This window comes from Camellia sinensis, chromosome 1 (genome assembly GCF_055761805.1).
Source record: "Camellia sinensis isolate YWXY chromosome 1, ASM5576180v1, whole genome shotgun sequence".
Lineage (NCBI taxonomy): Eukaryota > Viridiplantae > Streptophyta > Magnoliopsida > Ericales > Theaceae > Camellia > Camellia sinensis.
The window spans coordinates 15,681,366-15,825,544 of record NC_138961.1 but is presented as its reverse complement, the minus strand read 5'-3'; the positions used below and the strand labels follow the sequence as shown (position 1 = coordinate 15,825,544).

The window sequence follows — 144,179 nt, the reverse complement described above, 5'->3', positions numbered from 1 at the left end:
ACATTTTGTCAATTACCAAACGCGTTTGTAGTTTATGTTTTTCTAAAAATAAACAAAAAATAAACAAAAACCAATTCATAAAATTTTTGTAAATATAAACTGAAAACGTAAACGTTACCAAACACAAACAAGTTGAGTTTTTGGAGTTGATTAGAGAATTATTATTATTTTAATGGAACGCCAATGTCAAATTTAAGTGGTTAGACTGAAATTTTCAATCGGCCAACTTAACAGCACACACATAAATAAATAAATAAATAAAAGGGGTATTTTTTTTAAGGTCCTTGATATTATGATTTTATAGTATAAAGGACATCAACTATTTTCATGATGTCTAAGGTCCCTCAACATCAATCCAGAGAAATTTTAGTCTCGGGAAAATTCGATCCAGAGAAAATTCAACCAGAGAAAATTCAATCCAGAGAAATTCTCTTCCTCTCTTCAGTGCAATATTTTCATCTTAGACACGATCAAACTTGTGAAAACTCAATGAAACCTGTGAACTCAACGTTCTGACCTTTATGTTTTGTGTACTGCAACAAGAAAGGATAGTTATATTTATAGATTGGCGGTGTCGGTAGCATTTACAACTATTAATTCACGGATGAATGAAGAAGAAATTAAAAAACAAAACCAGCCAAGAAAATCAAGCCCAAACAATTGACAAGAAGATCAATGAATTCAAAAAACACTGGGACACCAACTCAAAGAAGCTTCAACATCACCTGAAAAACCAAAAATTTCATGTTAGATATACCAAGCAACAGCATGAGAGAGAGAGTAATCAGAAAAATTGCCACTCTAACCTAATTTTTATATGTATAATAGACAACAACCTTGCAGCTTCGGTAGAGTTGGATCAACAAGAGGCAATTTAGAGTTGGACCCCCTTGCTCGCCTCGAAAGAAACCGGTCAAAATGAACCTAGAGAAATTTGAATTTTCTCTGGGTTGAATCCAAAGAAAATTCAAATTTCTCTGGGTTGAATCCAGAGAAATTTGAGAAATTCTTGGGGCATGAGCTCCAAGACAGACCACAACCTTGCAGCTTCGGTACAGTTGGATCCCAATTTGGATGTTGAAGCTTCGTTGCAGTCTGCCAAGTACTTTCCAGAAACGTTTTCAAGCCTCAGCTGACCTTCCCTAAACCTCCCATTGTAAATTTCTCTGCCCTCCTGGACTCAACACTCCAGAGAAATTTGACTTCAGTGGCCTTCCCACAAAATTACCTCTCCAGAGAAATTTAAAATTTCTCTGGCCTCCTTGGCCTTTCATGGACTCTCCAGAGAAATTTCAAATTTCTCTCCCTTCCATATGCTTCCACCGACACATTTTCTGCAACAATATCATAGCTCAAAACATTCAATAGGAAATTTCATGAAACACATTAATGCATACCAATAGAAAAACCATTTTGCCACCCTAAACATTTCCAAGCAGTATAATGCATGGAACCTTCCCAGAACCCCATCAAGCTTTGAAAGTTGAGCATAGACCACAACACTAGGACTCACCCTTGCCTATAGCAAATATACATGACATTATTACATAGAAAACCAGAAAAAACAACAGCAAGCCACCAATTCAATAGACAAAGAGTGTTTTAAATTATGTAATTTTTTAAAAGCTTCATACCACCAGAGCACTTTGGTAAGTGGCAAATATGACCAGAGAATTTTCTGTCCAGAGAATTTCTATCCAGAGAACCTCCCAGAGAATTTCTCAGAGAAAATTTACACAGTGGCCAAAATCTCAGAGAATTTCTCTGGACAGAAATTCTCTACAAAGAAAATGGGTTGGCTCTCTCTCTCTCTCATGATTTAATGAGAGATTGTTCAGGCCAAGTTCTATGTAATAGATTGAGTAGATGTAGGAGTTGATTTAATACACTGCACTTTTATACACATTTGCCCTATTGTTCTTCTTCGGGGAAGAATCTCTAATCCTTTGAATCCTTTTCCACTACTTAAACTCGTTGTTTTATGAACTTAAGTATATTTAGGCCAACTTCATACCATTCTGCCAACAGGTTATTGAATATAAAGCCTTTGCAAGCATTTGCTGGTAAAGTTCTTCAAAATGGGAAATATAGTAATTGAGCTTGATGAAGAACTATACAAGATATGGAATGAACCAGTTAATAGAGGAAGATGGAGATTGAGGATGAAGATATATATATATATATATAGAAAGAGAGAGACAGAGATTGCAATCTTCCCCAAAGCCTGCGTAGCATCTATGTGTAGCTGAACATTCAATTCCTTGCAAATTTTCCCAATCTCGGTTGTAGATGGATTGAGAACTTTGTCCGTCGGTGACTGTGATTGTGCCGTGGAGCTTCTCTCCGTTGATCAAGCTCCGTGAGAATCTCCCTAAACCTCTCCACCGACACATCTTCCGGCGACATGGCTCTCTCTCTCTCTCTGTGCGTGTTTGATCGTGGTAACGAGTGAGAGTAGACAAAAGGAAGGGGGCTGAATTTCTCTGTGATAGATGGGAGGACCTTAGACATCAAAAAATAATTTTGTGGATCTCTTCCCTTACGAAAAGTGGAAGAGGGACCCTAGACTAATTTTCCCTAAATAAAAAGCCGGAGTCATTCGGTGGTTTTAGAAAATTGAGAGAGAGAGTAGATGTCATGGCATGCCTTATTAAATAGTAATATCTAATCAACAGGTAAAGGCCACCAAAACCCGAGGTAGACATGTATGTATGTATGGATGTTAATGTTAGAAAAAGGCATTTTTATATTAAGTTTAGTTGAAGAATTTGAGAAGTGATTTTAAAAAAAATAATTATAGGTAAAATATGAATAAAATATAGAGAATTTTTTTTAAGGTCCCTGGTATTAATATTTTATAGTATAAAGGACACCAAATATCTTTATAATGTCTAAGGTCTCTCAATTTGATCTAGAAAAATTTCATCCAGAGAATTTCTCTGGACTTTCCAGAGAAATTTCCATCCAGAGAAATTTCTCTCTAGAATTTCTCTGGACCTCTGAATGTGAACGTGGTAAGAATGCAAGCATCAAATAACGCTGATTTGCTTCTATTTCCCCTTGTTTATTGACTGTCCTTAGGTTGTCATTAGCTAGTAAGTGCAAGACCCTAATATTAAAATATAGCTTGTGTGGATGCAAGCATGGTTTTGATTAGTACTTCTTATGTTCTGGAAGCAAAATTTTCAATCTGATGGCTGTTTTGCCTGCAATTAGAAGCACACACCTAATTGAATTTTATTTTTTTTCTTCGGTAAGTAAGATTATATTTAGAAAAAGAAAAAGAAAAAGAAAAAAGAAAAAAAGAGTACAATCTACAAGGGCAAACCCCAAGCTATTCAAGGTTGTCTTGAGGACCACCTATATACTGGTTACAAAACAAAACGATAGAAACCTAATTACCTTCAAAATTGGGCTACCATTGACAGCAACAACAGCAGGAGCTACTTGACACAACTTCAGCAATCTATTTGTAGATATATCAGTAACAGAGTAGAAACTACACTCTAAGCAGCCACCTTAGCATGCAAAAGAAAGTTTCCTTCCAATCTACGAGCTCAAGCACTTCCAAAAGGCAAGCGCTCACAGCAGTTCATATTCATAGCTGAGAATACGTCACATATCTGTAATAAATAGAAATTCTAGATCCATCTTAGAGAAATTTTGTTCCCAGAGAAATTCTGGATCCATCCTAGAGAAATTCTCTTCCCAGAGAAATTCTGATTTTCTCAGAAGCCATCACCAGAGAAATTTTGGATCCATCACCAAAGAAATTCTATTCCCAGAGAAATTCTGATTTTCTCAAAAGCCAAACAGTCCATTGAAAGAAAATTAAAGACATAACTGGGTAATAGCAAGAGGGTAAGTGGGAGTCAATTGGATAATCATAATACCTTGAGAGCTCTTTGTAGACACCCCATTTTTGACCGTCCTCAAGACTTGGACGTCATCGTTTGAACACTCGATGATCATCCATACTCGTGTTCGTTTTGAGTTTCTGAAAGTCTCGGTCGTGCGCCTTGCCTTGGAGCCTCTCAACTTGTCTGTTTTGTGCTTGGTTGTGGACTATGAGTTGTGGTTTTGTTTCTGAGGGAAGGGGGGTGGCTTGTTGGCCTCCTTACAACCCGTCGGCCAAGCTTTGTGCTTATCAGCCATGTTTTCTTGTCATCGACCATCAGTGATGGTCGATCGGCACTTCTTTTAGACAATCGGCCATATCTTTTGGCCGAGGCCTCTTTTTCTGTTTTTGCAGGCATTTTGCTTCCAGCTGGTGCCAGCTGTTGGTCACTTGGTATATCCTCCATACACGTGTATGGATGGATTTTGACCAAGCTCTAGCTTGCTAAACAAGCTTGGAACTTGTTTTTCTATAAGAATGGAGACCCCTCTCCCTTTCCAGAGGTTCTAGAAATTTGATATACAAGATATATATATCTCTCTCTGTTTATATTCCTCTCTCTCTATATATACTGGCCCTTGTTTGTGCCTTAAAGTGAGTGTTCTTCAAACATTTTGCCTAGAACCCCTTAGCCAAACCTCTTGACCTTGGAGCTGAGGTTCCATAGGACTTGTTTTAGCATCCTAAGGTTGGTTTTGGCACAGAAAAACTGCTGGTTTTCTTGTTCTTCAAGGGTGAGTCCCATACCCTCTTTTAAGCTTTGTTTTGCTTAAGTACTTAGCCATATTTGCATGCTTCTTTTGGCTTAGCTTTCAACTGAAAATAGCTTTGATTCCAAGTGCTTAATATGTTTGTTTAAGGCATCTTTGGTGTTGGGGGGTGGTCTACCCCCTTTATGCCTCATTTGGCCTTGTTTTGAGCCATCTCTTTTAGGCCTTTGGATCACCTTTGTTTGGCCTCTGCACCACTGAATTCCAGAGGAATTTCAATGGTGGGAATGTGGTTTGAGGCCTCAAATAAGAGGGGGTTGTCCCCACCTCTCCTTCTCTTGTATGCTTGTGTTGTTGGCTCACCAACTTGGCATGTTTTTATACCTCTTTGTGGCTCCATTTCAGCATGTATTAGGCCTTGTTTTGCCATGATATAGCACTGTTTTGGGCTAGTTTGGTTGTCTCTTGAATGCCTCATACACTTGTAGTGTAATGCTACTTGTTAGCCTAACATGCTCTATACTTTTGATCATCATTCTAGCATGATTTTGCCCTAACTCAAAGAAGTTTTTACTATATTTCAGCATGCTTAAGCTCTGTTTGAGAGTTGTAACGCCCTCAAAATAAACTCAAAAGCAGACATCCATGATATGAGAAAGAGATATCACATTTCAAAAATCAGAGTATTCTTACAGAATGTATTATATGTTGACAATAAAAGTAAATGCCCTACGGGTTTACAACTTTCTAAGTCAACACTTGATTACAAAAAGGAGAGTACTAACTCTACACAAAATAAGTCATTGGCTTGATATACATGTAATACAAAAAGTAATAAAAAAGATCTCTCAGCCACTAAGCCTCCCAAGCTACGTCCTTGGAGGTGGCATGTCACATGCACTTGAAAATGATGTCCCAAATAGGGTGAGCCAACGCCCAGTAGAGATATGCTAAACATAGTATGAGCAATAACTAAAACATTAGCACTTGATAAATGTTTAACTCATATAAACCAACATACAGTACAATCTCATTCCATAATCCTTTACTTATCCAATTCTCAACTTATAAACACGGCTCCGAACTTGGCCAAACAACTTAGATGAGACTACACCTCATGCCAACAATACTTCAAACTGCCATTTTACGAAAATTGCGTCCGCGGGATTCGGCACCCATGTGTAATTATTTTCTTATGGCCATTTTACGAAAATTTCATCCGCGGGACTCGGCACCCATGTATAGATATTTTCGAATTGCCATTTTACGAAAATTTTATCCGCGGGATTCAGTACCCATATATAATTATTTTCGAATTGCCATTTCACAAAAATTGCATCCGCGGGATTCGGCACCCATGTATTCAAATACTCATCATATATAATGACCAATCAGTACACATATTCGTTGTATTATTCCAACCGCCATACTCAATGACATACTCAAATTGATTAGTTTTAATTCACCTAATCATCATGCATTGTCTACAACAATCAAGACTATCCTCCACCGATAGCCCAAAGCAGTTATTTCTAAACAGATAATAAATGCACCAACAGATAAATTATCAATAATTCTCAAAGGTGAGTGATTATTAAGTCCAACTCTACCATTCTACTACATAATAAGCCAATTTCATTATTCCCAACTCAATTTCATATTTCCATAATAAATGTCATTAATTACACTAATGACCTAAATATACCCAAACATGGCATTTTTCCCATTTTCTCAACATTGACCCAAAGGTTCAAATATTATCAACAACATCAATAATCTCCCTTTTTAGACCCAAAACACATATGTTTGAATCAAAAGAACAAAACCCCTCTTTCCAATATAACACATTACAAACCCTAACTTTCCAAATCAAACCATTTATAAAAAAAGCTCAACATCAATGTTAAAGCTCATAAAAATGAGTAGTTATCCCTACCTCAAAGTTTGAAGCCCAAAGGTGAAGATGAAGAAACCCAAAGATGCTCCAAATCAACACTTTTTCGGATCCAAAGATAGCCCAAGCCAAACTCTACCTTTTATACAAAGGAATTAAGGTAAAAACACTCTAGAGCTAGATGGATTCTTAGAGAGAGAGAGACTGCTGAAATTAGGGTTTTGAAAAGTTAGAGAGAGAGAGAAAGTTGAAAAAGTGATTTAAAATGACCCAGCTGCGATCTGATATACGTATGACCCGCTCGAGCGGAGAATAGGACGCTTGAGCATCAAACACAAAAAACTGTACCCGCTCGAGCGCAAGGATACCCGCTCGAGCGCCAAGACACAACTGCAAAACACACCCGCTTGAGCACAAAGAGAAACCCGCTCGAGCGTAGATTACCCTCTCCCAGTATTTTTTTCAGACATTGAACACCTGCTCAAGCGAAAAAGGGTCCGCTCGAGCTCGACCCGCTCGAGCGTAAGGAAATCCGCTCGAGCGTGAAAAACACATCTGCAGTACTTTTGCAGGTGGACAAACTACTGAAGGTGTACAAACTCCGCTCGAGCGCAAGAAGACCCGCTCGAGCGGATCACTGAAAATCTGGGCAATAAGAATTGGGACAAAAGCTCAACCAACCTATTTGAAACACGCCCAAGACAATTCTAAACTCAAATGCAAAGAGTTAAAGGACGAAAATGAAATACAGACAACAACAACTATCAACGGAACCGAGTCCGGAATACAGTAAACATGAAAGCGAAAACCGGGATCGCTATAACCTCCTCCTTAAAAAATTTCGTCCCCGAAATTAAGTACAAGTTTTCAAAAATAAGTTTTCTCAATTACCAACATTATTACAATGCAAAATTCAACAACTTGACCCATTACCGGTCATTCCATCTCTTTTCAAGAGGCAAATCACAATATATAACTCAATATGCATTTTTAACATGCTTTCCTTGAAATTCAACAAATTTCAATACATAACCCACAATTCAATTTCACATTTAATGCCAATAATATATTTGCATTTCTAAAACAAAATTAACATATGCAATGTTAAAATAAACTTCTATTTCAAGGCAAGTTCCATAATACTTCCATAAATCAAAACATATACAATGTTTTACAACTTAAAACATTTTCCATTCTCTCAAAGTTCATCAATATTACAAAATTCCCATTACATGTTTACACATCAACAAACATATCCGGATATTTCTCACGGACCTCCAACTCACGTTCCCAAGTGGCTTCTTCCACTCCATGATGTTTCCACAAAACCTTTACCAACGAAATGGTCTTGCCTCGCAAGGCTTGCTCCCTCTTATCCAAGACCCGAACCGGTCTCTCCTCATACGAGACATCCTCATTAACCTCTAAGTCGGTCCAATCCAATACATGCGATGGATCCGGCTCGTATTTCCGAAGCATACTGACATGAAACACGTCATGCACCCCGGACAACTGCGGTGGCAAAGCTAAACGGTAGGCAATCTCACCAATCCTCTCAAGGATCTCGAAAGGGCCTATAAACCAAGGGGATAACTTCCCACTCTTCCCAAATCTCATCAAACCCCGCCTAGGTGATATTTTCAAGAAGACATGATCGCCCACCTCAAATGCTAAAGGCCTCCTCCTACGGTCGGCATAACTCTTCTGGTGACTCTGGGCTGTAACAAGCCTCTTACGGATAAGCTCCACTTTTTCCGTCGTTTCCCTCACCAACTCCGGGCCCAACAAAGGTGCATCACCCACCTCGACCTAACAAACTGGAAACCTACACGGTCGGCCATACAAGGCCTCAAACGGTGCCATACCGATACTCGACTGAAAACTGTTGTTGTAGGCAAACTCCACCAAGGGCAAGTGCCTCTCCCATGACCCACTAAAGTCAAGGACAAAACCTCGAAGCATATCCTCAAGGATCTGAATAGTACGCTCGGACTACCCATCAGTTTGAGGATGATAAGCCGTGCTAAAGGTCAATCTAATGCCCAAGGCATTCTACAACCTCTGCCACAACCTAGAAGTAAAACGTGGATCTCTATCTAAGATGATCGACACTGGGACCTCATGCAACCTCACTATGTCCCGAATATACAAGTCGACAAGATAATCTACCGAATCTCTCACGCGCATAGGGATAAAGTACGCCGACTTAGTCAACCGGTCTACAACCACCCAAATAGCATCACTACCTCGCTGAGTCCTTGGAAGACCTACAACAAAGTCCATAGTGACATGCTCCCACTTCCACTCGGCAATAGGCAAGGGTTGCAACAAACCCGCTGGCCTCTGATGCTCGGCCTTCACTTGCTGACAAGTAAGGCACTTAGACACAAAAACTGCCACATCTCTCTTCATACCCCACCACCAAAACTGGCGACCCAGATCACGATACATCTTGGTGCCTCCAGGATGCACTACAAGGCGCGAATGGTGAAACTCTCGGAGTACTTCCTCTCGGCAAGACTCCGGCACAAATAGGGGGTCTCGGTATCTCACACTCAAGTCGGGATACACAGTCAAACCCTTCTCAGGCTTCCCATTGGAGATTTTCACTTGGAGGGATTCTACCTCAAGGTCACCTCCCTGTGCCTCTAACACTCGATTCACAAGTGTAGGCTGCGCAACTATAGAAAACAAGGCCGTAGCCTCAACGGATTCGTTCAGAAGCAAATCGAACTCGCCGATTACACCCAACATCTCCCACTCCTGGATGGCTATACAAGCTATATCACTAATGGATTTCCTGCTAAGGGCATCGGCCACAACATTGGCCTTTCCTGGGTGATAGTGCAACTCGAAATCGTAATCCTCAATAAACTCCATCCATCTCCTCTGCCTCAAGTTCAAGTCCCTCTGAGTAAACAGATACTTCAGACTCTTATGATCCGAGAACACCTCGAATCTCTCACCATACAGGTAGTGCCTCCAAATTTTCAAGGCAAAAATTACTACTGTAAGTTCTAGGTTGTGACTAGGGTAATTCCTTTCGTGAATCTTTAATTGACGTGAGCCATAGGCTACCACTTTCCCCCCTTGCATCAACACACAACCCAAACCCTCTCGTGAGGTATCACAATAAACCGCATAACCCAACCCTTTCTCCGGAATAATCAAGACCGGGGCAGTGGTCAATCTAATTTTCAACTCTTGGAACGACTTTTCACAAGTCTCACTCCATACAAATTTGACCTCTTTCCTCGTCAATCTAGTCAACGGCGAAGCTAGCCTGGAGAAATCTTTCACAAACCGACGGTAATACCCAGCTAATCCCAAAAAATTACAGATATCAAAAACACTTTTAGGCTGTACCCAATCCTGCACTGCCTCAATCTTGGATGTATCGACAGACACCCCTTCTCCAGAAACCACATGGCCTAAGAACTTGACCTCCCCTAGCTAGAACTCACACTTCCCAAACTTGGCATACAGCCTATGGGCTCTAAGCAACTCAAGCACCACTCTCAAGTGTTCCTCGTGCTCCCTCTTAGACGGTGAATAAATCAGAATGTCGTCCACGAAAACGACTACAAAACGATCTAAGAATTCCCGGAAGACCTGGTTCATCAAATCCATAAACACTGTTGGTGCATTGGTGAGCCCAAATGGCATCACCAGAAACTCATAGGGGCCATACCGCGTACGGAATGCCGTCTTTGGAATATCCTCCTCCCTGACCCTCAACTGATGGTAACCCGATCTCAAGTCTATCTTAGAGAAACAACATGATTCTTTCAACTGGTCAAACAGATCATCTATACAGGGCATAGGGTATTTATTCTTAACCGTAACCCGATTCAACTTCCGGTAATCGATACAAAGTCTCAAGGCACCATCTTTCTTTTTAGCAAAGAGAGCTGGTGCTCCCCACGGCGAAACACTAGGGCGAATAAAGCCCTTATTCAGTAACTCCTGGAGTTGAATCTTCAACTTACTTAACTCGGCTGGGGCAAAACGATAAGGTGCCATGGAAATCGGCGCCGTGCCGGGCACTAAGTCAATAGAGAACTCGATCTCTCAATGTGGTGGCAAACTTACAAGATCCTCGGGAAAAACGTCCGAGTACTCACAAACCACTCTCGGCAATACAGTTTGGGTCTCGTCACACTCACTACTCATAAAGCTAGCGAGGAGACCACTAAGCTCACTCCGCCCTCGTGAATCATATGTTGGTGGTAACACACTGCCAACCCGATCCCCCAAGAAATGGAAACAATCCCTGCTCAAGGTACAAACAGTGACCCTCTAGCGGTAACAACCAATAACTGCCCGGTATGACGATAACCAGTCCATACCCAAAATTACATCAAAACCTGACATAGCCATAACTACAAAAGAGAATGGAAGACGGCGGTTGGTGACCTCTATGTCACAACCTCTACATCCTTGTTTCAAAATCAATTCGCCCCCAACAGGCGATACAACACATATAGGAGATGCTAACTATGCCAACTCCAATCCCAAAACAGATGCAAATGTAGCAGATATTAAAGAATGGGATGCACCCGTATCAATCAACACATTGGCAACCGAGTTGTAAAACAAAAAGGTACTTCTCAAAACAGATGCAGTCGGTACAAGATCCTGCGCGGTAACAGCATATACGCGCCTGGTAGGTCTTTGGTCAACCTGCTCACCTCTCGGAGCAAAAGATTGATGCACAGATTGAGACGATGAAGCCCCCTGATTGGCCCTCGAGGCCTGAACAGATTGTGCTGGCTGCGAACTCTGCGTCTGTTTCGAACTAGACGCATCGAGTGTACCACCCAACTGCGGGCAAAACCTCTTCAGGTGCCCTGCCTGACCACACTGGTAACAGGAGGATGACCGGCCTCTGCCCTGACTCTGGCTCTGAGGTCGAGCCGAAGATAAAGCTACTCCCTAACCTCCTCCCCTCTGCGGGCAAGCTGGAGACTTGTGGCCCAACTGACCACATTTGAAATAGGTAAAGTCTCCCTGGCTGCCTCTCCCAGAACCCAAACTCTGTACTGGAAAGGTAGATCTCACCGAGGCACTCTGGGACTGTTGAGGGTTAGAACCCCTCTGCTTTCTACCATCCCTCTGGCCATCTTGACTCCTCTTGGAGCCTCTCTGTCTTACCTCCTCCTCATGTATCATAGACTCCATCTGGGTCGCAGCATCCACAAGACGCCCATACTCCCGGATCATAGACCCCCCAACTCTCATCTTGAGGCCATGCCTCAACTTCCTCTCAAACTCAATACAACGGCGTTCCTCAGACGCCACAAGCTCAGGTGCGAACCTGGATAAACTGGTAAATGCGGCTTCAAACTCGGCCACTGATAAACTCAACTGCTTGAGTTGACAAAACTGGTCCCTCAGCTTCTCCCTGATAGCTGGAGATAAGAACTTCTCTTGGAAAGCATCTACGAAGGCCTCTCATGTGCCACCAATACGACCCCTCATGAACTTTCACCACTGACCCGCATCCCTCTTAAGCTGGAAAGATGCCAAGGTCACCTTCAATGCCTCGTCTTCGATGCCAATCATCTCAAACGTCTTAGTCATCTGTTCCAACCACTCATCAACCTTAAGTGGCTCTTTCGAATCACCGACAAACTCATCCGAATTTGACCGGAAGAACTCCCTCTTCAGAAAGGAAGGCCCTGCATCAACAACCTAGGCCTGAACTGGATTCTCAGCTCTGAGAATGCCTATGGATTCCCTCATAGCTCCTGCTATCTCGCGGGCTAAGGCACCCATGGCCTACTGACCCACTGGCTTGGCCACATTGGCTTGACCAACACGCTCCTGCTGCGCCAGAATCTCATCCGGTATAGGCATCTCCAGCCTCCTAGGCCTATCTCACCTACCACCATGTCCTCGTCCTGACATCCTAATAAAGGTAACGAAGAACATTAGCACATTCACAAATGTGCCGAAGCTATAACACTCGCGTCCTAATGCAATGGACAACTGTAATTCATTCCACATAAGCACATAATCACATAAGCACCTACGAATTTCATTTCTGGATAATGATAGCCCGAGGCGTTACTAGAGTTCCAGTTAAAAACAGCATTGATCAAGTGTTTTTCCAACAAGACTCACAGAAACCCAAGGATCCAATCAACATCCTAGAAACTAAATCTCATACCCAAATAGTCACGTAAACATGTTATCACATAAGCATATAACACTACATCTAAGTCTCTATCAAGTGAGACGAACCCATTGTGGTACTAACCACTTCCCGCGTACCCAAAGTATTCGAACCCGGTACGCTCTGATACCAAGTTGCAACGCCCTCAAAATAAACCCAAAAGCAGACATCCATGATACGAGAAAGAGATATCACATTTCAAAAATCAGAGTATTCTTACAGAATGTATTACATGTTGACAACAAAAGTAAATGCCCTACGGGCTTACAACTTTTCAAGTCAATACTTGGTTATAAAAAGGAGAGTACTAACTCTACACAAAATAAGCCATTGGCTTGATATACATGTAATACAAAAAGTAATAAAAAAGGTCTCTCAGCTACTAAACCTCCCAAGCTACGTCCTTGGAGGTGGCATGTCACCTGCACCTGACAATGATATTCCAAATAGGGTGAGCCAACGCCCAGTAGAGATATGCTAAACATAGTATGAGCAATAACAAAAACATTAGCACTTGATAAATGTTTAACTCATATAAACCAACATACAGTACAATCTCATTCCATAATCCTTTACTTATCCAATTCTCACCTTATAAACACGGCTCAGAACCTGGCCAAACAACTTAGATTAGACTACACCTCATGCCAACAATACTTCAAACTGCCATTTTATGAAAATTGCGTCCGCGGGATTCGGCACCCATATGTAATTATTTTCTTATGTCCATTTTACGAAAATTTCATCCGCGGAACTCGGCACCCATGTATAGATATTTTCGAATTGCCATTTTATGAAAATTTCATCCGCGGGATTCGGCACCCATGTATAATTATTTTCGAATTGCCATTTCACGGAAATTTCATCCGCGGGATTCGGTACCCATGTATTCAAATACTCATCATATATAATGACCAATCAACACACATATTCGTTGTATTATTCCAACCGCCATACTCAATGACATACTCAAATTGATTAGTTTTAATTCACCTAATCATCATGCAATGTCTACAATAATCAAGAATATCCTCCACCATGCAATGTCTACAACAATCAAGAATATCCTCCACCGATAGCCCAAAGCAGTTATTTCTAAACAGATAATAAATGCACCAACAGATAAATTATCAATAATTCTCAAAGGTGAGTGATTATTAAGTCCAACTCCACCATTCTACTACATAATGAGCCAATTTCATTATTCCCAACTCAATTTCATATGTCCATAATAAATGTCATTAATTACACTAATGACCCGAATATACCCAAACATGGCATTTTCTCCATTTTCTCAACATTGACCCAAAGGTTCAAATATCATCAACAATATCAATAATCTCCCTTTTTAGACCCAAAACACATATGTTTGAATCAAAAGAACAAAACCCCTCTTTCCAATATAACACATTACAAACCCTAACTTTCCAAATCAAACCATTTATACAAAAAGCTCAACATCTATGTTAAAGCTCATAAAAATGAGTAGTTATCCCTACCTCAAAGTTTGAAGCCCAAAGATGAAGATGAAGAAACCCAAAGATGCTCCAAATCAACACTTTTTCGGATCCAAAGATAGCCCAAGCCAAACTCTACCTTTTATACAAAGGAACTAAGGTAGAAACACTCTAGACCTAGATAGATTCTTAGAGAGAGAGAGAGAGGCTGCCGAAATTAGGGTTTTGAAAAGTTAGAGAGAGAGAGAAAGTTGAAAAAGTGATTTAAAATGACCTAGCTGCGATCTGATATACGTATGACCCGCTCGAGCGGAGAATAAGACGCTCGAGCGTCAAACACAAAAAATTGTACCCGCTCGAGCGCAAGGATACCCGCTCGAGTGCCAAGACACAACTACAAAACACACCCGCTCGAGCGCAAAGAGAAACCCGCTCGAGCGTAGATTACCCTATCCTAGTATTTTTTTCAGACATTGAACACCGAATCGAGCAAAAAGGGTCCGCTCGAGCGTGAAAAACACATCTGTAGTACTTTTGCAGACGGACAAGCTACTGAAGGTGTGCAAACTCCACTCGAGCGCAAGAAGAGCCGCTCGAGCGGATCACTGAAAATCTGGACAACAAGAATTGTGACAAAAGCTCAACCAACCTGTTTGAAACACGCCTAAGACAATTCTAAACTCAAATACAAAGAGTTAAAGGACGAAAATGAAATACAGACAACAACAACTATCAACGGAACCAAGTTCGGAATACAATAAACATGAGAGGAAAAATCGGGATCGCTATAGTTTGAAGTTACTTTGGTCATACATGTATTGCTTTGTATAACCATAATGCATTCTTGCTTACTAGCTTTGTGTATTGAGTTCACTAGCATGCATTGATTGGGCTATTTACATGATCTAGCATCATTTCTACCATGATTTCAGTGCATATTCCATGGCCATACACTCACATGTGTCACTCTTTCAATGCCTTTGGAAGGTTGTTCTTTATGCTTTAAATATTAGCTTATATGCAGGCCTTATTGTCTAAGCTTGTGGGCTGCCATATCAGTGCATTTTTGGTGTTATTTTGACATGCCATAACTCTGATTTTTGTTGGTATAATTATCTCATGCTTGGTTTTGGTGGGTGTAGTGTAATCCTCTTCATTGGCCTTATATGCGTCATGTTTTGTGTTCACCATGCTAGCTTATTTTGGCCTTGTTTTGACCTGCCTTGGGACTGACTACCTTGGCCCTTTGGGGCTTACTTGATATGACCATAGTGTAAGTCCCTCAGCTAGCTTTAAGCTTTGAGCCCACTAGCATGCGTTATTTACCATATGTACATGATTTAGCCTCATTCGGAGTGTGATTTCAGAGCCTACTTCACTGCCACACTCTCACCTTTTTCACCCCTTCCATGTACTTGAGAGTTGGTGCCTTCATGCTTTGTTTGTGAACCAATTGGCATGCATGCTTGTATATACTTTTTGGACTTCATTTTCAGCATGCTTTTGGCCATTGTATTGGTATGCATGAGGCTTGTTTGAGGTTAATTTGGTCCATTGAATATCGCATCACATAGCCCTTGCCATTGCATGTTGTTGCATGCTCATGTTGCTTGCATATTGTTGTTGCATGTTCATGTTGTTTGCATGTTGCATGTTGCATTATCTTTGCATGCTTGTTGCATTGCATTGTGTTTGGGTTGGAGGTTGATCCAAACGCGGGGAACGAGAGGCGTTTCATACTTGAAGTGATAAAACACACCTCATTCCTTAGGTCACCGACACCTTTGATCATGCATGATAAGGTGGAGGTTCATTGAGTCTTATGTGGCATTTGTGTACATTCATTGTCATTGATTTGTGCAACTCGGCCTCTTTGGCCATTATGCATTGAGATGCAGGATTGATGGCTCGAGAGCCGAGCACTACACTCCTTTGAGCCTTAGACATGATGAGGAGTGTGGTTGCACACACATTTTCTTATAAATACACGACCATGCCTCTATTAGTGCTCTGTTGCAGCAAAAGGAAGAATTTGTAGGAAGCAGTGGCCGATCGACCAATTAGTATGCCGATCGGCTATAAAAGTTGGCCGATAGCATTGGAATTTGGCCGATGACTATTAAACTATGGTCGATGGCCACTCCTCTTGGCCGATGACCTCTCAGAATGTCCATGAGGTGGATCAGAAGTACTTTGGAGGTTGGCACAATTTTCAGAGGTCTAAAACAACGCAAACAGAGGCAACACGAGGCACGGTAGTGGATTTCCAAGAGGACCCGACCGAGCATGCATCATTAATCACTTCGAAGCAGAGCTGTGGTAGCCTGTTTCAATTTCTTATTTAGCTGGTTTTGTAATTTAATTAATTTGTTTAATTAGTTAAGGGTTTTGTAATAATTAATTAGCTAGGATAGTTAGTTAATTAGTTGGTTTGTATTATTTATTCGGACCCTCCGTCGAGAGGGCCAACTGTTGTAATAAGCGTGCGTGCGTGTGATACATGTCTTCCAACCCCATTTATTTCTCCCTTTTACTTAACTGCTTTCGATAGTTAGTTTTAGGGCATGTTTCAATTAGCATACTTATGTTTCGCATGTGTGCATCATTCATTTTGTCTTGCGTGCACCGGGCTCGGCGCATCATACTAACTGCATTGTATTTCAATTTCAATTTGAATACATGTTATCAAGTTGCATTCACATGACATCTTAGAATAGCCGAGCCTATCTTAGTTGCATTTTTGCATGTGTTGCATTAGTCATCTTAACATGAACTAGGATCATGCATGATTTCTAACTAGTTCTCTGTTTTGGCTCGGAGTACACTGTGAATGTTTACACTTTAGCATACTGCATGAGATGTGTATGTTGCCATGTATAGCATGCTTGCCATGAGGATAACTGCTTAAGTGTTTAACTGACTGAATGCCTATGGGTGAAGCTTGGATTACTTGAATTGGGATAATTCATCAAACTGGGTGTTTTAAGCCCACTTGAGAGTGGCAAAATCATTATTTTCTAAGCCCACTTGAGGGTGGCAAAATCCGCGACTTAGCCTACTTGCGAGTAGCAATTTCAAACTGTTTTCACAAACAAACATGAAATTTTTTGTTCCAACTTAGGCGATCTAGTCTATACTTGTATGCTGTGCGCATCACATCGTAAGCTAGCTAATAAACCGGAATAAGAAGACATGTGTTTTCAAAAACAACATATTATGTTAGTAAAGGCCGATCTTCGATCGGGCGAGCGGGAGTGCTCATTGCATGACCTTCCCCTCTCATACCCAAGTTCCCGAGCCGAAGCAACTTTGGTGATGATGGACACGTGGCCTTAGGCACGAGTCAGGGTTTCCTAAATTTCTGTCACGACCCAAACCCGGCCCTATGGGTTTAGCACCGTAACCGGCCAGTAATCCGAGATTACCGAAGGCCTGCTTAACAGAAATACAGTAAAACAGAGTACAGGGCCTGGCGGAAGCCAATACAGTAATTAAACAATGTCCAATGAGCTGTGACAGTCTGTATGCAAAAGATTTTCCATGCATTCATACATAAACGGTACAGAACAGTATGAACAATATTCACATCCATTCAAACTAGGGACTCAACCCTACATAACAGTACAGAAAACATTCCGTCTGTACAAAACAGTACGGCTATACAAAATTTACAGTCACACAGTACAGGGACCTAATCCCTTGATAGCAGTACGGTAAACAGTCAGTCTATACAGTACAGTTAGACAGTATGAAAACAGGCGGGGGAAAACAAACAAAACACCCCCAAGCCATAGCATGGCAACTCGGAACCTCGCAGTGAGGCACAACGGCTGGCTTGACAAAACTGGAGTTACCCTGACGCTCCTAGCTCCGTTCTAGTGCCTGTACACCTACATATATATATGAGCAGTGAGCTAAAGCCCAGTGAATAACATAAAGCGTAAAGGGGTTTAGAATGAATGTCCTTACAGTAATGAAAACAGTTCAATTCAATCAGTATTTCAGTTGTTCAGTACAGTAAACAGTCATATGTGGTACATCCATTAGCATAACAGTAACAGTAGGTCTTAAAAGACCGAACAGTAATGATGGCCATCAGTCAGTAAACAGTAGTGGCTCCACGAGGGAACCGACAGAGATCTCTGTAACAGTAACAGTAACAGTAAACCGTAGGTACTAAGGATGCCACAGTACAGTTCAGAAATAAAGGACATACATTCATTCAGTAATACCAGTTCAGTAAACAGTTCAGTTCAGTATTCAAAAGATATCAGTTGAACATATCTTTACACAATTGTTACTCACAGAGTTCTGGGCTACAGTATGCTAGAGCGTGTCTCCCCAGTTGCCAACCCTACACAGTTAACAGATTGAACACACACTAAGCTACACAGTTGGGAAATATCATAACTTAATCCCTAATTTGCCTTGGTGTGTTCTACAACGATATCCTCATCTAAATGTCTTAAACTAGGCCTAAGAATGCCTAGGATGGGATGAGGATGCAAAGATGCACATTTAAAAGCATTTTCAGAAAAACAGAGTCCCGCTCGAGCGCATGATTCCCCGCTCGAGCGGACATGCAACAAAGGTACACGCTCGAGCGTAAACTTTTCCGCTCGAGCGTACTGTAAAAGTACTGGATGGGTGAAATCTCCGCTCGACGCCCGCTCGAGCTTGAGACATGACTCCGCTCGAGCGCCCGATCCTACGCTCGAGCGGACTGCAAAACAGTGCAGAGAGATGCTGGTTGCTCGGATTCCACGCTCGAGCGTAACGTTACCCGCTCGAGCGGAAGTGCGAAATCTGGAAAACCCAGATTGCACCTCCAAGCTCAAACTCAAGTTTAAATGCATCAAAACCGATCCTCTTGGGCTCATTTTCTGGAAAACTCTTATAAACACATGGAATAACGTGATTCAAAGCTCGCTTTGAGAAATCAAAGCCCAAGGGTGTTTAATTCAAACCCAATTTCAACCCAATTTCAAATCATTTTCCAAGAACAATCTTCAAACATGACATGCATGATCTTAAATCATTTTCAAAGCTTTAATGCTGTTTCAAGAGAGCTCAAGCCTTCAAAAACAAGATGAACTCATGGAGTATGACCAAAAGATGGACATGCATGTGAGGTATGATGAACTACAACCTCAAAACTTCAATATATGTACATGCATGCAACACTTAAGCTTCAATTCACCATTAATGACCCAAATCATGACTTAGCTCTACAATCTACCATGGACCATGCAACAATCAACTCAAAACATGAACAAGAAGACAATGGAGCTACCTTTAGTCATGTAGTTCAAGAAGGGAGCTCAAATATGCAATCACTTCAACAATTTCTTCAATTACCAAGCAATCAACCTTCAATTCTTCAAACCATTCTAGCCAATTCACAATGAAACAAGTTCAACTCAACTCTTCTAGCTCCTCTCTCTCTCTAAGGTCGGTCGTGTGCAGGAAGTGGAAGAAGAAATGTTTTGTTGAGTGTATTAGGAGATCAAAAAGGCTCAAGTAGTGGGCCACTCAGGTGGCAATTTGGTAATAAGTCCAATTCATGAAATTTGGTACCATTAATCTAATTTAATCATACCTAATCAGTTTTCAGATAACTTCACCATAAAATTACATAAATTATGTTGATCAAGATACACTAATCAATTTTGGATTCGGCCGCTGATAAGGCCTTCAATTTGCAATTTAAACGTACAAACAGGAACAGATAATCAAACAGTCAAACAGATAGAATGCAATTAACTAACATATACTCAGTCAATTCAGTTTCAATTTCAGCCAGTCAGTTCAGTATTTCATTCAGTTCGATTATCAGTCAGTTATCAGTTCCGTTTAGCAGTAATCGGTGATTATCGGTAATCAATCAGTCCTTAATCAGTAAACAGTATGAGGGTTGTTACAGTCTCCCCTCCTTATAAAGAGTTTAGTCCTCTAAACTCGAGTTACCTTCATTCTGGAAGAAAACAGGATTCAGTGGAAACAGTTCGGGATATCGTTTAGCCATGTCCTCTTCCCTTTCCCAAGTGGCATACACGCCACCGTGGTTTTGCCAGTCAACTTTCACTAACGGGATCTCTTTGTTCCTCAGTTTCTTGATTCGTCTGTTTACAATCTGTATAGGCCGTTCCTCGTAAGTGTAGTCATCACTCAACACTACGTGGGTAGGCTCTATTATATGGAAGGGATCCCGGAGATAGTCTCTCAACATAGAGATGTGGAAGACGTTATGCATGTGCTCCATTTCAGGAGGAAGCGCAACTTGATACGCCACCGGATTGATTTTCTCAATGATCTCATACGGTCCGACGTATCTTGGTGCTAACTTGCCTTTGACTCCAAAACGAGTCTGGCCTTTCATTGGTGTCACTTTCACAAACACGTGATCACCCACTTCATACTCTCTGTCCCGTCTTCTGACATCTGCATAACTTTTCTGTCTACTCTGTGCAGTTTTCAGTCTTTGCTGTATCAGTTTCACTTTTTCAGTTGTTTCATACACAATCTCGGGCCCAAGCAAAGGCCCATCTCCAACTTCTGCCCAGCAAATTGGAGATCTACATTTTCTGCCATACAATGCCTCAAAAGGCGCCATACCAATACTCGAATGGTAGCTGTTGTTGTAGGCGAATTCAACTAATGGCAGATGACTTTCCCAGTTTCCCTGATAATCAAGGACACACATTCTCAATAAATCCTCCAGAGTTTGGATGGTCCTTTCTGATTGGCCATCTGTCTGAGGATGGTAGGCACTACTCAGTCTCAGTTCAGTACCCAATGCAGTCTGTAGACTTTGCCAAAACCTCGATGTAAACTTCGAATCCCTGTCAGAAACAATAGACACAGGCACTCCATGCAGTCTTACAATTTCATCAATATAGACAACAGCCAATTTATCCGCATTATAGATTGTCTTGACAGGTAAGAAGTGAGCAGATTTGGTTAGTCTATCAACAATAACCCAAATTGAATCCATACCTTTTCTGGAGCGAGGTAATCCGACGATAAAATCCATCGTGATATGCTCCCATTTCCACTCTGGTATGGGTAGGGGTTGCAATAGTCCGGCAGGTCGTTGATGTTCAGCTTTGACCTGTTGGCAATGAAGACATTTGGATACAAAATCAGCAATTTCTTTCTTCATTCCCGGCCACCAGAAATTCTGTTTCAGATCGTGGTACATTTTCGTATTCCCCGGATGGATAGACAATTTCGAATTGTGGCCCTCTTGCAGAACTCTTCTTTTCAGTTCAGTATCATTTGGTACACACAATCTTTCTTGAAATTTCAGTACATTATTCTCAAATTTGAATCCCGGTCTCGGTTTAGATTCTCTTTCTTCGATGATCTTCTTCAAGAAGTCATCCAGTTGCTGTTTCTCTTTAATCTCTTCAATCAGCGCCGGTTGAGCAGAAATAGCAGCTAAGGTTCCACCTTGTTCTCTCAAAACAATTTCTATTTCAGATTTTTCAAGGTCACAAAGCAACTCTTTCTGTCCTGTAAGCAAACAGGCTAAGTTTCCAATCGATTTCCGGCTCAATGCATCGGCAACGGTATTGGCTTTTCCCGGATGGTACAATATCTGTAGGTCATAGTCTTTAATCAGTTCCAGCCATCTCCGCTGTCTCATATTCAGTTCTTTCTGTGTGAAGAAATACTTTAAACTCTTGTGGTCGGTGTATACTTCACATGTCACCCCGTACAGATAGTGACGCCAGATTTTCAGTGCAAATACTACTGCAGCAAGTTCCAGATCATGGGTCGGGTAGTTCTTTTCATGTGGTCTCAGTTGTCGGGAAGCATAAGCAATAACCTTCCCATTCTGCATTAAAACACATCCCAAACCCTTATGAGAAGCATCACTAAATACAGTATAACCATCCGTACCTGAAGGTAAGGTAAGAACCGGTGCAGTCACTAATCGAGTTTTCAACTCCTGGAAAGCAGATTCTCTTTGGTCAGTCCAGTCAAATGATGTCCCCTTCTGAGTTAACTGAGTCAATGGTAGGGCAATTTTGGAGAAATCTTTGACAATCTTCTGTAATATCCAGCCAGTCCCAAAAAGCTTCGGACTTCAGTCACATTTGTTGGTCTAGGCCAGTTCACTACAGCTTCAATTTTCTGCGGATCAACAGAAATTCCATTTTTGCTAACAACATGCCCCAAAAACATAACATGGTCAAGCCAAAATTCACATTTAGACAGTTTAGCATACAGTTTCTGTTCTCTTAAGGTTTGCAGGGCAAGTCTCAGATGATGTTCATGTTCTTCTATACTTTTGGAGTAAATCAATATGTCATCAATAAATACAACAATAAAGTCATCAAGGTACGGTTTAAAAATTCTGTTCATGAGGTCCATAAAAGCAGCAGGGGCATTCGTGACTCCGAAAGGCATAACCAAAAATTCGTAGTGTCCATACCTTGTTCTAAAAGCAGTTTTATCAATGTCTTCCGGTTTAACCTTCAGTTGATGATACCCCGATCTGAGATCAATCTTAGAAAACACTTGTGCACCCTGTAACTGATCAAATAAATCATCAATGCGTGGCAATGGGTATTTGTTCTTTACAGTTACCTTATTCAGTTCACGGTAGTCAATGCACAGTCTCAGTGAGCCATCTTTCTTCTTGACAAACAAAACAGGAGCACCCCATGGCGAAGTGCTAGGTTTGATGAACTTTTTGTCTAACAGTTCTTGCAGTTGCACTTTCAGTTCTTTCAATTCAGTTGGAGCCATTCGGTATGGAGCTTTAGAAACTGGTTGTGTTCCGGGAATCACATCAACGGTAAATTCAATCTCCCTGTCAGTCAAATCTCCTGGAAGATTATCTGGGAAAACATCTGGAAATTCTCTGACTATAGGAATGCAATTCACATCAGTTTTAACGATATCATCAGTAGACACAGTCAGTACAGAACACAGATATCCTTTACACCCCTTTCTAATTAATTTAACAGCTTTTACTGACGAAATCAAATACGGAGGAGGTACTACTCCACTCCCATTAAACACAAATTCAGGTAAACCAGGTGGACGGAAAACAACTTGCTTGGTCACACAGTCAATAGTGGCATGATATTTTTGTAACCAATCCATCCCCAATATTACGTCAAAATGATCAATGTTCAATGGCAGTAAATCAATAAACAGATGCATATCCCCAACAATGATTTCACATGCGGGGTACATATAAGCACATGTCATGGATCCCCCTATGGGTGATGATACGGCTAGCAGATAGTTCATAGGTTCTAAGGGTCTATTCAATTTCCGTGAAAAAGCATACGATACATAAGAATGTGTAGACCCCGAATCAATCAATACATATGCATTTTGTGTACAGATAGAGAGGATACCTGACACAACGGTCTCAGTATTTTGTACGTCTCCCGGTACTAGGGCGAACACTCGGCCCTGCCTCATGGGCTCTTTCCCGGTAGCTCTGGGGTTAGGCTTTGGTGCTACAGTTGATGCTGCTGCGCTTGGTGCAGCTTTACTACTGGCTTGTGGAGCAGAGGGGCAGTCTTTAACCATGTGGCCCACCTTGCCACACCTGTAACAGGCTCCAGATATTCTGTAGCAGACCCCCTTGTGCTTCTTGCCACACTCAGGACAGGGTGGTATGAATCCACTCCCTTGACTGGGGCTAGTCGTCAACCCCGTGTTCTGTTTCTTGTTGGCTGGGTTGTGCTTGCCTTTCTTGAATTTGAAACCCTGCCTTTTACCATGCCATTCAGTTATTGGTGTTTCAGATTGCTTCACCGCTGCAATGTTCGACTCGGCCATCAATGCCCGGTCGAGAACACCCACAAAAGTCGGTAATTTCAAAACATTTATCCGGTCAAGTATTGCCACATTAAGGCCGCCTTCAAATTTTCTGGCCTTCTTATATTCCGTATCCACCATATGCGGTGCATATCTAGCAAGCTCGGTGAATTTCGTCTCGTATTCCGCAACAGTCATTGTGCCCTGCTTCAGCTGTTCAAATTCAGTCACTTTTCTATCCCTAACACATTGAGGGAAATACTTTTCAAAGAAGGACTCCTTGAACTGAGCCCAAGTCATAACAGTATTTGTATCACGGATTAACATCCACCACCTTCTAGCCTCTTCTTGTAGGGTGAAGGTAGCTAACAGTACTTTGTTCGCTTCTGAGCACGGAAACACTTCGAATAATTTTTCTGTTTCCAGAACCCAAGCTTCAGCTTTTAACGGTTCAAGGCCTCCCTGAAAGGATGGCGGTTTCATCTTGCTGAATTTATGGGTGAGAGCAATAATATCCCCATCATCCACATTCACATTAGGTTCCGGCTGTACCGGAGGAGGAGGAGGTGGGGGCGGTTGGTTCTGTTGTTGTTCCAGTCTAGCAGTTATCAGTTCTATCATTCTTTCCATTCTTTCCATTCTTGCCTCGGTAGACGAGGATTCAGGTTCATTTGCATTGTCCATTTCACTATAACAGTTATAACAATTGTAACATAAACAGTTGCATATTTAAACAGTTATCACATTAACATGTATTCAGTTATAACATAACCACACACACTTATCATGCTCATGAGATGCCCTAATAACTTTCTAGGACACCCTATAGCTCATTTGGACACGTGTGTGCGGTATAACTCGTGGTTAAGTATCGCTCTGATACCACTCTGTCACGACCCAAACCCGGCCCTATGGGTTTAGCACCGTAACCGGCCAGTAATCCGAGATTACCGAAGGCCTGCTTAACAGAAATACAGTAAAACAGAGTACAGGGCCTGGCGGAAGCCAATACAGTAATTAAACAATGTCCAATGAGCTGTGACAGTCTGTATGCAAAAGATTTTCCATGCATTCATACATAAACGGTACAGAACAGTATGAACAATATTCACATCCATTCAAACTAGGGACTCAACCCTACATAACAGTACAGAAAACATTCCGTCTGTACAAAACAGTACGGCTATACAAAATTTACAGTCACACAGTACAGGGACCTAATCCCTTGATAGCAGTACGGTAAACAGTCAGTCTATACAGTACAGTTAGACAGTATGAAAACAGGCGGGGGAAAACAAACAAAACACCCCCAAGCCATAGCATGGCAACTCGGAACCTCGCAGTGAGGCACAACGGCTGGCTTGACAAAACTGGAGTTACCCTGACGCTCCTAGCTCCGTTCTAGTGCCTGTACACCTACATATATATATGAGCAGTGAGCTAAAGCCCAGTGAATAACATAAAGCGTAAAGGGGTTTAGAATGAATGTCCTTACAGTAATGAAAACAGTTCAATTCAATCAGTATTTCAGTTGTTCAGTACAGTAAACAGTCATATGTGGTACATCCATTAGCATAACAGTAACAGTAGGTCTTAAAAGACCGAACAGTAATGATGGCCATCAGTCAGTAAACAGTAGTGGCTCCACGAGGGAACCGACAGAGATCTCTGTAACAGTAACAGTAACAGTAAACCGTAGGTACTAAGGATGCCACAGTACAGTTCAGAAATAAAGGACATACATTCATTCAGTAATACCAGTTCAGTAAACAGTTCAGTTCAGTATTCAAAAGATATCAGTTGAACATATCTTTACACAATTGTTACTCACAGAGTTCTGGGCTACAGTATGCTAGAGCGTGTCTCCCCAGTTGCCAACCCTACACAGTTAACAGATTGAACACACACTAAGCTACACAGTTGGGAAATATCATAACTTAATCCCTAATTTGCCTTGGTGTGTTCTACAACGATATCCTCATCTAAATGTCTTAAACTAGGCCTAAGAATGCCTAGGATGGGATGAGGATGCAAAGATGCACATTTAAAAGCATTTTCAGAAAAACAGAGTCCCGCTCGAGCGCATGATTCCCCGCTCGAGCGGACATGCAACAAAGGTACACGCTCGAGCGTAAACTTTTCCGCTCGAGCGTACTGTAAAAGTACTGGATGGGTGAAATCTCCGCTCGACGCCCGCTCGAGCTTGAGACATGACTCCGCTCGAGCGCCCGATCCTACGCTCGAGCGGACTGCAAAACAGTGCAGAGAGATGCTGGTTGCTCGGATTCCACGCTCGAGCGTAACGTTACCCGCTCGAGCGGAAGTGCGAAATCTGGAAAACCCAGATTGCACCTCCAAGCTCAAACTCAAGTTTAAATGCATCAAAACCGATCCTCTTGGGCTCATTTTCTGGAAAACTCTTATAAACACATGGAATAACGTGATTCAAAGCTCGCTTTGAGAAATCAAAGCCCAAGGGTGTTTAATTCAAACCCAATTTCAACCCAATTTCAAATCATTTTCCAAGAACAATCTTCAAACATGACATGCATGATCTTAAATCATTTTCAAAGCTTTAATGCTGTTTCAAGAGAGCTCAAGCCTTCAAAAACAAGATGAACTCATGGAGTATGACCAAAAGATGGACATGCATGTGAGGTATGATGAACTACAACCTCAAAACTTCAATATATGTACATGCATGCAACACTTAAGCTTCAATTCACCATTAATGACCCAAATCATGACTTAGCTCTACAATCTACCATGGACCATGCAACAATCAACTCAAAACATGAACAAGAAGACAATGGAGCTACCTTTAGTCATGTAGTTCAAGAAGGGAGCTCAAATATGCAATCACTTCAACAATTTCTTCAATTACCAAGCAATCAACCTTCAATTCTTCAAACCATTCTAGCCAATTCACAATGAAACAAGTTCAACTCAACTCTTCTAGCTCCTCTCTCTCTCTAAGGTCGGTCGTGTGCAGGAAGTGGAAGAAGAAATGTTTTGTTGAGTGTATTAGGAGATCAAAAAGGCTCAAGTAGTGGGCCACTCAGGTGGCAATTTGGTAATAAGTCCAATTCATGAAATTTGGTACCATTAATCTAATTTAATCATACCTAATCAGTTTTCAGATAACTTCACCATAAAATTACATAAATTATGTTGATCAAGATACACTAATCAATTTTGGATTCGGCCGCTGATAAGGCCTTCAATTTGCAATTTAAACGTACAAACAGGAACAGATAATCAAACAGTCAAACAGATAGAATGCAATTAACTAACATATACTCAGTCAATTCAGTTTCAATTTCAGTCAGTCAGTTCAGTATTTCATTCAGTTCGATTATCAGTCAGTTATCAGTTCCGTTTAGCAGTAATCGGTGATTATCGGTAATCAATCAGTCCTTAATCAGTAAACAGTATGAGGGTTGTTACAGTCTCCCCTCCTTATAAAGAGTTTAGTCCTCTAAACTCGAGTTACCTTCATTCTGGAAGAAAACAGGATTCAGTGGAAACAGTTCGGGATATCGTTTAGCCATGTCCTCTTCCCTTTCCCAAGTGGCATACACGCCACCGTGGTTTTGCCAGTCAACTTTCACTAACGGGATCTCTTTGTTCCTCAGTTTCTTGATTCGTCTGTTTACAATCTGTATAGGCCGTTCCTCGTAAGTGTAGTCATCACTCAACACTACGTGGGTAGGCTCTATTATATGGAAGGGATCCCGGAGATAGTCTCTCAACATAGAGATGTGGAAGACGTTATGCATGTGCTCCATTTCAGGAGGAAGCGCAACTTGATACGCCACCGGATTGATTTTCTCAATGATCTCATACGGTCCGACGTATCTTGGTGCTAACTTGCCTTTGACTCCAAAACGAGTCTGGCCTTTCATTGGTGTCACTTTCACAAACACGTGATCACCCACTTCATACTCTCTGTCCCGTCTTCTGACATCTGCATAACTTTTCTGTCTACTCTGTGCAGTTTTCAGTCTTTGCTGTATCAGTTTCACTTTTTCAGTTGTTTCATACACAATCTCGGGCCCAAGCAAAGGCCCATCTCCAACTTCTGCCCAGCAAATTGGAGATCTACATTTTCTGCCATACAATGCCTCAAAAGGCGCCATACCAATACTCGAATGGTAGCTGTTGTTGTAGGCGAATTCAACTAATGGCAGATGACTTTCCCAGTTTCCCTGATAATCAAGGACACACATTCTCAATAAATCCTCCAGAGTTTGGATGGTCCTTTCTGATTGGCCATCTGTCTGAGGATGGTAGGCACTACTCAGTCTCAGTTCAGTACCCAATGCAGTCTGTAGACTTTGCCAAAACCTCGATGTAAACTTCGAATCCCTGTCAGAAACAATAGACACAGGCACTCCATGCAGTCTTACAATTTCATCAATATAGACAACAGCCAATTTATCCGCATTATAGATTGTCTTGACAGGTAAGAAGTGAGCAGATTTGGTTAGTCTATCAACAATAACCCAAATTGAATCCATACCTTTTCTGGAGCGAGGTAATCCGACGATAAAATCCATCGTGATATGCTCCCATTTCCACTCTGGTATGGGTAGGGGTTGCAATAGTCCGGCAGGTCGTTGATGTTCAGCTTTGACCTGTTGGCAATGAAGACATTTGGATACAAAATCAGCAATTTCTTTCTTCATTCCCGGCCACCAGAAATTCTGTTTCAGATCGTGGTACATTTTCGTATTCCCCGGATGGATAGACAATTTCGAATTGTGGCCCTCTTGCAGAACTCTTCTTTTCAGTTCAGTATCATTTGGTACACACAATCTTTCTTGAAATTTCAGTACATTATTCTCAAATTTGAATCCCGGTCTCGGTTTAGATTCTCTTTCTTCGATGATCTTCTTCAAGAAGTCATCCAGTTGCTGTTTCTCTTTAATCTCTTCAATCAGCGCCGGTTGAGCAGAAATAGCAGCTAAGGTTCCACCTTGTTCTCTCAAAACAATTTCTATTTCAGATTTTTCAAGGTCACAAAGCAACTCTTTCTGTCCTGTAAGCAAACAGGCTAAGTTTCCAATCGATTTCCGGCTCAATGCATCGGCAACGGTATTGGCTTTTCCCGGATGGTACAATATCTGTAGGTCATAGTCTTTAATCAGTTCCAACCATCTCCGCTGTCTCATATTCAGTTCTTTCTGTGTGAAGAAATACTTTAAACTCTTGTGGTCGGTGTATACTTCACATGTCACCCCGTACAGATAGTGACGCCAGATTTTCAGTGCAAATACTACTGCAGCAAGTTCCAGATCATGGGTCGGGTAGTTCTTTTCATGTGGTCTCAGTTGTCGGGAAGCATAAGCAATAACCTTCCCATTCTGCATTAAAACACATCCCAAACCCTTATGAGAAGCATCACTAAATACAGTATAACCATCCGTACCTGAAGGTAAGGTAAGAACCGGTGCAGTCACTAATCGAGTTTTCAACTCCTGGAAAGCAGATTCTCTTTGGTCAGTCCAGTCAAATGATGTCCCCTTCTGAGTTAACTGAGTCAATGGTAGGGCAATTTTGGAGAAATCTTTGACAATCTTCTGTAATATCCAGCCAGTCCCAAAAAGCTTCGGACTTCAGTCACATTTGTTGGTCTAGGCCAGTTCACTACAGCTTCAATTTTCTGCGGATCAACAGAAATTCCATTTTTGCTAACAACATGCCCCAAAAACATAACATGGTCAAGCCAAAATTCACATTTAGACAGTTTAGCATACAGTTTCTGTTCTCTTAAGGTTTGCAGGGCAAGTCTCAGATGATGTTCATGTTCTTCTATACTTTTGGAGTAAATCAATATGTCATCAATAAATACAACAATAAAGTCATCAAGGTACGGTTTAAAAATTCTGTTCATGAGGTCCATAAAAGCAGCAGGGGCATTCGTGACTCCGAAAGGCATAACCAAAAATTCGTAGTGTCCATACCTTGTTCTAAAAGCAGTTTTATCAATGTCTTCCGGTTTAACCTTCAGTTGATGATACCCCGATCTGAGATCAATCTTAGAAAACACTTGTGCACCCTGTAACTGATCAAATAAATCATCAATGCGTGGCAATGGGTATTTGTTCTTTACAGTTACCTTATTCAGTTCACGGTAGTCAATGCACAGTCTCAGTGAGCCATCTTTCTTCTTGACAAACAAAACAGGAGCACCCCATGGCGAAGTGCTAGGTTTGATGAACTTTTTGTCTAACAGTTCTTGCAGTTGCACTTTCAGTTCTTTCAATTCAGTTGGAGCCATTCGGTATGGAGCTTTAGAAACTGGTTGTGTTCCGGGAATCACATCAACGGTAAATTCAATCTCCCTGTCAGTCAAATCTCCTGGAAGATTATCTGGGAAAACATCTGGAAATTCTCTGACTATAGGAATGCAATTCACATCAGTTTTAACGATATCATCAGTAGACACAGTCAGTACAGAACACAGATATCCTTTACACCCCTTTCTAATTAATTTAACAGCTTTTACTGACGAAATCAAATACGGAGGAGGTACTACTCCACTCCCATTAAACACAAATTCAGGTAAACCAGGTGGACGGAAAACAACTTGCTTGGTCACACAGTCAATAGTGGCATGATATTTTTGTAACCAATCCATCCCCAATATTACGTCAAAATGATCAATGTTCAATGGCAGTAAATCAATAAACAGATGCATATCCCCAACAATGATTTCACATGCGGGGTACATATAAGCACATGTCATGGATCCCCCTATGGGTGATGATACGGCTAGCAGATAGTTCATAGGTTCTAAGGGTCTATTCAATTTCCGTGAAAAAGCATACGATACATAAGAATGTGTAGACCCCGAATCAATCAATACATATGCATTTTGTGTACAGATAGAGAGGATACCTGACACAACGGTCTCAGTATTTTGTACGTCTCCCGGTACTAGGGCGAACACTCGGCCCTGCCTCATGGGCTCTTTCCCGGTAGCTCTGGGGTTAGGCTTTGGTGCTACAGTTGATGCTGCTGCGCTTGGTGCAGCTTTACTACTGGCTTGTGGAGCAGAGGGGCAGTCTTTAACCATGTGGCCCACCTTGCCACACCTGTAACAGGCTCCAGATATTCTGTAGCAGACCCCCTTGTGCTTCTTGCCACACTCAGGACAGGGTGGTATGAATCCACTCCCTTGACTGGGGCTAGTCGTCAACCCCGTGTTCTGTTTCTTGTTGGCTGGGTTGTGCTTGCCTTTCTTGAATTTGAAACCCTGCCTTTTACCATGCCATTCAGTTATTGGTGTTTCAGATTGCTTCACCGCTGCAATGTTCGACTCGGCCATCAATGCCCGGTCGAGAACACCCACAAAAGTCGGTAATTTCAAAACATTTATCCGGTCAAGTATTGCCACATTAAGGCCGCCTTCAAATTTTCTGGCCTTCTTATATTCCGTATCCACCATATGCGGTGCATATCTAGCAAGCTCGGAGAATTTCGTCTCGTATTCCGCAACAGTCATTGTGCCCTGCTTCAGCTGTTCAAATTCAGTCACTTTTCTATCCCTAACACATTGAGGGAAATACTTTTCAAAGAAGGACTCCTTGAACTGAGCCCAAGTCATAACAGTATTTGTATCACGGATTAACATCCACCACCTTCTAGCCTCTTCTTGTAGGGTGAAGGTAGCTAACAGTACTTTGTTCGCTTCTGAGCACGGAAACACTTCGAATAATTTTTCTGTTTCCAGAACCCAAGCTTCAGCTTTTAACGGTTCAAGGCCTCCCTGAAAGGATGGCGGTTTCATCTTGCTGAATTTATGGGTGAGAGCAATAATATCCCCATCATCCACATTCACATTAGGTTCCGGCTGTACCGGAGGAGGAGGAGGTGGGGGCGGTTGGTTCTGTTGTTGTTCCAGTCTAGCAGTTATCAGTTCTATCATTCTTTCCATTCTTTCCATTCTTGCCTCGGTAGACGAGGATTCAGGTTCATTTGCATTGTCCATTTCACTATAACAGTTATAACAATTGTAACATAAACAGTTGCATATTTAAACAGTTATCACATTAACATGTATTCAGTTATAACATAACCACACACACTTATCATGCTCATGAGATGCCCTAATAACTTTCTAGGACACCCTATAGCTCATTTGGACACGTGTGTGCGGTATAACTCGTGGTTAAGTATCGCTCTGATACCACTCTGTCACGACCCAAACCCGGCCCTATGGGTTTAGCACCGTAACCGGCCAGTAATCCGAGATTACCGAAGGCCTGCTTAATAGAAATACAGTAAAACAGAGTACAGGGCCTGGCGGAAGCCAATACAGTAATTAAACAATGTCCAATGAGCTGTGACAGTCTGTATGCAAAAGATTTTCCATGCATTCATACATAAACGGTACAGAACAGTATGAACAATATTCACATCCATTCAAACTAGGGACTCAACCCTACATAACAGTACAGAAAACATTCCGTCTGTACAAAACAGTACGGCTATACAAAATTTACAGTCACACAGTACAGGGACCTAATCCCTTGATAGCAGTACGGTAAACAGTCAGTCTATACAGTACAGTTAGACAGTATGAAAACAGGCGGGGGAAAACAAACAAAACACCCCCAAGCCATAGCATGGCAACTCGGAACCTCGCAGTGAGGCACAACGGCTGGCTTGACAAAACTGGAGTTACCCTGACGCTCCTAGCTCCGTTCTAGTGCCTGTACACCTACATATATATATGAGCAGTGAGCTAAAGCCCAGTGAATAACATAAAGCGTAAAGGGGTTTAGAATGAATGTCCTTACAGTAATGAAAACAGTTCAATTCAATCAGTATTTCAGTTGTTCAGTACAGTAAACAGTCATATGTGGTACATCCATTAGCATAACAGTAACAGTAGGTCTTAAAAGACCGAACAGTAATGATGGCCATCAGTCAGTAAACAGTAGTGGCTCCACGAGGGAACCGACAGAGATCTCTGTAACAGTAACAGTAACAGTAAACCGTAGGTACTAAGGATGCCACAGTACAGTTCAGAAATAAAGGACATACATTCATTCAGTAATACCAGTTCAGTAAACAGTTCAGTTCAGTATTCAAAAGATATCAGTTGAACATATCTTTACACAATTGTTACTCACAGAGTTCTGGGCTACAGTATGCTAGAGCGTGTCTCCCCAGTTGCCAACCCTACACAGTTAACAGATTGAACACACACTAAGCTACACAGTTGGGAAATATCATAACTTAATCCCTAATTTGCCTTGGTGTGTTCTACAACGATATCCTCATCTAAATGTCTTAAACTAGGCCTAAGAATGCCTAGGATGGGATGAGGATGCAAAGATGCACATTTAAAAGCATTTTCAGAAAAACAGAGTCCCGCTCGAGCGCATGATTCCCCGCTCGAGCGGACATGCAACAAAGGTACACGCTCGAGCGTAAACTTTTCCGCTCGAGCGTACTGTAAAAGTACTGGATGGGTGAAATCTCCGCTCGACGCCCGCTCGAGCTTGAGACATGACTCCGCTCGAGCGCCCGATCCTACGCTCGAGCGGACTGCAAAACAGTGCAGAGAGATGCTGGTTGCTCGGATTCCACGCTCGAGCGTAACGTTACCCGCTCGAGCGGAAGTGCGAAATCTGGAAAACCCAGATTGCACCTCCAAGCTCAAACTCAAGTTTAAATGCATCAAAACCGATCCTCTTGGGCTCATTTTCTGGAAAACTCTTATAAACACATGGAATAACGTGATTCAAAGCTCGCTTTGAGAAATCAAAGCCCAAGGGTGTTTAATTCAAACCCAATTTCAACCCAATTTCAAATCATTTTCCAAGAACAATCTTCAAACATGACATGCATGATCTTAAATCATTTTCAAAGCTTTAATGCTGTTTCAAGAGAGCTCAAGCCTTCAAAAACAAGATGAACTCATGGAGTATGACCAAAAGATGGACATGCATGTGAGGTATGATGAACTACAACCTCAAAACTTCAATATATGTACATGCATGCAACACTTAAGCTTCAATTCACCATTAATGACCCAAATCATGACTTAGCTCTACAATCTACCATGGACCATGCAACAATCAACTCAAAACATGAACAAGAAGACAATGGAGCTACCTTTAGTCATGTAGTTCAAGAAGGGAGCTCAAATATGCAATCACTTCAACAATTTCTTCAATTACCAAGCAATCAACCTTCAATTCTTCAAACCATTCTAGCCAATTCACAATGAAACAAGTTGAACTCAACTCTTCTAGCTCCTCTCTCTCTCTAAGGTCGGTCGTGTGCAGGAAGTGGAAGAAGAAATGTTTTGTTGAGTGTATTAGGAGATCAAAAAGGCTCAAGTAGTGGGCCACTCAGGTGGCAATTTGGTAATAAGTCCAATTCATGAAATTTGGTACCATTAATCTAATTTAATCATACCTAATCAGTTTTCAGATAACTTCACCATAAAATTACATAAATTATGTTGATCAAGATACACTAATCAATTTTGGATTCGGCCGCTGATAAGGCCTTCAATTTGCAATTTAAACGTACAAACAGGAACAGATAATCAAACAGTCAAACAGATAGAATGCAATTAACTAACATATACTCAGTCAATTCAGTTTCAATTTCAGTCAGTCAGTTCAGTATTTCATTCAGTTCGATTATCAGTCAGTTATCAGTTCCGTTTAGCAGTAATCGGTGATTATCGGTAATCAATCAGTCCTTAATCAGTAAACAGTATGAGGGTTGTTACAGTCTCCCCTCCTTATAAAGAGTTTAGTCCTCTAAACTCGAGTTACCTTCATTCTGGAAGAAAACAGGATTCAGTGGAAACAGTTCGGGATATCGTTTAGCCATGTCCTCTTCCCTTTCCCAAGTGGCATACACGCCACCGTGGTTTTGCCAGTCAACTTTCACTAACGGGATCTCTTTGTTCCTCAGTTTCTTGATTCGTCTGTTTACAATCTGTATAGGCCGTTCCTCGTAAGTGTAGTCATCACTCAACACTACGTGGGTAGGCTCTATTATATGGAAGGGATCCCGGAGATAGTCTCTCAACATAGAGATGTGGAAGACGTTATGCATGTGCTCCATTTCAGGAGGAAGCGCAACTTGATACGCCACCGGATTGATTTTCTCAATGATCTCATACGGTCCGACGTATCTTGGTGCTAACTTGCCTTTGACTCCAAAACGAGTCTGGCCTTTCATTGGTGTCACTTTCACAAACACGTGATCACCCACTTCATACTCTCTGTCCCGTCTTCTGACATCTGCATAACTTTTCTGTCTACTCTGTGCAGTTTTCAGTCTTTGCTGTATCAGTTTCACTTTTTCAGTTGTTTCATACACAATCTCGGGCCCAAGCAAAGGCCCATCTCCAACTTCTGCCCAGCAAATTGGAGATCTACATTTTCTGCCATACAATGCCTCAAAAGGCGCCATACCAATACTCGAATGGTAGCTGTTGTTGTAGGCGAATTCAACTAATGGCAGATGACTTTCCCAGTTTCCCTGATAATCAAGGACACACATTCTCAATAAATCCTCCAGAGTTTGGATGGTCCTTTCTGATTGGCCATCTGTCTGAGGATGGTAGGCACTACTCAGTCTCAGTTCAGTACCCAATGCAGTCTGTAGACTTTGCCAAAACCTCGATGTAAACTTCGAATCCCTGTCAGAAACAATAGACACAGGCACTCCATGCAGTCTTACAATTTCATCAATATAGACAACAGCCAATTTATCCGCATTATAGATTGTCTTGACAGGTAAGAAGTGAGCAGATTTGGTTAGTCTATCAACAATAACCCAAATTGAATCCATACCTTTTCTGGAGCGAGGTAATCCGACGATAAAATCCATCGTGATATGCTCCCATTTCCACTCTGGTATGGGTAGGGGTTGCAATAGTCCGGCAGGTCGTTGATGTTCAGCTTTGACCTGTTGGCAATGAAGACATTTGGATACAAAATCAGCAATTTCTTTCTTCATTCCCGGCCACCAGAAATTCTGTTTCAGATCGTGGTACATTTTCGTATTCCCCGGATGGATAGACAATTTCGAATTGTGGCCCTCTTGCAGAACTCTTCTTTTCAGTTCAGTATCATTTGGTACACACAATCTTTCTTGAAATTTCAGTACATTATTCTCAAATTTGAATCCCGGTCTCGGTTTAGATTCTCTTTCTTCGATGATCTTCTTCAAGAAGTCATCCAGTTGCTGTTTCTCTTTAATCTCTTCAATCAGCGCCGGTTGAGCAGAAATAGCAGCTAAGGTTCCACCTTGTTCTCTCAAAACAATTTCTATTTCAGATTTTTCAAGGTCACAAAGCAACTCTTTCTGTCCTGTAAGCAAACAGGCTAAGTTTCCAATCGATTTCCGGCTCAATGCATCGGCAACGGTATTGGCTTTTCCCGGATGGTACAATATCTGTAGGTCATAGTCTTTAATCAGTTCCAGCCATCTCCGCTGTCTCATATTCAGTTCTTTCTGTGTGAAGAAATACTTTAAACTCTTGTGGTCGGTGTATACTTCACATGTCACCCCGTACAGATAGTGACGCCAGATTTTCAGTGCAAATACTACTGCAGCAAGTTCCAGATCATGGGTCGGGTAGTTCTTTTCATGTGGTCTCAGTTGTCGGGAAGCATAAGCAATAACCTTCCCATTCTGCATTAAAACACATCCCAAACCCTTATGAGAAGCATCACTAAATACAGTATAACCATCCGTACCTGAAGGTAAGGTAAGAACCGGTGCAGTCACTAATCGAGTTTTCAACTCCTGGAAAGCAGATTCTCTTTGGTCAGTCCAGTCAAATGATGTCCCCTTCTGAGTTAACTGAGTCAATGGTAGGGCAATTTTGGAGAAATCTTTGACAATCTTCTGTAATATCCAGCCAGTCCCAAAAAGCTTCGGACTTCAGTCACATTTGTTGGTCTAGGCCAGTTCACTACAGCTTCAATTTTCTGCGGATCAACAGAAATTCCATTTTTGCTAACAACATGCCCCAAAAACATAACATGGTCAAGCCAAAATTCACATTTAGACAGTTTAGCATACAGTTTCTGTTCTCTTAAGGTTTGCAGGGCAAGTCTCAGATGATGTTCATGTTCTTCTATACTTTTGGAGTAAATCAATATGTCATCAATAAATACAACAATAAAGTCATCAAGGTACGGTTTAAAAATTCTGTTCATGAGGTCCATAAAAGCAGCAGGGGCATTCGTGACTCCGAAAGGCATAACCAAAAATTCGTAGTGTCCATACCTTGTTCTAAAAGCAGTTTTATCAATGTCTTCCGGTTTAACCTTCAGTTGATGATACCCCGATCTGAGATCAATCTTAGAAAACACTTGTGCACCCTGTAACTGATCAAATAAATCATCAATGCGTGGCAATGGGTATTTGTTCTTTACAGTTACCTTATTCAGTTCACGGTAGTCAATGCACAGTCTCAGTGAGCCATCTTTCTTCTTGACAAACAAAACAGGAGCACCCCATGGCGAAGTGCTAGGTTTGATGAACTTTTTGTCTAACAGTTCTTGCAGTTGCACTTTCAGTTCTTTCAATTCAGTTGGAGCCATTCGGTATGGAGCTTTAGAAACTGGTTGTGTTCCGGGAATCACATCAACGGTAAATTCAATCTCCCTGTCAGTCAAATCTCCTGGAAGATTATCTGGGAAAACATCTGGAAATTCTCTGACTATAGGAATGCAATTCACATCAGTTTTAACGATATCATCAGTAGACACAGTCAGTACAGAACACAGATATCCTTTACACCCCTTTCTAATTAATTTAACAGCTTTTACTGACGAAATCAAATACGGAGGAGGTACTACTCCACTCCCATTAAACACAAATTCAGGTAAACCAGGTGGACGGAAAACAACTTGCTTGGTCACACAGTCAATAGTGGCATGATATTTTTGTAACCAATCCATCCCCAATATTACGTCAAAATGATCAATGTTCAATGGCAGTAAATCAATAAACAGATGCATATCCCCAACAATGATTTCACATGCGGGGTACATATAAGCACATGTCATGGATCCCCCTATGGGTGATGATACGGCTAGCAGATAGTTCATAGGTTCTAAGGGTCTATTCAATTTCTGTGAAAAAGCATACGATACATAAGAATGTGTAGACCCCGAATCAATCAATACATATGCATTTTGTGTACAGATAGAGAGGATACCTGACACAACGGTCTCAGTATTTTGTACGTCTCCCGGTACTAGGGCGAACACTCGGCCCTGCCTCATGGGCTCTTTCCCGGTAGCTCTGGGGTTAGGCTTTGGTGCTACAGTTGATGCTGCTGCGCTTGGTGCAGCTTTACTACTGGCTTGTGGAGCAGAGGGGCAGTCTTTAACCATGTGGCCCACCTTGCCACACCTGTAACAGGCTCCAGATATTCTGTAGCAGACCCCCTTGTGCTTCTTGCCACACTCAGGACAGGGTGGTATGAATCCACTCCCTTGACTGGGGCTAGTCGTCAACCCCGTGTTCTGTTTCTTGTTGGCTGGGTTGTGCTTGCCTTTCTTGAATTTGAAACCCTGCCTTTTACCATGCCATTCAGTTATTGGTGTTTCAGATTGCTTCACCGCTGCAATGTTCGACTCGGCCATCAATGCCCGGTCGAGAACACCCACAAAAGTCGGTAATTTCAAAACATTTATCCGGTCAAGTATTGCCACATTAAGGCCGCCTTCAAATTTTCTGGCCTTCTTATATTCCGTATCCACCATATGCGGTGCATATCTAGCAAGCTCGGTGAATTTCGTCTCGTATTCCGCAACAGTCATTGTGCCCTGCTTCAGCTGTTCAAATTCAGTCACTTTTCTATCCCTAACACATTGAGGGAAATACTTTTCAAAGAAGGACTCCTTGAACTGAGCCCAAGTCATAACAGTATTTGTATCACGGATTAACATCCACCACCTTCTAGCCTCTTCTTGTAGGGTGAAGGTAGCTAACAGTACTTTGTTCGCTTCTGAGCACGGAAACACTTCGAATAATTTTTCTGTTTCCAGAACCCAAGCTTCAGCTTTTAACGGTTCAAGGCCTCCCTGAAAGGATGGCGGTTTCATCTTGCTGAATTTATGGGTGAGAGCAATAATATCCCCATCATCCACATTCACATTAGGTTCCGGCTGTACCGGAGGAGGAGGAGGTGGGGGCGGTTGGTTCTGTTGTTGTTCCAGTCTAGCAGTTATCAGTTCTATCATTCTTTCCATTCTTTCCATTCTTGCCTCGGTAGACGAGGATTCAGGTTCATTTGCATTGTCCATTTCACTATAACAGTTATAACAATTGTAACATAAACAGTTGCATATTTAAACAGTTATCACATTAACATGTATTCAGTTATAACATAACCACACACACTTATCATGCTCATGAGATGCCCTAATAACTTTCTAGGACACCCTATAGCTCATTTGGACACGTGTGTGCGGTATAACTCGTGGTTAAGTATCGCTCTGATACCACTCTGTCACGACCCAAACCCGGCCCTATGGGTTTAGCACCGTAACCGGCCAGTAATCCGAGATTACCGAAGGCCTGCTTAATAGAAATACAGTAAAACAGAGTACAGGGCCTGGCGGAAGCCAATACAGTAATTAAACAATGTCCAATGAGCTGTGACAGTCTGTATGCAAAAGATTTTCCATGCATTCATACATAAACGGTACAGAACAGTATGAACAATATTCACATCCATTCAAACTAGGGACTCAACCCTACATAACAGTACAGAAAACATTCCGTCTGTACAAAACAGTACGGCTATACAAAATTTACAGTCACACAGTACAGGGACCTAATCCCTTGATAGCAGTACGGTAAACAGTCAGTCTATACAGTACAGTTAGACAGTATGAAAACAGGCGGGGGAAAACAAACAAAACACCCCCAAGCCATAGCATGGCAACTCGGAACCTCGCAGTGAGGCACAACGGCTGGCTTGACAAAACTGGAGTTACCCTGACGCTCCTAGCTCCGTTCTAGTGCCTGTACACCTACATATATATATGAGCAGTGAGCTAAAGCCCAGTGAATAACATAAAGCGTAAAGGGGTTTAGAATGAATGTCCTTACAGTAATGAAAACAGTTCAATTCAATCAGTATTTCAGTTGTTCAGTACAGTAAACAGTCATATGTGGTACATCCATTAGCATAACAGTAACAGTAGGTCTTAAAAGACCGAACAGTAATGATGGCCATCAGTCAGTAAACAGTAGTGGCTCCATGAGGGAACCGACAGAGATCTCTGTAACAGTAACAGTAACAGTAAACCGTAGGTACTAAGGATGCCACAGTACAGTTCAGAAATAAAGGACATACATTCATTCAGTAATACCAGTTCAGTAAACAGTTCAGTTCAGTATTCAAAAGATATCAGTTGAACATATCTTTACACAATTGTTACTCACAGAGTTCTGGGCTACAGTATGCTAGAGCGTGTCTCCCCAGTTGCCAACCCTACACAGTTAACAGATTGAACACACACTAAGCTACACAGTTGGGAAATATCATAACTTAATCCCTAATTTGCCTTGGTGTGTTCTACAACGATATCCTCATCTAAATGTCTTAAACTAGGCCTAAGAATGCCTAGGATGGGATGAGGATGCAAAGATGCACATTTAAAAGCATTTTCAGAAAAACAGAGTCCCGCTCGAGCGCATGATTCCCCGCTCGAGCGGACATGCAACAAAGGTACACGCTCGAGCGTAAACTTTTCCGCTCGAGCGTACTGTAAAAGTACTGGATGGGTGAAATCTCCGCTCGACGCCCGCTCGAGCTTGAGACATGACTCCGCTCGAGCGCCCGATCCTACGCTCGAGCGGACTGCAAAACAGTGCAGAGAGATGCTGGTTCCTCGGATTCCACGCTCGAGCGTAACGTTACCCGCTCGAGCGGAAGTGCGAAATCTGGAAAACCCAGATTGCACCTCCAAGCTCAAACTCAAGTTTAAATGCATCAAAACCGATCCTCTTGGGCTCATTTTCTGGAAAACTCTTATAAACACATGGAATAACGTGATTCAAAGCTCGCTTTGAGAAATCAAAGCTCGCTTTGAGAAATCAAAGCCCAAGGGTGTTTAATTCAAACCCAATTTCAACCCAATTTCAAATCATTTTCCAAGAACAATCTTCAAACATGACATGCATGATCTTAAATCATTTTCAAAGCTTTAATGCTGTTTCAAGAGAGCTCAAGCCTTCAAAAACAAGATGAACTCATGGAGTATGACCAAAAGATGGACATGCATGTGAGGTATGATGAACTACAACCTCAAAACTTCAATATATGTACATGCATGCAACACTTAAGCTTCAATTCACCATTAATGACCCAAATCATGACTTAGCTCTACAATCTACCATGGACCATGCAACAATCAACTCAAAACATGAACAAGAAGACAATGGAGCTACCTTTAGTCATGTAGTTCAAGAAGGGAGCTCAAATATGCAATCACTTCAACAATTTCTTCAATTACCAAGCAATCAACCTTCAATTCTTCAAACCATTCTAGCCAATTCACAATGAAACAAGTTGAACTCAACTCTTCTAGCTCCTCTCTCTCTCTCTAAGGTCGGTCGTGTGCAGGAAGTGGAAGAAGAAATGTTTTGTTGAGTGTATTAGGAGATCAAAAAGGCTCAAGTAGTGGGCCACTCAGGTGGCAATTTGGTAATAAGTCCAATTCATGAAATTTGGTACCATTAATCTAATTTAATCATACCTAATCAGTTTTCAGATAACTTCACCATAAAATTACATAAATTATGTTGATCAAGATACACTAATCAATTTTGGATTCGGCCGCTGATAAGGCCTTCAATTTGCAATTTAAACGTACAAACAGGAACAGATAATCAAACAGTCAAACAGATAGAATGCAATTAACTAACATATACTCAGTCAATTCAGTTTCAATTTCAGTCAGTCAGTTCAGTATTTCATTCAGTTCGATTATCAGTCAGTTATCAGTTCCGTTTAGCAGTAATCGGTGATTATCGGTAATCAATCAGTCCTTAATCAGTAAACAGTATGAGGGTTGTTACAGTCTCCCCTCCTTATAAAGAGTTTAGTCCTCTAAACTCGAGTTACCTTCATTCTGGAAGAAAACAGGATTCAGTGGAAACAGTTCGGGATATCGTTTAGCCATGTCCTCTTCCCTTTCCCAAGTGGCATACACGCCACCGTGGTTTTGCCAGTCAACTTTCACTAACGGGATCTCTTTGTTCCTCAGTTTCTTGATTCGTCTGTTTACAATCTGTATAGGCCGTTCCTCGTAAGTGTAGTCATCACTCAACACTACGTGGGTAGGCTCTATTATATGGAAGGGATCCCGGAGATAGTCTCTCAACATAGAGATGTGGAAGACGTTATGCATGTGCTCCATTTCAGGAGGAAGCGCAACTTGATACGCCACCGGATTGATTTTCTCAATGATCTCATACGGTCCAACGTATCTTGGTGCTAACTTGCCTTTGACTCCAAAACGAGTCTGGCCTTTCATTGGTGTCACTTTCACAAACACGTGATCACCCACTTCATACTCTCTGTCCCGTCTTCTGACATCTGCATAACTTTTCTGTCTACTCTGTGCAGTTTTCAGTCTTTGCTGTATCAGTTTCACTTTTTCAGTTGTTTCATACACAATCTCGGGCCCAAGCAAAGGCCCATCTCCAACTTCTGCCCAGCAAATTGGAGATCTACATTTTCTGCCATACAATGCCTCAAAAGGCGCCATACCAATACTCGAATGGTAGCTGTTGTTGTAGGCGAATTCAACTAATGGCAGATGACTTTCCCAGTTTTCCTGATAATCAAGGACACACATTCTCAATAAATCCTCCAGAGTTTGGATGGTCCTTTCTGATTGGCCATCTGTCTGAGGATGGTAGGCACTACTCAGTCTCAGTTCAGTACCCAATGCAGTCTGTAGACTTTGCCAAAACCTCGATGTAAACTTCGAATCCCTGTCAGAAACAATAGACACAGGCACTCCATGCAGTCTTACAATTTCATCAGTATAGACAACAGCCAATTTATCCGCATTATAGATTGTCTTGACAGGTAAGAAGTGAGCAGATTTGGTTAGTCTATCAACAATAACCCAAATTGAATCCATACCTTTTCTGGAGCGAGGTAATCCGACGATAAAATCCATCGTGATATGCTCCCATTTCCACTCTGGTATGGGTAGGGGTTGCAATAGTCCGGCAGGTCGTTGATGTTCAGCTTTGACCTGTTGGCAATGAAGACATTTGGATACAAAATCAGCAATTTCTTTCTTCATTCCCGGCCACCAGAAATTCTGTTTCAGATCGTGGTACATTTTCGTATTCCCCGGATGGATAGACAATTTCGAATTGTGGCCCTCTTGCAGAACTCTTCTTTTCAGTTCAGTATCATTTGGTACACACAATCTTTCTTGAAATTTCAGTACATTATTCTCAAATTTGAATCCCGGTCTCGGTTTAGATTCTCTTTCTTCGATGATCTTCTTCAAGAAGTCATCCAGTTGCTGTTTCTCTTTAATCTCTTCAATCAGCGCCGGTTGAGCAGAAATAGCAGCTAAGGTTCCACCTTGTTCTCTCAAAACAATTTCTATTTCAGATTTTTCAAGGTCACAAAGCAACTCTTTCTGTCCTGTAAGCAAACAGGCTAAGTTTCCAATCGATTTCCGGCTCAATGCATCGGCAACGGTATTGGCTTTTCCCGGATGGTACAATATCTGTAGGTCATAGTCTTTAATCAGTTCCAGCCATCTCCGCTGTCTCATATTCAGTTCTTTCTGTGTGAATAAATACTTTAAACTCTTGTGGTCGGTGTATACTTCACATGTCACCCCGTACAGATAGTGACGCCAGATTTTCAGTGCAAATACTACTGCAGCAAGTTCCAGATCATGGGTCGGGTAGTTCTTTTCATGTGGTCTCAGTTGTCGGGAAGCATAAGCAATAACCTTCCCATTCTGCATTAAAACACATCCCAAACCCTTATGAGAAGCATCACTAAATACAGTATAACCATCCGTACCTAAAGGTAAGGTAAGAACCGGTGCAGTCACTAATCGAGTTTTCAACTCCTGGAAAGCAGATTCTCTTTGGTCAGTCCAGTCAAATGATGTCCCCTTCTGAGTTAACTGAGTCAATGGTAGGGCAATTTTGGAGAAATCTTTGACAATCTTCTGTAATATCCAGCCAGTCCCAAAAAGCTTCGGACTTCAGTCACATTTGTTGGTCTAGGCCAGTTCACTACAGCTTCAATTTTCTGCGGATCAACAGAAATTCCATTTTTGCTAACAACATGCCCCAAAAACATAACATGGTCAAGCCAAAATTCACATTTAGACAGTTTAGCATACAGTTTCTGTTCTCTTAAGGTTTGCAGGGCAAGTCTCAGATGATGTTCATGTTCTTCTATACTTTTGGAGTAAATCAATATGTCATCAATAAATACAACAATAAAGTCATCAAGGTACGGTTTAAAAATTCTGTTCATGAGGTCCATAAAAGCAGCAGGGGCATTCGTGACTCCGAAAGGCATAACCAAAAATTCGTAGTGTCCATACCTTGTTCTAAAAGCAGTTTTATCAATGTCTTCCGGTTTAACCTTCAGTTGATGATACCCCGATCTGAGATCAATCTTAGAAAACACTTGTGCACCCTGTAACTGATCAAATAAATCATCAATGCGTGGCAATGGGTATTTGTTCTTTACAGTTACCTTATTCAGTTCACGGTAGTCAATGCACAGTCTCAGTGAGCCATCTTTCTTCTTGACAAAAAAAACAGGAGCACCCCATGGCGAAGTGCTAGGTTTGATGAACTTTTTGTCTAACAGTTCTTGCAGTTGCACTTTCAGTTCTTTCAATTCAGTTGGAGCCATTCGGTATGGAGCTTTAGAAACTGGTTGTGTTCCGGGAATCACATCAACGGTAAATTCAATCTCCCTGTCAGTCAAATCTCCTGGAAGATTATCTGGGAAAACATCTGGAAATTCTCTGACTATAGGAATGCAATTCACATCAGTTTTAACGATATCATCAGTAGACACAGTCAGTACAGAACACAGATATCCTTTACACCCCTTTCTAATTAATTTAACAGCTTTTACTGACGAAATCAAATACGGAGGAGGTACTACTCCACTCCCATTAAACACAAATTCAGGTAAACCAGGTGGACGGAAAACAACTTGCTTGGTCACACAGTCAATAGTGGCATGATATTTTTGTAACCAATCCATCCCCAATATTACGTCAAAATGATCAATGTTCAATGGCAGTAAATCAATAAACAGATGCATATCCCCAACAATGATTTCACATGCGGGGTACATATAAGCACATGTCATGGATCCCCCTATGGGTGATGATACGGCTAGCAGATAGTTCATAGGTTCTAAGGGTCTATTCAATTTCCGTGAAAAAGCATACGATACATAAGAATGTGTAGACCCCGAATCAATCAATACATATGCATTTTGTGTACAGATAGAGAGGATACCTGACACAACGGTCTCAGTATTTTGTACGTCTCCCGGTACTAGGGCGAACACTCGGCCCTGCCTCATGGGCTCTTTCCCGGTAGCTCTGGGGTTAGGCTTTGGTGCTACAGTTGATGCTGCTGCGCTTGGTGCAGCTTTACTACTGGCTTGTGGAGCAGAGGGGCAGTCTTTAACCATGTGGCCCACCTTGCCACACCTGTAACAGGCTCCAGATATTCTGTAGCAGACCCCCTTGTGCTTCTTGCCACACTCAGGACAGGGTGGTATGAATCCACTCCCTTGACTGGGGCTAGTCGTCAACCCCGTGTTCTGTTTCTTGTTGGCTGGGTTGTGCTTGCCTTTCTTGAATTTGAAACCCTGCCTTTTACCATGCCATTCAGTTATTGGTGTTTCAGATTGCTTCACCGCTGCAATGTTCGACTCGGCCATCAATGCCCGGTCGAGAACACCCACAAAAGTCGGTAATTTCAAAACATTTATCCGGTCAAGTATTGCCACATTAAGGCCGCCTTCAAATTTTCTGGCCTTCTTATATTCCGTATCCACCATATGCGGTGCATATCTAGCAAGCTCGGTGAATTTCGTCTCGTATTCCGCAACAGTCATTGTGCCCTGCTTCAGCTGTTCAAATTCAGTCACTTTTCTATCCCTAACACATTGAGGGAAATACTTTTCAAAGAAGGACTCCTTGAACTGAGCCCAAGTCATAACAGTATTTGTATCACGGATTAACATCCACCACCTTCTAGCCTCTTCTTGTAGGGTGAAGGTAGCTAACAGTACTTTGTTCGCTTCTGAGCACGGAAACACTTCGAATAATTTTTCTGTTTCCAGAACCCAAGCTTCAGCTTTTAACGGTTCAAGGCCTCCCTGAAAGGATGGCGGTTTCATCTTGCTGAATTTATGGGTGAGAGCAATAATATCCCCATCATCCACATTCACATTAGGTTCCGGCTGTACCGGAGGAGGAGGAGGTGGGGGCGGTTGGTTCTGTTGTTGTTCCAGTCTAGCAGTTATCAGTTCTATCATTCTTTCCATTCTTTCCATTCTTGCCTCGGTAGACGAGGATTCAGGTTCATTTGCATTGTCCATTTCACTATAACAGTTATAACAATTGTAACATAAACAGTTGCATATTTAAACAGTTATCACATTAACATGTATTCAGTTATAACATAACCACACACACTTATCATGCTCATGAGATGCCCTAATAACTTTCTAGGACACCCTATAGCTCATTTGGACACGTGTGTGCGGTATAACTCGTGGTTAAGTATCGCTCTGATACCACTCTGTCACGACCCAAACCCGGCCCTATGGGTTTAGCACCGTAACCGGCCAGTAATCCGAGATTACCGAAGGCCTGCTTAACAGAAATACAGTAAAACAGAGTACAGGGCCTGGCGGAAGCCAATACAGTAATTAAACAATGTCCAATGAGCTGTGACAGTCTGTATGCAAAAGATTTTCCATGCATTCATACATAAACGGTACAGAACAGTATGAACAATATTCACATCCATTCAAACTAGGGACTCAACCCTACATAACAGTACAGAAAACATTCCGTCTGTACAAAACAGTACGGCTATACAAAATTTACAGTCACACAGTACAGGGACCTAATCCCTTGATAGCAGTACGGTAAACAGTCAGTCTATACAGTACAGTTAGACAGTATGAAAACAGGCGGGGGAAAACAAACAAAACACCCCCAAGCCATAGCATGGCAACTCGGAACCTCGCAGTGAGGCACAACGGCTGGCTTGACAAAACTGGAGTTACCCTGACGCTCCTAGCTCCGTTCTAGTGCCTGTACACCTACATATATATATGAGCAGTGAGCTAAAGCCCAGTGAATAACATAAAGCGTAAAGGGGTTTAGAATGAATGTCCTTACAGTAATGAAAACAGTTCAATTCAATCAGTATTTCAGTTGTTCAGTACAGTAAACAGTCATATGTGGTACATCCATTAGCATAACAGTAACAGTAGGTCTTAAAAGACCGAACAGTAATGATGGCCATCAGTCAGTAAACAGTAGTGGCTCCACGAGGGAACCGACAGAGATCTCTGTAACAGTAACAGTAACAGTAAACCGTAGGTACTAAGGATGCCACAGTACAGTTCAGAAATAAAGGACATACATTCATTCAGTAATACCAGTTCAGTAAACAGTTCAGTTCAGTATTCAAAAGATATCAGTTGAACATATCTTTACACAATTGTTACTCACAGAGTTCTGGGCTACAGTATGCTAGAGCGTGTCTCCCCAGTTGCCAACCCTACACAGTTAACAGATTGAACACACACTAAGCTACACAGTTGGGAAATATCATAACTTAATCCCTAATTTGCCTTGGTGTGTTCTACAACGATATCCTCATCTAAATGTCTTAAACTAGGCCTAAGAATGCCTAGGATGGGATGAGGATGCAAAGATGCACATTTAAAAGCATTTTCAGAAAAACAGAGTCCCGCTCGAGCGCATGATTCCCCGCTCGAGCGGACATGCAACAAAGGTACACGCTCGAGCGTAAACTTTTCCGCTCGAGCGTACTGTAAAAGTACTGGATGGGTGAAATCTCCGCTCGACGCCCGCTCGAGCTTGAGACATGACTCCGCTCGAGCGCCCGATCCTACGCTCGAGCGGACTGCAAAACAGTGCAGAGAGATGCTGGTTGCTCGGATTCCACGCTCGAGCGTAACGTTACCCGCTCGAGCGGAAGTGCGAAATCTGGAAAACCCAGATTGCACCTCCAAGCTCAAACTCAAGTTTAAATGCATCAAAACCGATCCTCTTGGGCTCATTTTCTGGAAAACTCTTATAAACACATGGAATAACGTGATTCAAAGCTCGCTTTGAGAAATCAAAGCTCGCTTTGAGAAATCAAAGCCCAAGGGTGTTTAATTCAAACCCAATTTCAACCCAATTTCAAATCATTTTCCAAGAACAATCTTCAAACATGACATGCATGATCTTAAATCATTTTCAAAGCTTTAATGCTGTTTCAAGAGAGCTCAAGCCTTCAAAAACAAGATGAACTCATGGAGTATGACCAAAAGATGGACATGCATGTGAGGTATGATGAACTACAACCTCAAAACTTCAATATATGTACATGCATGCAACACTTAAGCTTCAATTCACCATTAATGACCCAAATCATGACTTAGCTCTACAATCTACCATGGACCATGCAACAATCAACTCAAAACATGAACAAGAAGACAATGGAGCTACCTTTAGTCATGTAGTTCAAGAAGGGAGCTCAAATATGCAATCACTTCAACAATTTCTTCAATTACCAAGCAATCAACCTTCAATTCTTCAAACCATTCTAGCCAATTCACAATGAAACAAGTTGAACTCAACTCTTCTAGCTCCTCTCTCTCTCTCTAAGGTCGGTCGTGTGCAGGAAGTGGAAGAAGAAATGTTTTGTTGAGTGTATTAGGAGATCAAAAAGGCTCAAGTAGTGGGCCACTCAGGTGGCAATTTGGTAATAAGTCCAATTCATGAAATTTGGTACCATTAATCTAATTTAATCATACCTAATCAGTTTTCAGATAACTTCACCATAAAATTACATAAATTATGTTGATCAAGATACACTAATCAATTTTGGATTCGGCCGCTGATAAGGCCTTCAATTTGCAATTTAAACGTACAAACAGGAACAGATAATCAAACAGTCAAACAGATAGAATGCAATTAACTAACATATACTCAGTCAATTCAGTTTCAATTTCAGTCAGTCAGTTCAGTATTTCATTCAGTTCGATTATCAGTCAGTTATCAGTTCCGTTTAGCAGTAATCGGTGATTATCGGTAATCAATCAGTCCTTAATCAGTAAACAGTATGAGGGTTGTTACAGTCTCCCCTCCTTATAAAGAGTTTAGTCCTCTAAACTCGAGTTACCTTCATTCTGGAAGAAAACAGGATTCAGTGGAAACAGTTCGGGATATCGTTTAGCCATGTCCTCTTCCCTTTCCCAAGTGGCATACACGCCACCGTGGTTTTGCCAGTCAACTTTCACTAACGGGATCTCTTTGTTCCTCAGTTTCTTGATTCGTCTGTTTACAATCTGTATAGGCCGTTCCTCGTAAGTGTAGTCATCACTCAACACTACGTGGGTAGGCTCTATTATATGGAAGGGATCCCGGAGATAGTCTCTCAACATAGAGATGTGGAAGACGTTATGCATGTGCTCCATTTCAGGAGGAAGCGCAACTTGATACGCCACCGGATTGATTTTCTCAATGATCTCATACGGTCCGACGTATCTTGGTGCTAACTTGCCTTTGACTCCAAAACGAGTCTGGCCTTTCATTGGTGTCACTTTCACAAACACGTGATCACCCACTTCATACTCTCTGTCCCGTCTTCTGACATCTGCATAACTTTTCTGTCTACTCTGTGCAGTTTTCAGTCTTTGCTGTATCAGTTTCACTTTTTCAGTTGTTTCATACACAATCTCGGGCCCAAGCAAAGGCCCATCTCCAACTTCTGCCCAGCAAATTGGAGATCTACATTTTCTGCCATACAATGCCTCAAAAGGCGCCATACCAATACTCGAATGGTAGCTGTTGTTGTAGGCGAATTCAACTAATGGCAGATGACTTTCCCAGTTTCCCTGATAATCAAGGACACACATTCTCAATAAATCCTCCAGAGTTTGGATGGTCCTTTCTGATTGGCCATCTGTCTGAGGATGGTAGGCACTACTCAGTCTCAGTTCAGTACCCAATGCAGTCTGTAGACTTTGCCAAAACCTCGATGTAAACTTCGAATCCCTGTCAGAAACAATAGACACAGGCACTCCATGCAGTCTTACAATTTCATCAGTATAGACAACAGCCAATTTATCCGCATTATAGATTGTCTTGACAGGTAAGAAGTGAGCAGATTTGGTTAGTCTATCAACAATAACCCAAATTGAATCCATACCTTTTCTGGAGCGAGGTAATCCGACGATAAAATCCATCGTGATATGCTCCCATTTCCACTCTGGTATGGGTAGGGGTTGCAATAGTCCGGCAGGTCGTTGATGTTCAGCTTTGACCTGTTGGCAATGAAGACATTTGGATACAAAATCAGCAATTTCTTTCTTCATTCCCGGCCACCAGAAATTCTGTTTCAGATCGTGGTACATTTTCGTATTCCCCGGATGGATAGACAATTTCGAATTGTGGCCCTCTTGCAGAACTCTTCTTTTCAGTTCAGTATCATTTGGTACACACAATCTTTCTTGAAATTTCAGTACATTATTCTCAAATTTGAATCCCGGTCTCGGTTTAGATTCTCTTTCTTCGATGATCTTCTTCAAGAAGTCATCCAGTTGCTGTTTCTCTTTAATCTCTTCAATCAGCGCCGGTTGAGCAGAAATAGCAGCTAAGGTTCCACCTTGTTCTCTCAAAACAATTTCTATTTCAGATTTTTCAAGGTCACAAAGCAACTCTTTCTGTCCTGTAAGCAAACAGGCTAAGTTTCCAATCGATTTCCGGCTCAATGCATCGGCAACGGTATTGGCTTTTCCCGGATGGTACAATATCTGTAGGTCATAGTCTTTAATCAGTTCCAGCCATCTCCGCTGTCTCATATTCAGTTCTTTCTGTGTGAAGAAATACTTTAAACTCTTGTGGTCGGTGTATACTTCACATGTCACCCCGTACAGATAGTGACGCCAGATTTTCAGTGCAAATACTACTGCAGCAAGTTCCAGATCATGGGTCGGGTAGTTCTTTTCATGTGGTCTCAGTTGTCGGGAAGCATAAGCAATAACCTTCCCATTCTGCATTAAAACACATCCCAAACCCTTATGAGAAGCATCACTAAATACAGTATAACCATCCGTACCTGAAGGTAAGGTAAGAACCGGTGCAGTCACTAATCGAGTTTTCAACTCCTGGAAAGCAGATTCTCTTTGGTCAGTCCAGTCAAATGATGTCCCCTTCTGAGTTAACTGAGTCAATGGTAGGGCAATTTTGGAGAAATCTTTGACAATCTTCTGTAATATCCAGCCAGTCCCAAAAAGCTTCGGACTTCAGTCACATTTGTTGGTCTAGGCCAGTTCACTACAGCTTCAATTTTCTGCGGATCAACAGAAATTCCATTTTTGCTAACAACATGCCCCAAAAACATAACATGGTCAAGCCAAAATTCACATTTAGACAGTTTAGCATACAGTTTCTGTTCTCTTAAGGTTTGCAGGGCAAGTCTCAGATGATGTTCATGTTCTTCTATACTTTTGGAGTAAATCAATATGTCATCAATAAATACAACAATAAAGTCATCAAGGTACGGTTTAAAAATTCTGTTCATGAGGTCCATAAAAGCAGCAGGGGCATTCGTGACTCCGAAAGGCATAACCAAAAATTCGTAGTGTCCATACCTTGTTCTAAAAGCAGTTTTATCAATGTCTTCCGGTTTAACCTTCAGTTGATGATACCCCGATCTGAGATCAATCTTAGAAAACACTTGTGCACCCTGTAACTGATCAAATAAATCATCAATGCGTGGCAATGGGTATTTGTTCTTTACAGTTACCTTATTCAGTTCACGGTAGTCAATGCACAGTCTCAGTGAGCCATCTTTCTTCTTGACAAACAAAACAGGAGCACCCCATGGCGAAGTGCTAGGTTTGATGAACTTTTTGTCTAACAGTTCTTGCAGTTGCACTTTCAGTTCTTTCAATTCAGTTGGAGCCATTCGGTATGGAGCTTTAGAAACTGGTTGTGTTCCGGGAATCACATCAACGGTAAATTCAATCTCCCTGTCAGTCAAATCTCCTGGAAGATTATCTGGGAAAACATCTGGAAATTCTCTGACTATAGGAATGCAATTCACATCAGTTTTAACGATATCATCAGTAGACACAGTCAGTACAGAACACAGATATCCTTTACACCCCTTTCTAATTAATTTAACAGCTTTTACTGACGAAATCAAATACGGAGGAGGTACTACTCCACTCCCATTAAACACAAATTCAGGTAAACCAGGTGGACGGAAAACAACTTGCTTGGTCACACAGTCAATAGTGGCATGATATTTTTGTAACCAATCCATCCCCAATATTACGTCAAAATGATCAATGTTCAATGGCAGTAAATCAATAAACAGATGCATATCCCCAACAATGATTTCACATGCGGGGTACATATAAGCACATGTCATGGATCCCCCTATGGGTGATGATACGGCTAGCAGATAGTTCATAGGTTCTAAGGGTCTATTCAATTTCCGTGAAAAAGCATACGATACATAAGAATGTGTAGACCCCGAATCAATCAATACATATGCATTTTGTGTACAGATAGAGAGGATACCTGACACAACGGTCTCAGTATTTTGTACGTCTCCCGGTACTAGGGCGAACACTCGGCCCTGCCTCATGGGCTCTTTCCCGGTAGCTCTGGGGTTAGGCTTTGGTGCTACAGTTGATGCTGCTGCGCTTGGTGCAGCTTTACTACTGGCTTGTGGAGCAGAGGGGCAGTCTTTAACCATGTGGCCCACCTTGCCACACCTGTAACAGGCTCCAGATATTCTGTAGCAGACCCCCTTGTGCTTCTTGCCACACTCAGGACAGGGTGGTATGAATCCACTCCCTTGACTGGGGCTAGTCGTCAACCCCGTGTTCTGTTTCTTGTTGGCTGGGTTGTGCTTGCCTTTCTTGAATTTGAAACCCTGCCTTTTACCATGCCATTCAGTTATTGGTGTTTCAGATTGCTTCACCGCTGCAATGTTCGACTCGGCCATCAATGCCCGGTCGAGAACACCCACAAAAGTCGGTAATTTCAAAACATTTATCCGGTCAAGTATTGCCACATTAAGGCCGCCTTCAAATTTTCTGGCCTTCTTATATTCCGTATCCACCATATGCGGTGCATATCTAGCAAGCTCGGAGAATTTCGTCTCGTATTCCGCAACAGTCATTGTGCCCTGCTTCAGCTGTTCAAATTCAGTCACTTTTCTATCCCTAACACATTGAGGGAAATACTTTTCAAAGAAGGACTCCTTGAACTGAGCCCAAGTCATAACAGTATTTGTATCACGGATTAACATCCACCACCTTCTAGCCTCTTCTTGTAGGGTGAAGGTAGCTAACAGTACTTTGTTCGCTTCTGAGCACGGAAACACTTCGAATAATTTTTCTGTTTCCAGAACCCAAGCTTCAGCTTTTAACGGTTCAAGGCCTCCCTGAAAGGATGGCGGTTTCATCTTGCTGAATTTATGGGTGAGAGCAATAATATCCCCATCATCCACATTCACATTAGGTTCCGGCTGTACCGGAGGAGGAGGAGGTGGGGGCGGTTGGTTCTGTTGTTGTTCCAGTCTAGCAGTTATCAGTTCTATCATTCTTTCCATTCTTTCCATTCTTGCCTCGGTAGACGAGGATTCAGGTTCATTTGCATTGTCCATTTCACTATAACAGTTATAACAATTGTAACATAAACAGTTGCATATTTAAACAGTTATCACATTAACATGTATTCAGTTATAACATAACCACACACACTTATCATGCTCATGAGATGCCCTAATAACTTTCTAGGACACCCTATAGCTCATTTGGACACGTGTGTGCGGTATAACTCGTGGTTAAGTATCGCTCTGATACCACTCTGTCACGACCCAAACCCGGCCCTATGGGTTTAGCACCGTAACCGGCCAGTAATCCGAGATTACCGAAGGCCTGCTTAACAGAAATACAGTAAAACAGAGTACAGGGCCTGGCGGAAGCCAATACAGTAATTAAACAATGTCCAATGAGCTGTGACAGTCTGTATGCAAAAGATTTTCCATGCATTCATACATAAACGGTACAGAACAGTATGAACAATATTCACATCCATTCAAACTAGGGACTCAACCCTACATAACAGTACAGAAAACATTCCGTCTGTACAAAACAGTACGGCTATACAAAATTTACAGTCACACAGTACAGGGACCTAATCCCTTGATAGCAGTACGGTAAACAGTCAGTCTATACAGTACAGTTAGACAGTATGAAAACAGGCGGGGGAAAACAAACAAAACACCCCCAAGCCATAGCATGGCAACTCGGAACCTCGCAGTGAGGCACAACGGCTGGCTTGACAAAACTGGAGTTACCCTGACGCTCCTAGCTCCGTTCTAGTGCCTGTACACCTACATATATATATGAGCAGTGAGCTAAAGCCCAGTGAATAACATAAAGCGTAAAGGGGTTTAGAATGAATGTCCTTACAGTAATGAAAACAGTTCAATTCAATCAGTATTTCAGTTGTTCAGTACAGTAAACAGTCATATGTGGTACATCCATTAGCATAACAGTAACAGTAGGTCTTAAAAGACCGAACAGTAATGATGGCCATCAGTCAGTAAACAGTAGTGGCTCCACGAGGGAACCGACAGAGATCTCTGTAACAGTAACAGTAACAGTAAACCGTAGGTACTAAGGATGCCACAGTACAGTTCAGAAATAAAGGACATACATTCATTCAGTAATACCAGTTCAGTAAACAGTTCAGTTCAGTATTCAAAAGATATCAGTTGAACATATCTTTACACAATTGTTACTCACAGAGTTCTGGGCTACAGTATGCTAGAGCGTGTCTCTCCAGTTGCCAACCCTACACAGTTAACAGATTGAACACACACTAAGCTACACAGTTGGGAAATATCATAACTTAATCCCTAATTTGCCTTGGTGTGTTCTACAACGATATCCTCATCTAAATGTCTTAAACTAGGCCTCAGAATGCCTAGGATGGGATGAGGATGCAAAGATGCACATTTAAAAGCATTTTCAGAAAAACAGAGTCCCGCTCGAGCGCATGATTCCCCGCTCGAGCGGACATGCAACAAAGGTACACGCTCGAGCGTAAACTTTTCCGCTCGAGCGTACTGTAAAAGTACTGGATGGGTGAAATCTCCGCTCGACGCCCGCTCGAGCTTGAGACATGACTCCGCTCGAGCGCCCGATCCTCCGCTCGAGCGGACTGCAAAACAGTGCAGAGAGATGCTGGTTGCTCGGATTCCACGCTCGAGCGTAACGTTACCCGCTCGAGCGGAAGTGCGAAATCTGGAAAACCCAGATTGCACCTCCAAGCTCAAACTCAAGTTTAAATGCATCAAAACCGATCCTCTTGGGCTCATTTTCTGGAAAACTCTTATAAACACATGGAATAACGTGATTCAAAGCTCGCTTTGAGAAATCAAAGCCCAAGGGTGTTTAATTCAAACCCAATTTCAACCCAATTTCAAATCATTTTCCAAGAACAATCTTCAAACATGACATGCATGATCTTAAATCATTTTCAAAGCTTTAATGCTGTTTCAAGAGAGCTCAAGCCTTCAAAAACAAGATGAACTCATGGAGTATGACCAAAAGATGGACATGCATGTGAGGTATGATGAACTACAACCTCAAAACTTCAATATATGTACATGCATGCAACACTTAAGCTTCAATTCACCATTAATGACCCAAATCATGACTTAGCTCTACAATCTACCATGGACCATGCAACAATCAACTCAAAACATGAACAAGAAGACAATGGAGCTACCTTTAGTCATGTAGTTCAAGAAGGGAGCTCAAATATGCAATCACTTCAACAATTTCTTCAATTACCAAGCAATCAACCTTCAATTCTTCAAACCATTCTAGCCAATTCACAATGAAACAAGTTGAACTCAACTCTTCTAGCTCCTTTCTCTCTCTAAGGTCGGTCGTGTGCAGGAAGTGGAAGAAGAAATGTTTTGTTGAGTGTATTAGGAGATCAAAAAGGCTCAAGTAGTGGGCCACTCAGGTGGCAATTTGGTAATAAGTCCAATTCATGAAATTTGGTACCATTAATCTAATTTAATCATACCTAATCAGTTTTCAGATAACTTCACCATAAAATTACATAAATTATGTTGATCAAGATACACTAATCAATTTTGGATTCGGCCGCTGATAAGGCCTTCAATTTGCAATTTAAACGTACAAACAGGAACAGATAATCAAACAGTCAAACAGATAGAATGCAATTAACTAACATATACTCAGTCAATTCAGTTTCAATTTCAGTCAGTCAGTTCAGTATTTCATTCAGTTCGATTATCAGTCAGTTATCAGTTCCGTTTAGCAGTAATCGGTGATTATCGGTAATCAATCAGTCCTTAATCAGTAAACAGTATGAGGGTTGTTACAATTTCCCAAAAATAAAACATTTAGGTGGCAACTTTGTATCTGGAAAACCAGTCCATGTTTGGCACTTCTTTATAAAAATCAGTTTTCCAAAACGATTTGTCGGATTTGGACTCTTTGGTGATTTATCAGTCTTACATTGCACTTTGTGAGATTAGATTCAAAACCGTGACAGAAGTCCGAACTATAGTAGCTAATGAACAAATGATTCGCGCCCTTGCGCGCAGAGCCGAGAGTTCTCGAGCGGTCTACACTCTTCTTTCATGGAAATCCTTTAAAATTGATCCTTTAAAAGATGAGAGCAAAGCCCTTGTTGCAGTGAAAGAAACTCTTTTCTTAGCAAAGAACATGAGTTTCGGGAAGAGGGAGTCTAGAGAAATTGTTTTAACCAAATCAGAGAAATTTTAATCAAACCAGAGAAAAATTTCTCTGGACAGTAAGACATTTAGACAACAGCTCAGAGAAAATTGAACATCAAACTTATCAACAGAGAAACACCTTAAAAGCACCACCCAACAACCAAAGCATATTAGAACTAAATACTACTAACCCTCTAACACCATTCTTGTTTACACACACAAAAAAAAAAAAAAGAAAAAAAAAGAGCTACACAGAGACAAATTTATAGGGCATCAATGGCGGAACCAATGAGGAGATTCGCAGTCGGTTACGCTCTCTCTTCGAAGAAGCATCAGAGTTTCATTCAAGTTTCATTGGTGAATCTAGCGAGAGAGAGAGAGAAAGAGGTATCGATCTCATTCGTGTTGCTATGGACAAGCCTTTGGTTGATCAAGGACCGTTCGATTGCGTGATGCACAAGCTCTGTGGCTTTGATTGGAAGAACCAGTTGGAGGATGCTCTTAGATCCAAATCAATGGGGTGAGGGTTTGAAGTTTCTAGTGATTGCGAAGCCTTTGGTCGCCGATGGGAGTGTGAAATCGCACAAGATGTCTCTTCTCTGAAATCACCTTCAAACCGAACCTCACCAGATCGACATAGTCCAATTCCTTCTTCCTAAGCGTCCATTTCGTACACAAATTCCTCAGTTTCAAGAGCAAACCCTCGTCGTCATCAATTTCGCCTTCTCCATCATCGTCGCTGCTACCGATGTCGTCGAGAGCGGTTGCTTTGCACTGCTGGACCTTAATCAATATTCAAGTTGCATCACAAGTTTTGATCTTGTTCATCAAGGAGGTTTTGCTCGAGAGACGAGAGAGATAGAGCAAGATTCGGTAATGGAGAAGTTGGTAAAGAGAGAATTCAAATTTCTCTGTGTGGGGTTGAAGGACCTTAGACATTATAAAATAATATTGTGGATCTCTTTCATTACTAAAAATGGGAGAAGGACCTTAAACTAATTTTCCCTAAAATATATCTATATTTTATATAATTTCACACTCTTTCTCTCTTTTTCTTTTTAAATTGCATCCTCAATTTTCAAGCCAAAGCCAACGTTAAAATCTTGACGCGCGACTAACTTGGTGCCGCCTTGTTCCGAATCAACATCACATCACAACAACGCTCACAAGTGGTCAATTTATTATGATCCATGTTGTGCCCCACAGAAATAGAAATAAAAACAGAAACATAGAGGTTGACTTTGGAGGATGTAATGTAACCAACCCTGCACAAAAGAAAGGCTCGTGGTATTTTGATATATATAGTAGGGGAAGGAAAAAAGAAATAATAAAAAGAAAAAATAAGAGAAAGGTTAAAGGAGGAAAATAGACATTGTAGGTGCGTCCTATACTCATGGTTTTGTTTTTTCCTTAAAGAAAAAATCTTGTACTCACTACAAGAAAAAGCGTTTTTGGCGACTAAAACTTCATTTTTCGTCGCTGAAAGTAGTAGAATTGGCGACTAAAATGGAATTAGTCGCCGAATGCAGGGGTTTTAGAGACTAAAAGGCAGTTTAGTTGCCGAATGTAGGGGTTTTAGCGACTAAAGGTTGTTTAGTAGCCAAAAGTGACGGTTTTTCCAAAAGTGACGGTTTTTGGCGACTAAAATAATTTAGTAGCCAAAAGTGATGGTTTTGGCGACTAAAAAACATTTTCGTCGCCGATTATAGGTGTTTTGCCGACTAAAAACAGATTGGTCACTGAAAATGAAGCTTTTTGGCTACAAAAAAAAAAAATTAGTAGCTAAAAACAGTCAATTGACGACTAAAATTCAGTTTAGTAGCCAAAAGGGGACGTTTTTGGCGACTAAAAACAGATTTAGTCGCCAAAACTGCTTATTTTTAATTTGAACTTATTTTTTTAGCGACAAAAAATTAATTAGTAGCCCAAAATAATAGAATTGGCGACTAAATAATGGATTTAGTCGCCAAAAGTGGCCTAAATTTTTTTTTTAATAAATAATTTATTTTTTACATAAATTATATTGAATAAAAATAATTATATTTATATATATAGTTTTGTATTAATATCGGTCAATAAACTATATAAATAATATATATTGCATATATATTCATGTGATGTTGAAGTGGCATAATGGAGGGAGTGTGTTGCTAAAGGTGTTGGCGGTTCAAATCTCAGAAAAAACAAAGAAATTGGATTTTTTTTTTTTTTTCACGGAAGGACCTTTGGCGACGAAAATTTTAGTCGCCAAAAGTGTTTATTTTGGGCGACTAAACCGTTTAGTCGGCGATTCATGGACTATTGGTGACTAAAAGATTAGTCGCCAAATGTGTGATTTTAAAAAGTGTAAATCACTATTGGCGACTAAAAAGTTGGTCGCTAAAGAGCTATTTTTTGCCGACTAAAAAATTTTAGTCGCCAGTACCTCCAGCGACCATATATACACGACAAAAGAGGTGACTAAAAAAATTAGTCGCTGAAAGTAAAAACTCGACTTTCGGCGACTAAAAACAGACTTTTGGCGACTAAAAATTTAGTCGCCAAAAATGCTTTTTCTTGTAGTGACTAATTAGAAGGAGATAATCAACTTATAAGGTAGAATATAATATTCTCATAGAGCGATATGAGATGCACCCACACACATAATTAAATTACAATAAATATTAACAACGTAATACTAACAGCAATGCTAGGTATCATGAAAAACCTTTCATGAAGATAATCATGAAAGTTTCGTGACCCTTGGATTACACTTAGAATAAAGCACCACATACTAATCAAGATAATCCAAGGATCATAAATTTTTCATAATCATTTTCATGATAAAATTTTCATGATCCCTAACTTTTCCCTATATATATATATATATATTAAAACTTATTATTTAGAAAGACTTTTTTCAAATATAATAATATTACTATTATTATTAATTGCATGCAGGAGGACTGACCCAACTGAACCATGGAGGAGGACAGCCTCTACAATATGTAGCAAATGCAGCCTTCTTGGCATCACTATATGTTGATTATATGAATGCAACTGGTGTTCCAGGATGGTATTGTGGAGCCTCTTTTATCACCTTGGATGTTCACCGCACATTTGCAACCTCCCAGGTTAATTAATTAGGCTCCCTTCCCCTATTTCTTTCTTTCTTTCTTTCTGAAGATGATGATCATCATCTTATTAAATGAGTAATTGAATTGAATAGTGTTGTACTATTGTATGAACAGATTGATTATATTCTAGGTGCGAATCCCATGAACATGAGCTACGTGGTGGGGTATGGGAACAAGTACCCGAAACATGTGAATCACCGTGGGGCATCCATACCTCATGACAAGAACAAATACTCTTGCACAGGTGGCTGGAAGTGGCGTGACTCCTGCTACCCCAATCCTAACACCATTACAGGAGCCATGGTTGGAGGCCCTGACCGCTTCGACAGATTCCAGGATATCCGCACCAATTTCAGCTACACTCAGCCTACAATGGCTGGTAATGCCGGTTTGGTCGCTGCACTTGTCTCCCTCACTGCCTCTGGTGGCTATGGCATTGACAAGAGCACCATGTTTTCAGCAGTTCCACCACTGTACCCCCTGAGCCCACCACCACCGCCGCCATGGAAGCCCTGAAAATTCATTCCCAACGTATACCACTTGTATATATACCTATCCTCCTCTGGCCTGAGCGTCTTCATAAAGTTCATTGTCTTAAATTTTATTTTATTTTCATTTTTTTTCCGTTTCAACTATTTGTGCTCTTGAATCATACTCTGGATTTACCTGCTCTCCTGGGCACATCTCATTTACAGCCCATCACTTATTTTCTTTAAAAAAAATTATAAATAATATGGAATATTACATATAATGATTTATATTTATTAAAAATTATAAGATATAAGATAAAAATAAACGAGTACAAATTAATATTAAGTATTATATTTTTAGTATTTTAATTTTATTACAAAAAAAATTAAATTATATATGTTATATACATATAAATATATTTAATAAATATAATTGAGACGGGAGTCGGGTAAAATAGGATAGGGGAAGAAAAATCTGTCCTCGCCCCACTTCCTCATCAAGGCGGGAAAACCCGTGTGGAGTGGAACAAGGTCGGGGAAAATGACCATTCAGGACTCTTTTCAAGACTAATTCAAAATAATTTCAGTGAGAATATATATCTCTCTCCATATATATAGTAAAACTAAAATAAACTAAATATTAGGTAAGAGAGAGAAGAATTATGTAGGCATTTCACAGATACAATGATGAGTACTACATGATAAATTGAGGGCGTATAAATTAATCAGCCTTTCCTCATCTTTAGTGCAAGATAGAACAAATGCATTGCAAACAGATATCACTCAAAAAGAAAAAACAAAGAAAGATTACATGGCTCAAAAAGCCTAGAACATCAGAGACAGAGACCTGCCTGACTTCATCAGGAGACTCGTTATTTTTGTGGATATTATTTGGTGCAGATAGGACATGGTTGAATACGACAGCATAATTCCGATGCAGTTGAAATCATCTTCAGCTTTATTGCATATAACAGGAACCTGGGTCTTGTGGGGCAACTCGACCAGGTCCAGCTAATGGAGCAGCAGCAACTCCTCTCTGATTCAGCAAACACCTAAAGTGTGCTAACCTTCCAGTGATTTGCCGAGGATCCTTTGCAAGGTTGTCATAAGGTGACCAAAGCCTCTCTTCATCCAGGGAAAAAATAAGAGGTTATATGCAAAACAATAACCAAAAAATAAATAAAACTTTCAGAAGACATCCACAAAAATAACTTTTAAAAAAATGTCTTTTGACAATTGAAATTCATTACCGGAAACATCATATCCTGGTAAAAAATATTATTTTTATCAAATTTATCCATTTTCTACTTCCCCTTTAATATCCTCCTTTCTCCTTCAATTTTTTCTATCCTAAACCTAAAAACTTCTTAGGAATAGAAAATTGTATAATTTAAATGTCAGACCCCATATTTTTCAGTGAATGATGGAAATATATTAAAAGATTTATGGGGACTATTTCCTCCTATCATTCAGAACTTTGATAATGAGATCAATGGTCCAATCTGGTCATTACTTATGAAGCTCGAAGGTGTCACTGAATACCCCCATCACATGTATAACCTAAGTTTCTATATTCATCGCATGTGTATCACTGCAGAACAGAATTTAACTTTCAGTTTAATGAAAAGATTACCAGCAGCTGCTGCAGCACGTGGCCATATTGTTTGTTCAATATCGGATCCGTCAATATGTTCACCCCACATGCATACCTCACCTCCAATAACCAATTCTTGTTGCTTGGGGTTTGTGATATTTGTGAGTGGTTCATTCATATAGAATTCTGGCCATGTGGTATCCAAATAATGCAAATACCACTTATCTTGGTTGCTTACAATGCACCTCAATCCAGCTGCAACCACTCGCTCTGCAACACCACCCCCAAGCCTGCCACACACACAGTAAGCAAATTGTGAACAATATAGCAACACCAGCCTCAATGTGCTTCTACCTGATATCTCAGGGCAGAAGAAATAATGTAGTAAAGCAATTAATATTATCCAATCCATAATGCGATATCATATTTCCTTTAAATAGTTCTATAAGAATGCACAACAGATTTCTACCCAAATTTCAATAGCTCTGACAATAATCATACACAGGAGAGATGATCTGATTATTGTAGATAGTTTTCATTTGAACTCAACGATCATGTTCATTGCTGGTTCTTCTTCTACTATCAAAGAGTTAGTTGATTTCTCCCCCTCTCATAGCTTTGGACAAGGTTTTCCTCGTTCACCTTTTCTATATATCATTGCAGAAGGTATTTAGTTGTGAACACTCCAACCCGCAACAGGATGCCTCTGCTTATTTTCAAAAGGTTTCAGATCACGTGCCATTTCCCCAAACATCAGGGACGTAGGTGATATTAACAGATTCTCAAATGAGAACAATAAGATACCAATTTTTGTAAAGCCACCTCTCTACATTTGAGAAAAAGAACTCACTGAGGCTAATGCCTGAAAACTAAAAAGCAACTGAAGAACATGGATCTAATCCAATTGAGTTCACATCCAGTTAGACCCTCTCCACAGGGAAAGATATACAGGTGCTGCTTTGCTTTTAGTGCTAATATGACTTCCAACTCTCAGAGCCCACCTACAACCCTAAGATATACCTAATTGTCCCACTACTTTAACAATAATAGTTAGAATAGGATGCACAATTAAACTATTTTAACAACAATAGTTAGATGGCATGAACGCCTTTAGGGCATACCAGTTGTGCACCACAGTTTTCCGGCTCAATTTATCTCCAAAGTTGTTGAAGGTCTCTTCCCTGCAATTCTTTTGTGAGCATAATTTACACACAAAACACAAAATAGAACACAAAATCTCAAAACGAAGGCTCCGTTTGGTTTAAATTTTGAAAAGAGTTTTGAGTTTTGAGTTGTATTTTGAAAGATAAGTTGTTGAAAGAGTTTTGAAATTTGAAAATTTGTTTAGTTATGAGTTTTAAAAATAATTTTAGGATGATTTGTAGTTTTATTTTGATTAATGATTCATTCACCAAATTTATTTAGCCCAAATTTGCCCGAATGACTCATTCAGGCGAATTCAGGCTAAATAAATTTGGTGGATGGCGGTCTTTTTTTTTATTTTTAGTTTTATTTTTTTTAGTTGAATAGATGTGTATGAGAGAAAATTTGATTGATTGATGTGTAAAATGTGAGAGAATGAGAGAAGAGAGATAAAAGAGAAAAAATGACTGATTTATTTATTAATAATAATAAAAAAAAAGAGAACGAGAGAGTAGAGAAAAAATAATTTTGAAAAGAGTTTTGAAAATTTGTTAACCAAACATGTTTTTTGATTTTTTGATTCAAATGTTAATTTAAAAACTAAACCAAACACTACCTAAGATTTTTACCAGTTGATAATTTCATATCCATATGACAATGCTATTTTCTGAGCCCGCAGGACAAAGTACTGATAAGCTTCGGATTCATTCAGAGCATGCTTCTGTAACCTGAAAGTCAGAGAGTTGGTTTTTGTAGATGTGTGAGAATGGTTTTCCCAAGTGATCCTCGTGGAAACATTTTTCTCATGTAAACCTTTAACACCAGCAATATAACTTGACCACCAATGGTGGGTGCAGACAATCATTCACAAATTGTATGTTTGAGTAACCCAAAGAGTAATGCTATTTAGCTTTTGGACACAACGACAGGTCCAAATTGATTTACAGAGCTAAGAATGACTAGCATAGTACTGTAAATCAAGTGTAAGAGGTCTGAAAACGGAGTAAAAGAATTTGTATCACTGAAGAGGCAAGAAAATGTAGATAGTAAGCTGGAGGGAAGGGGATTAGCTGTCTGGGTGAGAGCAGGGCTAGCAAATCACAAAAGGATATGGCAGTAGTCAAAGTGGCAAAGACGACTCCTTTCCCAAATAATCTCTTTCGAGTTGTGGGAATTGTATCATAGTTATAGGCATTCTTGGCTCACGAGGAGGTCAAATAGTCAATAGGGTGATGCCATGTGTCTCAAGGATCACGTGGGAATATTCCTTCCCCTAACTGCTAAGTCGTGGTGAGTAGGTACTTCATAAGTCCCTCGGATCGACCTTCTCAGGAAGACTACTTGGGCAATCCCCTACTCTTAGCCACCAAGCCACCTGATCCCCAATGTCCCAGTATGTGTCATAGTATAGTCTTGTACCAACCACACTATGGCCGCACAACAAACTTGAGGGGCTTCCTGAGTCCTACCATCTCAACCGAGGTAGACTCACTTTGTCGGGGTGATTTCATCTATGAGGAGGTATTTTTTGCTTTCAGATCTCACTCTCGCAATCTTCAAGCGAGCCATGATTTTGACATGCCCCTGACACTTTTGATTGTCACAAGCCCTTTGTCATTAGTTCTAGGAGGATTCTGTTCTTAAGGGGTTCCCCATTAGGTTCTAAAAATTACAGATTCCCCCTCAAGTTAGTATTTGTTGGTTAACAGAAGTAACAAAATAATTGAAATTAAATATTTGCTAAAGGTTTTTTTTTAAAATTCTTGATTAAGTAAACAAATAATTTGATAAAGGAAGCTAGAATTATAGAAGTCTGAATTTCTTTTTAATGATGGTAGTTTGATATTTATGTGTGTGCATGTGTTGGTGCGAGAAACAGAGGATGATGAAGGGAAGAGGCTGAAAGAGATTGGGAAATGAAAAAGAAGTGAAAAAATGAAAAAGAAATAGTACTTTTCCAGTTACAAGTTTAAAACTGGTATTTCAACAATCCATTCATTTAGCTTAACAGTTGACTAACAGAAGGGGGCATTTGTAATGCAATTGGAAACTTCATGGGGCAGGGGGGAATTCTATTTCTACACACCCTTTTGTCTCTGTGTATACATTTAGTGAAAGACAATTTTAATGACAATTTTACCATAAAGCAAAATGACCATAATGGACATCAATACACACTAAATATGAAATCCAAGTTTTCTCTGTATACATCTTTTAAAACAACAATTCTCAGTGCACATCTTTTGGAAAAACAAAAAACTGCAACCTAGTTCCTCCATTGTTTCTCACTTCCTCTATTGTCCTCCATTGCTTGCTACACTCCATTGTTACACTCTATTGTCCTCCATTGCATGCATAAAATACTCTGAATTACTCTCTAGGTTCATACTCCGTTGTTTATACCATTTTCCCATTAGAATCCACCATCATTCTTGATTTTATTGATGGAAGATTTGCAAAATATAAAAAATTCGGAAGTACAAAACCGAATAAATGTAAAAAATTCGGAAATTAAGTACCGAAAACCTATAACCAATTTGGAAGTATAGAATCGAAATGTTCAAAAAAAATCGGAAGTAAACAAGCCTATTTTATTTGGAAAACCAATACCGAATGAGCAAAACCAATTTTATTCGGAAAAAATCAACCGATTATCGAAAATGAGAGATAGATACACATTACTTACGAAATGGAAGGAAGATATGAAATGAGAAAAACCAAATTTGTTCTAATAACTACGAAATGGGAGGGGGATACACATTAATTACCTTCAACAATGTAATGGAGCTCAATATAGGTCTTCAATGGAGTTGTGTTTTGCTGGAACAGTCACCGTGGGTGGGTGGTGTGTGGAAAAGTAATGTGTGGGTCTCTAAAGGGTTTGAAGGTGTGTGCAAAACCTATTTAGATGGTGTGTGTAAAAGATGTAAGTTAGGGGTATAATTAGAACATGTGGTGTGTGGAATGAGAATAACAACATATAACCAAATTTATAAGTGTGTGAACTGAGATATGATGTGCACAAAGATGGGTGTGTGAAAATAGAATTTCCCTAGGGTAGGAGGTAATTTCTAGAATCTCAAGGTGTCAAATGTATATTTCAAAAACCTTACGAGAGCTAATTGTAATTTACCTGATTTATAAATACGGTTCAAGGAAGAAACAAAAGAAAATCCAACAAAATAGGAGGGCTTGCTTTGAATTTCTCCTACTTGGTCAAATTTGACGCTCATTTTTCACCTACAAGGTCAAATACCTATCTAAGGTAGTAAAGATCACAAACAGATCAATACGCAGAGCACCATTCATTTTTGGTAAATGTTTTCAGTTAGTTTAGAACTGGAACAATTGGTATGCATTTAAGAAAGATAGTAAGACGCAAGTAAAAATTCATTAGTGCCTAAATGTACAACAAATGCTTGAATTTTCATGAAAACATTCATACGTGTGAAATCGTGAAACAAGACATGGTTGGATACAAAAAATAAGCCTGCAAAATTTAGAGCATGACACCCACCCAATTTAGAGAACAGGCGTGGAGTTATACTAAATTTATTTGGTTCTTTAATTTGCTTTTGCATTTGTATGCAGGCTGCATCTCTTGATGCTTTTTTCAATAAAATTTTACTTGTATTAAAAACAAACAAACAAATAAACAAACAAATTGTGCCAGAACATTGCCAAAACAGTGCAAGGAAATCAAGAACTACATTAATGTCAATAGCTAATACTCCACACACCACCTCCAAATGCAATCCACCCGCCCCTCCACACCAATAAAATAATAAATGAAAAAGAAGAAAGATATTAATTGAATAGTTCTCGTACATTGTAGACACCCCATTTTTGACCGACCTTAAGACTCAGACATCACTGATTGAGCGCTTGGTGATATTGCATATTGTGCTTGTTCTGAGGTTTCAGAGTCTCGGCTGCAAGCCTTGCCTACGGACTTCGGGGCTCTTTTGTGCTTTGCCTCGGTTTGCGAACCAAGTCCTGTTTTCTCTGTTTTCTCTTCCCGAAGGGAGGGAGAGGTCTTGAAGACCATCTCTCGGTGGCCGTAGGCTACGTTTCGTGGTCGTAAGCCATTTTTCCCATTTGGAGCCCAGTTTCCAATTTTCTGAGCTGTCAGCCGTGTGCCTCGGTTCGGGACCGCCTAACTACCTCCGTTTGCTCCGGTTTTTGGCACACACCTTATTTCCTTTCCCTAGAGGAACACTGTGGCCCGAGAGACCACCTTTGCGGTCGTACGCCACTTCCGGTGCCTAATAGCCTGTTTTCGGGGCCCCGGACTGCGCGTTTTGGCCCCTGAACCTTCGTTTTGCATCCATCTTGGTCCATTTTTGGTAGGGACCCTATTTTCATGGTTAGGAAGGTGGTGGGATGGTGGCTGGCCACCTTTTCTCCTGAAAAACCAGTTTTCTCTTTTTCTCTCTCCAAAAGCCAGTTTTTCTAACAGAAAGCTGGTTTTTCTCACTTTTGAGCCACATTTTCTGGCTTTTCATACCACCATTGTGTTGTGCTCATCTGGGAGGCCACCAATATGGGTAGGCCGACCAGCATTTCATCTTGACCCTTTTGAACCTTGCTAAAAAGCTGGTTTTCCTCTCTCCTGGGTCACATTTTCTAGTTTTGCACCATACAGCTGTGTTGCACTCATCTGGGAAGCCACCTTTCTAGGGTGGCCGGCCAGTATTTCTCCTTGACCCTTTTGACCCCTGGTCGGCCGACCAGGGGGAGTGGCCGGCCGGCCACTTGAACTGGCCGGCCTGCTTCCTGCTTTTTGCCCTCTCTAAGTGCATCACAGCTGTGCCAACTGTGAGGCAATTGGACCATCCTCCATACACGCGTATGGAGGATATTTGGAGCTTCTAAGAGAAGCTTTAGAGCCTCTCCTCTATAAAGGGGAGGCTGATCTCCATTTGCAAGGGTTGAACAATTTTGCTTTAAGGCATATATCCTCCATCCTCCATAACTCACTCTTCCAAGCTCCAAACCCTAGTTTTCTTGCACCATTTGCACACCAACCCATAGCCTACCACCTCCATTATCCATTCCAGCCCCTTGGAGATCATTTGCAGAGGTTGAAAGTTCACCACCTTGGTCCAAAAGCTGCTGGAGGCCGGCTCTACAAGGGTAAGCTTCCATATTCCCCATTTTTGCATCATTTTGCTCTATATCTTAGCTCCTTTTGCTTGCATTTTTGGGCTTTGACCTGAACTGAAAATAGTCTTATTTTGAGCTCATCTTCATGTTTGATCAAGAACTTTTTTCTGTTTGAAGTCTTTTACTCCCCTTTTGTGCTTTATCTCTCTTTTGGGGCTTATCTTTGCATGATACATTAGCCTTATTTGTGAGCATTTCTGGGTTTCAAGCCAAACTGTAAAGTATCTTATTTTGAGCCCCTCTTCAACTTTGTTGAAGGGCTCTTTGCTGTTTGAGGCCATCTACTACCCCTTGCCCTCTATCTCTCTTTTAGGGCCATTTTTGCATCATGTTTTAGTCTAACTTGTGAGCATTTTCGAGATTTTTTATAAACTGGAAAAAGTATTGTTTTGACATCCTCTTCAAATTTGATTAAGGGCATTTTTCTGTTTGGGGTCATCTTCCCCTTTGCATGCTTCATTTCCTCATGATTAGGGCTATGCATTAGAGCATTTGCATTGGCCTTGGTTTGGCCTCTTAGCCACTGAAATCCAGTAAATTTTCAGTGGCTTAGGTGTGTTCTTGAGCCTTAAAATCAGAGGGGGGTGACCCCCTCTCTCCTTGTCTTGTTTGGTGGCCTTTTGGGCCTTCCAAAGGACCCCCTATTTGCAAGTTTCAAAGCTTTGTTTCTATCATTTTTCAGTAGGTTTTAGGACCCCCATAACTCATTTTCAGAGTTGGTTTTGCTATGCTAAGTATCCTTGATGCATGTGTAGAGTAACCCCTCTTGTAGCTTATCAAAGGAGCTCATCGTTCTTGCATGTGTAGACCTCATTTCAGTGGGTATTTGGGCATGTTTTGACATGTTTTGTTCACTGTTTTTGGCTGGTTTGGTGAGATTTCATATGCTTCATATAGGTGTGGTATAAACCATGCTTACTAGCCAATCTTGCATATTGTTTTAGCCCTACATGTTAGCGTTTTTTGGCCATGCTTTAAACTAGTATTGTGCATATTTTGGGACTGCCTTGGCTCTGTCTTTGTGCTTCATGGTCAAATAATGCTTGCTTTGCATAGTTATAGTTCAATACATGTGCCTAATTTTGAGTTTCGGGGGCTATTTCATGCATTAGGTGGCACATTTGCATGTTTCGGGACCATTGAGCATCATACTTCAGTGCTGGAACATATGCCATTGTATGCCATAATTCATCCTTTCAATGCCTTTGTGGAGTTGTGTTTTGTGCCTTAGACTCAGGGCCATTGCATTGTGCATGTTTGCATGCATCTTGGTTGCCTCATTTTCATCACATGGCCACTGATTTTGGCATGCTTGCGAGCTATCCATGTTAGTTTAAGTCCATCATCGCATGTTGTTGCATGCCATGTTTTCTTACATGTTTAGGTTGCGTGCCTAGTATACATTGCTCATTTGCATGTTCATGTTGCATACTTAGCCTCCATGCCTAGGTTGCATTTCATTGAGCATGCATCCCTTGCCTCTTGATCAATCATGATAGGGGTTGGGGCCCTTTGATGTGTTTTGTGCTTGCATTTCATTTGATATTGAAGTTGCACACTTGACTTTTGGGTCATCATGCATTGAAATGCGTGATTGATGGCCCGGGGATCGAGGGCCACACTCCCTTGAGTCCATTACATGATTGGGAGAGTGGCTATGCACACATTGCTTTGAAATTCCATGCCATACACTGCTTGCCCTCTGCTGCTGTCAACTGCAGGATTCTGCAGGAAGCAATGGCCGACCGGCCACATAAAGTGCCAACCGGCCACCAAAGTCCAGCCAGTGACACCATCTTTAGCCGATAAGCCCATTCCCATGGCCGGTGATCTCCTGTTCTGGCCGGTGACATCCCAGAGCACTCAGGAGGAAGTTCCATAATTTTCAGAAGGGTGAGACAGTGTAAACAGAGGCAACAATGGCATGGTACGGGTTTACGGGCGAGATGGATTCGAGCATGCATCATCCGCGCATTCCGAGACAAGGCTGCGGCCTTTCTGCATTTAATTTGTTAATTAAATTAGAAGTTTTGTAAACAATTAATTTAGTATTATTCATTTGGACTGCAATATTATTCGGACCCTCCGAGTGAGGGTAATTGTGTAATAAGTGTGCGTGGGTGTGTGTATGTCTTCTAACCCCACGTCTTTCTTCCCTTTTATTTACTAGCTTTCGATGGTTAGTTTAGGGCATGTTTCAATTAGCATACTTCTAATAGCATGCGTGCATCCATACATTTGTCTTGCATGCACCGGGCTTGGCGCATCATACTAACTGCATTGTATTTCAATTCCAAGTTGAATACATGTTATCTGTTGCATTTCACATGCAATGTTTAGAATAGTCGAGCCTGTCTAGATAGCATCTTTGCATGTGTTGCATTAGTCATTTTAAACATGAACTAGGATCATGCATATGATTTCTAACTAGTTTCTGTTTTGGCTTGGAGTACTCGATAAGTATTTATGCTTTAGCATCCTTGCATGTGTGTGAGTGACTGCCATGATAGCATGCTTACCATGAGGCTATGTGCTTATGTGATATACCTGCCAGAATGCCTGTGGGTGAAGGTTGGATTATTTGAATTGGAATAATACATTGACTGTGAGTTTTAAGCCCACTTGAGAGTGGTAAATCATCTCGTTTTCTAAGACCACTTAAGGGTGGCAAATCCACGTCTTAGCCTACTTGCGGGTAGCACCATCAAACCATTTTCAAATAAACAAACATGAAATGTTTTGTTCTAATTCAGGCGATCCAGTCTATACTTGTATGCTGTGCGCATCACATAGTAAATCTAGGCTAATAACCGGAATAAGAATGCATAATGTTTTCAAAACTCGATATCATGGTTAGTAGAGGCCAATCTTTGATCGGGCGAGCGGGGGTGCTCACGAAGTGACCTTCCCCAATCGTACCCAAGTTCCCGAGCCGAGGTAACTTTGGTGATGACGGACACGTGGCCTTAGGCAAACGAGTCAGGATTTCCTAAATTCCCCAAAATAAAATATTTAGGTGGCAACTCTGTATCTGGCAAAGCAGTCCATGTTTGGCACTTCTTTCAAAAAAATCTGTTTTCAAAAACGATTTGCTGGATTTGGACTCTTTGATGATTCATCGGTCTTGCATTGCACTCTGCGAGATTAGATACAGGACCGTGACATTTGAGTCCTGAATTGTAGTGAGCCCATAATGAACAGAACGGGATTTCCCCCCCGGGACGTTCGGGGACGTCTACATACATATAAACATGATGCAACTTTTTTGACTTCCACAAGAATTCTACTTATGCTAAAAACATCTTTAGGGGTAGAAGCAAGAAACTTAGTGAACAATAGGTATGTAATAACGTAAACATAAAAATTTTAGTTATAAAAAAGAGAAAGAAGTAAGATTTTAGGATTGTTACCATTTTTTTACATGAGGAGTTATAGCCCAGCACCCTGAAATTAATAGTTCAATTGAGTGTCTGAGTAATCATCATTAAATTATCAAGTGCCATTTGAAAATGCTGAAGAGAAACATCGATGTTAAGTTAAATGCATTCTACCAATGTACTCAGGTATTGACAAACAACTCATAGAAAAAAGTGCGCATGTTAAAAAGAGGACACAAACACATTCATTGATATGACACATTGATCATCTGTATCAAGTGAACATTGATCTTTTGGAGATTCGAGGTGATGCACAGTATGCATCTTTTATATTCACTCATAATGGTTTGTGCAATCATATTGACCAATAAGATTTCTCTCTCTGATGTTAAAGTTGTCCACTTAAATGACTGAACTTTGTACTTTCATGCAAGAAGATTGTGAGGAACACTCTCCTACAAGGAGTAAGCCCAAAATGAATGCAATTTGGTAGCATAGGGCTTTATTTACCGCTGATTACAGCTTTTTTTTTGGTGATTAGGAGGTTGGTAAAATATTTGGTCCCTTAGGGTTCATGTCAGATAATATAAAGGTAGGCTCTTTATAGGGAAAATGAGATTTGGGGGGCTGTTTTGGGCTAGTATGGCCTTTTCTATTTCATGAATTCTATTTGAAATTAACAATAAATTGCATAGTATGATGAACAGTAAATCATATAAAAAATATTGAACTCACTGGTGTCAACTTCATCGCCTCCCAAGTGAACAAATTTAAATTTGAAGATCTTACTGAAATCTGCAACGAGAACTTTCAAGAATGTTAATTATTTTCTTATGTTGTCATTAAAAAAAATGTAATAAGTTTCCGTAAGTAAACATATAATTTTACCTGAAAGAATCCCATCTATTACTTTGAAGGTAAATTCATTGCTGACATCAAGTGGCTGCTGACAATCCTTTGACGGCCATAAGGAAGGATAACCAGTCCCCCTAAAGATAATTATACAAAAATAAAAAAAAAATTATTAGCCACTTGGATGAACTTGTGCAAAGCCATCAAGGAAACTGTTAAGTTATGTGCTTGAGGGTAATAGTGTCATTGTAATTATTCCCTTATTATTATAAATACATGTGCTTAGAGAGGTAAGAAACCTAATTAGGTTTTGTGCCTCCTGCCAGCAATTCTCTTCTCTGTCTCTCTCTCTCTCTCTCTCTCTCTACTCTTATGTTCCAATTTTAACGTCATATCATAGCAACAATCTTATTTTTATTTTTCTTTTTATTTCTTAATTTATGGGGGTTTGTTCTTGTTTTTTTCCCCTTGTTCTTGATTGATAATGTAAAAAAAAACCTACCACTATGGTTGACTAGGGTAGGAGAATCACCAGAAAAAAATTTCAATTTTTTTGCTTTTTAGTTGCCTATTTTTTATATTTTACTTTATTTTTAAGAAAAATAAGCCTGTTTTTCGATTGCTTCATTCTAGTGGTATTTGGTTCGATTCAACAGTTGGGTCCCTACTATAAGTGTCGACCACATGCTTGGTGGCCTTAGATGGTTTTTTATTTTATTTTTACTTCCATGTGCCTCAGTCTACGTTACAAGAACTTGAGTGTGGATATCAGGTGCGGGTGCATATCTAGGGGTCGGACACTTCAAAATTAAAAATTGAGGATACGTCGATATGGATCCAGAGTTAGATACACATAAGGGGATACGCTAATTGTTATTTTTTAAATATATTTATTATATAAAAATGAGTTAAATAGTTATTTTTTAAATATATTTATTATTTTTTGTCTTATGTATTATTTTTATTGATAATATTTTTAATTTATCTACATAATTTATTTTTTTATTTTTAATTGACATATATATATTATAAATAAGAAAAATATAACAAATAAGGAATAATAAAATATATTAAAATAAATAAAAAATAAAAATTAGATGATTTATTTTATAGATTTTATTAAATTTTTTTTATTATATAAGATTTAATTAGATTTATTATTATATAATAAATTATATGATTTATTTATTATATGTTAAAAAAGAGGGGGGAGAGAGAGAGAGAGAGAGAGAGAGAGAGAAGAAGAAGAAGAAGAAGAAGACGAGAAGACAGAGAGAGAGGAGAAAATCGTAGAAGATGAAGACAGAGAGAAGACGAGAAGACAGAGAAATAAGAGGAGATCGACACAGATGAAGACAGAGAGAAGACGACACAAAGACACAGATCGACACACAATGAAGTTGATCGACACAGACACATAGATCGACACAAATCGTCGACCAGGTTCTCACCTTGCTCTCTTCTCTTTTGTTTCTTCTGAATATAGTTGTATCCGTTTGTAAAGTGTCATATCCCGCACCCGTACCTGTGTTGTGTCATGTCGACACAAGTACCTCCGAAATTCTTAAAGGGTCTGCTTAACGTAAGCTTCGGTTGATTTTTTTGGGTCTCCACTTGTGTGTTTCTGAATTTCTGCTCCAACATGGGTATTTTTCTAGCCCTATTTTGTTGTTGTTGGGCTGTCTTGTTTTTTTGGGTGTGCTAGCCCTGTTTTAGGCCATGGCCGATAATGGGTGTAAGATTAGAGAAGAGAAAGCGATAGAGAATGAGTTACCCTAAACCCATCACCCACACAGCCACCATCAATACACCACCCGACCACCATCTGCCATTACCCAACCTGTTCCAGACCATGTTGGCTCCAGCAAAAGACCTTCAGCTACTGTTCAAGGCCTGTTAAGCTCTTCTGACTCTTCTTTGAGTGATTTCAGACTAGTTGACACCCACCCTAGGGTTTTTTGGCTCAAACCGACACCTATCTGGGTATCTTCAGGCTTCTTCCATGGTCTCATAGGTGCTTTGGACTTCCCTCTGGCCTTCTCTTGTGTGTTTCGAACTCTCTGTGTTAACATCTACTAGTTTCTCCACATCATATGTCCTGATAACATTGTGGTTGAACCCAAGACTGCTATTTTGATTAAAGTTTCACCGTTTTTTTAATCATTTTATTTATTCTTTGGGGTGGTAAATGGCCCCATTAATCTAATTGTTATACTCCCATAGTGATTTATGTTTGAGATTGCTTGCCCATTTCATTCTCTCTTTCCATTATTGTGATTAGTGTTGTGTTTTTTAGTTAAGATAGTAGCATAAATATGGTTGATCCATCTAGTGAATCCATTACTTCTCACCCATCTAAAGGGAAGAGTCCCAGTCCAGTTATGACTACTACTTCTGAGAACCTGAACCCTAGCCTCAAAATCACCACCTCGCTGTTTAATGGTCAGAATTACCTTGCATGGTTTCAGTGTCTAACACTTTTTCTGAACAATAGGGGGAAGATGAGAGAGTTCAAGCACTAGATATTTTTGATCCTGCCTATGATCAATGGGAGATTACCAACTCTTTAATCATGAGGTGGCTCATTCCATGGTCCCTGAGATTGGTGAAGGTTATTTATCCATGGAGATTGCCTAAAACGTTTGGGAGGCGGTAGTTGCTACATATTCCCGGAAGGGAAATTTTTCTCAGTCATTTAAGTTACGCTGGTCTATTGAGCGCTCAGTACAGGGAGAGCAGACAATTCTTTAATATTACACCTTTCTGACTAATGGTTGGAAACGCCTAGATCATCTTCTAGATTACAAGTTTGTTTGCACAATTGACTCAATTGGTTACCGGAAGTTTCTTGCCCCGGAGAGAGTATTCAAGTTCCTGGAAGGCCTCAATGTGGAGTTTGACCTGGTTCGGAGTCGTGTCCTTACCATAGATGTTCTTCCATCTCTTTAGGAGGCCTTTGCTTATGTCCAGAATGAAGAGAATCGTCGTTTCGTTATGTTACCACTGACTTCTACAGATCGCTCAGCATTACTTTCTACACCTTCTCGGGATGGGACTGGTTTATCACTTCCTTCTTCTCATCCTTTTGGGAAGGATAATTTGTCCTGTGATTATTATCGCCGGCCAAGGCATACCTGTGAGACTTGTTAGAAGCTTCATAGGACTCTATCACGGGGTCGAGGAGATCGCTCTAGTCATAGAGGCGGGCGTTCTAGTCAGTCGAGAAGACGTGGGTCTCACTCTCGTGCTCATCAGTCTAGTGCTGTAGAGATGCATAATTCAGCTCCGGTTATACAGATTTCTGATCTGGTTTGTGGTATGTCATCTTCTAAGTTTGAAGATGCTCTGCTCAATCTTCTTGATCGTTGGTCTCCTGTTTCTCCAGTTACATCTTATGCTTTTTCTTCGTTTGCTTGTTCAGGTTACTTAGCCTCATCTTGTAGTGCTTTCTTATCCCATAAGGCCTTGCCATGGATTATTGATTCTGGTGCCTCAGATCATATGTCTGGGTCTTCTGATCTCTTCTTAAACTATACACCAGCCTCTGGTCAGGATAAAGTTAAGATTGCTGATGGTACTATTTTTTCTATCTCTGGGAAAAGTTTAATCCGTGCCATCCCTTCTCTACCTGTCTTTTGTTTTACATGTTCTTAATTTTTCTATTAACCTATTGTCATTGAGTTATCTTACTAGAGATTTGAATTGTAGTGTAACTTTTTTTTCCTGATTCTTGTCTTTTTCAGGACCTTATCACGACGAAGACGATTGGCAGTGGTAGAACAAAAAATGGTCTCTATATCCTCAATCAGTCTGACTAGCAGGCTTATCATTCCATCTCGTCTCTATCCACCAAGGAAGATTTATGGTTGTGGCATCGACATCTAGGACATCCATCCTTGTTACTACTTAGACATTTATTTCCTTCTATTCTTATCAAAAATAAAGTCTCTGAGTTTCATTGTGAGTCCTGCCAACTTGGTAAACAACATCGAACCTCTTTTGCTCCTAGTAATAATAATAGTTCAGTTCTTTTTTCTTTAATTCATTCGGATGTTTGGAGTCCTTCTCGTGTGATGTCAATGAAAAGTCATCAATGGTTTGTTACTTTTATAGATGACTACTCTCGTGCTACTTGAGTGTACCTCATGAAACAAAAAAGTGAGGTTTTTTTCTGTGTTTCAAAACTTTTATAAGATTGTTAGTACCCAATTTGGAGTGGTTGTCAAAATACTGCGTTCTGATAGTAAGGGTGAGTACATTGATTCTAGGTTGGCAAAATATTTTTTCACTCATGGCATTATCCATCAAACATCTTGCAGTAACACCCCTTAACAGATGGTTTACCGAGCGCAAGAATCGTCATCTCCTTGATATGGCTCGCTGTATGTATTTTTCTATGGGCGTACCTCGGGCCTATTGGGCAGAGGCAGTTCTCACTACTACATATCTCATTAATCATCTTCCTACACAAGTCTTACAAAAAAGGAAACCTCCTCAAGTTCTCTTAAGTTCTGAATCTCTGTTTTTCATTCCTCCAAAAACCTTTGGCTGTGTGTGTCTCGTTTACAATCATTCTCCTTCTCGGGGTAAGTTGGATCCTTGTTCTCTCAAGTGCGTGTTCTTAGGTTACTCTCCTACTCAAAAAGGGTACAAGTATTATCATCCTCCCTCCCGTAAATGGTTTGTGTCCATAGATGTCATCTTCTTTGAGTCTTAATCCTACTTCTTGTCCCGTCCAGTGTCCCAGTTATCTCTTCAAGAGGAGTCTTGGAGTGAAGAAAGTCCTGCTGCTTCTATTATTCTTGACCCAACACTGCCACCAACGGTACCTATTATTGCTCCTATTGTTCCTGGCCCAGTACCACCTCCAATGATATCTATTACTAACAATACAGAATTCAATGTTGCCAAGAACAGAGAAAGGCAAGTCTATGTCAAGGATAAAGAAAGGCAAAAAGTTACTTGGATACAAAAGACCATTTCTGATCAATTATTGACGTCTTCTTCTCTTGATGAAAGTCCAGGTAACTCTGAAACTCTTGACATTACTACCTCTAAGTCTGAACCTACTGATCTTGACATCCCCATTGCCAAGAGAAAAGGTATGAGATCTTGTACTCATCATCCCATTTCTAACTTTGTGTCTTATTCTCATTTGCCCTCTTCATATAAAACCTTTGTGTCAAAAATTTCCTCTGCTAGCATACTTAATCATTTTCAGGATGCTCTTACTATTCCTGAGTGGAAACTGGTCATGGTGAAGGAAATAAAAGCACTTCATAAGAATAGCACTTGGGATTTAACTGAGTTACTTGGGGACAAACGAATTGTGGGATACAAATGGGTGTATACTGTGAAGCACAAGGCAAATGGTTTAATTGAGCGGTATAAGGCTCGACTTGTGGCTGAGGGTTTCACTCAGACCTATGGGGTGAGCTACTAAGAGACATTTGCTCCTGTTGCAAAGATGAATTCAGTCAAAATACTTATTTCTCTGACAGCTAATCTGGACTGGCCACTTCAACAATTTGATGTGAAAAATACTGTCATGAATGGTGACCTAGAAGATGAGGTGTATATGGATATTCCTCCTGGCTTTGAAACTCTTCAAACTAAGGGAAAGGTGTGTCGACTTCGAAAGTCATTATTGTAAGTTTTCTGAATGAAACTGTATATTAGATTGAATTAATTGACAAAGAATACATCACTTATATAGAACACTAATTCCTAATCCTAAACGAATACATTACTGATATAGAATTCTAATAGATATAGAACACTAATTCCTAATCCTAAAAAGAAAAAGGAGAACACTGAATATAGGCATATTCTCACAACGAGAATAAACTAACAAGGGAGGAAGAGGAGGAGAAGCAACCAGAGGTGAAGCAGGAGGAGAAGATGAAACAAGCGCAAGAGGAACTGTGGAGATGTACTCTTCAGACGGGACCTCAGAAGGAAATGGATCGATATAAACCAAATCCTTTTTGGAAACTGGGGCGGTGAGAGGAGGAAGCTGAAAGTAAGATAGACGTTTGAGAAAGGTAACATGGTGGGAGACATAAAAGCGACGGGAAACAGGGTCATAACAGCGATAACCTTTCTGAGTGAGACTATAACCAAAAAGACACATAGGACAGACCGGACACTAAGTTTGGTCCTGTCTTTACAGGGTAAAATGACAAAACAAGTAGACCCAAACACACGAAGGAAGAAGTAATTAGGAAGTTGAGAAAACAAAGCCTTATAAGGAGACCGACCAGAAGGAAAGGGGGTAGGCATACGGTTGAGAAGAAAAGCAGTAGTAAGAACTGCCTCACCCCAAAACGGAGCCGGAACGGAGGCAAAGAGAATTAGAGACCTAGCTGTCTCAAGAAGATGACGGTGTTTACACTCAGCTCGACCATTTTGGGCAGGGGTGAGAATATGCCTATATTCAGTGTTCTCCTTTTTGCTTTTAGGATTAGGAATTAGTGTTCTATATCTATTAGAATTCTATATCAGTAATGTATTCGTTTAGGATTAGGAATTCGTTTAGGATTAGGAATTAGTGTTCTATATAAGTGATGTATTCTTTGTTCAATTAATTCAATCTAATATACAGTTTCATTCAGAAAACTTACATGGTATCAGAGCCATCGCCGAAACCCTAGAAGCCAATTGCTATTTACGGACTCTGATACCATGTAAGTTTTCTGAATGAAACTGTATATTAGATTGAATTAATTGAACAAAGAATACATCACTTATATAGAACACTAATTCCTAATCCTAAACGAATTCCTAATCCTAAACGAATGCATTATTGATATAGAATTCTAATATATATAGAACACTAGTTCCTAATCCTAAAAGGAAAAAGGAGAACATTGAATATAGGTGTATTCTTACAATTATATGGCCTCAAACAGTCCCCTAAGGCTTGGTTTGACAGATTCACTCAATCGATGCTAAAATATGGCTTCCAACAGAGTCAGGCTAATCGTACTCTGTTTGTTAAACATTCCTCTCATGATAAGACTACAACTCTCATCGTATACGTGGATGACATAGTGCTTATAGGAGATGGTGTTGAGAAAATCCCTTTGTTAAAGAAGTATTTGGCTAGTAAGTTTGAAATCAAAGACTTGGGAAACCTGAAGTACTTTCTGGGGATTGAAGTGGCTAGGTCCAAAGATGGGATTTTCATCTATCAGAGAAAATATGTCCTTGATTTGTTGAAGGAAATAATGATGCTTGGAAGTCAAGCTTGTGACACACTACTAGAACCTAATCAGAAACTTTGTAATGATAGTTGGGGAGCAGCCGTTGATAGGGGGAGTTATCAGAGACTAGTAGGTAAGCTTATTTACTTAGCCCATTCTCATCCTGATATTGCTATTGCCGTTAGTGTAGTTAGCTAGTTTATGCATACTCCTCATGAAATACACTTGGCTGCAGTTATGAGAATTTTGAAATATTTGAAATCTTCTCCTGGAAAAAGTCTTTATTTTTCCAAACATGATCATCTTAGTATGGAAGCTTTTACGGATGCTGATTGGGCAAGATCAATAATTGCTAGGAGATCCACTTCAGGGTATTGTACTTTTGTTGGAGGCAATTTGATTACTTGGAAAAGTAAGAAACAGAATGTGGTTGCTAGATCTAATGCATAAGCTAAGTTTAGAGCTATGGTAGAAGGTGTGTGTGAGTTCTTGTGGATCAAGTTGTTATTGTATGATCAGGGAATTGACCAGAAAGACTCCATACGACTATATTGTGATAATAAGGCTGCCATCAACATAGCTCACAATCTTGTTCAACATGACAGGATAAAGCATGTTGAGATTGATCGCCACTTCATCAACGAGAAACTCACTAGTGGCACAATATGTACTCCATTTGTGAAGTCTGGGCATGAGAGATATCTTTGCACCAACTTGAGGGAGAGTGTTAGAATATATGTTAGGATCATTCTATTATTTGTTTCCTTATTTATTATATTTTGATTCCTTAATTAGTGCTTTAGGATTTTCTTATTCTATTAGCTGTTATTTCTTTATTCTATTATTTCTTTATTTGTGCCTCCAACTTCCAAGGTTTCCATTGTGAGCTACCTATTATCAATATAAAAGAGAGTGATTGTCTAATCATTCTCTAAGTTAGTTTTCTCTCAAATAAACGGTCAACACATGTCAAAACCACGAAGGAGCTGTCCCTGAACCCAATTTTGAACATGATAGATATGTCTAACACACTTGTGAAGGTTTTAAAACATCCCACCATCCACTGTATCCTTTGTGCTCATAAACCTTTCTAGAAGAGAATTTGACAAGAAAAATAGCTTTTTGATCTCACAAAAGCTAAAAGAAAACAAAAATTTAGTTGCAATATACATAAGGTTTTGAGGCACTTACCACCAGAATAGACCTTCCCATTTTCACAAGCTAGCAAAATACAGTCAATGGGTCAAAATTTGTGTTATGCATATCAAGGTATAGAAATCAGTTAGGATTGTAAATTTCTCCTCTTTCCCTATGCTCAAAAAGAAACCTTCAACATTCATGAAAATCATAATGGCCATTTTACTATTTCATTTAATATAGAAGCTGATTTGGTTTTCCTAGCTATAGCCTAATTTATAAGATAATACCACGCCATAATTATGATCCACAAAAACTATTTTATAAAGTTTAATCCGTGCAATAGGATCTGAGAAAAGATAAATGAAGGGAGGAAAATTGAGATAAAAACATTCTAGAAGCCTCTTTACACCCCCACACACCTAACCAAAAAACAAGAAACTAACAATAGATGATAAAGAAAGATTTTCATTATCAACTTCGATTAAATCATGGAAAGGAATTTCCTTTGACATGGGAACAGGAAGATGTATATAACAAACGTGATGAGTACAGGCATTAATTATAACTACCAGGAGAGAGCATGTCCTGGAACATCAATTTCAGCCAATACATTAATACCTCGCCTCTGAGCATAACTGCAAAGAACAATATTCAAGAATTCAGGAAAGCACAAGTTAGAGATCATATCTCCATTTAGCCACTAACAAGGCAGAGATCACTTGCCTCACAATTTCAGCAGCATCAGCCATTGCATATCGTTCGGAAATAGAATAAGCCCCGAACCATAGTTTGGGATATGAAGGTATCTCCAAAGGGAAAGATTGGGAATCTACAATATGCCAATGTAGCACATTCTGCATGAAAACAATCGGGAATTGATGATGTAGGTTAATTTAGCAAACTATCAGATGTCAAATCAAATTATGTACTTATAATTACATACACCAATCACAGGAACTAAATGCCAACTTAGGCTTTAAACTATCTTGAAATCGTGTGGTCGGTACTTGTTTGTGCCTAGAGGGGGGTGGAGGAGGTGAATTGGCCAAACTCAAAACTATTAACCAATTTTAGTTTACCAAGTAATTATTAAGTCCAAATTCAATGTTCGGTAGCGATCAAAATCATGCAATTCATGAAAAATATAAAGAACAAGTATGCACATGAATGGAAACCATAAGGAGAACACTCCCCAAGGACAAAAATCACGATTCCAACAATAAAAAAAATTCATTATTGAATCAAAAATCACGAGACTCGAGAAGCTAGGAATTACAACTCTGTACTCGATTCACCTAACTCTAAAAGTCATCCGCAAACACTCCTTTGTGGCTCTGACACAGTTGACCTCTTCTGATCCAATAGCTCAACATGAGGCTCCTTGATCCTATCTCCATACACCCACGACTCCATTACCAACAGCCAAGGGTGTGGGTTTTAATGCAAAAGCACTCAACTTAGAAGATTCTCAAGTATTTATGTTTCTATATTAAGAAAAACATGGAATTCAAATCAAAACTCCTTGAGTAAGGTTTTGAAGCTCTTTAAAACTCTCAAGGACTCAATGGGCTACTCAATCTCATGTTTACGTTCCCCTAGTTGAAAAAAACAAGGTCCATATAGGTTTTAGAATCGCATGGCTGCTTGAGCAGATAGCAAGCAATGCTCACAGGATCTCTGCAGGTGCCTTTCAACTTGAGCGCTTTGTAAAGAACATAGCAGTCGTGTGTGCCTGCTCGAGCACACATCTAGTGAACCTTGCAAGATCTGCACAAATCAGCACTACAATAACATTGTTCAGAGCACATGACTTATTTACACTCCACATCATTTAAGTATACGTGTAAATAACTTAAAAGACTCTTCTAGGAATGAGAAAGAACTTAAAAGACTTCAATTTCGAGACAATGGCCAAAAGGGGTGTGTGGCTTTAAAGGGGCAATGTGAGAAAAAGAAACATGTTACTGTTAGTACGCTTTTTTTCTTCATGAAAGAGTTCAGGAAGGAGTTCGATAGTATAACGTATACAATCCTACCTGTATCGTACTACAATTTTTAGAATGTGGTCAACCAAATTCCAAACTCTCATTCTACGTACCAAACTGATCCACATCGTGGGAAACATTATTCTCTCCCCATACAAGAGGAGGTCACGCATGAGGCACCTTGGAGAGCTTAACACAGTGCTTGGCCCATTTCCTAATAGATCAAGCTTTTGAGGCATCTCTTGTCCAACAAAAGGGAAAATGCCCTCTATATCATTTCATATGTCTATTTTCAACCAACCTGATCATTTAGAACCAATTTCTCAACTCAATAAAAAAATAATAATAATAAATCACAGAAGGGCGACCCAATGCACAAGGCTCCCGCTAAAGGGGGGATACAATTTTTTTTTCCCACCAAAGTGACCTAAAGTCTTGGAAAATTGGGGTTTACAGGCCAAGCAATATTGGAAAAGTAAAAAACGAATCCATTTATATGAAAGTCAAAAGTTTAAAAAAACTAATATACATAAAATGAATTTAAATGAATTTGTGTACTAAATTAAATTTGACATGAGTGTATGTAACAACTTAGTCACAGTCAAACTAAATTTTGAGAAATCAATCATACAAAGCAAAATAATAAAAAAGGAAGAGCAGACCAAAAATAATGCTAAGAAATTACAAAGTCAATTATCAGGTGGAGCTGCAGCTAGCGTTGGCAGAGTCCCAATATAAGACACAAGCTAAAGCTTTAATAGATGGAAAGAATCAGGCCATTCAAAGTGGCATTGACACACGCTGAGTCACTGAGCATAAAATTAGTGAAAAGGCAAGGACATGACAATATGTATTCCTGATGATCGATTCAACCTTTGATCAATCATAACCATACCTATAAAAGTATATGGCTGGAAATTTGTGTTAATGCATATAATAAGATAGTGGCATGTATATAATATGATAGTGGTGTTGGTGGTAGATAGTGACATGTATAGAATATGATAGTGGTGTTGGTGGTAGATAGTGGCATGTATATAATATGATAGTGGTAGATAGTGGTAATATATAATATGTAAGTGGCATATAATGGGTTATAATGATGTTTGTAATATCTCCTATATAAGGAGTGTCATTTGGTCTTGTAAAATAAGAAGTTTTGAATATAACAGAAATATATTCCTTCTTCCTCATATTTTCGGAGTTCTTCTTCCTCATATTTTCTAAGTTGGTATCAGAGCAACAAAAAACACAGCAGCCCTAAAACCGTCATAGCCATGTCGGAAGTCACGTCCGAAACCACTTCAACCCCTGCCGCTGCCATTCCAGTGAAAACGTCCAACTCTCACTCTGTCCAAATCACCACCATCCGCCTAAATGGTGATAATTTTCTCCGCTGGTCACAATCTGTCCGGATGTATATCCGTGGGCAAGGAAAGATCGGTTACATCACTGGTGACAAGAAGGCTCCTGCTGTTAATGATCCGCTGTTCGACAGTTGGGGCGCTGAAAACTCCATGGTTATGACATGGTTGGTCAATTCCATGGAGGAGGATATAAGCTCTAATTACATGTGCTATCCTACTGCACAAGAATTGTGGGATAATGTTAGTCAGATGTATTCTGACCTAGGAAATCAATCTCAAGTTTTCGAATTAACTTTGAAATTGGGAGAGATTCGTCAAGGAGATGATTCCGTCACCAAATATTTCAATTCGTTGAAAAGGTTGTGGCAGGATCTTGACATCTTCAACACATACGAATGGAAATCGGTTGACGACTGCAACCACCACAAGAAAACTGTGGAAGACAGCCGTATTTACAAGTTTCTTGCCGGCCTCAACATTGAGTTCGATGAAGTGCGAGGAAGAATTATTGGCAGACCTCCTCTCCCATCCATTGGCGAAGTATTTGCTGAAGTCAGAAGGGAAGAGAGCCGAAGGACCGTCATGCTTAAGAAAAAAGGTACTGGTGAATCAATTGAAATTTCTGCTTTAATTAGCGATGCTGCGGCCAACAAGGCTGCAAATTACTAGCGCAGGTTTGATGATAAGCCACGGGTCTGGTGTGATTTTTGCAACAAGCCTCGCCATACACGCGAAACGTGTTGGAAGATCCATGGCAAACCTGTCAACTGGAAAACCAGTAAACAAGGAGAGAAGAATCGTGGCTTTCCTACCGCTAATGAAGCCGATTCAGGTCCCTTCAACAAAGAGCAGATTGATCAACTCTTAAAGCTGATAAAATCCAACTCCTCATCCGGTACTCCTAGTGTTTTGTTGGCACAAACAGGTAGAAATCCTAAAGCCTTCTCTTGCCTAAACTTCTCTCCGTGGATCATAGATTCCGGTGCCTCCGATCACATGACTAGTTTTTCCCATTTATTTAGTACCTATTTCCCTTGTTCTGGTCATGACAAAATCAGAATAGCCGATGGTAGTTTTTCACGTATTGCAGGAAAAGGATTTATTAAACTAACTGAGAAAATTAATCTCAATGCTGTTCTTCACGTCCCCAACTTAGCCTGTAACCTTTTGTCTGTCAGTAAACTATCTAAGGATTCTAATTGTCGTGTTACATTTTTTGAATCCCATTGTGAATTTCAGGACCAGAACTCGGGGATGATGATTGGGCGTGCTAGGATGCTTGAAGGTCTTTACTACTTTGATGAAGTACCTGTTAGTAATAAAAAAGCTCAGAGCTTTAATAGTACTAGTTCAATCTCTGTTCGAGAAAAAATAATGCTATGGCACTATAGGCTAGGACATCCTAGTTTTCTTTATCTGAAACATTTATTTCCAGAATTATTTAAAGGGATTGATTGTTCTTCTTTTCATTGTGAAAGTTGTATTTTTGCAAAATTTCGTCGCTCTACTTATTTGCCAAAACCTTACCAGGCTTCCAAACCTTTTTATTTGATTCATAGTGATGTTTGGGGCCCTTCTAAAATCACTACTCTTTCTGGTAAAAGATGGTTTGTTACATTTATTGATGACCATACCCGCTTATGTTGGATTTATTTGATGAATAAAAAATCTGACGTGAAAAATTTATTCACAAATTTTTACAATATGATTGAAAACCAATTTCAAACCAAAATTGGTATTTTACATTCTGATAATGGAACAGAATATTTCAATGAGCAGTTGGGTGAGTTTTTGGAAAAAAAAGAGATTTTTCATCAATCTACATGTCGGGATACCCCTCAACAAAATGGCATTGCAGAACGAAAAAATAAACATCTACTTGAAGTAGCACGTGCTATAATGTTTTACATGCATGTTCCTAAATATTTATGGGGTGAAGCAATTTTAACAGCCTCTTATTTGATAAACAGGATGCCTACAAAGGTGTTAACATACAAAACACCTTTCGATTGTCTAAAATTTTTTTTTCCTGACACGAGGTTGTTTTCTGATTTACCCGCCAAAGTTTTTGGATGTACTGCCTATGTTCATGTTCCCAGTCAATTTCGTTCAAAACTTGACCCCCGTGCTATAAAATGTGTTTTTTTGGGTTATTCCTCAAACAAAAAGGGGTATAAGTGTTTCGATCCTCAAACCAAGAAATTTCATGTGAGTATGGATGTGTCATTTGTGGAAACAAAATCCTATTTCCCCAACACTTCTCTTCAGGGGGAGACAAGTAGAGTAGAAGACCGTTTTTGGGATATTTCTATCCCGCTCCCCAATGTCATTTATCCTACACAAAAACCACATCTGTCTGATAATGATCACTTAGGAGAACCAAGTTCTATGGTGCCTAGTCAAGAAGATTCTTGTTTAGGGGGAGAAGTACTACAAAATGATCTAAATCCTGAGCTTCAGGTTTATACTAGGAAGCGATTTCATCTGAGGAATAATGACCCGAATGTCCATCCTAATGACCCGAATGTCCATCCTAATGACCCGAATGTCCACCCGAGTTCTGGCATCGAAATTTTAGGTAATCCTATTCCTTCTATTTCCGACCTTGATGTTCCTATAGCAATTAGGAAAGGTGTCCGAAATTGCATTAAACATCCTATTGCAAATTACCTCTCCTATCAAAGACTGTCTAAAAACCATAGAGCTTTCACATCTAGGATTTCACACTTGTTTGTTCCAAGGAATATACAGGAAGCATTGGATGATCCGAATTGGAAATTAGCAGTCATGGAGGAGATGAATGCTTTAAGGAGAAGTGGTACTTGGGAGATAGTTGATCTACCCAAAGACAAGAAAACAGTTGGGTGTAAATGGGTGTTTACGATAAAATGTAACGCAGATGGAAGCATTGAGAGATACAAGGCGAGACTGGTGGCTAAAGGCTTCACTCAAACTTATGGGATCGACTATCAGGAGACGTTTGCTCTTGTTGCTAAAATAAATTCCATCAGAGTACTGTTATCTCTTGCAGTAAATTCAGATTGGCCTCTACATCAACTTGACATTAAAAATGCATTTCTCAATGGTGATCTTGAAGAGGAGGTGTTCATGAGCCTACCGCCGGGATTTGAGCAGAGACTTGGAAGCGACAGAGTATGCAGATTGAACAAGTCATTATACGGACTCAAACAATCACCAAGAACGTGGTTTGAACGCTTTGGGAAGGCAGTTATCAGTTGTGGCTTCTCGCAGAGTCAAGCAGATCACACAATATTTTATAAACATTCAAAAAACAGTAAAATTACAATTTTGATTGTTTATGTTGATGACATCATTTTAACTGGTAATGATGAAGCAGAGTTAGCAGCCCTCAAAGAGAAACTCGCAAAAGAATTTCACATTAAGGATCTGGGAGCCCTCAAGTATTTCCTTGGAATGGAATTTGCAAGATCCAAGGAAGGTATATTCGTTAATCAGAGAAAATATGTTCTTGATCTCCTTGGAGAAACAGGTATGCTTGGTTGTAAGATGGTGGAGACTCCGATCGAGCCTAACTTGAAGTTACAAGCTGCTAAGGCTGAAGAAGTCAAAGAGAGGGAACAATATCAGCGACTTGTCGGGAAATTGATTTACTTGTCTCATACGCGGCCTGATATTGCCTTTGCAGTCAGCATGGTAAGTCAGTTCATACACTCACCAGGGGCAGAGCATTTTGAGGCCGTTTATAAGATCTTAAGATATTTGAAAGGAACTCCAGGGAGAGGCTTACTGTTCAAGAAACATGGACATCTTCAAGTTGAAGTATACACAGATGCAGACTGGGCAGGAAGTGTTACAGACAGGAGATCAACATCCGGATACTGCTCCTTTGTAGGTGGGAACCTAGTTACATGGCGGAGTAAAAAACAGAATGTGGTAGCTAGAAGTAGTGCAGAAGCAGAGTTCAGAGTTGTTGCCCATGGAATCTGTGAAGTAATGTGGATTAAAAGAATTCTTGAAGAATTAAAGCTTTCTCACCCGACACCTATGAAGGTCTATTGTGACAACAAAGCAGCTATATCTATAGCTCATAATCCAGTTCTACATGATCGCACAAAACATATAGAAGTGGATAAACATTTCATCAAGGAGAAAATCAATGCTGGCATAATCTGTATGACCTACCTTCCAACAGGTGAACAATTAGCTGATGTGCTAACGAAGGGACTACACAAGAAGCAATTTGATAAGCTGACTAGCAAGCTGGCTATGGAAGATATCTTCAAACCAGCTTGAGGGGGAGTGCTGGAAATTTGTGTTAATGCATATAATAAGATAGTGGCATGTATATAATATGATAGTGGTGTTGGTGGTAGATAGTGGCATGTATAGAATATGATAGTGGTGTTGGTGGTAGATAGTGGCATGTATAGAATATGATAGTGGTGTTGGTAGTAGATAGTGGCATGTATATAATATGATAGTGGTAGATAGTGGTAATATATAATATGTAAGTGGCATATAATGGGTTATAATGATGTTTGTAATATCTCCTATATAAGGAGTGTCATTTGGTCTTGTAAAATAAGAAGTTTTGAATATAACAGAAATATATTCCTTCTTCCTCATATTTTCGGAGTTCTTCTTCCTCATATTTTCTAAGTGTTTAAATTGCCATTAATTCTGGACATGATATCTAACACATATTTCCCCTTTAGAGGTTCCTTTGCTTAATAAGCTAGCACTAGTCGCAAATTAAATCTTAGCACAATACAAGACAGGGATACATGAGATACCCTCCATTTAAAAGGCTTTATCCTCATATGGAAAAAGAGTCTATGCAATAACTCAAGAGTTAGAAAGGTTGTAAGAAAACTAAGCCTGTTATTGTTCTATAACACATACATGCAAAAATGTGCAGGATATATACAAGTATTTGGAGACCGTGTTTTTTGCAATTTGTGCAGTGAAGATATAATTGATTATAGGCATCTGAGTTTTGAAGTGTAAAGTTTCCACCCTAACACATTTAAGCCTCTAAAAGCACAAGTCTCACGAGTCTCCTGAAATCAATTATTTTATATTTTCCTGAAATCATTTTTGTTAAATCAATTGTTTTATTTAGCATCAGTTGTCCCCTACAATGCCTTGGCACCATGGTGGCCCTTGAGAAATAAATGCTCAATAGAAGGACTCACTGTGGCAACACAGAGAGAAATCATACCATCATAGTGAAGGTACATAACTTCTTGTCACAAAAGTGCCAAGATTGAGAAACATGTGACTTCACTAATCTCCATCAAAAAGGTTCTACTTCAAGTCTCAGTCCAGCATTTGTTTTCCATCTTAATAATAGCCCTCTCTTTAGCAGTACAATATCATGCGTTCACAACCACATGGCGTGTGACCAATTTGGACCACCAACAAAGCCATCTTTCTGTTTATTAAAAACTCTACCAATATCCATGGCTCATTCCATTCAATTGAAAAAGGGAGGTCATTTGGCCACACTAGCTGAGTTTCTAGATCAAGTTGGGCATCCATTACAGACACTAAACCATTAGGGCAGACAAGGGATTATAATAAGTTCCATGAACTCTAGGCAGACTAATAGATGGTCTGGTGGGTCAATGATTCTCCTTAGGTCCATAGGTTTACCTCTTTCCACAGGCAATATGTCAAAGGATGCAGGACAACTTTCTTTGAAGTATAAGATCTGCAACAAAAAAAGTTCAAAACCAGTGGCAAAATACTGTAGAATGCCATGAAACTGAATGGAAATCCAAACTTCCTTGAATAAAAACAATCTTTGTCACTACCTTGTGCCTCCAATGTTCTACATCAACAATAGCAGATATAAAATCCCCCATACATACAAACAACATAGCAAGATTAAATGCCAATTTTGTTAGCATGAGCAGCGATGCCTCAAAATTCTCCTGTCATTAAACATATATAAACCATTCCACACATCATATAAACAGTGGAAAATTCGTATTACAGGTTTTCTAATCATAAGCACTTGGAAAATTAAACAGACCACACAAGTTATGCATTACATACCAACTTTGTGTAAGCCATAGAATCAATAACCTTCTTTATCATTGGAAGTGGCTGATAGTGTCGAGATGTATCTGCAGCATTATCATTCATAAGTTAGAATAAACACATTAGCAAGACCGGGGGGGGGGGGGAGGAGAGATCTCTTGTGAGAGTTTTGAAGATGCTATGAGATTGTTTGAAGTCATTGAAGCAAACTTATGTGAACACCGCAATAACCTTGACACTAGATGTGGTCATCTTTCTAATCCAACAGTGCAGGCCTATGTTACATGGACTCGGGTACGGGTGTCGGGTGCGGGTATGTATCTAGAGGTCGGACTCATCAAATTATAAATTTAAGGATGCGTGGACTCGGCAAAAAAAATGTTATATTTTTATATTTTTAATAAAGTATGTGAGATAAAATGGTGCTATATGTAATTTACAGTGTCAAAAAGACATTTATAGCAATTATACAACAATATAAACATATAATAATAGTGTTATATACAATTATATAAGAAGTGTCCGTTGAAAAGTAGTCGACACATATCCCATACCCTTGTCCGAGTGTCGGGTGTCCAACACGGGTATTTCATTTATTTTGAAGAGTCCGTGTAACATAGGTGCAGGCGACCAAGGGTTCATCCTCTCAATAGGACAGAAAGAAGGAATCTTCCTATGAAGAGCCTAGATGGTTTCTGAAAGAAGATGATGCTTTCAACAATTTTATATGGAATCTGACCAATAACAGGTTTTAAGTTCCAGTTCCCATTGTTATGGAGTAATTCTTGAATTTTTCTACGTTCATCAATGAACTTGAGCTTATGGATCTTCCACTTCTTAAGGTGATTTCCACTAGAAGATTCTATCCCCTCTATCTATTCTTCTTCTTACACTACTCTTTCTGTTACAATCCCACATAGCCTAACAATAGGCTTGGTCATGTGAATATAAGCCTCACGAACACCCTACCCTTGCAAGCCGGTTTTCAATGGTGAGTTTTACCAAAAGCTTTGTATCATTAGGTATCAAAGTCAGCTACCACGTCGAGTATAGGATCAAATGCAACCAGTGCGAGTATAGGATCACATGGGTTTCGTCTTTGTTGTTCGAACTACAGAAGGGGAAACCAATAGGATGGATGGATTAAGACACCCTGGTATTGTGTATGGGTATCATACTCTATTATTAGAATCGAATCGTACGATTCGATTCGATTTAATAGGTAATTGATACGAACAGGTTGTGTGAATCGCAAATAGTTGTGAATCATAGGTGCATCGGTGAACCGAATCGGTGAATCGTGAATCATTAAAATCGATATTTGGCTTTCTTTTTTGATTTTTTATTGTTGGAAAAGGGTTCACACAACCTTTTTAAGGTACTATATGCCATCTTTTGACTTTCTCCCTCCCTATTTACTCTCAAATACTCAAACCTTAGCGGAAAAAAATGAACTCTCTCTCTCTCTCTCTACAATATTCTAAGCTTACAAATTCAATTTTATCTAAGTACTTGTTAGAATTTACCATAAACCTACTCTCCACCTACTTCACCCACTTAAACCTACTCCACTAAACCTAACCCACTACACCACTACCACCTCACCTACTCCACTAAATCTAACCCACTACACCACTACCACCTCACCTACTCCACTAAACCTAACCCACTACACCACTACCACCTCCACTTCACCTACTCCTTACCTACTACACACTCACCCTCTTCTATATATAGGAATCATGAATCATTGTAATAAATAGAACATTAGATCAATCAATAATACAATTCTCTATTTCTCTTTATACATTAAATTTCTACATGGTATCAGAGCCATAAGATTTAGGCCCGTATTTTGTTTTCTCACCGGCGGGCAGCCGGCCGGCAACCTTGCCTTCGCTGCCCGCTGGAATTTTGTACACATACCTTCACTTTCCTGCCGCTTCCAACTTTCTTACAACTGTTGTCCCATAGATGGGCTTCATATCTACCGGTCCATCTATGCCTTGTGACACCTCTATACTGTGAAGTCCTCTGTCCAAATGCATCAATGGACTTCCTATGGACAACCTGCTTCTGATCAAGCTTCTCAGACCCTCGTTTCTTCCCCTCCTTGAATGGTGTTTGGTACACCTCATGGCCTCTAAATGCATAGTAATCTGAGTATTGCTGGGCTAATAACGAAGGCCTCTCGAGCAACTGAGATGGGACTTCATATTCCCTTGCCCATCCAGCATCCATAACCATCACTTTGTCACAGTCCATAACTGTGGGTATTCTGTGAGCTATGTTGATTATTGTACACGACACAAAGTCCTCGCGAATGATTTCTGAATGACAGCATCGGTCTCGGAGTCGACAGAAGCCGTTGCTTCGTCCATAAACAGAATCTTGCTGTGTTTCAGCATGACTCTCCCCAAGCACAGAAACTGTCTCTGTCCCACACTCCAATTGTCTCCGCCATCAACCACTGATGCATTGAGTTTTTCAGGCTTTGCAGCCACAACATCTTTTAGTGGTACTGTTTTTGTGCGAAGGGACAGAAATCATCACATTTCCCACCTTTTTTTCTTTTATTTTGTCCTCCACTTTACACCTCACATGCCTTCTCTCTGTCTAAACAATAATTTTCCACCATCTCCCTCTTTTTCTACACAATATTTTTGTACCACCGCCCACTCCATGATACCAATATTATTATTATTATTATTATTATTATTTTCACAAAAAAAAAAAAAAATCATTCCAGTTGATTTTTCTGCATTACCACACCTACCATTCGAGTTTGCCAAACACACTTGCTTTATTCATATCGAGACTCACCCCGATCACCATTTTACATCAAAAAAAAAAAGAAAAAAAAAGAAAAAAACAAACAAACAAACAAAAAACAAAACAACCGCACCCACAGTGGGATTTTTCTTCTCTACTCTGCTGCAGGTCTCTTCTTCTTGCTTTTCTCTTGGGTGTCCCTTACCGGCGCTGCCTCCATACTACCCACTCCACCGAGCACGTTCACTCCACCCTGCTCCTCCACTACAGCATATGGTGGACCTCCAAATCGGAACATCACGGTAGCCTTCCGCTTCAGCTCCTTGTTTTCCGCCTTCAGCACACTTATCTCTGTTCGCGCATCCTTATACATGCGCTGGAGCAGAGCCAATTGGCCGTTTAAATGCTGCACCTCATTTGTCCTACTCTGCAGCCGGTGCGACAAGTTTGTGACTGCCGTCATCGTCTCCACACAGGACTTCAAAGTATACTGATTGGCTTCAATGTCAGTTTGCACTGCCATTTTTTGCTCAACAGACCGCATAGGAAAGTTCAACGGAGCAAACCCTGGGGCGCTTGGTTGAGGTTCACTGGCCCCCGCACCAGTTATCTCTCTTGTTGACTCGTTAAGGTCTGGAAAGAGAGTGAGTAGACTACGGGAAGACGAAGCCATTTTCTGGACAACAGAGTGTTACAGAGTGTCTCTCTCAGAAATCTCTCTCAGAAAACAGAGTGTTACAGAGTATCTCTCTCAGAAATCTCTCTCAGACAACAGAGTGTTACAGAGTATCTCTCTCAGAAATCTCTCTCAGAAAACAGAGTGTTACAGAGTATCTCTCTCAGAAATCTCTCTCAGAAAACGAAGAGTTTTTCAGAGTTTTTCTAGCAGGTTTTTGTCTCTGCTTCCAAGCCTCAGCCTCCGCTTCGGTTTATAAAGACCATGACAAAGAGGCCGACACGCGTTCTGTCGATCACGTGCATCGCCGCGTGTCTGGCGCACCTTTTGATGGCACGCCTTTTTATAGATTGGGCACGCCTTTTGATGGCACGCCTTTTGAAAATATGGGCACGCCTTTTGATGGCACGCATTTTTATGGATTGGGCACGCCTTTTGATGGCACGCCTTTTGAAAGATTGGGCACACCTTTTGAGGGTGCGACTTTATAAGGGTCCGACAAGACTCTGTAAACTGTCCCGACATTGATTCCGGTTAGCTCCTTTATGGGTCCGACAAGACTCTGTAAACTGTCCCGACATTGATTCCGGTTAGTTTCTACAAGGGTCCAGCAAGACTCCGTAAACTGTCACAACATTGTCTGCTACAACGGTCCGACATGACCCCATAAACTGTCTTCTACATCGGTCTGACACCGCCATTCAGTGTCCTCTACACCGTTATGACACCACCATACAGTGTCCTCTACAACGTTATGACACCCCCATACAGTGTCTTCTACAACGTTATGACACCTCCATCCAGTGTCTTCACCAATGGTCTGACACGACCATACAGTGTCACCTATCCTCTTTTATTTTTATGTATTTGCTTGTTTTGTTGATTTCTTCAAACTCAAGTTGGTTAATTTCTATCCTCCTTGAGTTTGCGGGGGGCTGTTAGAATTTACCATAAACCTACTCTCCACCTACTTCACCCACTTAAACCTACTCCACTAAACCTAACCCACTACACCACTACCACCTCACCTACTCCACTAAATCTAACCCACTACACCACTACCACCTCACCTACTCCACTAAACCTAACCCACTACACCACTACCACCTCCACTTCACCTACTCCTTACCTACTACACACTCACCCTCTTCTATATATAGGAATCATGAATCATTGTAATAAATAGAACATTAGATCAATCAATAATACAATTCTCTATTTCTCTTTATACATTAAATTTCTACAGTACTTGCACTTACAAAATGAATTTTTTGAAGGTATCAAGTGAGATTTTAGAAAAAAAAATTAAAGATTTTGATTTTTAACCTTGTAAAAAGTTAAAAAAACTTTGTTGTTAAGTTATTGTTACTTGGAAATTGAAAGTTTGCCTTTGTTTGCTTTTTTTTTATTAAGAATAGTTGATAAGAAATAATATCTACAAGGGAAAATGTAAACTGGTAAATATGGGAACCCGTATTAATTTCTTACCTAGACCACATGACCATCATTTAAAACAATATTTTCATTGATTTAAGTCTAAATATTTCATAATTATTAGATATATTTAATATCTAAGTATGTAGATATATTTTTCTATGTAATTTAAAAAAGGTAACTAAATCTTTACAATTCACGATTCGATTCGATTCGATTAACGATTCGATACAATACCATTTTGATTCACGATTCAAATCCCAATTTGTCAACTATGGTATCATACTATCACGTTTAACACTAATAGCTAAGTGAAGCCAACAAAAGAGAAAGGTCTTCCAGTGGGTCAGTGTCGATAGAGTGGGTTGTCATGAACGTCGACTGCAAGACGTGGTGGTATACTACGATCCCATATAGCTTAACAATAGGCTAGGTCATGTGAATATAAGCTTCTTGGGCACCCTCCCTTGCAAGCCAGTTTTCAAGGACGAGTTCTACCCAAGGGTTTATCACTTTTCCTTCTCCTACTCTTCTTCTCTTCTTATTCACTATTTCTTCTTTTCTTACTCTATTTCTTCTTCCCCTAATGGTACTACACCAAGGAGACAACATCATTGGAAAGAGACGATATTAAAATTCAGCTCAAATTAAAAGTAAAATATCAAAAACAACCTTCATAAATAATTGGGCATCCAATGTCAACTCCCATAAAAAATGAATATATCCATTGTATGGGAAAGAAATAAACCTTCTCGTATAATCCTGTTGATTAAGTTCGTGCTCCTCCGTACGACGTCGCTTTACTCCCTAAAAACACAAACGTGAGCTAGCCGGCGGGTGTGTGCCGGATACCTCTCCGATGCCTAAGTCAGCAAAATAGACAAATAGACAAAAGCTCTGTGTATTCGAGAATCAAAGTTGTGTTACCTCTCCAAAGGTGATGTTGTGAGCTTTTATAGGTTCCGCGTGGTACAATCCTAGTAGGACTCTTACTCCTCCATGTAGAGTCCTCCTTGGATTCACACTCCTGAAAGATAATGCTTATCCTTCAACACCCCCTCACGACTTAAACCAAGTGAGATGGTTTTTCCATGGTCGGACTCCAATATGACCGAGCTAAGCATAGCTATGCTAAGCCGCAGATCAGACCGGGATAACTCTACCTCGGTTCCTCCTGTACAAACCATAGCATAATTGGACCGAGCTAACAATTAGCATGGTTCCGACCGATCTAATACCACAGCGCCATGACCGGTATAACTTCTAGTATGGTGACCGAGCTAATCGTAGCTTTTTGGGACCAGAGTAACTTCAAGTCTCTCGCGGACCGGAGTAACTTTACACCTCTCTTGGGCCGGAGTAACTTTATACCTTCCTTGGGCCGGAGTAACTTCATGGCCTTTTTACTCAGCTCTTTGTACTGTGGAACATAACGGCCCATTACCCAGCTCAGCCCAATTTTCATATAAATTACCCTCTCATCCATAATACCGTATCTGGTTATTTAATGTGTCAAGGGAAATAAGAGAAGCATCTCACCAATTAAGAGCCCTCGATAAGAGAACCTTGGCTGATCAATAATGTTCCAAGGGACCTGATGAACTTCAATTACTCTGGTAGTAAAGTTAAAATGGCAAAGTTGGCTGAATGTCTGCAAGATTTCATGTGAAAACATATATTCTAAGATGCAAATATTTCTTTCACAAAATCAAGACAAGCAACTTTTACAAGGTGTCATTAGTAAGAACATAAACCTGCAGCCCATGTAAGGCTCCATAAACTGTTTGTGCCTGCATTGTAACAACATAGCATTTAGTCAAACAAAGATGAAAAGCTGCAGATGTGAATGAGCTAACTCTTTAGCACACAACTTGTTGGCAATTTATGCCATTTCAAACAAACCCACAATAACCATGTCAAACACTATCCAGGCACAACACCAAGGCTATAGTCATTTTGACACCTCATATACTTTTAGACACTATGAGCTATGTCTTTGTGCTGTTAATAGATCTATGAGTGGTCCTCAACTGGCAACCCGAGATTTTATCCCAACATTCAGTTTGGTTCGGAATGTTTTAAGAGAACAAAAATCAAAAGCCAAAGGGACAAAGGAACTCAACAAACTTACAAGCAAAGATATTTTAATCTTTCTAAATTGAAAGGACATCCTTAATAAAATCAATAACACCCTATCTTGATAACATGCTTTGCGGCACACAAAAAATAATTTTTAATATCTTAATCCTAAATGAAACAAAAATTTCATGGAAAAACATTACGGATTAGTTAAAGCTAGTCGAGAATATAATTGATGCTGAGTGGAAACCATCCTGGCACTAACTTAATAATGAATGAATGCAGCACTAACTTAATAATGAATGAATGCAAAATAGTCGAGAATATAATTGATGCTGAGTGGAAACCATCCTGGCACTAACTTAGAATAACATAAGCAATAGTCACACCCACCTCAAGATGTGCATAAACCGGATTTCCAGCTGCAGGAATAGATAACTTGTATGATTCATCAATCCCATATTGTAACTGCACAACACAGAATAATTTTTCAGAAAGAGAATTATGCTTTTGTAGAGAAACCAAATTACAGAGATGTGAAATGGTATACATAAGGATTTTCAGTGACAACTACAGGTTCATTAAGAATGAATTAGAAGAACTGAGGCAAAATCAAATGCTCTAGTCATTTCTTAAGGAAATCACTCTTTGGTTCTCAATCTACAATAGCAGTGTGTTACTTTTGAAAATAAATAATAATAAAAAAATACTCTAGTCGTTTCTTTTCTTTTCAAAAAAAAAAAAAAGAACATAAAAATAAAGAATTTGAGGAGGAAAATAACAAAAAATGAAGTTTTTTTTTTCAAACAAAGTGACAAGATTGATCTAATAGTATCCCCTAAACCCATATCAAAATAAATAACTAAATCTCTTAAGTATTTTGCCAACTGTCAACCCAGAAAAAACAATCACACCTCATATATTCAACTGTAAATCTGAATAGGCTATGAATAATGAACCGATCAAGGAGTACTTCTGTCAACCGATACCACACACAAAAGAAATTTCTAGGCTATGCAACTAATCAAGGAATACATCCAGATTATTGTCTCCATGCATTTAAAGCTTTTGTCAACATCAACCAATATAGGATATTCTTGCAATTGAAGCAGTGCTTGTGGTGGAAGAACATGTTCAAAAAGTTCCTAATGATTAAGGTTTTAACATTATGATCCAATTTTTGCATGCTTCTCAGTTCTAATACCCTTTTTTGCTAAGACAATGAATGCAATAGCATCTAGGAATACCTTTCATTTTTTCTTCATGATCTTGAGAATACACTTCAAAGTTAGAATTTAAGAGTGGATTAATTAATACTAATCTTGACTAGTTAGAATTATATATGGATTGAGGGGAGTTTGACACCTCTTATGTGTGCACTATGTGCTTGTGTTTTGGACTTCTCCTCTGTATGATAGTTTGCCACGTGTTACAATATACATACTTTTGTATCAATTATTCATAAGAGAGTATATCAGTCATAAGAGTGTTGCTTGTGCAGAATCCTCTATTGTTTGTTTGTGAGAAAGAAAACAACCAAAAGAAAGAAGGAAAAAACAACTAAGGGAAATTCACTACACTTGATTTGTACTGGCTTTAGGTAGGGAAATTCATAATTCTCAACTACATCTGTTGTGTTTAATTGGTTGTATGTGATAAGTGTTTAAGGTGCAACTCTTGTTAATTATGATATCTGTGGAATGAATTGATGCAATGTTTTTGTCGTTATGGTAGACAGTCATAGTGTCCCTACATTTTGTCCCTTATGTCATTTTGGTCCCTACACTTTCAATTGGCTCAATATTGACCCTTAATTTTAGATTTTGTGTCAAATTGATCCAATTGATAATGTCGCTAGTATTTCTGACAAAAAATAATTACTAAATTGGTTGAGGTTAACTCACAAAGGTGAGTAAGTTTATAATTTTGCCTTTAAAAATATAATACGTGCCACTTATGTGCATATTTTTCATAAAAAAAATTATTAAGAGTTGTAATCAATTTGACCAAATTGAGACAAAATCATAAATTTAGGATCAAAACCAAGCCAATTGAAATTATAGGGACTAAAATGACACAAGGATCAAAGTACAGGGACTTCTATCATAATTTACACTTTGATTTAATGAAGTTGAATAGCATGAATAGGGGCATGGTCCCTGGATGAGAAGCCTTAAAAGGATGCGCTAATAAGGGGCATGGTCCCTGGATGAGAAGCCTTAAAAGGATGCGCTAATAAGGGGCATGGTCCCTAGGTGAGAGCCCCTGAAAGGGCATTACATTTCATGTTGTTGACTTGTTATGTAGGTTTAAATGCTATATTGATAAATTCTTGGACAAGTTTGCAAGATTGGTTAGAAATTGTGAATCTATCTACAGAGTTAATTAGTTACTTTATTATTGTATTATATTTTCAGCTAAACCATTGGAAGAACCAAAGTAAGGGGGATATGAAGACTTTTTGCCTTGTTCATATTGTTACTATAAAGTTATGAGTTGTTATTGAGTACTCAAGTGTGATGTACCTGTTGGAAATGGTTATAAATTCTGGGTAAAACAAGAATTTTATCCTAAGTTTGGTCTAATTTTTAGGTGGGCCCCGTGCATCGATTTACGCGGGTCAAAGTGGTAACGCGTTCTATGCCGCGTTGTGATTCACGTGGTATATTTGGTTGCTCAAAACCATTACCGAGTGAATGGAAAATTGAAGCCAAAGTATGCTCCATGGAAATGGAGTTTTGGTGGAAATTCCTTAAGGTTAGAAAATGGCTTGTCCTACATTGATTTGGTGGGAAGTTTTGAATGGGTTTATAAGGCATGGGTTTGGTACTTGGGGGTGTGCCCCAAGGGGTACCCAAGTGTTTTAGAGGGAGAGATTATGGGCAAAATGGGCTAGACCCATTGGACCCAAAAAATCACCACACACGCGTGCCGCCGCCGCCCGTCCGTTCGGTCGGGTGGGCTGGGCCTGGGCTTGGGCGCGGGTACGTGGTGTGAGGTTGGGTTAGGCTGGGCTTGTTCGACCTAATACTAATCTTTTTGGGCCAAAAACATTTGAATTTAATTTTATTTTGTATAAAATAAAATCCATAATTCAAATTAAACTGGTTTGGTCATACTATACATCCAAACAGGGCCCTTCCCGGAAATAAACTGGTTTGGTTTTATTGTACACCCAAACAGGGCCCTTCCCTTTTTGTTATCTGTTTGAATTGTAACCAAACAGATTCAAATCTATTTGAATTCAAAACCAACAGGTTTCATACCTGTTCAATTCAAAATCTACAGCCACCTTTACATTTATAAATAGACAAGTCCCTCATTTGGATTTAGAACTCTAATTTTCGTCCTTCATAATTCTGCAAACATTCTCTTCATGTTGCTGCATTATTTTCTTCTGTGAGAGAGTATAAACACTTAGTGTGTTCGTTAGGCAAACAATTTGTAGTGCTGCTATTGTTTGTAGTAGATTATTTTATCTTGGGAGATAGACGTCCACATTCTGAAAGCACCGTGGAGAGGACGAATCTGTCTTAAGGACACAGTGTCAAACACTGGACTTGATCAGATTATCATTCGAAGAAATTAAATCAAGTAAGTTATTTAATTTATTTTCAGTGTTATTATTATTTATTAAATCCGATTTTATTTTAAAATCTGTTTTTTATTTATGTATTTTTATTTCGAGTTTGATTTTTGTAATCAAACAAATTCTCTCCTTTCCTTTATTTCTTTATATTCTGATTGTTGTTTAGTACACAATAGAATTTAATTTATTTAAATATAGTAAAGATTGCCCAACAGTACCTACATGACAAAACTTTCTCTTTGGTTTAATATAATAGGGTTTGAGAAGGGAGAAAAGGAATCGTGTTGTGAGCTACTTTAATACACTTGTATTATGATTATGTAATAAACATTTCTTTTCGAATCTAAAGCAATTGCTTGCAAATTTTCAATTTGGGGTAAATTACACTTTGCCCCTTTATGTTTGATCACTTTCCCACTTTGGCCCTTAAAGTATATTTTTTCCCACTTTAGTCCTTTATGTTTCAAATTTTTTCCAGTTTACTCCTAAAGCTAATTTATGTTCAAACCTAGACAGAAATGCCATAATAACTATCACATAACATAAAAAATATATGATTATATTGGAGTTTAAGATTATATTAGAAATGTGAATTATATATAATATAATAAAATATTTTTATGCCACGTGATTGGTAATGTAATTTACAGAAATAAACTTTAAGGGCCAAAGTGGCAAAGTGACTAAACATAAAGGGGGTAAAGTGTAATTTACCCTATTCAATTTCTATTATTAAGACCTTGAATGCCAAATGTGGCTTTAAATAAGTTAACTGGTTACACTACTTTATATCAGGCCACAACTAACAGAAACTTCCAACAGAATATCTCACTATTTTTAACTCATTTAAAACCTAAACAAATCTAAACCCTTAACTCTGAGTCACACCTTAGATTTCAAATGCAAAATTTGGGATGTGTTAGGATTGGTGTGGCTTTTGTGTTGAATATGTTCGCCATCAACGCCAAACCTCATATCACTTTTAGTTATTTCATAGTTGGAGACTGAAAGTTGGTCAAGAGTAGGTTGTCAAGTTTATTATTGTAGCATGGTCATGAGAAATGTCTATCCTTCTCTGGTAGTTCTTCGAACTTTGCTAACACTTTGGGGTAATTGATTTCTTTCATACTTACATAGCGGCATCCCCCAAGGGAGTATTTTCTCAATAATTTTTTTTTATAAGAAAAGTAAATACATATAGACATTTGTCACAATTCAACCATATAATAAGGGGAAATATTTTTGTCACATGCAGTATCATAGTTACTCTGATTTTATTTGAACAAGTAACAACAATTACACCAGTGATTTTAATTATTGTAATAATATTGAACTTCATCTTGAAAAATAAATAAATAAAGAAGAAGAATGCAGGAGAATACCAATCTCCATGCATATGTTATTAAGGAGATTCAGAAAAGACAAACAATGATTTTGCTTTGAAAATTTCATAATGTAAGATTTCCACGCATAAATTGATCTCTTGAAGCGAAAAAGAGAAGACCAAGCAAACATTTACAAGAAGTATAATAATACATACAATTCAGCAAGGTAAAACCATTTTAACCCAGCGTGAATCAAGAGAAGTAAGTAAGAAGAAAGAAATGATGCAATCATTAAACAGAACAGACCTCATCATTGAGTGAAAAAATAACCACATGAATTCCCTGAAGCAGGACAGATTGGTCGAAATGGGAAAAGTTGCCATCAACAACATGAGCAGCTTGGACAACATCAAGTAATCTAGAGAATCCATCCTTCAATATCCCAGAAGCGTCAGGATATTTGGTTCCTTGAGTCATTAGCTCAAAGTCCTTACTCATATGAAGAATTTGATGCCCATTGCTTACTGATTGGGGCATTGGCCATATGTTAAGGCGGTGAACATCAACAGCAAATACCGCAAGGACTTGAAGGTAAAGGCCAAGAAGAAGACTTTGAGCCACTAACTTCACCATCCTAAAATTCTGCATATCCAAAATGGAAAAAGAATATATATATGTAATAATAAGAGGAAGGCAGAGAAATTCGAAAGGGTAATTGAGCAAAATTCACATTAGCAGGGAGAGAGAGAGAGAGAGAGAGAGAAAGCAGAAGAGGAAATTATGAGTTTCCCATTTTCTTGCCTCTTCTTCTTTCTTTCTTTTTTTTTTTCAATTTAATTTTCATTAAGGCATTAAGTTGTTGCATTTTGGATGAGTGAGTAGGTTGCTGATGGGAATTGATTCCCGGCTTACTCAACAACTGACATTCAGAACAATCCAAACAATAGCCATTCTCTATAAACTACAAGGGAATATCGTTCAAGGTTGAAATGTCGGTCGCTTTTTTTGTTTCTTTGCTGAGAAAATGTGGGGAAATAAAACATATATGGAAATTGTCCAATACTGAGAGATCAGAAGAGAAATAAAATGAAAAATAAATAAACAAAAAATGCAGCCTCTGCACAACTCAACCAAATACAACTATATATAGTGGGAAAGTTAAAGGTGCGTTTTCCTTCCTTGTCATCCAAAATTCTTTCCTAGCAAAGAAACGAAAACTTGGGACGGAAAATGAAATGCTGGAGAATACATAGATAGATACAGAGAGAGAGAGAGAGAGAGAACGTAGGTACAAAATGGATAAGCAAGCAGAGCAGTGATTAGAAGAGAAGAGTCACAGAAAAGTAGAAACCACAACCTACCTTGTTACATACTTACTACTAGAGTAGAGAACGAACGAACTGACCTGAGAAGAAAGAGAAACAAGTTTGGGGCGTTCCCTCTGTGCAATGTCGGAAGAACAAAGTGGGGCGGATGGGGGAATTTGGATAGGAAAAATGGTATAGACCTCTAAAAAAAAGAGCTCTAAAAAGAGTTTTAATTTGTCTTTTTCTTTCTTCTTTTTTGCCTGTTACCTCACGGTGTTTTTTTTTTTTTTCTTTTTTTATTCATGGACAGCTCATTAGCAGCTCTAATTAGAGCTATGTAGCAGCTCCGTTTCAATATCAATAATGCTTGAGACCACTAAAAGTGGTGCTCTAAAAGTACCACTAGTGATGTGGCAATGGACAAGGCCCACTGTTTGTGTTTTTTTTTTTTTTTTTTAAATACTTGCCAACTCATTAGTGGTGCTCTAAAGCATCACTTTTAGTAGGATGTATCATTACCCTTTGGATATTATGGACTCATTATTACACGACATATATATCGAGAGAGGAGAGAGAGAGAATGTGATGTACTAGTGTAAAACAAATGTGGGACGCTGCTGTGCAGTCGGCTGTGCGGCAACTTAGGCCTATTTCGGGGCCCATTTTGACAATCAGAATCGTTCACATTTTAGAATACGTCAAGTAAGACATGCCTATAAAAAATCAAATTAATCAGATATCGTTTACCTATTCATTCACTCATATTTGTACTCGTTTTAATCAAGATAAAATACATTTGTATTTATTTTTGTAGATACAAATGTTAGTGGATGAATGCGTAAACGATATCCAATTAATTTGATTTTTTGCAGACATGTTCTACTTGACGTATTCTAAAATATGAACGGTTCGGATTGTCAAAATGGTCCCCAAAATAGGCTCAAATTGCCACACAGCAGACGCTCTCCATATCCGTGTAAAACACAACACTCAGGGACTGCAAAAATTAGAAAACTAGTCGGTGATAGAGAATAATTTGGGTAATATAAACAAATATTATTTATTTATTACACGTATTATATTATTAGCGTTTCGCCCATGTTATATAGAGATTGTTTGCGTTTATAATTATTTATATATGTATATTATAATTTTTAAATATCTTTTTTTTTCTTTTTTTTACACACAAAAAAGAAATATAATAAATACAACATATCTTCAATCAATTATTTTAGGTTTGTTTTTATTCAAAATTTAAAAGTAATGTATGGGAAAAATTTATAACTAAATTATGGAAAAATTTAGAGTGCTGCTATTAGTATTTACCAAAATTCTTTGAACCCCCCATTTCTTTTGATCCCAACCCTAAATCCTAAATTTTAATAATATTTTTTTGAATACCCCGCTTATTACCAAATCTACCCATATTCATAATGTGTTTCACAATGAAATGCACACTCACCTAATTTTTCATCCCTCTCATTCCCTGGCTCACTCAATCTTCAAAGTTTGGAGCTTTGGTTCAGTATAGAATTCTTGGACCCCAACCCTCCATCATTCTCGTCGCCGTCTCGACTGTCAACGGAGCATTCTGACGACTCTCATCTTCTCTGAATGCTCTCCATATCGCCGAATTAGTAACCTCTCTCATTCTCTCATCATCATCTTCTTCGTTGCTTTTTGTATCTTCGTCATATCTTCGTCATTGCTAAGATCGATCGAAGATACTCCAATTTCTACAAGATTTGCATAACCGTTTGCAAGGTGAGGAAAAACAGAATCATCGTCTGAATCGCCATCAGAATTCTAAATGTAGCCCCAAACGATTTGTTCACCACTGCGTAGCCGAAAAAATGTATTTTGTTCAGAACTGTTTTGTCGAACAATAATGATCCTGTCAGCACTGTATGTCCGAACAAAATTTGTTCATTACTGTGTAACTTGAATCCATTCCAATTCACAACTTAAAATAACATGAATTAAATCCATTCAAAATACATAACATAAATCCATTATAATTCATTCTTTTCCATTCTAAGTTAGTTTAACAAAGAAAATTATAGAACTGACTATTTGCATTAATGTTCAGAACCTATGTATTGAACGAAATGATTATGTTCAGTACTGTATTACCGAACATAATTCTAACAGTCAACAAACCAGTACTGAGCAGCTCGAACGAAACAAGAACGATCGAAAACGACCGAGAATGTTAGTACAAGACAGATAAACTTATTAATAGAACGCCGGTCTCACTAGAATTGTTGTCCATTGCTCTACACAGTGAAATAAGTGATAAAGTATACGTTATACTTGAAGCAAAACTTTCAAGTTCAATAGCGTTAATAATGGTGATGAAGATGACACATTCAGGATTTAAGATGATTATGAAAAATAATAGATTTAGGGTTTATGTTAGTTAGTTATGAAAAGTAATAGGTTTAGGGTTTACAAACATGGAATACGTATAGTTGGAGTTGGAGGTGCGAGTGGCGGTGGGGGTGGGGGTGGGTGTCCAATATTGTAGAGTATTAGTTCTTATTGATAGGTGGGTGTTCCATTTAATAATGGCTTTTAATGTAATTTTACTTTAGGATATAATTGTAATAAAAAAAATTATAAAATAGGGAGTCCAAAGAATTTTGATAGGTGCTAATAGTAGCACTCAAAATTTATTCCTAATGACATTTTTTTACTTTTATATAAATATTTTTAAAAAATAAACTTAAGAAAGGTAGTCAATATAATATTATACATTAAATAAAAAAATGTGATTAGGAATTATGCTTACATAAATTTACTATAGTTTTAATTTCAATTTTTTTTTTAAAAAAAAAAAAACTATTTGAAAAGCATTTTATTTAGCTAGTACCAAATAGATTTTTCTTAGCAAAAATGAAAGTTATAAAATTTTGTTACAAATTTTTAAATATCTATAGTTAAACATTCTATTCTACTTGCTTATTTGTTTGCTTGCTTGCTTGCTTTAGAAGTTTTGATCATTGATCTTTACTCCATATTCATTGTATTGTTTTATTTTTTTTTTCTTCTTACTTGATTTTCGCATGATACTTTCTTCATAGTGTATCTCCGAGTGTATTACTGAAAATATGATACACTTAAAATGCACAAAATTACAATATATAGAAAAAAAAAATTAAATAATTGCCCAAAACTAAAACTACTTTAAGAAAAAAAATAAAAAATAAAAAGAAATATAAATTTGTTTGAAATAGAAAATAATTTACGTATTTATTTATTAATTTTTAAAAATAAACTTTTCAAGAAAACTATATAAAAAAAAGTACAAAAACCAAATATAAAATATAATACAAAAAAATAAATGAATTATAGGATTTTCAAGAAGTGGGACTCACAAATAATAAATAAATTTATTTTAAAAAATAATAATAATTAAATAAATTTATTTTAATAATTAAATAAATTTAGTTTAAAAAATAATAATAATTAAATAATGGAATTAAATAAAACATGTATTAAATTTAAATAATGAAATTAAACAAAATATAAACAAAATTTTAAAATAAAATATCTATAAAAAATTTATTTTAAAAAATTAAATAAATAATACATCAACAAAAAGTTAAATAAAATTATTTTATTTTTAAGTTGAGACATTTAAATTTTATTGAATTTTACTAAATATAATGCATAATTAAATAGTAGATGGTCAAAATGGTCATTTCACCACTTAATCCCATGGGATTGTTATCCCATGAAAATTGTCCCACACACCGCTCCCGTATAGCGATCCCGGTTTCATCCCAACCTTTGTTGTGTTTTGGACTCGGATTCCGTGATTATATGTTATTGTCTATGTCTTATTTCCTTCCTTTAATTCTTTGAAATTGAGTTTTAGGACTTGTTAGGTGAGTTTGGAACAAGTTGGTTGTTAGTTGGTATAAATGGTTGTTGCCCAGATTTTGGTCCCTTCGCTTGAGTGAGGCTTCTTACGCTCAAGCGAGCCTTGTGTAATTTGCCTTTTCGCTTGAGCGAGGTTTCTTGCACTCGAGCGAGAATTGAGAGTCTTCAGGTTTCTTTCCCAGACATAGGTTTTCTAGGAAGATGTAAGTTCTTCGCTCAAACGTGGCTTCTTGAGCTCAAGCGTGCGTCTACGTCTATGGCAAACCTAAAGCTTTGCATTCTACGCTCGAGCGAGGTTACTTGTTGTGTTTGGTCGCTTGAGTGACAACTCTCTCGCTCGAGCGAAGACCGCGTATATCAGTTCGCAGTAGATATATTTTACACCACTTTTGATCTTCATTTTCCCTAGAAACCCTAACCCAGCACCTTCTCTCTCTAAAACTCTCTATCTCTCTACAAATACTCCATGATCTAGGGTCTTTCTACCCTACTTCCTTTGTTAAAAAGATAGAGTTTTTGCGTGGGCTTTCTTTTGATCCGAAAAAGGTGGAGTTTAGTCATCTTCAAAGTTTCTTCCTTCTTCTCCTTTGAGCTTCTATACTTGAGGTAGGAATATTCTACTCTTTAATATGAGCTTTGACCTAGATATTTGTCATTTTGTATAAATGGTGGGATTTGGAAAGATTTGGGTGAAGTTAGGGTTAAGGTTTTGATATTTGAAAGTGGGGTTTTTCATATTTGGTACCATATGTGTAGGAGAGGTCTTGAACATGATATTGCTTGGGTATAATTGGTGAAATTTGGTCTTAGGTGTAATATTTGAGAAAATTGGAAGATTGCCCTAATTTCAACAAAATAATTATTTTGTATAAATAATGAAATTGGTATGGGAAATATGAAATTGGGAGGATGTGTAAATAAATGGTGTAGTTGAATTTAATAAATCACTCACCTATGGGAATTTTATAATTTATCTGTTGATAGATTTATTTATCTGTTTAGAAATATCTGTTTTGGACTATTGGTGGAGGATAACTATGATTGATGTAGAAACTGCATGAGAGTTAGGAAGATTGAAACTAATCAATTGAATTATGTCGTTGAATATGACGGTTTGATTGAACCATTGTATATGTATCATTGTTTAAGAGGAGATAGAGGATGTACTCCATTGTGTGGGAGGAGATAGGGGATGAACTTCATTGAGAATTAAGTTGGCCGGAGTGTCTAGGGTGAAAGTCCTGAAATCTTATATATTTATGGGTGTCGGTTCCCTCGGATGTGATTCCGTAAAATGGCAAGAAATAGAAGTGTTGGATTTATGAATGCATTGAATTGTGAACCATAGAGTTGCAGTATCATTTTGGTTGTTTTGATAATAATGAATTTGGTTAATAGATTTACCCGGAATGGATGAATGGAAATGAATTGAGGTATTGGTTTTTGAGCCAAAAATATTTGAATTTTATTTTCTAAAATTAAATTCTAATTTTTTGGAATTTGAATTTCCAAAATTAATTTCAAAAAAAATTGGCTCCGATTTTATTTTTCCCACCCGGACATATTCGAATATGTTCATTACAGGTTTTATCTGTTCAAAATTTGAACCCAACAGATTTGTATTGTTTATTCAAACTTAACAGGTACCATACCTATTCATTCAAATATGTACTTGTTTAATTCAAATTAAACAGCCACCACTCCATCTATAAATAAGCAGCTCCTCATTTAATGTTTTCACTTCAATTTTTCATCCAAAATATTCTGCAATTTCTCTCTACATTTTGCTGCATTATTTTCTTGTAAGAAATAGTGTAAACACAAAGTGTATTCGTTGTGCAAACAATTTGTAGTGTTGATCATGTTTGTTGTTGATCATTTTATCTTAGGGGATAGGCGTCCACAATCTGAAAGCACCGTGGAGACGACGAATCTGTCTTAAGGATACAGTGTTAAACACTGGACTTGATCAGAAAATTTGTTCAAGAAATTAATTTGGTAAGTAATTAATTTATTTCTGTTTTATTATTTTTCTGTTTTAGATTTTTCATTTTGTTTTTGTAACAAAATAAAAATCTGTTTTACTTATTTTATTTTCTGGTTTGATTTTTGTAATCAAACAAACTCTCTCATATCCTTTATTTTTTTTGTATTCCGTTTGTTGTTAAGTACACAAATATAATTTATTTATTTCATTAAAGACAGTGAATATTGTCCAACGCTATCAATACCCATTGCTTATTGATATATTGTTTGATACAAACCGATCTTTGACTGTACTATCAGTATATTGTCTGATACAAACTCAATTTAAATCATTTTCAAAATGGGTGTATTTATAATTTTCATAATTGAAACGATCAATATATATATGAGTTTATAGATAAAGAGGATAAAATGATATTTTTTAAAAGTTAAAAGAGTTTTATTGTGATTAATCCAAAAATAAACCTTAAAACAAGTAGTTTTGGGTTGTTTCTAAAACAACAAATATCTTATAGTTACACATGAATGGAATTAAAAAAATATGGGACCTGCTAATTAATAAGACATGAATGAAATTAAAAGAAAAAAAATATGGGAGCTGCCAATTAATAAGAAAAGAGCATGTGAACTGTCCTTCACATGCAATGCAACGTCTTTTTAGTGGATTATTATTGGTATTCTGGGAATACAACGACGTCTATGGTATCTATATATCTATATATTATATAAGGTAAAGAGAGTTTTTAACCCAAAAATTTTATAGGAACTTTAATATTTTAATCTTAATTTTTTAATTTTTTGATTTAAAAAAAAATCTCAGCATTTATTGACTTCTCCCAATCCACAAGCCTTTTTGACTTCTCTCATACCTACTGCTGCACCTTTTTTTACTTCTCCCATACACTATGGCTAGTGATGGGATTGTTAAATTATTTTTATAAAAAATCTAGAAAAAATAATTTGTATATTAAAAAAATATTTAAAACAAATATAAATTCTTATTACAAATAACAAGTTGCAATTGCGAAAAAAAAAAAATTCACTGTAAAAAATAATTTGTATATTAAAAAAATATCTAAAATAAATATAAATTTTAATTAAAAAATAACAGGTTGCAATTGCAAAAAAAATTTAAAAAAAAATTCTATATTAAAAAAATATCTAAAATAAATATAAATTCTTATTAAAAATAACAGGTTGCAATTACGGAAAAAAAAAAGAGAAAAAAATTACACTGTAAAAAATAATTTGCATATTAAAAAAATATCTAAAATAAATATAAATTCTTATTAAAAAATAAAAGGGTGCAATTGCAGGAGAAAAAAAATATACTGTGCATTTCATTGATATTGATCAAAAAATCTACCAAATATTTGTGTAAAGTCTTGGCACGTATCCACTCTCAAATTATTAAGTGAATATAGACGAAACTAAAGAACTCAACTTTAATGGCTAACAAATATTAAGAGCCCGATCATTGAAGCATGATAACTATTAATTAATAGAATTCAGCAATTGAAAGTTCTTAAAATATGAGTCTTGTGTCATTTTGGTTCTTAATGTTTAAATTGTGTCAATTTGGTTCTTAACATATAATTGTTTTAATTTGGTCCCAAATATTTAAATTATTCGTTCTTTAACTGTAAAACATTTTGAGATTTAAAATTCAAACAAGTTTTTATCCATAATTTTTATAAACGTAAACAATAAATTATTTTTTTTAAAATATATTATTTACACCAAGACCCCTTCAACTATTAGTTAATATTACTTTACCATCATCATATATGAACCATATATATTTTGACCTCTCAACTAAACCCTCTCTAAACCATTACTTTCACCCCTTGTAAACCCTCCCTAAACCACCTCTAAAAAGGATGTATTTATATGATTTTTATAATTAAAGAGTCAATATATATGAATTTATAGATAAAGAAGGTAAAATAATATTTTTTAATAGTTAAAGGGTCTTAGTATAATTAATCGAAAAATAAACGTTAAAAACGAGTAGTTTTGGATTGTTTCTAAAACAACAAACATCTGATAGTTACACATGAATCAAACTCATCGTCCTTCAGATGCAATGCAACATCTTTTTAGCAGTGATCAATATTGATAAACCTCCTAGAGCCAAATCCACCCAAATCCCAACTAGTTCCAAAACATTTTGGACTCAGTAGATAACATTTCTGTGGCAAAAAATGTATATGGACCTACTTGAATTCTTAACTAGTTCCAAAACATTTTGGACTCAGTAGATAACGTTTCTGTGGAAAAAAAATGTATATGGACCTACTTGAATTGTTAAGATGCCATTAACGTATTTGTCATGTGATATCTATTGGTTGTGTTTGGATTGGGTTGACTCAAGTGACTTCTCATTCGTCGAATCGGGTTGGATCAGGTGGTTATAACATCATTTTCTTAGGAGTGTCGGCAGATTGGGTGGCTTGCCATCCGTCCAAACTTAGGCGGATTGAGAAAATACATCTACATTCATCTGCTCAAACCATTGAAATTGTCTATTATGTAGCGGATTGGTTCGGGTCATTCGATTTTGGCAGATTGAATGGATGTTTGTCCAATCCTAGATTTAAGTAAGGATTTAGAAAAGAAAAAAAATAAAATATATATATATATATAAGTGAAATGTAAATATGTTTCATTTACATTTCATCCACATTTTTCTTTTTTCTTTTCAAATTGTGTTTGGATTTAAGATTTGAGATTTATAGGGGGGAAAAAAATTAAAAAAAAAAGTAAATAAAATAGAATTTTTATTTTCCTCAACAAATCATCTCAAATCTTTAATTCAAACACCACTTTGCTTTCGTCTAAAATGTTTTTTTTCTTATTAGCCAAAAAAAAACTTTATTGATGAATAAATGTACAACCATTTGAATTACATCAACAAAATGGAGAAAATGCAAGGGGCATCACAATAGACTTACGACATCCCAACTATATTGGAACTATAAGGCTACCCGATCCTATGCTAGCACAGCCCCAAAGTTGGTGAGAGAAACACTACAGCCAAGAAAAACAAAACAGAAAACAAACAGCAGAACTAATAAACCAGCCCAATCCCTGGGCCACCCCCAATTAGCAAATCACCCCCAGCTCATTGCATCACAACTCCTCCCAAGCACATCCTGATCAGCCTCAAGTTGAGAAAGAAGTTATTGGCTGTAAAATGAAAATCCTTAAAGAGTAGTTTCAATCACAAAGCTATCATAATCTTAATCAACTCACACAACTCAGTCTGGTTTAAATTAGATGCTCTGAACACACTCATTTTTATGTTTCCAAACTGACCACAACACAACCAATAGGATAGCACTCCATATTTTCCTCTCCATCTTCTTCATCCTTAACAGTAGATGATCCACAGAACCTGTTAAAACACCTTTCCCACCATTTCAGCATTTCGTCTAACATGTGATGTGTAGAGACAATAAAAAGAAAACAACAAAGTCGAAAAGAGGTAATGTTGTTGTACACACCCTCAATAGTTTGATCTATATTTCATTTTAGGTTTTTTAGTTTTAATCTAAATAATTTGATCCATATACTTTTAAGTCTACAGGACTGAAAAGAGTAATTAACTCAAATAATTATTTGTTCTATTTAACAAGAAAATAATAAAGTCAAAAAGGGCTAATGTTATGGTATACACCCTCAATCGTTTGATCTAAATTTCATTTTAGTTCTTATAGTTTCCATTTGTACAATTTAATCCCAACACTTTAAGTGTACAGGAGTAAAAAGTGTAATTAACTCAAAGAATTATTTGTTCTATTTAACAAGAAAATAATAAAGTCAAATAATTATTTGTTCTATTTTTTTAGGACGTTTATTCATAAATTTATTTTCACCTACTTATGTTCGACTTATGGGGTGTTTGGGAAGTTTGGTTTTTGTTTTGTTTTGTTTTGTTTTGTTTTTTTCCACTAAAAGACAAATTGGTTATAAAACCAAAAAAACCCAATCCAAACAAAATATCACATCAAATCTCATAATCATTTCACTTTTTCTTTCACAAACATCACACCTAATCACAAAAAAACCCAACTATCTTCCCAAACACAAAAAAAAAATTCTCCAATAATATCCTACAACTAAAAAAACCTACAAAAAAACTCATTTCCCAAACACCCACTAGTCCAAATTATTTTTTTATGTTCTAACAAGTCCTAAGGGTGACATAGTTACCAAAATAAGCTTAATAATAGTACGGTAAAACATGCATTAATATTCACATTAGCAATGTGAATATTCTATAATGTGAACATTCACATTGTCAAATTTATTTAATGTGAATGTTTATATCACCAAGTTGCTAAGGGTTTAACAAATATTTGTTAAGGTAAAATTGTCCATAACCTTAAATATAAGAATTAGAATTTGGTAGATCAAATGTTAAAAATAATAGAATACAATAATATCTTATGAACTAATTACAATATAAATACTTAAAAGAAGATTTTTTAAATAAATTTCCCATTTTTTAATAATAAAATTAAATATAAGTACCATTTGTGAATCCCATCATAAAAGAAATAGAGAGAAAATAGCAAAACCAATACCAACAGCTATGACTCACATACATGACTACTACTCGCATATTTTGTCAATGAAATTTGACAACAATGACAAAATAATCAAACAGTAATAACTCATTATTTACAAAGCAACTGAATATTCTTATTAGTCATTGCATTCCACCACCAAATCAAATAGCAATTGTAATTTGAAATACCATTGAATATTAGAGGAGTTTGGCTGAAGATATGTTTTCACATTCTCAACATTTGATGTTTTATACCTAGAAGTGCATACGATCACTTTGCTTGCCAAAGATGCCCGAACCCGAAATGGATTTTATCATCACTACATGTAGTGATGATAAAATCTAGACCCGAAATGAAATTTCCTCACCTTGTACAAAGAGAGAAAATTGCAAGGTTGCAAACAAGGTCACAAGTATGCAGGAGAATCCAACGACAGGAACAAGAATCCAGACCTTATTATCTCCAAACATTACATAGAGTGTGGCTCCAAAGGCAATCATTGTGGATAATATAGAGACAAATAACATAACAAGACCAATGATTAATCTTTTGGGAAGAGCATAGAGAGAATCCTCTTCTGCGTAGCGAGCAGTAAGGATGGACAAGATCATCAACACAGAAGCAATGGATGAGAAAAGGCGTCAGGATCCTCTAGAGTGGTAACCCTGCAGTGATCTCCTGAAGTGAGGAGATCCAACGGTTGAAATTAAAACTAACTAAAACGAGTAAATTGAAAAAAAAAAGTTGATTTCAAAATTCCCTCCATTTAGAACAGGTATAGCAGCAGAAGGAGGGAAGACCGAAGGAAAGGAAAACAGAGTGAGAGAGAGAGAAGAAAAAAGAGAGAGGCCGCTCCTCCCTGGCGCCCGTTGCCCCGCCGTCGCCGCCGGCGTGCCGTCACACTACTTCAGAATCAGATTGTTGCACGCACTGCTTCAGATGAATTTGGATAGTGAGATTTGTTCTATTAAATACTTGGTCAGGATTGAGCTGTTAAACACTGAGGTCTATGAAGATGGAAACCAGACCTGAATATTAGGATGAATGAAAAATATGATGGACAAATAAGGCAGGAAAGAAAACAGAGATTGTGAAAATAATAACCAAAATAATTTTCAAAGCTTGTTGCAATAAGGTATTAGTTACTCTTGACTTATACAAATTGGGAAAAAGGGGGCATGATTCACTATTAGCTGCAACACAATGATAAACATAATGGATGCATGAAAAAAAGAAAAAAAACAAAGAAAAATCAGTAAGCATAGCAATGAGGAAAAATACTTTAGAACAATGAAGTGAAAATAAGCAGTGCACTATGATCCAGAAGTTCATTACATACATTTCCTGGCTAATATGAGGCATGTAGTTTTTGCTTGAATCTTCTATATCACTATAAAACTATGCAATAGATGCTCTCTGATGCAAGGCAATCTATCTCGGTGCTAGCCAAGATTCTGAACTATAAATTCTGAAAGGTGCTAAAATTGGTCTGTCAAATAAGATGTTGGAGTTGGTGCGGTTCAGATTGAAGGTTTTAACAAGAAGGGGTTACCAAGGACATGGTGATTTTAGGGATAAAGGCGAAGTTCATAATAATTTTGGGAGGAGGTTCCAAATGGACATCCTCGAAAAGTTTGGGTTATCGTGTTACAATAAAATTCATGGACCATCTTATTCTAACAGAACTCAATTGCAGAAAAGTAAATATATATCCACAAGAATTTTTAAGTTCTAGCAATCAACAACTAATTATAGTTTTTGAAAAAATTTCCACTTCATTTACATTCTCTCTCTTTCTAGAATATTTATGTAGGAGTTGAATTTGTATCACTTGACCTTCTTGCTGTATTTTCTCATTTTGTACTAACAGCACATACTTGATTCTAGGTGATTTCTTTCATCTTATATGAGTTTATAAATATTGAAGTCTCATCAATGTAGTTGTTATGCTCGTTTATGGCTTTGTGTACAACATGAATCTCAAATTTATGATGTTAAATTTTATAGGTGAATGGGAATGAAGTTGCTTTCATATCTCTTTTTTCCTTTGAAAATGACTTCAAGTCTCTCTCTCTCTCTCTCTCTCTCTCTCTCTCTCTCTCTCTCATTTGTAGAATTTCTGATTAAAATCTACGTTTTATTTTAGGATTCCGGAGGCTTTGCCTTCTTTTCAAAATCTCTGTTCTCTTTCCTGCCTTATTTGTCCATCATATTTTCATTCATCCTAATATTCAGGTATGGTTTCCATCTTCATAGACCTCAGTGTTCAACAGCTCAATCCTGACCAAGTATTTAATAGAACAAATCTCACCATCCAAATTCATCTGAAACAGTGTGTGCAACAAATTGATTCTGAAGCAGTGCGACGGCACCCGGCGGCGACGACGGGGCGACGGGAGGCAGGGAGGAGCGGCCTCTCTCTTTTTCTTCTCTCTCTCACACTCTGTTTTCCTTTCCTTCGGTCTTCCCTCCTTCTGCTGCTATACCTATTCTAAATGGAGGGAATTTTGAAATCATTTTTTTTTTTTCAATTTACTAACCAAAACGACGTCGTTTTGGTTTGTTTTAATTTCAGCCATTGGATCTCCTCACTTTAGGAGATCACTGCAGGATTACCTCTAGAGGATCTTGACGCTGAGAAAAGAGCTAATGCATCAAATATGCCGAAGATTATAAAGGCTTTGTTTTTTGGAAAAATATGGATGTCCATCATTGTTGTTGTTTCCACCAGGCACTGTAATGGCAGCCATGAAAACCATGTTGACAATGAGGGCAGCTACAATTGTGCATGAAGTGGCAGTGTCTTTCATCCACCTCTCTCCTTCCTTTATCAACTCCTGGTGTGTATCAGTAAATACTTCTGCAGGTGTCATTCCATTAGTGTTCCTCTCTTCTTTGTCTCTAGGCAATACCAATTTTTCCACTTCCTGTACAAATTAACAAAAAATGGCTTTGGAATGATAAAGGCAAGTTTCGTCTAAAAACTCAACGACCTCTAATCTGAGTAGTGGGAAGGGGTTGTCATGAAACATCTCAATCGAGAAAGTTTTTGCATCAAAACTTGGGGATTTTGGAATCAAAAAGCAACTTTCATCTATTTCAGACTTAGATGTTTTTGGATCACAAATTTAGATAGAGATTTGAAAAGGGAAAGAGAAGATATGAAAATAATGTGGATGAAACCTATAAGAAAAAAATTTCTTTGATTTCCCTTTTTGTTTCTAAATCTCTATCCAAATTCATGATTCAACACAGCTTTAAGATCAACAACCTCTAGTTTGAGTATGGTAGGGGTTGTCCTAAGACATCTGAGATGACAAAGTTCATAGTTAAAAACATGGATAGTAATATGGGCATATGTAACTTGTATGGTAAAGTCAAGTAATTAAGAGAAGAATGAAATATAAAGAAATTGCTCAAATCATTTTATTTATTTCCTTTGGGGAATGGAAAATTTTACCTTAAACCATTGCAATTTGCGCTGCATTTTGTAGAGCTGCACCAGCTGCACTTACTCTGAGACTGAGTTGCTGCTGAGGTCCCAACAATGCAGCCAAATGCAAAGCATTGTTCCCCGACACGTCCAGTAGTGACAGAACCAAATAACTAGACTCCTCAAGTTGATATACGAGGTTGAACACATTTTCACGACGACATGCAATTGCATATTGGAATATGTTTTGCTTCTTTGCGTTAGAAAGATTGATCATAGGAGGGCATGACTATAATATTTTCAACAACTTCATGAATCCCAGCCGATGTTGCTTCATGTAACACTGGTGCAAATATCCTAGCAACTTTTGTGAAATTTGTTTTTGCAACTTCCATGCAAATGCATTGGACAAGCTTTTGTGCTTGATGGTGTACCAATTTCTTTTCTCAGATGTGCTTTATTTGTGGCACTATAATTAAAATGAATTTTTTTTTAAAGATGTAGTTAAAAAAATGAATTATAGTCTATAAAAAACATAAAAAAAACAAATAAATAAAAAAAAAGGCATATATTCACCCCCGATCCCTACCATTTTTTTCAAACAACTTTCCAAAACATCATACGCAATCTTTGCTTCACTGCACAACAAATACTAAACCAGTTAAAATATGAGAGGCAATAATGCTATGGTGGCAAACTTATTGCTACCGAATCGAAGACAAGATTTCGAACATAGATTATCATTCTCAAGTAATGCTAAAATGAATCATTTTAATCAATAATTATAAATGTATTTTTTTTCCCAAGCTATGATTTAAATTTTATTTTAACTTTTATTATTACTTTTTTGTGGATAGGCATTGTGGTATGGATTTAGTAATAAGTGAAAAGGGATGACAACGCAAAAAGAAATCAATTTTCCTTTTTGACAATCATGGAAAGCAAGAGGGCTGTGACTTGGAAAATTTGAGGAGAACGAGAAATTCTTTGGGTTGTTTCGTTTGATTGACAGGTTTAGAGAGGGATTAGTGAGGCTCTTGAAATTACACTACACATCAGCATTCTTTGTTATCCAAAATGACAATTTTACCTTAAGAAATAATGCTTAATAAACAATCAATTTTTTCCTACAACCAAACACACCATATTTCATTAATTTTTTGTCCCTATAAATCACTACAAGAAAAAACCCTTCAGTGACTAACATTTTGGTCGCGAAAAGTACCATATTTGGTTGCTAAAACCTTTTCACGACCAAAATATGTTGGTCGCGAGTTGGTCTCTAAAGCCTCGTCACAGATAGTTTTTTGCGACCAAAAAAGCCTTTGGTCGCTAAAAGTGACCATTCGCGACCAACTTTTTTGGTCGCGGAAAGTCCAATTCATTTAGCTAAAAGGAAACTTTTAGCAACCAAAAAAAGTGACCATTGGCGACCAACTTTTTTGGTCGCAGAAAGTCCAATCATATTAGCCAAAATGGAACTTTTAGTGACCAAAGATAAGTTGGTCGCCAAAAGTCAACGCATTGACCCAAAAAGAATAATTCCTTTGTGCTGCTTAGGACTTGCACTCCTGACCAAGGAGTCACCATGCACCCAATCCACTCTGCCAATAACATGCTTCTTGTTTTTATTTGGCAGAGAAAATATATAACCCATAAAAATTGGGCTATATATTATTTTATAAAACTTTTAATGCCTAAACAGAAAAATAGCATGTAATTACAGTAGTATCCGTTTTTTTTTTAAATTTATCCCGCCATAACTTTCCGCGACCAACTTTTTTTTTTTGGCGCCAAAGGGTAATCTTCCGCGACCAAAAAAGCCTTTGGTCGCCAATAGGTATACTTTCCGCGACCAACTTTTTTTTTGGTCGCCAAAGGGTATACTTTCCGCGACAAAAAAAGCCTTTGGTCGCCAATAGGTATACTTTCTGTGACCAACTTTTTTTTTGGTCGCCAAAGGGTATACTTTCCGCGACCAACATTTTTTTGGTCGCCAAAAGGTATACTTTCCGTGACCAAAAAAGCCTTTGGTCGCCAAAGGGTATACTTTCCGCGACTAACAATTTTGTGGTCGCCAAAAGGTGATCTTCCTCGACCAAAAAAGCCTTTGGTCGCCAATAGATATACTTTCCGCGACCAACTTTTTTTTTGGTCACCAAAAAGTGATTTTCCACGACCAAAAAATTGTGGTCGCTAAAAGTTAGATTTTAATCGCAGAAAGTGGACTATTTGCGACCAAAAAAAATAGATGGTCGCTAAAAGTGTTTTTTCTTGTAGTGAATATATGGTATTTTGTGGGAATGGAGTTATATTAAAGGTTACCATAAATCAAGCAGTCGATAGGATTCTTAATATCTCCTCCGCTATGGGGCTTTGCAATGTTTTCCAATTCCAAAGGAACATCTACATGAGAGAGAGAATGGAAAGTTCAGTGAATTATGTTAGTCTAGCAAAAAATTAGCAAAGATATTGAGCACAAATATTGTAGTAACAAGACAATAAATAATATATAGACAAAAATAAGAGTAGAGAAAAATAGATGTGAGATTTTGAGAGTAGCATTGTCACTATCTTAAAATTGTTTTTCATTTTCTCGTAAAGGTACAACCAGAGTGAAATAGTTTTAAGATAAAACTCAAAGTGCTCATAGCTTCTTTCATCCAATGTTCATTACCACCAAAAGCTTGAACCACGTAACGAACCAGAATTGCTCAAAACATATATAATATATAAAAGTATATAGAACTCTCTAAAAAACATTCCACCTTTCAATTCACTCTTGTTCTACAAGATAACCAATCATTGGTGTAATAGGTCCCAACACTTATATTTATGTCAAATGATGTGTTAACACATAAGATGGTACATTAAAAATGGTATAAAAAAGTGGTAAATGTAGCATTACTCTTTTCAACATATATAGGTGTGGAGGATGGGTTTATATTGGAGTTGTATAATCAATAGAATTAATAATGAATTTAATCCTTCATAAATATGAAAAATTTCTAATAAATAGACATTATGTACAATATTTATTTGTAATAAAACTATAATTAGTCCATCATTTTCCAACAAATGGATAAAAAAAATCAATAAAGAAACTTTTAGAATAGGTAATAGATAAGAAAGAATAGAGATTGAAGAGACTAACACGTATAGATTAAATTTTGCCAAAAGTTTTAAGGAGGTTCCACTTCAAAATGCAGCAATTGTCTTCAAAGGAGAGACTTCTTCTTATAAGAGTGGTTAGCTTGAGCCCACTAATTAATTGAGCCCAATCGAAGCCCAATCGAAAAGCTCGAAAATTAGTGAGCTTGGAGAAATTATTGCCAAATGGACCAAGTGAATTCTATTGAACGGGCCCATAAGAAAGTCAACAAATTGGAGCGAGGAGGATACATTTCAAGCATATGTCCCTAAAGAAAGCCCAACAAGCCCATTCGAGGAGGTCCATATCATACAAGTGCCCGAGGAGGTTAATTATTGCTTTCAAAAGAGATGAAACCCTCGGAAGAGATCTATTCTCTGAGGTATTGGCCTAGTCTTGAAAGGGTTTGGAACTACGAACCTAGATACCTATTTGAGCTCGGACTCGAAAGGAGATATTTATGGTCGGAGGATTTGAAAATCCTCCAACCTATTCTTACCTATATTTTTGGAACCACGAACCCTGCTAATCTATAGTTTGGATTTAGTAGAGAAAAATCTTATAAGGAGATATTTATGGTTGAAGCTCCAGCCTAGTAATGATTTGTATGTAGACATTCTCTCATTCTATGTTGCTCATTGGAACCTACTTCTCTAGTGCTTGGAGGATTTGAAAACCATTTTTTTTTTTTTTTTCAATGGCTTATTTTTCCCAAAAATATAGGTAAGAAACTCACTTGCTTCACTTATTTTTAATTTATTATTATTATTATTATTATTATTATTATGGTGGTATATCATAGTGATGATATATATGCTTGCTGTCACATTTTAGTTCTACTGCATGGTTTGGATTTTGATAATCATGCTATTATAGAATTAATTAATCCTAATGAAGGATTTCATATTATTTTTGTTTAAGCAATAGGTGCTATTGTATGAGTTTCCATCTTGTCCATAAAAGTTCTCCAATCAATTTGGAACCAGCTTCTCTCCAGTAGAAAGAGAATGGAGAGAAGCACTGGACCCTCCAGTTCTGTGATTTGTTGGGACCACATCGCTGGTTTTGATGATCCAAACCAATCATTTTTAAATTTTACGAGTATAGATCATCCATAAAAAACTAGATCAATTCAATAATTATAACTATATGATTTCATTACATTTGTTTTCAAAGAAATTGATGGTTTACTCTTAAAATCACAGTTGCGTTCATTTTTCAAAAAACAAATATGATTAAATATGTGACTCCGATCAATCCTAGATTCTCCATTCAAGAGGGACTAAAAAATGTACATTTTTGGATAGTAGAACCAGCCCCTTCTCTTATGAGAAAGAATCCAAAATGCTCTCCCAAGCATGAAACTCAACACACATTTGCATAAGTGGCGCTTCCCCCTTTGTGCAACCATTGTTCAGCAGAAAAGAAGAATGAGATGATGAAAGAGAGCACCCCTTAGTCTGGCCTTAGGCTTGAAACAAAACTTTTTGGATTAAGGACAAAAGCAATGGACCAAACCTATTTTGCTCTTGCAAATTCAGGTTCTCAAAGATATATGTATATATATTTCTATCAGCAAAAAAATTAACATTTTTTAATCATAATAAAACATTACAAGCAACGGGAGGGATACAAATGCGAAGAACATCATTGAAGACAATAACACCTGCCCACAGATCAATGTTCTCACAGCTATTATTGGGGCCATTTGTGCACTATTGTGGCTTGTAAGTACGAAATACTATTCACCGCAAAAAAAGTATGAATTACTTTCACATTTGGGAGTATGTTGATGTTGATGGGTGGCGTAAGAATTTCAAGTTCTCTTTTGGGAAGTGCACATATTACTTTTGAGTTTGTAGTAGTGTGGGCGGTGGCTGCCATTCTTGAATGTTTACCAGCTATTATTTCAAACTTTCATTATGTAATACCATATTGCAAGGATGGAGTAGGATTAGAGGTTCAAGCCTTACCATCAACCACACTTGAAATGAAGCAGTCAGTAGGATTCTCAATGTCCCTTTGGCTATGGTGGTCTGCAATGGTTTCCAATTTTATGGGAACAGCTACATGAATAACAAAAGATTAAGTAAATTATACTTGAAAAAAGTGCCTTATGGACTGTATTTTGCAGAAAACCTAGATTGTTAAGGAAAAAAGAGAAATATGTTCATGACATTAACTTCTTTTTGGCACATAATTGGTAGACTGTCTAAAATATATACTGTGGCTTGTGTTGTTTATATATGTTTTAATTTTGGGGGTCTGGTTAACACTTAATCATGTTTGTATACTAGGAAAACTATTGATAGAATAAAAAACAAAACAACCAGATTGGTCAATATCCTATTCAAAAAAATTAAACATGGTGAGTCTTGTAAATAGCATCCATTTTGTTATGAAAATACATGTAAAGAGTGAAATAAATAACACTACGAAGTACATGCAATGACAAATATCATTTCTCTAATATTATTTAGCCAATGTGTTTCACCATTCTTACTTTAACATGAAGCATCTATCTATATGTTCATGTCATTTGTTCATCCCTATCCGCCAATTCCATTAGTGGTATCATAACAAACTATGCCAAAAATAAATACATTAACCATCAATATAAAATATTGTGCAATAGATAATAGATAGAGAGGGGAGACAAGGACTGAAGATACTAACCTGAATAGATTAAATTCTGCCAGGAATTTAAGGGGGTTCCACTTTGAAATGAAGAAGGCTTTTTAGAAATCATTGTCAGAGGAGAAGGTTCCAAATATGCCAACTTAGGGTAGCGGGAAAGCACGCTTAGAGCAATATCTGTAGGATAAGGATTGATGGAAAATGGAAATTGGAAATTAGATCATAGGAAGTTATCCTATTTTAACACTCATCTTCCCCCCCCCCCCCCCTCCTTTTTTCTTTGCAAAAAACAAGTTCATGTTTTAAATTTTTTTCAATTTAAATTATGAAAATTTTAAATTTACTCACTTTAGATTCTTAAATTTTTAGATTATTTTGTCAATTTACTCACTTTTTCTTTTATTTTTTATTGCACATATAAGGGTACTGCCACCATCACTAATGAATGATTTTTTTTTTTTTTGACAAAGCTTCAAAAATATTAATACCAAATAGGCTGTATACTCTATATAATAATAATAATAACAATAACAATAATAATATAGATTGTATCTATACTATCCATACTATTATATATAGGGGGATTTGGTCTAAGCCCCCTCACAATAAAATTTTAATGTATTAAAGACAATCACAAAAAAATTTTCTTTAAAAGTCTTACACATTTCACTATTACCAAAATGTCTTTAGTGAGTAATTTAACCTTTTAAACTTTAAAATGATATAAATTTGATCTAGATATCGATTTTTAATAAAAGTAGTATTTATAAAATTTTCTCATCAAGATCTATCAAACAAGATTCATGTTGACTGAAATTCTTAAAAAAAAAAAAAAAATTACCGTCGGAATTGACGTAAACAGTAACATATTACTCTTTTAAATAGTAAAATGTTACTCTGGTTGACTGTAAAATTTTACTGCCACTATGAGTTTACAAAACAAATCACACAACCAGAGTAGCATATTACTGTCATATGAATCGGACATAAAAAAAAAATGAAACAAAGTATATGATCGAACAAACAACAATCAAACAAATAATTAATCAAAAATTCAACGTACATGATCAAACTCAAACAACAATCAAACAATGATGGAATGAAGCTTTTACTCTAACACAAACAGTAATGAAATGAAGAATGAACGATGATTGAAGAACATTGAACACAGATTACTGAAGAACAATGAACAATAGAGAACAGTGAACGATTACTGAACAATGATTGAATGGTGAACAATGATCACTGTTTTAGTAATTAATGAACAATGATCATTGAACGAAGCTTCAACGTCATTCGCTAACAAATTGGATTCAAATCTCTATAATATATATCCAGAGCAAGATTGTCTAGAGAAAAAAAAAAAAATGGAAAAATATTAGTCTGCCCTTCATGAAGAACACCCCTCCTCCGCAGGAGTTTAGGGAGTAAAATATTTGGGGTGTCCTTTAAACACTAAAATGTTGGGCCCAGGGGTTTTGGCTAAATTTTCCTTACAACAATGATTCATCCCCCCTTTTCCTCTCACCCCCTTTGACCCCCTCTCTCTCTCATTGGTTACATTTTCTTTTTCTTTTTCTTTTTTTTTCTTGCTCTTCCAATCACCATCCGCCACGTGGTAAAGGGGGGTGAGGGGTGACCCCAAAAGGGGTACCAAGCATTATTCATTTCCCTTATCTATGCTATTAATAAAGGAACGCCTTAGTTGGCTAAATTTCCCTTATCTATACTATTAATAATAAAGGGGACACAAAGTCATCCTCCACTTTAATGCTAAGTGGCCATTTTGTCATTTAAAAAAAAAATTATTAAACAAATAATGGACATGAGACTCAAGGATGGACAAATTAATGAATTATCACTTGAATCAAACATAATATATATAATAAATATTTTATGTTATTTTTATTTATTTAAATTACACACTGTGCGCATGCCAACCGCTAGTGTTATATAAAGCTACATTTGTATAACTGTTGAAATCAAATTCAGATTAAAGTTTGTAATTTCTTACAGTTCTAAAATAGTGTAGTCTGAGCCTCAGAAACACACGTTGTGTGATCTAGCGAATTCCGCAGACGGATTGAGCTCGATTTCGCAACATTCACTGCCCGTTTCATAATGGTTGATGATGCTCTCTGTTCTTCTCAGCCTGGATGTGATTTTGGGGGATTTCAATTTTTGACTGAGTGAGAGAGAAAAAAAAGAAAGAACGAAAGAGAGAGAGAGAGGGGCAATCGTTGGGAGTGTCGTAAAAATGGAGGATGACGTAGAGATGCTGGTTAAGGGAGGGATTAGTGACTTTTTAACCTAAAATATTGAGTTCCAATTGTTTGCCTTGGTGTAATTTACCCTTTCATTTTATTTTTTGTTTTATTAATCTATCACCCGTGCTATGCATAGAGTAATTATAAATATTTATATTTGTTTTAAATTTTTTTTAATATATAAATTATGTTTTTTAAGAATTTTTATAAAAATAATTTAACAATCTTATCACTAACTATAGTGTATGAGATAAGCTAAAAAATGTACTGTAATAACTATGCAAGGATTGTATCTATAATTATTTGTATGAGGGGATTTTAAATGCTGATTAGGAGATTTTGACCAAATCAATAAAAGCAGGCATGTGGAAAGACATGTGGATTGGAAAAAGTTAATAAATACTGATCAGGAGATTTTGACCAAATCAATAAATACTGAGATTTTTTTTTTAAAAAATCAAAAAATCAAAAAATTTAGATTAAGATATTGGAGCAGCCACAAGGCTTGGGATTAGAAATCCCATTTTCCTTAATATATAGATAGATGTGAAGTTTTAAAGATTTTTAACAGAAATAAGTAAGATAATTGGAAATCTCTTCTTCAAAAAATACAAAACAAGATACAAATTCACATATTATGGGCCAATTTGGCAACATAGTTAAAAGTCAAAAATTAATTTTTAATCTATTTAGAGTCACATCATCTCTCATATTTTTTATATATTTTTTCAAAAAAATAAAATAAATCAAAAAGTCAATTTTTAACCATCTTTCCAAAATGAAATCAATCCAGAAAGTCTATGTACGGTATAGACTAAAACTTTTGGTCAACATTATTGAAATCTTAAGTACATAATATTTGGTCTATATTTGGTTCATGAATGTAGGTAAGAAATTAAAAATGAAATTGATGAAAAGGAAAAAGGTGTGAAATTTAAGTGAAATGAAATTATATTTCATTTACTTTTTTTTTTCTTTCCTTTTTTAAATCCCCCGTCAAATTATAAACTAAACACAACCTTAAATTTTTTTTTCTAAATTGATAATAGACAATAATACTTACCATAAAGTCCACTAGTTGCCAACCGATACAAACGTGTAACACCTGATCTATCTTTAAATGGTTTTGGCTCTAGATTTTCTTTGTTGACACCCAAAGGTTTTGGCTCCAAATGTTCTGTGTTGACATCCAAAGATCTAGTGACATCCAATAAGTACAGAACCATCTCTCTAAAACCAAAATTAACAGCATAATAGAGAGGTACTCGTCTCTTCTTGTTCAGATTGGGCAAGATTGTGTTCCTCTGCACTAACAGTTTGGCTACCTCAACATTACCAGTTATTGAAGCTTCATGAAGGGTTGTCCTGCCTCTGGAGTCGACTAGAGCTAGATCCTCTGGTGACATCTTCTCTATTAACTTCTTCACAAATTCATTTCTCCACGCTAACCTAATGGCGACAACAAGTGATGTTTGTCTCAATCCAGTGACGGGAACCCTGACTGCATCTGGTTCTTGTTCTACAAATTTGTTGGCGCTCTCCCAATCACCTTTGATTGCAGCTACGTGCAGTGGAAGGTAATGGTTTACTTTCTGTCTTTCTTCATCTGTCATCCAATTCAACACACAAATCAGCTAACAACAAGGTTGACCAAATTAAAGATGAAAATAAAAGGGAAACTACATGGGGTTTCCATCTCTGGAAGGTTATTCCTTGAGAGGGAGATTTGCGTCGGACTAGTACGACCGAGCTACGGCGACTCGAACTATGACGGACCAGGCGAGAGCTGTTTGCTCGGTTGGTGTGGCTCCTCGGCCGGTCATGCCGGGCCGAGCTACACTTGTCGACCGAAGCGTGGAAGTCGTGCCTACGCCAGGCCGGGTTATGATTCGGCGAGTTGTTCGCTCCGATCTACAATGCCATGTCTGGACCGAGCAGAGCACAACCATGGGTGATTTTAGACCGGCTTGGCAGGTGACACGGGCAGTCAATCCGGTTAGAGGGCGACGCGCCTCGGTGGCCTGTTGATCGTGGTTCAGTTTCTTCTCAAGGGATAAGTCGGTCATGATATCCCAATAGGGCGTGCCACCTGGACCAATGATATGACGGGAGGGAAATCCACCCCTGGCACACGTCAATACCGTTTGGCGGTTCCATACGTACTGCTTGGAGGTTTTGGCCTTTACACGTGTAAGGTGGTGAGAGGCGAGCACTGCCACCTGTCCAGGAAAGGACAGCAGAGGTAGTGCGCGCACAATCCCTAAGGCTGCATGGCCAGCCTAGAAAAAGGGATGGAGGGGGAACGTTGGAGGTATACGATCTGAACAACTCTTTCTCTCTCTAAAACGGTATTCTTCTTCAAGTGATCTAACTTGATCATCGGAGGGACTATCCGGCAACACCCCGCCGGGCAGCTCACCGCTTCTGTGTTTCCAGGATAGATGCCATCACGCGAAACTTGAGTTCAAGGAGTACGGAGAACGGAGTATATTTCAGACTCGTACAATTGACCCGTGCAGAAGGCATCCAGCACCTTCCTATCTTCTACGTAAGCAAGTCCTTGCTCCCAGCGGAATCAAGATATCTGCCGCTAGAAAAATTGGCCATGGCCCTGATGATGGCTTCCAGAAAACTGGCACACTATTTCCATACCCACACAATAGTCGTGCTAACCAAGTTTCCACTTAAGGTGCTCTTTGAAAATGTAGACTTTACAGAGAGAATTTTGAAATGGGCCGTAGAATTGGGGCAATACGATATCAAGTTCCAGCCGCACACCGCAATCAAGGCTCAAGCTCTTGCAGACTTTGTGGCGGAGTTTGCCCCTGGAATGCATCTAGTTTGCCCGGTTGATTTGGGCAGTGCGGATTTTGCACAGCCCGTTGTTCAAGCAATAGAAACCAGTGTCGGCTCCCAAATGGAAGAAGAGCAATTGGCAGCCAAACTGGAGCAGCTAGATGACTCATCGACAGACAAGCCGAACCAAGAGATGGAAAGAGACCAGAATGCACTGATCGGAACCTTGGAATTAAGAAGCTCCCAAAACCCATCGGATTGCTGGAAGTTGTTCATAGGCAAGATGTGGAAGCTCTTCGTCGATGGGGCCTCCAACAGACATGGCGCCGGGTTGGGTGTTGTGCTGACTTCTCCGGACAGGCTGGTTATCGAGCAAGCAATTACACTTGGCTTCCCGGCATCCAACAATGAGACGGAATACGAGGCCCTCCTTGCCGGACTGAGAAGTGCCTTAAGAATGAAAGCGTCGGCTCTTCTAGTATTCAGCGACTCCAAGTTGGTGGTCAATCAAGTCTCTGGGGAGTATGAAGCCAGGGATGAAAGAGTGACCAAGTATCAGGCGTTGGTGCGCGCAGAAATCAAGAAGTTCACCGCGATAAGAATAGAACAAATCAACCGTGAAGAAAATAATGCAGCTGACGAACTAGCTGGCCTTGCGTCTACACAAACAGCTTTCCTCAATCCTTTTATGATAAAATTCCTACCTCGGCCATGCATTGAGGAACCAGAAGTGTTTGAGGTACTCTGCACCGATCTGGGACCATTCTGGATGGACCCCATCATCGCCTTCCTAAAAGATAGAGTTTTGCCAGAAGAGAAGAAGGCGGCCAACAAGATCCGAGCCAAATCAGAGCGGTTTTGGCTCTCTCCATCCGGGGCCATATACAAGAAGTCTTTTATCGGGCCGTATCTGAAGTGCATCCACCCCGACAAGGTGGAAGCTTTCCTCTATGAGATCCATGAAGGCATCTGCGGAAGTCATACTAGGGGCAGGTCTTTGGCTTACCGAGCGATTTCCCAAGGTTATTTGTGGCCGTGCATGTAGGCGAACGCACAGAAATACGTTCGCAGGTGTGAAAAATGTCAGAAATTTGCTCATCAAATCCACCAGCCGGCCAGAGAATTGCTTCCCCTTACAAGCCCTTGGTCGTTCGCGCTCTGGGGATTGGACATTGTCGAACCACTCCCAATAGCTCCAGGCAACCGCAAGTTCTTCATCGCCGCTACTGACTACTTCACCAAGTGGGTTGAGGCTGAGCCATTGGCAACCATAAAGGAAAAAGATGTGAAGAAGTTTGTTTGGCAAAACGTCATCACCCGCTTCGGTATTCCGAAGGCCCTCATATCGGATAATGGCACTCAGTTCGATGGGAAACTCTTTCGCGGATTTTGCGAGGAGTTAAAGATTGAGTTATACAACTCAACACCGGCCTACCCTCAGTCAAATGGTCAAGCAGAAGCCTCAAACAAGACCATCCTGGACGGGCTGAAAAAGCGGTTAGAGAAAGCCAAAGGAAAGTGGGCTGAAGAACTCCCTAATGTGCTATGGGCATACCGCACTACGCCAAGGCAATCGATCGGGGAGACACCATTCGCCTTGGCCTATGGCATGGAGGCCGTCATCCCGTTGGAAATTGGTATGTTGACCATCCGGTCTAAGAGTTTTTAGCCAGACTTAAACAATGAAGCGGTGGCATTGGAGCTTGACCTAGCCAAGGAAAGAAGGGAATGAGCTCTAATCCACATAGCAGTTTATCCGCAAGAACTCTCCAGGAAATACAACAAGGCTGTGCATCCAAGGCTATTCAAGATTGGAGACTTGGTCTTAAGAAAGGTATTGGGCAACACGGTGATCCCGGGCGAAGGCAAACTTGGTGCAAATTGGAAAGGGCCATACAAGGTAACTGGCTTTACCGGCAAAGGGGCATACCATCTGGAGGGCTTAGATGGTAAAACGATCCCCAGACCATGGAATCCAGCCAACCTTAAGATTTTTTACTTTTGAGATGTAATTATTTTTGTTACTTAGCTTTGTGAACCTTTAGCCTTTAGGCATTTAATGTAAATCGCTGGCATGTAATCGAAGATAGCCCTTCTTTTTTACATTATGAGTTTCTGTAAAATGACAAGGATATTGGGCTACTGTGGATGCTAGGGGCAGGAAGACCAACTTACACTAAGCCGAGCTAACATATTCTAGCCGGTGTAGCGACAAGCCGTACAACCAGTTGATGTATTGTCCAACTTGTTTAAGGGCCGAGTTGATTTTGCTCGCCCAATTGAAATGTTGGCGTTCTGACCAACTTGTAAGGGCCGAGTTGATTTTGCTCGCCTAAACGCACCATTGGAAATTTGCCAAACTTCCAATTGACCAAGCTGATTTTGCTCGCCCAAATGAAACGGAATAGTGGTTATCCAACCTACAAAGGCCAAGATGATTTTGCTCGACCCCTGGACATATTGGTGTCTTGCCCAATTTAAAAGGCCCAGCTGAAATTTGCTCGGCCGAAACAAGTATTGGCATTTATTTAACTTATAAGGGCCGAGCTGATTTTTGCCCAATGTTGGTGTTTGTCCAATTTATAAGTGCTAAGCTTATTTTTGCTAGCCCGAATCTAAACATTGACGTTTTACGCACTTTATGAGGGCCGAGCTGGTTTTAGCTCGGCCGGTTTGATTTTTGCTCGCCCAAAATGACGTGTTGGCATATTGCGCAGCATCTGAGAGCCGAGCTGCCAGTTGTGATTCATGAACATTTCAAATCGAAAGAAAGTTAGCACATTGCAACCGCGCAGAAATAGTTACGCGACGAGCAAAAAGTTCAAATTTTCATTAATAATGGAAGTTGCATTACAAAAGTGGGGCCAAGCCCTATTACAAAAAAAAAAAAAAGAGACAGCAGTGATCAATCTAAATCCACAAGGGCATTTTGTTCAGCTAGGACCACCTCGGCATCGGCAACTGCGACTGTTTGCTTGGCAGTGTCTGTCTGCCTGGTCACGCCCTCCTCGGCCACATCATCAGCGCCTTCCACGGCAACAACCCCCTGCTCGGCCTCTTCATCTTCGGCCATCTCAGTAGCTTCGGGAGGAGTTTGATCCGCAGGTTGCATGGCGCTAGCTTCTTCCTCGGCTGCCTTTTTTGCCTCTTCAATTAGCCTTTTTTGCGCGGCGCTCGCGTACGCTTGCATGTAGGGCGATATGAAGGCAGCAGGTGAATTTTGGAACATCTCGGCATCTTGACCAAGGCCAACTTTTTCCATGGCAGCTTTCCAACTGCACTAAAAAAAGATGTCCTTGGCCTCTTGAACCTGCCGTTTATAAGTCTTTTTTTCCTGCGCATACCCACGATCTTCAACGTCGTCGACTGCCTTGTCCTTCTCGGCCTTGTGAGCATCGCGAAGCTTGCACAGCTCGGCAAGGTAGCAAGCCTTTGTTAGCTTGACAACCCGCTGTCTGTCTTCTTCAGCTCCAGCCAAGTGCTCGCTCAGTTTGTCGCGCTCGGTTTCTGCCGCCTCCTACGCAGCCTTCAGCTTAGCCAACTCGGCCGACTTGGCCTTGTTGTCAGAAATTGCATCCCGCAAACTTTGCCGCACGGCGATCATATGCTCGTGGGCCAAATAGTTCTTCTATGCGGCCTGAAAGCACATGAAGATTGTCAGAATAGAAAAACCGAGCAAAAACTTGGTGAACAAAGGAGACTGTCAACTTACCAAAACTATTGATTTTGCTGCCAAGCGAAGCACTTTCAGGTCGGTCAGCTCGTTATGCTTTTTCATATCGGCGAGAAGAAGCAGCCCCTTGGTCATGTTAAAACCAAGCGAGTAGTCCTTGTCCGCGTAGACTGAATTAGTAGTGGAGACAGCCCGGCCTTTGTAAGACAACTCGGGCGACCAGACCGGGGGGCACTGGACTTTTTGGATGGCCCGGTGATCGGTTGCTCGGTCTGGTCCCCCAAGTCGGTGGAAACGTGCTCGGTTAAGTCCTCATCTGCTAGGTGCTGTTCGGCCTTATCCTTTCTCGGCCTCTTCTTCGACTAGCCAGCAGCTTGTTCGCTGGCCAGAGCCAACACAGCTTCCTCCCCTTGCGTGACCGGCGTGGAAGAACTCCCCTCGGCTGCCTCCGGTGGCTGAGTGTCGCTTGCCTCGCCGGTGATCATCGACTTGATTGCTTGAATCTTCGCCATTTCTTGCTCGGCTGTGAGGGGGACGAGTTTGATCGGCGGAAGACTTGGATCTGGTTCTGGAGAGGGCACACGCAGAAAATCGGTTACCCTACTCTTGCGCGGTGCTGTGTAATGGTAGGTCGGTTCAAAGTCGAGCAGCTTTGGTGATTCTCGCTCCTCGGCTGGGTGACACAGCAAAACTCTAATGGTTTCCTGGTTAGCGTAGTTGTAGTCTTCCGCCAAAAGCTTGTAACCTACAAAAAGAAGAAGTGTTAGATCGACAAGAGAAAAACCAATGCAGAAAGAAGACAATGCGGTCCGCCGAGCTACTCACCAGCACTCCCAAAGTCTTTCCTAATGTACCAGCCCAGTATGGGCACCTCGGTGTCCTCATAATGACCGAACACCCACAAGAAATCATCGTCATTCGTTTCCTTATCTGGATTACCCTTTATGAGTTTTGCTCGGCCCTTCTTGACCTTCAGATACCAGCAAAACCCACCTTTATTTTTGCTAAGGCTATATTGATGAAATATCTCGGCAAGGCCGAGATTAAGACCGAGTCTCCTATTTAGCTCGGCCACACTGTTTATTATCTTGTATGTGTTGTTGGAGACTTGGGTCGGACACAGTCTGGTCTACCTCAAAAACTCGCAGATCAGTGGTTGGACCAGGAAGCGAAGCCCTCCTTCTACTATGGACACGACCGTGAAGGGGCACTTATCTAGCTCGCCCCATGGGGTATCTCCCTTCTTGGCCAACTCTAGATCGACATCATCCGGGATGCTGTACTCCCTATGGAACTCGGCCAATGCACCGGGAGAGCTCACCATGAACCGGTATTTCCCCATCTATCCCGGTTTTATTTATTGGGTGATTTAGTTCGTATCTCGGGGAAAAATTTTGTGTGTTTGCTCGGACTTTGAGCTTCACTGGAAGTAATGCTGGTCGGGCCTGGTCAGTCCTAGTTTGTCCTGCATTATTAAGAAATCAGTCCAAGGGTTAGCGCGGCATAAATTGCACGGCTTCTATGTGGAGTTCCTAGCTCAGTGAAAGCGTTCTAGGGCTTTTGACCGGTCCGACTCTACCTCGGTACAATTATCTGGCCGTTTTGGCCTTCCTAGTTCGGTTCCGGTTTTCAGTGTGGTCGAGGCCCCAAGAAGAGACCTCAAACAAGTTTTTTCTTGGCTAAGTCCTACTTGTGGATCTAAATGAGGATTCAGCTCGGTTTTACCCAGTGTTCGTTCTGTTCATCCCGAAAATGGAGTTCGTTCGTTCAAGCTAAGGAAAACCAGGGGCTCAAAGGCCCCATTCGTTCCTTCAATTTCAGTTTTTGATTTTCCTAATGTGTACAAGTTCTACGCAAACAAGGGGAGCACCAATAGTCCCAAGCAAAGAACATGAAGAATAGAAATGAAGAAATGAAGAACATGAAGAACTCAAGCATGAAAATGCGAGGGAGGAATAGAAGAACTCACCAAAATCAGATGCGAAGCAGAGTTCAGCATCACAAGCTTGGTTGCGGCTTCTACAGAAGCAAGAATGGACGAATGTGAAGCAAAAGAGTAGCAACGACAATGACAGTGAGAGCTTGGAGGTTAGGGTTTTTCTTGAAAGTGAAGGTGAACAGTGAGGGTGCAAATGACCCCTCGTGTGTGCATAAGAAGGGTGGGAATCCCAAATGGCGGCACCCATTTGAATTCTGCGCATGGGGGACAGCTGTGGGGCAGTACGGTCCCAGTAATGTGAAGCCACGTGGCATCGAGAAGACGACTCTGTCAGTACGGTTGTACAACCCTTGACAAGACTGCTATCGCGATTCGAAGGCCAACCAAATGATATAGCTCGGCCATGACGGTGACCCCAATCACACTCGGCTTGGTACTGGCGTAATTCAGGGACCGACCAAACGAGATAGCTCGGTCGTATAGGTAATCCCAATCACGCTCAGCTCGGATGGGATTAAGGGGCAATTGAGAGAGAGATTTGCGCCGGACTAGTACGACCAAGCTACAGCGACTCAAACTATGACGGACCAGGCGAGAGTCGTTTGCTCAGTTGGTGTGGCTCCCAGGCCGGTCATGCCGGGCCGAGCTACACTTGTCGACCGGAGGGTGGAAGTCTTGCCTACGCCAGGCCGGGTTGTGATTCGGCAAGTTGTTCGCTCCGATCTACGATGCCATGTCTGGACCAAGCAGAGCACAACCATGGGTGATTTTAGACCGGCTTGGCGGGCGACACGGGCAGCCAATCCGGTTAGAGGGCGACGCGCCTCAGCCGTGTTGATCATGGTTCTGTTTCTTCCCAAGGGATAGGTCGGTCATGATATCCCGGTAGGGTGTGCCACTTGGACCAATGATAAGACGGGAGGGAAATCCATCCCTGGCACGCGTCAATACCGTTTGGCGGTTCCATACGTACTGCTTGGAGGTTTTGGCCTTTACACGCGTAAGGTGGTGAGAGACGAGCACTGCCACCTGTCTAAGAAAGGACAACAAAGGTAGTGTGCGCACAATCCCTGAGGCTGCATGACCAGCCTAGAAAAAGGGATGGAGGGGGAACGTTGGAGGTATGCGATCTAAACAACTCTTTCTCTCTCTAAAACAGTATTCTTCTTCAAGTGATCTAACTTGATCGTCGGAGGGACTATCCGGCAACACCCCCCCGGGCAGCTCACCGCTTCTGTGTTTCCAGGATAGACGCCGTCACGTGAAGCTTGAGTTCAAGGAGTACGGAGAGCAGAGGATATTTCAGACTCATACATTCCTCTAGTTGTTTTATGGTCTCTATGGAAGGTTAGAAATGAGTGTATTTTCCAATCTTCTTCACCTAAGTTGGAGGACTTGTGTGATTTGATTAAGACTAGAGTTGCACTTTGGCTGATTCACAGATTCAAGGATTTTCACTTCTCTATTCATGACTTCTTGTTCAATTTCAGACAAATCAGAAGTAGCTTGGAAGTAGACTGGTTCTGGGCTGCTGATCCAGAATTTTTTGCTGCTGAGGCTCTCTTGTGTTTTTTGCTTTTTGTGTTGGTGTCTTACCAACCTTGGGTGGTGCTAGCATCTGATTGGACATGCTCCTCGATGCCTTCTAGTTGGGATTGGGTAGTCCTATTTTGATGCTCTCTGCTCCTCTTTTTATTGATGATTGTCATTGTATCTTCGCATGATCATTATCAATAAATTTTCCTTTTTCGCTGTTTCAAAAAGAGGGAAACTACATGGGAATTTTTGTGGAATGTAACTTCCTGTGTTTTACTATACTAAAAAGATTTGCACCCCATGCATTTGTAATTATTTTTGGTCAAAATACAGTGACTTGTAGTTTCCCTAAAATAAAATGCAATGGACAGGAGTGATCCTTTTTCATGTTGTGGCATTAATAGTTTTTTTAGATCTTTCTTGCCAAAAAAGAAAAAAGGAAAAAGATTAAGATCCCCACAAATTCTCTCTCCTAATTTTACCCTGACAATGACAAGGTATTAGTTGCGTGTCAACTATCAATTTGTTACAAACTCAAACATGTAAGATGTAAAATTACCAACTTAACTGGAGAGCCATAGTTTCCAAACAGTCCTAGCATTTATAGTTTTCAAAATAACCCTCCATATCTAACAATGTCTCATTCTGCCTAATTACCTTGTTGGTAGAGAGCTTGAGATGGATCACACATTTTCTCCAAGGCAGTCCACACCTCTCTAGCAGTCTTATATTGAATCACATGTAGTCGGATATCTAAGTCAAGTGTGGTGATGATCCATCCTCGTACAAGATCGTCTGATCTTTTCTAGGATTTGTAGTCCTCGTTCTCAATCGCAATCTCGCCTCCAGCATCTGCGACTGATGTGGTGACCTTTTCAGGTGGAGCCTCAAGTGTGCCATTGATGAAACCAACCACGCCTCGACTCTGAATGAAGTCGAGCATCAGTTGTTTCCACTCAAAGTTGTTAATAGTATTATTATATGTAGATATTATAATCGTAGATAATCTATGCAGATATTATATTAGATATAGATAGTTGGTGCATAGTTGTTGCTAGCCTAGCACAGAGATGCTTTCTTTTCCTTTTGCTATCTTTCGGTGGCTTCATCATTTTGTCTTGAAACTCATCTCCTATATAATGGAGGTTCCATTTGGTTGCTAAATACATCAAATATACAGAGCTAATTTGCTCTCTCAATCTCTCTCAATTTCTTATATGGTATCAGAGCGATTTTTCATAAGAAACAACCATGTAAAACGAGAAAAATCATCTATAAAAACAACAAAATAACGTGCGCCTCCTATAGTAGGAGTAGGAGAGGGTCCCCAAATATCAGAATGAATGAGATCAAAGGGCGCAAGAGAAACAGAATCACTTTTATTAAACGACAAAGCAGGTTGTTTTGCAAGTTGACAGGACACACAATTGAAAGCATCAGAACTTACAGTACCCAAATGACCACTAGAAATTAAAGACTTCAAATGACCAACAGAAAGATGACCCAAACGATAGTGCCAAAGCTGAAAATGAGATAAAGGAGGAGCAGTGGTAGCAGTGGTAGGAGCAGTGATTTGAGAGGAATCCGGAACATGAAGATGGATAAGTTTGTACAGACGTCCTTGCTTACAGCCTATCCCAAGAGTTTGCTTGGTCCGAGGGTCCTGCACCAAACAACCAGTAGGGGAAAATGTAACAGTTAGACCATGCTCACATAATTGACTAATGGAGATAAGATTTAAAGTGAGAGCAGGCATAAGATATACATGGGATAAAGATAAGTGAGAGGTGGAAACAGACCCAACATGACTTACAGACAGAAGAGACCCATCAACAGTATGGATAGAAGGAACATGAGGAGTCGAAGAGAGAGGAGTAAAAATAGTAGGATCAAAGGTCATGTGATTACAACAAGCGGAGTCAAAGTACCAGGAAGTGTTACCTGCGGTGGTAGACAAAGCAGTAGATGGAGGAGTACCGGAATGCTGCCAAAAATGTTGAAACATGGCTTCAACATCGGTATGAGAGAAGACCGGAGTGGAAGGATCTACAGGGACAGAAGAAGGTGAATCTTCGGAGGCGGCAGCAGCAGTGCGTGGAGCAGACATGTTTTTAAATGGAGTCCCAGAACGGTGAGAGTTGCTGCGGGAAAGATTCCCGGTGGAAGAACCATGGCGAGAGGCACGGGTAGGATTGCGGAAGCAATCTTGTTGGAGATGACCGGGGCCAGTCTTGTTGCAAAATCGACAAAGACGAACGGGACAATGAACCAGAAGATGAGTCGATGGAAGATTGCGGTTGTGACAATAGTTGCAGGTAGTGGACCACTGTGGTGAAGGAGAACTCCGAATCTGGGGAGTAGCAAGAACAGAGTCCACAGGGTGTGGATGGAGAGTACCAAACCTGGTTTCCTCGGACAGGAGTTCAGAAACGGCTTGCTTAAGAGTGGGTAAAGGAGTGCGATGTAGGAGAGATGCGCGGACGGGCTCAAAACGAGGAGTGAGAGCCATGAGAAACTGAACCAAGCGCTGTTGGTCACGGTAGGTAGTAAACAAGGCAGCATCCTCAGTATGAGGCCATGGAGGCTCAGAAAGAGCGAGTTGATCCCTTCTGCAGATCTGTTTTCTGGTGAGCTTCCTTCACTGCCCATACCTGACTCTCTTGAGACTGCCTTGCCTACTGGTCTTTCTCAAGCACCTGCCTGCTCTGATGGTCCTGATCTTGCTCTCTCGGACTCCTCACCCCCTGTTGAGTCTCTTCCTCTGGCTCCTCCTCCTCCTGCTCGACCACACCGGGTAATCCAACCTTCTACTCGTCTTCGTGACTTTATTGTTGGTTCTACTGCTTTTTCTACTTATGAACCCACCTCCTATCGGGAGGCTCGCTCTAATCCTCTTTGGCAGCAAGCTATGACTGATGAATTACAGGCCTTAGACAAAACTCACACTTGGGACATTGTTGATCTTCCTCCTGGCAAGACTGCCATTGGCTGTAAATGGGTATACAAAATCAAAACCTGTTCTGATGGCTTTATTGAGTGCTATAAAGCTCGCCTTGTTGCTAAAGGCTTCAATCAAGAATATGGTATTGACTATGAGGAGACCTTTGCTCCTGTTGCTCGTCTCACCTCTGTTCGCAGCCTCATTGCAGTTGCTACTACCCGACACTGGGATCTTTATCAAATGGATGTGAAAAATGCCTTTCTTAATGGTGTTCTTCTTGAGGAGGTCTACATGCAACCTCCCCTGGGTCTACTTATCCACCTCATAAAGTCTGCAAACTTCAACGTGCTTTATATGGTCTCAAACAAGCTCCCCGCGCTTGGTTTGCCAAGTTCAGCTCTACTATTCATGACTGTGGTTTCACCTCCAGCTCTTATGATACTGCACTGTTTATCCGCAAAACTGCTCAAGGGACCACCTTGCTTCTTCTTTATGTGGATGATATGATTATCACCGGTGATGATGTCAATGGTATTCTTCATCTTAAACAATTTCTTAGCCATCATTTCGAGATGAAAGACCTTGGTCCTCTCAGCTATTTCTTGGGTCTTGAAATCTTCCATGATTCCACGGGTTCTTTTCTCTCTCAAGCTAAGTACACATCTGATCTTCTCACCCGTGCTGGTCTTACCGATTGCAAGACTGCCTCAACTCCCCTGGAGCCTCAGAGTCGTCTTACCCCTCTTGATGGCACTCTTCTCTCTGATGCTACTCTATATCGTCAGCTGGTTGGCAGTCTTGTCTATCTCACTGTTACTCGTCTTGATATTGCCTATGCCGTCCATATTGTCATCCAGTTTATGTCGGCTCCTCGTACCACACATTATGCTGCATTACTTCGTATCATTCGCTATCTCAAAGGCACCATGTTTCATGGTCTTCATTATTCCGCCCGCTCCTCTCTCCAGCTTCGTGCTTTCTCTGATGCTGATTGGGCTGGCGATCCTACTGACCGCCGCTCTACTACTGGGTTTTGCTTTTTTCTGGGTGATTCTCTTATCTCTTGGCGCAGTAAGAAACAATCTCTTACTGCTCGTTCTAGTACCGAAGCCGAATACCGTGCCCTTGCTGATACTACTCAGGAGCTTCTCTGGCTTCGTTGGCTTCTTGCTGACATGGGTGTTACTCCCTCTGGCGCTACTGCCCTCTTTTGTGACAATCACAGTGCTCTTCAAATTGCTCACAATGATGTTTTTCATGATCGCACCAAGCACATTGAGATTGACTGCCATTTTATTCGGCAACACGTTACTTATGGTACTGTCCATCTCCATCCGATCTCTTCTGTTGATCAACCTGCTGATATCTTCACCAAAGCTCATTCTCCTGGCCGCTTCGTTGACCTTGTCTCCAAACTCAAGTTGGTTGATGTTTGTCCTCCTTGAGTTTGAGGGGGGATGTTAATAGTATTATTATATGTAGATATTATAATCGTAGATAATCTATGCAGATATTATATTAGATATAGATAGTTGTTGCATAGTTGTTGCTAGCCTAGCACAGAGATGCTTTCTTTTCCTTTTGCTATCTTTCGGTGGCTTCATCATTTTGTCTTGAAACTCATCTCCTATATAATGGAGGTTCCATTTGGTTGCTAAATACATCAAATATACAGAGCTAATTTGCTCTCTCAATCTCTCTCAATTTCTTATAAAAGTAATTGGCTACAAAGAGAATGATGGGGACATAGTCCTCCACTTTAAACTCTGATGGGTATGGGTACTTTGGAAAAGAGTGATGATTGCTTGATGAAGCCATTGATGGAAAATGGAAAGCTTGTTTGTTGTGATGTGATCCTCTTCTCTCTCTCTCTCTCTCTCTGTGTGTGTGTGTTTCAAAATGTCACTCTTTATGTTTAATGCCAGATGCAACTATAGCTTGCCATCATCTTCTACCCCAAGTTGTAAAGATATATACCCACTATCTCAAAGCTTCACATATATAGATCATGCATAAGTCTATTCTTAAAAATTTTGAAATTCACAAAATCACTTAAATTTTCATGAACTTGCACAAGTTATCTTACAAAAATGTATAACTCAAATCACAAAATTACATAGTAACAATGTATGCATATGTTATGCAATGCACACTTACAGATATTTATCAGTAGCAAAAATCTTGGAAAAAAAAAACTTGGAGGAATTACAAATTAGTTGGATATAGTGGTAAAATAATGTGAGTGTTTGGGAAGTGAGTTTTTTTGTAGGTTTTTTTAGTTGTAGGATATTATTGGAGGAATTTTTTTTTGTCTTTGGAAAGATAATTGGGTTTTTTTGTGATTGGATGCGATGGTTGTGAGAGAAAAAGTAAAATGATTATAAGATTTGATGTGATATTTTGTTTGGATTTATTTTTTTTTGTTTTGTAACCAATTTATTTTTTAGTAGAAAAAACCAAAACAAAAAAATAAAAAAATTTCTTCCCAAACAGCGTTATATCATTTTCATGAGGTGCAAATATATCACTTTTTTTGTACATCTAAATGATTCTTATGTATAATACAATTAATTTAGAACTATACCAAAAAAATCTTTGCCAATAATTGACCAATTGCTTACTCAAGGAATATGTTTTAGTCTGACCCACAAAAAAATAGGATCTATAAAGAAGATACTGTGTTTGATTATGTGGTATTTTTAATTTTTTTTTCTTTTTTAACTGTCGACTTTTAAAATAGTAATACTATAAATTCATATTTAAGTATTTAGAAATTATCAAGAATTGTCATTTTATAATTTAGATTTATTCTATACATAAATTCTACATTATATAAATTCATTCTCAACCATACAACTCTCATTCGGGATACATAAGTGTTGTTCATAATATTTTTCCTACTAAAAAGCCTTTATAAAGTAGTTTTATTTCAAATTATTTGTTTTTTTTTTTTAGGCATTTACACACAATTCTTAATTTATGAACTTATACTCCATTAAGTTTTAACTAAAATTTTTTGGACTTTCACGTCCCATTAAATTTTTAATAGTCAGAATTGCCCTTCAAACAATGATTATTCATCATTTATGATTATCTATAAAAAAATATGATGATTTGACATTTATTTTGATTTTTAAAACTATAAAACATCAAAATTGAAAAAACTAAAAAACAAAAAAAAATGTGGAAAAAAAAATTAATCTTTTTTTGAAAAATTGAAAAAGCTGAATTATTTTTTAGTGCAAAATTGAAAATTTTGTGCCTATAAAGGAGCATAATGATGAAACATTGATGTGCAAAAAAAAAAAAATTAAAAATGAAAAAACTGATAATGTTATCATTTTTAAAATTGGAAAAAACTAATAATATTCTCGATTTTATTGGATAGTTGAATCAAATCAATAAGTAAAAGGACAAAAATATTTAATCTCATACTTTGTTTTTTTATCAGTTAGTGAAACAATTATTTGGAACATTACTATGCAAAATTGATAATGTTCTTAGTTTTAAAAATTGAAAAAAATTGATAATATTATCAGTTTTACTAAATAGGACTTATTTGTTCAAAAAATCTTAGATAAGGCCTGAGTAAACATAACATTTGTAAATAGGATTTTTAGATAATTAACTTTTTTTTGTGTGTGTGTGTGTGTGTGTTTTTAAAACCAAAAATAATAAATGCTTCTGATTTTCATATCATTTTTTTATCTTTGTGTAAAAATAGTTTTTATTTTTTTGCATTTTTAATAACAAAAATAATAAATGCTTGTTTGAGATTTACGGACAATCAATTACATGACGCCACCTCATTGAAATTTGGATCTACCATATAAATGCTTCTCAACTTGTTGAAAAATTATTGATTGATCCAGGTGCATTATGTGGATCACGTGGCTATACTCTTAGATAATCACAAATCATCATGTCTTGCCCTAATCATCCAACACAAAATCGTACGTTATATTCCCTCTACCAATCACAACATAAATGGGGCACCATGTAGCGATGCCTTAAGACTACCAAATAACTTCCCCAACTTGCTGTTTCCACCTCTCTGTCTCCCTTCCTCGCCCCCCTCCCGTCAAGGCACCAAGCCCCTTCCATCACCGTACCACCACCGCCCACCATTAACCACCCCATCTCCTCTCTTCTCTCTCCCCTTGTTCTCTCACCAGCAACTAATATTTTAAAAACTGACCGGTGAGCGAGCCAGAAAAGAGATCAGGTGGATGGATCATTGGTTTAACTGTTGAGTTGAACCGGAATCAAACTGTGATGCCATAATTATTTTATGAATATTTTTATAATTTAAAAATAAATAAAATACATTCATTTAAAATATTTTTATAATTTAATATATATTCATCAAATATATATGTTTATATATATATATATTTTTTATATTAATATTATTTGTAAAAATATTAATTATACATGTGCTTGAGGGAAATTAGTTTGAGTACAATTAATATTATATATTTCTTATATATTAGCAAGGAACCATGGTAGCAATGTGCAAATTTGTGCTTGAGGGAAATTAGTTTGAGTACAATTAATATTATATATTTCCTATATATTAGAAAGGAATCATGGTAGTAGAGTGAAAATTCATGCTCTAGGGAGCTTGAGGTGTTGGGTTCAAGTCCCTTTAGCATTAACTTTTTTAATATTACCAAACATAGCAAACCGGCTCACGGTTTAACCATGGTTTGCACCGATTTAGCTTAAAATAACTTCTTTTTAAGAGCGTATATTCAAACCGAAACATAGACCGGTCGACTGCTCTCTTCTCACTCTTCCTCTTTCTCCCAACCATGCGCTTTGTAGATTTGTTACACCAATCAATCTAAAACATTTCGAGATTTATAAAATCTGATTGATACACACCAATCTACAAGAGGAGGCAGCAAGTCAATGCTCCAAAACAGAGTTAGTCAACTAGATTCAAGAAACCAAACTCGATCTTTCTTTTCAAAGGCAACAGCAAGAATACATGGCAAGAAGAATAAAATTTAAATGAGGACATTTGAAGCATGCTGCCAATGTCCACCCTCCAGTAACAACTTGAATCATCATCTCTCTCTCTATGTTAGATGCTACTTTCTCTATCCTAAAACTTCATTAACATTATTGAATCACGAGATTGAGGAAAATTTTAGAGAAATTAAAGACAAAGATGTCTTTTGCTTTATGGGTTCATAGTGAGAGTTGTGAATGATAGCCAACAAATTTGTTGATTGGAAAAATCTGTTAGATTTTGAGTTGAAATTTGAGGATCGGTGAGATGGCACAATTTAATTCGCAAACTGTGAATTTCTAGGTGTACAGGACAACCGTGTAAAACTAATTCTCCTTGTTTTTTTTTCTTTGTGCAAAAATAGTTTTTTAAAAGAGTTTGTCAAATTACTTTTCCTTGTTAGTTTTTGTTTTTTTTCTATTTTTGAAAAAAAAAATACGAAAATGAAATGAAATGTCCTTTAAATTCGAAAACATCAACCAATTGGATAACTGTCTGTACTTTGGTTACTTTGGTCTAAAGCTTAAAAGGTACAACGTGCATCATGCTTTGTTTTGTTTTTAAATATTTTAAAAATATTTAAGTTGTAAACAAATAAATCCAACAATACTAATAAAATTTGCAGGTAAATTACAAACATATCTTTGAGATTTATTTAAAATACAAATTGTTCCTTGTGATTTTACAAATTACATCTCATC

General features: G+C 38.9%; 3 protein-coding genes and 1 long non-coding RNA gene across 7 annotated transcripts; 1 reads left to right on the top strand and 3 right to left on the bottom strand.

The window, feature by feature from the left end:
- The first annotated feature begins 57,295 nt into the window (after window positions 1-57,295).
- LOC114268205 (endoglucanase 25-like) lies at window positions 57,296-60,651 on the top strand. The gene is made up of 4 exons (XM_028209322.2): window positions 57,296-57,376; window positions 57,707-57,854; window positions 59,960-60,132; window positions 60,250-60,651. The coding sequence occupies exons 1-4, from the start codon at window positions 57,296-57,298 to the stop codon at window positions 60,649-60,651; spliced, it is 804 nt and encodes a 267-aa protein (XP_028065123.1).
- Window positions 60,652-61,245: 594 nt separating this feature from the next.
- LOC114268197 (beta-hexosaminidase 3) lies at window positions 61,246-103,915 on the bottom strand. Of its 4 annotated transcripts, XM_028209313.2 has the most exons (16): window positions 103,698-103,835; window positions 102,643-102,978; window positions 97,816-97,890; window positions 97,098-97,133; window positions 96,883-96,994; window positions 90,477-90,547; window positions 90,233-90,352; window positions 81,806-81,936; window positions 81,652-81,717; window positions 72,774-72,874; window positions 72,621-72,680; window positions 71,919-71,952; window positions 63,972-64,070; window positions 63,321-63,380; window positions 62,239-62,489; window positions 61,246-61,730 (listed from the first exon to the last, which is right to left on the bottom strand). In XM_028209313.2, exons 2-16 carry the CDS (start codon window positions 102,967-102,969, stop codon window positions 61,564-61,566), a joined length of 1,710 nt encoding a protein of 569 aa, XP_028065114.1. In that variant the 5' UTR covers window positions 102,970-102,978; window positions 103,698-103,835; the 3' UTR covers window positions 61,246-61,563. The 4 variants fall into 4 exon arrangements, with proteins under 4 accessions (XP_028065114.1, XP_028065115.1, XP_082728364.1 ...); XM_028209314.2 differs by lacking the exon at window positions 90,233-90,352 and having other exon boundaries at window positions 103,742-103,915; XM_082872238.1 differs by lacking the exon at window positions 90,233-90,352.
- On the bottom strand, window positions 91,997-92,209 carry LOC145791802 (uncharacterized). Its single transcript, XR_014331183.1, has 2 exons — window positions 92,109-92,209; window positions 91,997-92,066 (listed from the first exon to the last, which is right to left on the bottom strand). It is a non-coding gene; the product is annotated as an uncharacterized LOC145791802 (long non-coding RNA).
- Window positions 103,916-119,312: 15,397 nt separating the features above from the next.
- On the bottom strand, window positions 119,313-136,477 carry LOC114268209 (uncharacterized). The gene is made up of 5 exons (XM_082866360.1): window positions 136,178-136,477; window positions 126,640-127,182; window positions 123,349-123,486; window positions 122,646-122,738; window positions 119,313-119,927 (listed from the first exon to the last, which is right to left on the bottom strand). The coding sequence occupies exons 1-5, from the start codon at window positions 136,209-136,211 to the stop codon at window positions 119,836-119,838; spliced, it is 900 nt and encodes a 299-aa protein (XP_082722486.1). The 5' UTR covers window positions 136,212-136,477; the 3' UTR covers window positions 119,313-119,835.
- Window positions 136,478-144,179: the final 7,702 nt, after the last annotated feature.

Excerpts from the sequence above, each read along its gene's own strand:
- LOC114268205 (XM_028209322.2), top strand. The coding sequence starts at position 57,296 with ATGGCGGAACCAATGAGGAGATTCGCAGTCGGTTACGCTCTCTCTTCG. Across the intron at positions 57,377-57,706 it reads GTTTCATTCAAGTTTCATTG|TTTCAAGAGCAAACCCTCGT; the intron begins GTGAATCTAGCG and ends CAAATTCCTCAG. Across the intron at positions 60,133-60,249 it reads GCACATTTGCAACCTCCCAG|ATTGATTATATTCTAGGTGC; the intron begins GTTAATTAATTA and ends TTGTATGAACAG.
- LOC114268197 (XM_028209313.2), bottom strand. The coding sequence starts at position 102,969 with ATGGTGAAGTTAGTGGCTCAAAGTCTTCTTCTTGGCCTTTACCTTCAA. Across the intron at positions 81,718-81,805 it reads GATGCTGCTGAAATTGTGAG|TTATGCTCAGAGGCGAGGTA; the intron begins GCAAGTGATCTC and ends TGTTCTTTGCAG. Across the intron at positions 61,731-62,238 it reads ACGTGCTGCAGCAGCTGCTG|AGAGGCTTTGGTCACCTTAT; the intron begins GTAATCTTTTCA and ends CCCTGGATGAAG.
- LOC114268209 (XM_082866360.1), bottom strand. The coding sequence starts at position 136,211 with ATGTGTGATCCATCTCAAGCTCTCTACCAACAAG. Across the intron at positions 122,739-123,348 it reads GCAGAATTTAATCTATTCAG|CTGTTCCCATAAAATTGGAA; the intron begins GTTAGTATCTTC and ends TTATTCATGTAG. Across the intron at positions 119,928-122,645 it reads CATTTCAAGTGTGGTTGATG|ATGTTCCTTTGGAATTGGAA; the intron begins GTAAGGCTTGAA and ends TCTCTCATGTAG.